This window comes from Musca vetustissima, unplaced genomic scaffold (assembly GCF_032173495.1).
Source record: "Musca vetustissima isolate MV318-11 ecotype Yass unplaced genomic scaffold, APGP_CSIRO_Mvet_v1 utg39994, whole genome shotgun sequence".
NCBI classification, from domain to species: domain Eukaryota; kingdom Metazoa; phylum Arthropoda; class Insecta; order Diptera; family Muscidae; genus Musca; species Musca vetustissima.
The window spans coordinates 1-138,536 of record NW_026872710.1 but is presented as its reverse complement, the minus strand read 5'-3'; the positions used below and the strand labels follow the sequence as shown (position 1 = coordinate 138,536).

General features: G+C 34.4%; 15 protein-coding genes and 9 non-coding genes across 24 annotated transcripts; 8 read left to right on the top strand and 16 right to left on the bottom strand.

Annotated features, from left to right (window-relative positions):
* Positions 1-2,418: 2,418 nt before the first annotated feature.
* On the bottom strand, positions 2,419-2,621 carry LOC133337847 (uncharacterized). Its single transcript, XM_061546059.1, has one exon. The coding sequence runs from the start codon at positions 2,619-2,621 to the stop codon at positions 2,433-2,435; it is 189 nt and encodes a 62-aa protein (XP_061402043.1). The 3' UTR covers positions 2,419-2,432.
* Positions 2,622-2,649: 28 nt separating this feature from the next.
* On the bottom strand, positions 2,650-4,910 carry LOC133337839 (uncharacterized). Its single transcript, XM_061546048.1, has 3 exons — positions 4,765-4,910; positions 3,946-4,073; positions 2,650-2,834 (listed from the first exon to the last, which is right to left on the bottom strand). Exons 1-3 carry the CDS (start codon positions 4,908-4,910, stop codon positions 2,650-2,652), a joined length of 459 nt encoding a protein of 152 aa, XP_061402032.1.
* Positions 4,280-17,087, top strand: LOC133337829 (protein argonaute-2). Its single transcript, XM_061546035.1, has 9 exons — positions 4,280-4,409; positions 10,987-11,064; positions 13,661-14,443; positions 14,502-14,724; positions 14,787-15,198; positions 15,258-15,597; positions 15,669-16,354; positions 16,435-16,604; positions 16,949-17,087. The coding sequence occupies exons 1-9, from the start codon at positions 4,298-4,300 to the stop codon at positions 17,085-17,087; spliced, it is 2,943 nt and encodes a 980-aa protein (XP_061402019.1). The 5' UTR covers positions 4,280-4,297.
* A 12,535-nt stretch (positions 17,088-29,622) lies between these two features.
* LOC133337796 (sorting nexin-6) lies at positions 29,623-38,329 on the top strand. Its single transcript, XM_061546002.1, has 7 exons — positions 29,623-29,881; positions 29,962-30,083; positions 32,778-33,222; positions 33,423-33,605; positions 37,668-37,685; positions 38,049-38,158; positions 38,232-38,329. The coding sequence occupies exons 1-7, from the start codon at positions 29,690-29,692 to the stop codon at positions 38,320-38,322; spliced, it is 1,161 nt and encodes a 386-aa protein (XP_061401986.1). The 5' UTR covers positions 29,623-29,689; the 3' UTR covers positions 38,323-38,329.
* Positions 38,330-46,086: 7,757 nt separating this feature from the next.
* On the bottom strand, positions 46,087-56,142 carry LOC133337925 (uncharacterized). The gene is made up of 5 exons (XM_061546130.1): positions 53,810-56,142; positions 51,899-51,957; positions 51,662-51,822; positions 50,408-51,597; positions 46,087-50,359 (listed from the first exon to the last, which is right to left on the bottom strand). The coding sequence occupies exons 1-5, from the start codon at positions 56,131-56,133 to the stop codon at positions 46,087-46,089; spliced, it is 8,007 nt and encodes a 2,668-aa protein (XP_061402114.1). The 5' UTR covers positions 56,134-56,142.
* Positions 56,143-73,254: 17,112 nt separating this feature from the next.
* LOC133337944 (small nucleolar RNA Me28S-Gm1083) lies at positions 73,255-73,361 on the bottom strand. The gene has a single exon (XR_009754612.1). It is a non-coding gene; the product is annotated as a small nucleolar RNA Me28S-Gm1083 (small nucleolar RNA).
* A 261-nt stretch (positions 73,362-73,622) lies between these two features.
* Positions 73,623-73,720, bottom strand: LOC133337951 (small nucleolar RNA Me28S-Gm1083). The gene has a single exon (XR_009754613.1). It is a non-coding gene; the product is annotated as a small nucleolar RNA Me28S-Gm1083 (small nucleolar RNA).
* A 175-nt stretch (positions 73,721-73,895) lies between these two features.
* LOC133337966 (small nucleolar RNA Me28S-Gm1083) lies at positions 73,896-74,006 on the bottom strand. Its single transcript, XR_009754616.1, has one exon. It is a non-coding gene; the product is annotated as a small nucleolar RNA Me28S-Gm1083 (small nucleolar RNA).
* A 164-nt stretch (positions 74,007-74,170) lies between these two features.
* On the bottom strand, positions 74,171-74,268 carry LOC133337959 (small nucleolar RNA Me28S-Gm1083). The gene has a single exon (XR_009754615.1). It is a non-coding gene; the product is annotated as a small nucleolar RNA Me28S-Gm1083 (small nucleolar RNA).
* A 168-nt stretch (positions 74,269-74,436) lies between these two features.
* On the bottom strand, positions 74,437-74,533 carry LOC133337991 (small nucleolar RNA Me28S-Gm1083). Its single transcript, XR_009754619.1, has one exon. It is a non-coding gene; the product is annotated as a small nucleolar RNA Me28S-Gm1083 (small nucleolar RNA).
* Positions 74,534-74,806: 273 nt separating this feature from the next.
* On the bottom strand, positions 74,807-74,911 carry LOC133337983 (small nucleolar RNA Me28S-Gm1083). The gene has a single exon (XR_009754618.1). It is a non-coding gene; the product is annotated as a small nucleolar RNA Me28S-Gm1083 (small nucleolar RNA).
* Positions 74,912-75,083: 172 nt separating this feature from the next.
* LOC133337998 (small nucleolar RNA Me28S-Gm1083) lies at positions 75,084-75,176 on the bottom strand. Its single transcript, XR_009754620.1, has one exon. It is a non-coding gene; the product is annotated as a small nucleolar RNA Me28S-Gm1083 (small nucleolar RNA).
* A 724-nt stretch (positions 75,177-75,900) lies between these two features.
* LOC133337913 (H/ACA ribonucleoprotein complex subunit 4) lies at positions 75,901-78,944 on the bottom strand. The gene is made up of 5 exons (XM_061546119.1): positions 78,506-78,944; positions 77,968-78,219; positions 77,344-77,618; positions 76,205-76,627; positions 75,901-76,133 (listed from the first exon to the last, which is right to left on the bottom strand). Exons 1-5 carry the CDS (start codon positions 78,942-78,944, stop codon positions 75,909-75,911), a joined length of 1,614 nt encoding a protein of 537 aa, XP_061402103.1. The 3' UTR covers positions 75,901-75,908.
* Positions 77,149-77,293, bottom strand: LOC133337975 (small nucleolar RNA snoR639/H1). The gene has a single exon (XR_009754617.1). It is a non-coding gene; the product is annotated as a small nucleolar RNA snoR639/H1 (small nucleolar RNA).
* Positions 78,331-78,475, bottom strand: LOC133337936 (small nucleolar RNA snoR639/H1). Its single transcript, XR_009754611.1, has one exon. It is a non-coding gene; the product is annotated as a small nucleolar RNA snoR639/H1 (small nucleolar RNA).
* Positions 78,945-81,784: 2,840 nt separating the features above from the next.
* LOC133337785 (large ribosomal subunit protein eL31) lies at positions 81,785-82,666 on the top strand. The gene is made up of 3 exons (XM_061545991.1): positions 81,785-81,844; positions 82,145-82,404; positions 82,514-82,666. The coding sequence occupies exons 2-3, from the start codon at positions 82,181-82,183 to the stop codon at positions 82,662-82,664; spliced, it is 375 nt and encodes a 124-aa protein (XP_061401975.1). The 5' UTR covers positions 81,785-81,844; positions 82,145-82,180; the 3' UTR covers positions 82,665-82,666.
* A 5,343-nt stretch (positions 82,667-88,009) lies between these two features.
* Positions 88,010-89,080, top strand: LOC133337903 (N(4)-(Beta-N-acetylglucosaminyl)-L-asparaginase). Its single transcript, XM_061546109.1, has one exon. The coding sequence runs from the start codon at positions 88,010-88,012 to the stop codon at positions 89,078-89,080; it is 1,071 nt and encodes a 356-aa protein (XP_061402093.1).
* Positions 89,081-93,195: 4,115 nt separating this feature from the next.
* Positions 93,196-94,961, top strand: LOC133337893 (ras-interacting protein RIP3). The gene is made up of 4 exons (XM_061546099.1): positions 93,196-93,332; positions 93,459-93,609; positions 93,674-94,128; positions 94,211-94,961. The coding sequence occupies exons 1-4, from the start codon at positions 93,200-93,202 to the stop codon at positions 94,954-94,956; spliced, it is 1,485 nt and encodes a 494-aa protein (XP_061402083.1). The 5' UTR covers positions 93,196-93,199; the 3' UTR covers positions 94,957-94,961.
* Positions 94,962-95,173: 212 nt separating this feature from the next.
* Positions 95,174-111,196, bottom strand: LOC133337882 (uncharacterized). The gene is made up of 11 exons (XM_061546088.1): positions 111,080-111,196; positions 108,757-109,410; positions 108,380-108,694; positions 106,184-106,939; positions 105,638-106,125; positions 103,317-103,933; positions 102,863-103,254; positions 102,638-102,804; positions 99,732-100,429; positions 99,382-99,570; positions 95,174-95,178 (listed from the first exon to the last, which is right to left on the bottom strand). Exons 1-11 carry the CDS (start codon positions 111,194-111,196, stop codon positions 95,174-95,176), a joined length of 4,398 nt encoding a protein of 1,465 aa, XP_061402072.1.
* A 128-nt stretch (positions 111,197-111,324) lies between these two features.
* LOC133337775 (RWD domain-containing protein 2A) lies at positions 111,325-112,215 on the top strand. Its single transcript, XM_061545979.1, has one exon. It carries the CDS (start codon positions 111,325-111,327, stop codon positions 112,213-112,215), a length of 891 nt encoding a protein of 296 aa, XP_061401963.1.
* A 2,917-nt stretch (positions 112,216-115,132) lies between these two features.
* LOC133337869 (neuropeptide FF receptor 2) lies at positions 115,133-117,381 on the bottom strand. The gene is made up of 5 exons (XM_061546083.1): positions 117,364-117,381; positions 116,813-117,298; positions 116,610-116,759; positions 115,476-115,826; positions 115,133-115,324 (listed from the first exon to the last, which is right to left on the bottom strand). Exons 1-5 carry the CDS (start codon positions 117,379-117,381, stop codon positions 115,133-115,135), a joined length of 1,197 nt encoding a protein of 398 aa, XP_061402067.1.
* A 1,152-nt stretch (positions 117,382-118,533) lies between these two features.
* LOC133337858 (alpha-tocopherol transfer protein-like) lies at positions 118,534-119,609 on the bottom strand. The gene is made up of 3 exons (XM_061546072.1): positions 119,299-119,609; positions 118,852-119,224; positions 118,534-118,788 (listed from the first exon to the last, which is right to left on the bottom strand). Exons 1-3 carry the CDS (start codon positions 119,607-119,609, stop codon positions 118,534-118,536), a joined length of 939 nt encoding a protein of 312 aa, XP_061402056.1.
* Positions 119,610-129,263: 9,654 nt separating this feature from the next.
* Positions 129,264-133,890, top strand: LOC133337817 (uncharacterized). The gene is made up of 3 exons (XM_061546024.1): positions 129,264-129,562; positions 133,198-133,564; positions 133,633-133,890. Exons 1-3 carry the CDS (start codon positions 129,264-129,266, stop codon positions 133,888-133,890), a joined length of 924 nt encoding a protein of 307 aa, XP_061402008.1.
* Positions 133,891-136,353: 2,463 nt separating this feature from the next.
* On the top strand, positions 136,354-137,563 carry LOC133337806 (glutathione S-transferase theta-1-like). The gene is made up of 4 exons (XM_061546013.1): positions 136,354-136,469; positions 136,552-136,654; positions 136,924-137,243; positions 137,406-137,563. Exons 1-4 carry the CDS (start codon positions 136,355-136,357, stop codon positions 137,561-137,563), a joined length of 696 nt encoding a protein of 231 aa, XP_061401997.1. The 5' UTR covers position 136,354.
* The last annotated feature ends 973 nt before the right edge of the window (positions 137,564-138,536 follow it).

Genomic DNA, 138,536 nt, shown 5'->3' with positions numbered 1-138,536 from the left:
TACATTGTAATCGGCAATAGTGAAATTAACTTTTACCAAAGTGATTTTATAATAAATTCATTATATATAAACTAATGAAAAAAAAAAAACTTATTATTATTTTTTTAAAAAATGTCTCGAATCATAAAATTTCCTGAGTTTATTATTATTTAGAATGTAAACAACAGACATTTTCTCAATATTCTACACAATTAAATTTTTTGACGAAAAAAAAAAGATTTTTTACACAAAGCGCACGCTTTCGAATGAAACTTCCACGCCCTATTTAATAATATTTAGTATGGAATTCTTCTATAAACTTTACACTTCAATATAGGTATACATACAACATTTCAAGCGAAGATCTTCCTTATTTTTAACTTGGTTTTGTCAAAAATCGGCCATTTTCCAAGAATATTTTTTCAAAGGTCCGCCATTTTGTTAATTTTAGAGCGAAGTCAATAAACCTAGTTCATACGATAGTCAGACATGTACTCTTTCTAACACCGTTGGCATTTTCGGATTCCGACGTTCCAATAAGGAGTTATCATGCCCGCCATAAGGACTTTTTTTTAATTACAAAAAACAATAACAAATTTTTTTGTAAATTATTTTTCTTCTCTTTTAAATCTTCAAATATATATATGCACAATTACAAACCTTAACGAGCATTTGTTTGATTTACCAGCCCATTGAAAATCTTGAAAAATTTAAATGACATAGAGCTGCAAATGAAAAGGTTTTCTCGTGTATAATGAATGCGACTAGGTATTTCCAATGTTAATTTATGCGCTGAACCTAAATTCAATGTCAAAAATGCTACATCACATCGGGTTTTTTGAAAAAAAAATAGGGTTGAAACTCTCAAAAACTGCGTTTTTAGCATTTTTTGAACATTTGTGAACCAAAATTCTGACGCGATGAAAGTTTTTCTTTTATTACGATTTAAAGTTGGTATTGTGCCTTTTAAAATGAACTCATAGCCGATTCATTTACTTCTTTTTTACCAAATGTTAATCCGTTAGTTCAGAGAATAAGCCCACTACACGCGTGGATTAGAATTCTCGAATGTTGTCTACGTATTCCATATAGAATATTTTGTCCTTTTTGGACAAAATATTGCAAAAATTAATAAATCAAAAAAATTTCATTTCTAAACAGATTATTGGTCTGTTCCCGTACTGCAAGAACTAATTTTTACTACGATAACGAATTTTCCTTTATGATATCGAAGAAAATAGTAAAATCTAGTATCGTTCTAAATACATCGTCAATTCCTTAAACCATTAAATATCAATTTTCAAGCAATTTTAGTTGATTTTAAATCCATTGGATCCATCATTTTGAATTTTTAAAATCTGATCTGATTCCTTTTTAAAGTCAGTTATAAGCTATTTTTTTATTTCATTAGCTAATAATAAAATATAACCTTTCATTTGATATTAAATTTAACCTCACTTTTGATATTCAACATAACTTCTTAATGTTCGCTCGTAAATGTAGAACACGATGGCATTTTAATGTAATTTCCCTTACAACAATTGTGAACATAAACAACTCCCATTGCAATTACTGCTCCTGTTGTTGTTGCGGTTTACTTGAAGGTACAAAAAGTAAACGCATACCAGTTTAAATTGCCAGGAATTTGGAAAGTTATTTTTCAACGCATTCATTGTGGCATCTTTACAATGCCATGAAGTACACGCAAACATGCGCATACATATCTACAAAAAACATATCGATTTCGATTTCAAAATACATAACCACCTACTTGTTGTTCAGGTTTTTTCGATCGTTCGGTTTATTCCAGGTGAACTGAAGGTCGACAATGGCCTGTACTTAAAACTGTATGTACGTAATTGCATACATTCATTTGTATATTTGTTGTTGTTGTTTATTATATATATTCAGATGATGATAATGATACCTTTCACATGGCTTCATCATCATCATATCCTTGTATCATCATTGTCGACATCGTTAATCATCATTTGCGGTTTTGTACAACTCAATTTGCGAAGTAATTTTTATTGAAAACATATGGAGATCTTTCTCTCAGTTTGGCGGTATATAGACCACAGGTCTTTAAAAAGATCAATTGGTTTGTATGGGGACACAGTCGCTATAAAGACCAATTGGTTTGTATAGGTCTTTACAGATCTTTATCATGGCCCCTATATATAAAAGATCTTCTGATGGTTTGGTATTGAAAGTTATTGTGAAAGTCTCTTGTAGGACTTTTTACACATAGTAAACCTTATGAATGCCCTCTATACCTAGAAGACCCTCTACTACATTTTTAGATATACAACTCTTTATGGAAATAAAAAAAAAACTTTTTTATTCATACATTGTTCTATCTATTTTATTATTTATTTTTTATTAATAAATTTTTCTCCTAATTAAATTCAAAATAAATACGAAAAAATTGAAAATGGATTTTCATTTTGAAATTATATTTCTACAGGTTTTATTGTTATATATCTAGATAATATGAATGCCACCAGTATGGAGGCACAAACAAAACAAAATGCAAACGTATAAAATGATTCCTCTGTGAAGATATCGGTAAACGATGGTATATCACCATAGATTTTTTCAATAACAGCCAGAGTGCCAGTATGTTTGCTGCGTCGCACCATAGTTGTCGTGTTTGATTCGGTTTTGTTTTTACTTTTTCTTTTGTATTTTTTTACCGGCACCAGCTATCTTTTGTTTTTCAGCCTTGGTGAGAACCTTACCGGTGTCTTCTTCTTCGGGTGCTGCCGATGAAATGTGACGATTACACAATTGTAAAATTTCCAGCGTATTTAAATTGGAGCTCAGGAGCCGGACGTCTTTCACTTTGAGTTTTTCTGTAAGGAAAAGAGAAAGGGTGGGGATAAGTGGTTTTAGAAATGCAGTCGAAAGTAATTTTTTAAACGAAATTTTAAAATACATGAATTGTTCAAGATTGTATAGAGGCTATAGGAATTTATAAAGACCAATTGGTCTGCATTTAGACCATGGGTCTGTATAAAGACCAATTGGTCTCTATAGAGACCATAGGCCTTTATAAAGACCAATTGGTCTCTATAGAGACCATAGGTCTTTATAAAGACCAATTGGGCTGTATAGAGATCATAGGTCTGTATAGAGACCAAAGGACTTTATATAGACCATTTGGGCTGCATAGAGACCCTAGGTCTTTATAAAGACCAATTGGTCTGTATAGAGACCATAGGTCTTTATAATGGCTATATGGTATATATAGAGACCATTGGTCTTTATAAAGAACAATTGGTCTGTATAGATACCAAATGTCTTTATAAATACCAATTAGGCTGTATAGAGACCAAAAGTTTTTATAAAGACCAATTGGGCTGTATAGAGACCATAGGTCTTTATAAAGACCAATTGGTCTGTATAGAGACCATAGGTCTTTAAAAAGGCCAATAGGTCTGTATAGAGACCATAGGTCTTTAAAAAGACCAATTGGTCTGTATAGAGGTCATAGGTCTTCATAAAGACCAATTGGGCTGTATAGAGACCAAAGGTCTTTATAAAGACCCATTGGTCCGTAATGAGACCATAGGTCTTTATAATAACCAATTGGTTTGTATAGAGACCATAGGTCTTTATTTTTAAAGACCAATTGGGCTGTATAGAGACCATATATTTTTTTAAAGACCAATTGGGCTTTCTAGAGACCATATATTTTTTTAAAGACCAATTGGAATGTAAAGAGATCACAAATCTTTATAAAGACCAATTGGTCTTTAAAGTTCCATCGATTTTTTTGTCATAATCTATGACAAAGCTATGACCTCAATTTAATATCCTCGTTAGATTTGTTTGTTTTTTTTCAAATTTTCAACCTTTCTCCCCCTCAAAATCTCTTCATCCTTTCAACAAACCTGTCATAAACAAAAAAATTATTTTTTTTTAATATTTAATTTATTTAATACTTAATTAATTTTCACTTACCTTGTGCCGATTCTATTAAAGAAAATTTAACTTCAGCTGGCTGGCGATTGCATACAATGTCTGTTTTTACAACACACTTGGGATTTGTTAGCACCACCCGGGGTGTAGATAATAGAAAAAGGAATTCTCTAGAAAAGAAGGGAAAACAATCATATATTAGTTTGTTTACACACACACAACATGTAAAAGAAACCATAGAACTATTTTTGGATACCCAAACCCCCTTCAAAAAAATTAAAAACTTTGTTATTGTTTCTTTTTAGGTCATCCTTGTGCAGTTGCTGTAAATTAGTCCACTAATAAAGGCCCTGAGGCCTTTTTAGCCAACACAATGACCCCAACACCAACAAAAATGTCCACAGAAAGAGAGCTGGCCAGTGGGCCAGCTCAACTGCATAACCTACCAATGACTTTTCCAGATTTGGGAGCAACTTTGGCCGTGGGAATTATCAGTAAAGTATATGGTAAGTGGAAAATGTGTCTCCGCCTTCTTCTTTTTAAGCACTGTAGGTAATTATTATTATTTACAAAATAGAAAATTTTGTTAAAAAATTCCGACTGCTACTTATGTGTGTCCGTATGTATTGTCTAAAATCTTTTGACAGATCTCTTTTGGTCGCACACAGAAAAAGAAAATTTCATTTTCCCCAATATGTCATCGATTAGTATTTTTTTGTTGGCGCATGCGTTTTTTCCGCCACTCAAGTGGTTGGTGGAAAATCGGAAAATACAAAATACATCACAAATTCATACATCACCTCCATCCATCCCTCCCTCCCCAGCAAACAAACCCATCATCCCAACAACACTTCTTCTTACCTCGTTGATTTGACATTTTCGGCAAAGGGATCGAATGTAATTGTTACGCGATTAACACCTTTTAAATTGACTCGTTTCAATTCTTTACCAATGGCCGAAACAATACCCTGTGAACGTTTAAGGGCTCCACTATAATAGATAGACATTTTTCCGCCGGTTTAATTTATAATTATTTTGCAAACTTAAAAAAAGTGTCTGTGTTGCTGTTTTGTTTTGTAACTACCCGTCTACCATATGCAGCGGCGATGGTAATCTGTTCGATATGTGTGCGTGAAATCGATAACACAGTGAATAGCATGTAGTTATCGTATTTGTTTTGTATTCGTACCAATGGGTTGGCCACACATCAAATTCATGTATATAGTGGTTGATTTGGCATAAAAAAAATACACGTCTACGTTATGGTCTATAATGTCAAAATAAATAAATCCATTGTATAATAATAGAAGGTAACAGCAAGTGTTGTTGTACAACAAACGATACAACATCCACATGGAAATTTGTTGTAGTGTCAACGTCATTTGACAGAAAAATATAAACAAACAAACAAATTATCAACAAATTATATTTATTTTGAAAATTAAATATTTTCGCATCCTCAAAATAAAATTTGAAAAATATGAATGTAAATCTATAAAATTTATATTTCTATCGCTTCCATATTTTTCCTATAATAGAGCCATTGCCACTTATATGTGTAACACATATGAAAATGCAGGGAATTGCGAGTTATTCCATAAAGAAAGATTTGCTTCCTCAAACTTTCCCAGCAGTCAAATTGAGTAAATTGAATACATGAGCACATTTAATAAAGAAAAATTTCAAATAGCGTTCCCAATTTTCCTGTTTTTAAAAACATAACTTGTCAAATTCATATTGACACTACTATTACGTTGCAATCAAATCAGCAGGGATTTTATAATTGTACCATGTCACAAATCATACATTTCTTCTTATAAATGTTGTAAAATTAATCTTCAAACAAATCCATTTTCGAATATATTTTTCAGAACATCGGGATAAAAATGATAAACCGGAATGCCAACTTCTGATTGGCTGTTATGTTGATTTTGAAGTATTGCCATCTAATTTTGGCATATTTACCTTGTTCCCGAACTTTTCGAATTATTTCGTAATCTGAGAGCGATTTTAGCTAGCTTTACTTTAAAAAAAATAATTAATAATTAATAATTTCATGTAATTTGTTTCATGAAATTACACTAGTTTTGAACTAGTTCTTAAAAATGTCCTTTTTATTCTTTTATTGAAATATTCTCCAGTATGAAACAAGTTGATATCTCCTCTCATCATGTAGAGTGCAACGCTTTTTACTTTGGTTGCACTTCCATATAACGTGCATATGCCAACAGTTTCATAGCAGTCAACTTTGGCATATCACTCGAAATGAACGCAAATTGTATGCTTTTCAATGTTGTCAGTATTGGTTTAAATATTGTGAAAGAACGAACGTAAAAGAAAATTGTAAATTTTCAATTGGATTTTTGGATGTTTTACTGCCACCGCAACGCAGTAATTTTACAATAAATACAAATTGTAAAACTTCCTAAACGTCGTGTACATGAAAATCCAATGAAATTTACAAAATTTAACGTGGAAAAATTGAAAATGAAAAAGTCGTGAAAGAAAAACGGGCCAGCAAGAAGCAGCATTCTATTCACACACACACGCAAACAACCAACCAGCCAACCACAAGGGGAAAAAACTTTATGTTCGTACCATACCACCAACACCACCTTTTAGAAGAAGCAAAAAACCACGACGACGGCGACGGCCAAAGAAGTCTCACCACCACCATCTTGGAAAGAAAGAAGCATAATAAATTTTACAATATTAAACAATTCCAAGTGTGATTCTCGACAGTTACGGATAATAATAATATTTTTTAAAGAAAGATAAGCATTTACAAAAAAGTGATTCTTAGTGTTAGATAATTATTAAAAACAAAACTCTAGTTTAAACGATCAAATTTTTCTGAAATTTTTTCCAGAGGTAGGTATTTTTACACTAATTATGGGGATATCTTTTTTTCTTGGGGGACGTACCCGGTTACCCGGTTATTTGACCCGGAAGTTCGGGTACGGGTACCCGGTTATATCCGGTTCTACGGATCCGGTTAATATAATATGGGTATCATTTTAAAGGTTATAAAAATACCTTTCCATTGAGTGGTAATATGATGGGGTTATCTCAAACCATTTTGGGGATATAGTCAAAAAACTGGGTTTTGGTCCCCGATTTTTTTGAAAAACTCCCTAAAAGTCGAACTTCGGTCCATTATAGTCCCTCTCCAAACAGTACCCAAATGATAGACCACAATTTGCCCTTTCCAAAATGGTGCGATATGTGGCTGTATCTTTTGTGGATCAAAATATATGGGCCTTAGAACCCTATAAAACAAGGAAAATCTTTCTACATGACAGAATCTCCTTTTAAATAGCATGGTGTTTTTTGGGTGACCGGCCTTCGGCCGGGGATTTAAGACTTTCTCCTATGGACAGATGCCAACACCGGCTAACGCGGCAGAAACTCCTTCTAAATAGAATATTTTTTTGTGTAGCCGGCCTTCGGCCGGGTATTTAAGACTTTCTCCTATGGACAGATACCAACACCGGCTACGCGACAGAATCTCTTGTTAAATGGAATACTTTTTTGGGTGACCGGCCTTCGGCCGAGGATTTAAGACTTTCTCCTATGGACAGATGCCAACACCGGCTAACGCGGCAGAAAATCCTTCTAAATAGAATATTTTTTTGTGTAGACGGCCTTCGGCCGGGGATTTAAGACTTTCTCCTATGGACAGCTACCAACACCGGCTACGCGACAGAATCTCTTGTTAAATGGAATATTTTTTTGGGTGACCGGCCTTCGGCCGGAGATTTAAGACTTTCTCCTATGGTCAGATGCCAACACCGGCTAACGCGGCAGAAAATCCTTCTAAATAGAATATTTTTTGTGTAGCCGGCCTTCGGCCGGGGATTTAAGACTTTCTCCTATGGACAGATACCAACACCGGCTACGCGACAGAATTTTCTTGTTTTGCCCTTTCCAAAATGGTGCGATATGTGGCTGTATCTTTTGTGGATCAAAAGATATGGGCCTTAGAACCCTATAAAACAAGGAAAATCTTTCTACATGACAGAATCTCCTTTTAAATAGCATGGTGTTTTTTGGGTGACCGGCCTTCGGCCGGGGATTTAAGACTTTCTCCTATGGACAGATGCCAACACCGGCTAACGCGGCAGAAACTCCTTCTAAATAGAATATTTTTTTGTGTAGCCGGCCTTCGGCCGGGTATTTAAGACTTTCTCCTATGGACAGATACCAACACCGGCTACGCGACAGAATCTCTTGTTAAATGGAATACTTTTTTGGGTGACCGGCCTTCGGCCGAGGATTTAAGACTTTCTCCTATGGACAGATGCCAACACCGGCTAACGCGGCAGAAAATCCTTCTAAATAGAATATTTTTTGTGTAGCCGGCCTTCGGCCGGGGATTTAAGACTTTCTCCTATGGACAGATACCAACACCGGCTACGCGACAGAATTTTCTTTTTTTTGTAGGGTTCTAAGGCCCATATCTTTTGATCCACAATAGATACAGCCACATATCGCACCATTTTGGAAAGGGCAAATTGTGGTCTATCATTTGAGTTTGGGTTAGAGAGGTACTATAATGGGCCCAAGTTCGACTTTTAGGGAGTTTTTCAAAAAAATCGGGGACCAAAACCCAGTTTGTTGACTATATCTCCAAAATGGTTTGAGATAACCTCATCATATTACCACTCAATGGAAAGGTATTTTTATAACCTTTAAAATGATACCCATATTATATTAACCGGATCCGTAGAACCGGATATAACAGGGTACCCGTACCCGAACTTCCGGGTCAAATAACCGGGTAACCGGGTACGTCCCCCAAGGAAAAAAGATATCCCCATAATTAGGGTAAAAATACCTACCTCTGGAAAAATTTTCAGAAAAATCTGATCGTTTTTACTAAACTAGAGTTAAGCCAAAATAAATAAAATATTTAGGACTAATCATGTAATTTGATGTGTGAACTGTCTGGCCATATTGAATTGACAGCTAATTATGAAAATCATTTCTAGAAATTTCAGTTTAGAATATAAACAAAGGTACACAAACTAAATTAGCTATTGGGGTAGGTAACCGTGTTGGAATATTGAAAGGAGAGAGAGAATTTGATAAAAGAAAATAAGAAAATTGAAAATAAAAGAGTAACAACAAATATTGAAACGTTTAGTGGGTGACTTTGTAGCACTGATTTTTTACAGTTTTCCTTTCAGTAGCCGTTTGGCTTGTCGACTGAAGCCGACGTTTTTTCGACGTTTTCAGCTGACATATCTGACGTCCCCTGTCGATTTGAGGGTAGAGTGCTGATGGCAGAGACATCAGCATCATACTTTCCATCAGATATTGGGCTATCATCCCAAATGTCGGCTGGGATGTTCTTCTGGCTTAGGTGGAACCCGCTGTATTCCTCGCCCAAGATCGTCGCAAAGTCGTCCCCTTCTGTAGTTGGTTTGTGAGAAGAGTAAGGCTTGTCAACTGAAGCCTAAGTTTTTACGAGATGTCCGCTTTTGGAGGAACCCACACATACAGCTGACATATCTGACGTGCCCTGTCAATTTGAGGGTAGAGTGCTAATGGCAGAGACATCAGCATCATACTTTCCATCAGATATTGGGCTATCATCCCATATGTCGGCTGGGATGTTCTTCTGGCTTAGGTGGAACCCGCTGTATTCCTCGCCCAAGATCGTTGCAAAGTCGTCCCCTTCTGTAGTTGGTTTGTGAAAAGAATCCGAATCCGAGTTCGAGTGACGTTTGAGACTTGGTTTTTGGCGGAGTTTAAAAAGGTTTGAGACTGAGGTCGGCTATGGCATAGCTTGCTTACCATGACAAGGACTTGGAAACTAAACTCATCGAGGCGACCAGAAATCGATGCGGATGCCTTCGAATACTGTCGGAATCCTGACGGCAAACCAAATATAATAATGGACACGAGTTCGCATAACATCCCAGCCCCAAACCCCTTCGCACTGTCGGTCCAGAAGACTCGGTCATTTCCTCTCAGACCCTCCCATTTCACCCGCTGACTGTCCGGGATCGTTTCTTCAATTCACAGCTACTCAGTAAACAATATTGGGCTTTCGACTATCCGCATCCTGTGGACGTGTCCGATAGCATTCAACTATGCTTCTGCATGGGGGTATAAGCTTAAGTGTGAACAAATAATTCTTGGTAGGGACTCGGTCATTTCCTCCCCGACCCTCCTATTACACCCGCTGACTGTCCGGGATTGTTTCTTCAATAAACAATATTGGACTTTCGACTATCCGCATCCTGTGGTCGTGTCTGATAGCATTTTTGATGTCATATCCGAAAATGCAATCGCAAAAAGCTTTTAATCCTCTCCATTTTCCTACAGTACTACAGTAGTTTACCTTTATGTGAAAATTAATTCGAGCGACCTCTGTGGAAATTAAAATAAGGTTTGAGCTTCCGGAAAATATTGGTCTAGTAGCATTTTTGATGTCCTTTCCGAAAATTCATATCAAAAAGCTGTAATCCTCGCCATTTTCCCCACCGTGGGACATAACCTAGCTTCCCTTTATATGGAATGTAAGTCAGGCGGCCTCTGTGGAAATTAAAAATAGGTTTGAGCATTCGGAAAATATCGGCCTAGTAGCATTTTTGATGCCCTTTCCGAAAATGCATATCAAAAAGTTGTAATCCTCTCTGTTTTCCTACAGTGATACCTAACTGAGTTCTCCTTTATGTGAAAATTAATAATAGGTTTGAGTCTTTCTCTCATATAAATATAATGCTGCACCCACCCATAAGAATATTGTATATACTTTTAGCTGGTCTTTTTGTTTCCCTTCCCTTCTATATTTATCTTCGATAATATTTAATAATAAACAAATGATATTAATAAATGTTTAACCAATAATAATCACCATAATAATATTTTTTTCTCTCTCGATTCCCATACTTTTTGCACCACCCATATGTCATCTAATCAACAAACATAACATAACGGGGTTTAATATATTTTTTATTAATATTTTTTTTATTAATTGGTTATTGTTTTTTATTTATTTTTTTTTTTTTGTATTATTTTTTTTTCTTTATTTTTTATTTTTATAATTTTTCTAATTTTATTTCTCAATTATAGAAACACAATGGACTACTCCCACGCACACAAGGCCTCAGAGCCCATCTCAACAGCAGACTAGCTTCGATACACTCACATGTAAATTATCTAATTTGAATATACTAATTATCTATATTGTTGTTTTTTGTGCAAGTCGACAAAAACAAAACAAAAAAATTGAATCAAAATTGTTATTATTGAAAAAATCATTTGAGTTGTATCCTAAAAAAAAAAAGTTGTAAAAATAAAGGCGGTGGTTGGTTTCGGTTATAAAATAAATTAAAATTAGTTTAAAAATAAAGCAATACAATTCGTATTCGATTCGATTTTTCTTGTACCGCCCACCGCCTTTATTTTCTAGCCATTCCATCAACTAACACACTAATCCATGTTTTCACTTTTTTTATTTTTAAGTTTTGTTGTAAAGTTCAAAGTTTTTTCGAAACTATTAACACGTCAAATGCCAACTAACCACCAACCACAGTAGCTTATAGAGTGTTGAGTGCTCTTCTGTAAATATTATTGTATTGTAGTTTAGAAGATATTCACAGGGATATTTGTTACGTGCCCAAATAAGGCAATATCAAAATGTCTTTTATGGGTATCTGATTTCTAAAAAAGTATCGCTTTATAGTCGTAAGAATATCTATAATTTTTCTGTTTAAACCAGTTTTGTAGCCTCGGCTTTTAAAAATTTTATTTAAGGTCTTCCCCTATAAAAAAAACCTTTTGAACGAAGACCTCTCTGGATGGTCTTCTGTCTATAAAATCCTTCTTAAATACTTCAATCTTAGGAAGTCTTCCGTACAGTATTTTACCTTTTGGGAACTCATAACCTCCTTTGGGAGTTCCTTCTGAGAAGCATCCATCAACAGAAGCCTCTTGAAGAGCACCTATCGGTAGAATTCCCCCTAAATGTCTTCTAGATATAGAAGTATTCTTGAATTTGTCTTTTCGATATATCGATAATCTCCTGAAGGGCTTCTATTTATAGAAGAACGCCGTAAGGTCATTCTGAAAGGCCTTTGGTTTATCCCGTAGGTACAAAGATAACTTCCTAAAGGTCGTTTATTGTGGAGGTCTTCTATCTACAGAAAACTCTCTCCTCTGCAGAAGTTATATAGAAAATCTCCAGAAGGTCTTCTGTCCATCATAGAGGATTTCTTGAAGAAAACGTCCTGAAGTTTGTTTATATATAGAAGACCTTCTATAGGCTTGTGGAAGTCTTCTATACGTAGAAATCCCTTCCACATCCTGAATGTATATATAAAATCTCCAGAAGGTCTTTTGTCCATCATAGAGGACCTCTTAGAGGACTTTAATCTATCGAATACCTCCTGAACATCTTCAAGGGCTTTCCAACTTTACAACAATCCTGAAGACATTTTATCTATAGAAGACCTCTTTTGAAGGTTTTCTATACATCGAAGATCTCCTAAAGAGCTTCTATTTATAGAAGAACGCCATAAGGCGCCATTTTGAAAGAATTTGGTTTATCCCGAAGATCTATTGAAAACAATCTGAAGGTAGTTTATCTATATAGAACAACTTCTGAAGGCCCTTTGGAGGTCCCTCCCACCTTCTTAAGGTCTATAGAAGGTCTTCTGGTCATCATATACGACCACTTGAAGGACTTTTAGCTCTCTTTTATCTCTCCTGAATGTCTTCTATATATAGAAATCCTTCTGATAGAAGAAGGCCTGAACATCTTCCATCTACAATCGACATACATAAGGGTCTTCCAACTTTAATAGTAAACCCTCCTGAAGACATTTTATCTATAGAAGATCTCTTGAGGTTTTTCTATACATCGAAGATCTCCTGAAGAGCGCCACAAGGTCATTTGGAAAGGCTTTGGTTTATCCCGAAGGTCTATTGAAAACATCCTGAAGGTCGTTTATCTATATAGAACACCTCCTGAAGGCACTTGGAAGTACCTCCCACTTTCTTAAGGTCTGTAGAAGGTCTTCTGTTTCATAATAGACCTCTTAAAGGACTTTTATCTCTCCTGAAAGTCTTCTATATATAGAAGCACTCCTCCTTCTGATAGAAGACTGCCGGCCTGAACATCTTCAATATATAATCGATATCCCATCGTAGGGGTCTTCCATATTTAACAGTAATCCAAATGGAAAATTTTTTACACCTCTATTTCTCCTAACGGAATTTGTGCTTTCTATAAAATCCGAATATCAATTGTGATCGGGGTTAGTTTTTTAAGATCCAACCTTCTAATTAAACTAAACTTTGTGTCTATTTTCTATAAAGGCCAAATTGAAGTTAGGATTTCCAAACCTGTGATTTTCGATTTTGGGCTCAATTGCTAATAAATTATGAGGAAACTTTTGGTTACCAAATTTGAGGTTAGGTTGCCAAAATTGAGGTTAGTTTGCAGAATTTGAACTAAGGTTGCCAAATATAATGTTAGATTGCCAAATTAGACTCCAATCGATTTCGGGATAATTTACATTCAAATTAAAAATGCATCTTTGTTTACCAAATTTGAGGTTATGTTGCCAAATTCTAAAAGATTGCTAGAAGAAAAGTGTTGTTGCATGCCATTCATTTCCATTTAAATATATTAAATGTAGTTTAGTTTTTTTATTTTTTTTTTTTTTGAGGTTATGTCCGTCCTAACCTCAATTGATAACTCTATTAATGATTTCTTTTTTTTCTCCCCCTTAATTTTTTGTAGCACCACCAGCACCTGGTTCATCTGTGAATCCCACCGCTGTAACTAGCCCAAGTGCTTCTATTGTTGCTGTAGGTGGTGCCGTCGGTGGAGCCTCATCCACTCAGGCAGCTGTTGACTCGGCCCTAGGTGCTTCATCAACTGTAACGCCAGCAACAGCTGCTGCGGCCGCCACACCCACTCAACCCGAACTGCCTGTATTTACATGTCCTCGCCGTCCAAATTTGGGCCGTGAAGGCCGGCCCATTGTACTGCGAGCCAATCATTTTCAAGTTAGTATGCCTCGTGGCTATGTCCATCACTATGACATCAACATACAACCGGATAAATGTCCACGAAAAGTTAATCGTGAAATTATTGAGACTATGGTATCGGCATATGGTAAAATATTCGGTGTTATAAAGCCAGTATTCGATGGCCGTAATAATTTGTATACACGTGACCCGCTGCCAATTGGCAATGATCGTTTGGAATTGGAGGTGACGTTGCCGGGTGAGGGTAAGGATCGTATATTCCGTGTCACGATCAAGTGGATGGCTCAGGTGTCACTGTTCAATTTGGAGGAGGCGTTGGAGGGACGTACACGTCAAATACCCTATGATGCCATTTTGGCCTTGGATGTAGTAATGCGGCATTTACCCAGCATGACATATACACCCGTGGGTAGAAGTTTCTTTAGCTCACCGGATGGCTACTATCATCCGTTGGGTGGTGGTCGTGAGGTATGGTTTGGTTTCCATCAAAGTGTACGTCCATCACAATGGAAAATGATGTTGAATATTGATGGTAAGAATGCGAAATGGAATAAGTTCTTAAAAAAATAAATAATTTTTCTTTCTTCCAGTTTCGGCCACGGCTTTCTATAAATCCCAACCGGTCATTGATTTCATGTGTGAAGTTTTGGATATACGAGATATCAATGAACAGCGTAAACCTCTCACGGATTCACAACGTGTCAAGTTCACCAAGGAAATCAAAGGTTTGAAAATCGAAATTACCCACTGTGGGCAAATGCGACGCAAATATCGTGTCTGTAATGTCACAAGAAGGCCAGCACAAATGCAATCGTAAGTTTAGATCGCATAGAAATCTTTATTATATATGTAATCCAATTTATTCTATTTTTTAGATTCCCCCTACAACTTGAAAATGGCCAAACTGTCGAATGTACTGTGGCCAAATATTTCCTCGATAAATATCGCATGAAATTACGTTTCCCCCATTTGCCATGTCTGCAGGTGGGCCAGGAGCACAAACACACCTATTTGCCATTGGAAGTGTGTCACATTGTGGCCGGCCAGAGATGTATTAAAAAGCTGACCGATATGCAAACCTCAACAATGATCAAGGCCACAGCACGTTCAGCACCCGATCGTGAGCGAGAAATCAATAATTTAGTTAAGCGTGCCGATTTCAACAATGATTCCTATGTACAGGAATTTGGTCTAACCATTTCCAATTCGATGATGGAAGTTCGTGGTCGTGTCTTGCCACCACCGAAGCTACAATATGGTGGCCGTGTCTCCAGCATGACGGGACAGGTTAGTATGAATTCCTTTTCAACTTTAAACTATTGTTTTTATGTGGTCTTCATTCGCAGCAACTTTTCCCACCACAAAACAAGGTGTCCTTAGCTTCGCCCAATCAAGGTGTTTGGGATATGCGTGGCAAGCAATTCTTTACCGGTGTTGAGATAAGAGTTTGGGCCATTGCCTGTTTTGCTCCCCAACGTACCGTGCGCGAAGATGCTCTACGTAATTTTACCCAACAATTGCAGAAGATATCCAACGATGCGGGTATGCCAATTATAGGCCAGCCATGTTTTTGTAAATATGCCACGGGGCCAGATCAGGTGGAACCGATGTTTAAATATCTAAAGCAATCATTTGCCAGTTTGCAATTGGTTGTTGTGGTCTTGCCAGGCAAGACACCAGTTTATGGTAGGGCACACCCTAATACGCACGCACATTTCTATTCAGAATAACAATTTTTATTTTTTTCTGCATTACAGCTGAGGTAAAACGTGTTGGTGACACTGTTTTGGGTATGGCCACACAATGTGTCCAAGCAAAGAACGTGAACAAAACATCACCCCAGACATTATCCAATCTTTGTCTCAAAATCAATGTTAAGCTGGGTGGCATCAACTCCATTCTTGTACCCTCAATTAGACCAAAAGTTTTTAATGAACCCGTCATCTTTTTGGGTGCTGATGTCACCCATCCCCCGGCCGGTGATAATAAGAAACCCTCCATTGCTGCTGTGGTTGGTTCTATGGATGCTCATCCATCACGTTATGCGGCCACGGTGCGTGTCCAACAACATCGTCAGGAAATCATCCAAGAACTCTCGAGTATGGTTCGTGAACTATTGATTATGTTCTATAAATCGACTGGTGGCTATAAACCACATCGTATCATTTTATATCGTGATGGTGTTTCGGAGGGTCAATTCCCTCACGTGCTACAGCATGAGCTGACAGCAATTCGTGAGGCGTGCATTAAATTAGAGGCTGAATACCGTCCAGGTATTACATTTATTGTTGTACAAAAACGGCATCATACCAGACTGTTCTGTGCCGAGAAAAAGGAACAAAGTGGTAAATCGGGTAATATACCAGCGGGTACAACTGTCGATGTTGGCATAACACATCCCACAGAATTCGATTTCTATTTGTGCAGTCATCAAGGTATTCAGGTAAGGCACTGGGGAACAATTGATCGGAATTGAACAGAATTAAACAAAAATGTTTTTTGTTTTTCCTTTTTTTCATGCAGGGTACCAGTAGACCATCACATTATCATGTCCTATGGGATGACAATCACTTCGATTCGGATGAGCTACAATGTTTAACATATCAATTGTGTCACACTTATGTCCGTTGTACCCGTTCTGTTTCGATACCTGCGCCAGCTTATTATGCTCATTTGGTAGCTTTTAGAGCAAGGTACGTTTGTTATCTACTAGACTTTAAATATAAAAAAGTAGGTCTATAAGAATATCCAAGAGTTGTATACCAGAAGTACTCTATGCAGACCAATTGGTCTTTATAAAGACCTGTGGTGTCTATACAGACCTATTGGTCTTTATAAAGACCTGTGGTCTGTATACAGACCTATTGGTCTTTATAAAGACCTGTGGTCTGTATACAGACCTATTGGTCTTTATAAAGACCTGTGGTCTGTATACAGACCTATTGGTCTTTATAAAGACCTGTGGTCTCTATACACACCAGAATTTAAATTTATTTATATTAATAACCATTAACTTTCGATTTCCTTTCGTTTCCAGATATCATTTAGTTGAAAAGGAACATGACTCTGGTGAAGGTTCCCATCAAAGTGGCTGCTCTGAGGATCGTACACCCGGAGCAATGGCTCGTGCCATTACTGTACATGCGGATACCAAAAAGGTTATGTACTTTGCCTAAATTACTGATTACGTTCGTATACATATTTTGTTTTAAAAAATATTTTAAAGTAAGAGCTCCTCCCTTAGCAAAGCAAATGGAGAGCGATAAACAAACTCTCCAGTCTCTCTCTCAAATAAAATACAACCCCGCCCCCAAAAAAAAACCCTCTTATGAAAGAACAAAATGCCAAAAACCAAGAAAAGAAGAACTACGAAAATTTTACCGATTAAACAAAAACCTCTTCTACTAAGAAAGAAAACAAATGAACACACAATACAACAAACACAAATCAAATCATTTTTTTGTGAAAAAAAGCTAAACAACAAAGTGACAACTATCAATCAAGTGAGAACAAAAAAACACAATTGCAACTAATTTGAAAACAAAACAAAAAATCTTCTTTCTTTTGGAGAAATATATGATAGTAGATAATAATTCAACAAAATTCTTCATTTATTTTAATGAAACAAACAACAAAACAAAGCAAGAAAAAAATACAAAGAAATTATTTATAATTTTCCCTTAGATTTAAGTTTTATGTTTATTTTATAATAATTATAATAAAAAAACAAATATTAGCTTTTAAAACAAATAATAAAAAACAAAACAAATTACGGAAAACATTGAAAAGAAATCTAAAAAATACGGATTTGCTGAATATTGACATAAAACAAAACTAAACTAAAAAAAACAACAAGTATACACAAATTATGGATGGATGGAGAAAAAGGTTTTCATTATTGAATCTTGCAATTCTATGCAATATATCTGGACTATCTAAACAATAAACTAAAAAAAAAAACAAAAAACAATTAAGAAGTATTTAAACATAATTTAATGCAAAGGGATCAACATTTAAATACTAATGAAAACGAAAAGGGCAACATACCTAACCTGTTGTAGGTTTAATGTAAATATTATTTTTTCGAAACAAAATTACAATCTTCACCTTTATTTTTATCTAAATATGTGTTCTTTTTTTTTAATTACCAATTATACAACCAAAGCTTTTATTTAGATCATTTTGTTTTTGGTATTAATTAATGTTTTTCTTTTTGTTTTTCATTCTTTATTCAAAAAGGAAAAACCTTTGGAAAACTTATAAACATTTTAAAGATATTTCTACCGTCTTCATCATTATTTCATTGCACATCGATTTTCTCAAAACAATAGATATCTAAACTCGAAAGTGTAGATTTGTGGAAATCTTTTCATTTATATGCTATAAATAAATGCTTGCTATAAATGTGGTCGCAAAATTTTTCTTTTGTTTTTTAAGAATGATGGATAAAAAAATTATTTATTAGAATTTTTGCAACCAACACTTTTTTCTAATAAAAAAATCGATAACAACATCAAGAAAATTGTTCGATAAAAATAATTCTTTGACGAAAACAGCTTTTCCTTGGGTAAAATGTATCGATAACAATTTTTTTCCTTATAAAAGTGAATCGATAATAACATTTCTGAAAGAAAAACTGGACGATAACAATTTATTTTATATAAAAGTTGTTCGATAACTATAATGTTATCGAAATGCTGTTGGATAGTATTTTTTCTTATAGAAAAAAATGCTGGATAATGTCTTTTCATACAGATAAATTCTTCGATAACAACCTTTTTAAATGAAGAAAAATCCTCTGATAACAATTTTCCCATAACAATGTTGTTCGTTAACAAGTTTTCTTTTAGGAAAGTCTTTCGGTAACGCCTATTCTTTAGGAAAAGTTGTTCGATAAAAAATGTTTCTTATTTCCATAACGTTGGATAACACTTTTTCATACAGATAACAGCTTTTCATATCGAAAAATTTTTATCATAACGTTATTCAATAATGACTTTTCTTAACTATAAGTTCTTCGAAAACAACTTTTTATGAAAAATATTCTTCGATAACGACTTAAAAAAAATGTTCTTCGATAATAAATCGAACAACTTTCGAACAACAATCCTAAAGAAAGTTCTATAACAAGTTTTTTTTTTTTTTTGAAAGGCCGATAACAGCTCTTCTTTAAGAAAAGTAGTTCGATAACAACTCTTTTTTTAGAAAAGTTGTTCGGTAACAACTTTTCATACAGAAAAAATTTTTATAAGAAAAATTGTTCGATATTTCAAAAATAATAAATACAAAAATTTTTCAATAACAATATTTGCTTAAAATTGAATTATGATCGATAACAGCTTTTCTTTAATTAATCATATTTGATAACAGATTTTCTTTAAGGAATGTTGTTCAACTTTTCATAACGAAAGATGTTCGATAACAATATTTCTTAATGAAACGCTGTCCGATAACATGTTTTCTTTTAGGAAAGTAGTTCGATAACAGTTCTTCTTTTAAAAAAATTGTACGATAACAACTTTTCATACAAAAATTTTGTCCGAAAATAATTGTTCATATAGAAAATTTGTTCGATAACAACTTTTTTTCTAGAAAAAATTGTTCGATGTTTCAAAAATTGTTTAATAAAAAATTTGAATACTAAATTTGTTCCTAAAATTGAATTATGTTCGATAACAGCTTTTCTTTAAGTATTCATGTTTAATAACATGTCTTCTTCAAGAAATGTTGTTCGATAACGACTTTTCAAACAGATACGTTGTTCGATAACAACTTTTCATCCAGATACGTTGTGCGATAACAACTTCTCATAAGCAAAACTTTGTTCGATAACAATCTTTCCTTTAGGAAATTTGTTCGATAACAATCTTTCCTTTAAAAATTTGTTCGATAAATGCTTCGATAACAATATTTCTTAAGAAAACGCATTTCGAGAACAGGTTTTCTTTTTGGAAAGTCGTTCGATAACAACATTTCATACAAAACTTTGTTCGATAACCATCTTTCTTTTAGAAAATTTGTTCGATAAATGCTTTTTAATCTAAAAAAATAGTTCGATAACACATGAGGAAAGAGTTGTTCGAAGAAATTTTTTCTTGAGCAATTGTTCTATAGAAAAATTGGTCGATAGTTATTATAGAAAAAAATAGCAACTGTTCGTCGGTAACATTCCTCGCAGGAATTTTATTCGATAACAACTATTTCTTTCAAAGACAATATTTGATATATTATTTTCATTATCTTCATGCAGTTCCACTTATGACTATAAAACTCCTATATCCCCCCAATTTCAATTATTCACTTCCTATTTTAAAGACAATTCTATAGGCTTTTAAATGCTTTTTATTTTAATAGTTGTAAGAGTGTCTATATTACATGGAAAATACATAGTTATTTTTGTTTTTCAACGATCCGTCATAAAACAACACAAAATAGTTTAGAAAAAGAAAACACACACACAAACACTCACACACATGTGAAATAGTAGTGCATATACATATTACAATATATTATTTCTTCCACTTACCTTCCACTCAAGTAGACATACATACACAAACACATTATGATCATCATTAGTAACCATCTACAACAACAAACAAACAATTTGTTATAAAAAATTAATTAAGGCATATATAAAACATATATTAAGTTTATTTTTTATATTGTATTTAAATTTAAGTTAAGCAAAAAAAAAAAAGAAAATGCACGAAAAATATGAGCAAACGAAAAAGGTAATGCCAACCTTAATAATTGTTTTTACAATTTGCAGATATTCACATTTCGATTAATAGTTTTTTTTAGGTAATGCCAACCTTAATAATTGTTTTTACAATTTGCAGATATTCACATTTCGATTAATAGTTTTTTTTATTACTTTTCTTTTTATATATATAATATGGTGTACGGGTTTAATATTTTCTAATTTTTTATTTAAATTAACTCTCTATCTTTTCTCATTTATTATATACACACTCTCTATCTCTTTCTCTCTTAATATGATATATAACCGAAGAATGCAAGCTAACGGAGTATGTAATGCTAATTAATATATAATTTTTATGTAATTAATTTAACTAAGATCACGCACCAACCACACCCACACAACAAATAATTAAATCTAAACAAACAACAACAAGGACACAGTTCAAGTTAACATTTGATTTTATTATTTTAAATAATATATATACTAAAAAAAACAAAAACAAAGAATAAAATAAAAATGTCGATATAATTTTGTATTAATTTTTAGTTGCAACTGAAACATGCATGGAAAGAAACATTTGGTTTACTGGTACAACTAGGATGTTTTGTATTGCATATGTAGGTCCACGTTTTAATATAGCCCCCATATATAACAAGTTCCCCAATATTAGATATCTTGGCGATTTTGGATACGTTTTTTTTTCAACCGAATTGGCTGTAATTTGATATGTTGAGTTTGGATTAGGTGGTACATCTTCCTACCAAAACCTTTTAATATTGGTCAACTTTTAACGATAGCCCCCATATAACGGTACTGCCAGACTATCGGAAATATCGGTATTTTTGACACGTGTTTCAAACGAATTGGCTGTAATTTGGTTTGTTTAATTCCCCTTGTAACTCATGGAAATATTCATTTCCGACCCTATAAAGTATATATTTTCTTGATCAGGGTAAAATTCTAAGACGATCTAGCCATGTCCGCCTATCCGTCCGTCCGTCTGTTATAATTACGCTATTTGCAGAAGGAATTGAGATAAGGTGCTGAAATTTTGCAAATTATAATTATAGGTCCTCTTTTTCTGGTAGCCCCCATATAAGGGCACCCCCAATTATTGGGTACCAAATGTCTAAACTAAAAATTATAAATATCGTTCAATTTTTTTGGGTAGCCCCCATATAAGGGTACCGCCCAATTTTCGGTATTTTGGGTTTCAACCGAATTCGCTGAAATTTGGTATTTTGTAGTCGCATATCGTAACAAATCTTCCTACCAAAAATTGTTAATATTCGCCCCCTCTGAGGGGTAGTTCCCATATAACCCTCTTCTTAAATTAAAACTGTTAGCTGATTAGTTCCGTGTCTAGGGGTTGTCCCCATATATAGGCGTATTCTACCATAGTATAGGGGATAGTCGTTACTCGAAATAGACGATTCAGCCATTGGTTGTAATCATTCCGCTTTCTAAGGAAATGGTGATAAAAAACTCGAAACTGACTATAATGAAATATATCGGCCAGTTGGATATACTTTGTTACATTTGGTTCTCATTGGGTATCAAATCTTTCTACCGAAAATTATCAATATTGATTCACCTTTTAGGAAACACTCCATATAACGCTACATCCCAAAGATCGGTATTTTGTGGGAGCTTGAGTACGTGTTTCAACCAATATTAGAGCAATTTAATATTTTAAATTCTCGGTGAGTAGAAAATGGCACAACCAAAAATTTTCAACATTGGCATATGTCACCGATATTTTAGGGGATTTTGACTCATATTTGATTTCTTATGGGTTGCCAAATCTTCCCACTAAACTATCACTACTACCCATGCATGTTTCAGTTATTCTTTTTTAATATACATTTACTACTCTATAAGCAGCAATTAAATGCAAACGAAATAAAAAAAACATACATTTAAATTTTAATTTTTAAATTAATTACATTTTACTTATTTTTATTTTAGTTATTTTTTTCCTGTTTGTTTTTAAACAAACTTATATTTTATAAAAAAAAACAACAGCACTACACAAGGGATTTTTTTCTAATTTAATTATACTAGTAGATGATTCTTATTGTAAATGTCAAACCAGCTAAAATTGTTACAAACAAAACAAAAATTTAGAATAAAAACAATAACTAAAAAAAAATATAAAAATATATAAAATTAAACAAATTAATGCGGAAACTTAAAAAATACATTAAATATAAGATAACACATACACACACATAATGTTTGTACAATTAGTTACATTATTTTTTTCCAAGTAGATTTTTATTTAGCAATTTTGTTTATGTTCTTTTCCACAATTTATTATGTGATTACTATTTATGTTAACATTGATAAAATGATAACAAATGATAATTTAATAAAAAAAGTAAATTTTTCTTTCTTTTTTTTTTAAACAAACAAATTGGTGATTTTCTTTTTTTTATTTTGTCCTTTTGAAGAAAATATATATGAATAAGGAAGACATAATTAATTAGTAAAAAACAAGCTTTTTTAGATAATACAACATGAAAAACAAATGTTGAAATTAAATCATTTAAATAGAAGAAAAAAATTGATTACCGAGGATCATTCCAGAGGAGGATTCTAGGAGAAAACTAATTTCTGTTCGAACACGAAAATCAGCATTCTTTTCGAGTGAATGTATCAGTCCGGATCCACTGCTTCTGGTATCTCCGAATGGTAAAAAATTGAGTCAGAAATTAATTTTATAGTATACGAACGGTGGGATCAATTTTGTTAACACCTTCGAGTACCTCCTCCACAAAGTGTTAAAATTTTGAAAATTTTTAAATTCAATATCAAACGAATGGATTGTTTGATTTCACTAAATCTTTATTCATCGCGAAGTTTGTTAACACCTTCTGGTATCTCCTCCACAAGTTGTTAAAATTTTGAAAATTTGTTAATCCAATACCAAACGAATGGAATGTCCGATTTCACCCAAACTTTACCGCGTAATCGATTCAGAATATGGGACTCATCAGTAACTCCTTCTGGTACCTCCCCCACAAAGTCTAAAATTTTTGAAAATTTCTTATTTTAATCAGCCAATATGGATGTCAATGCCATGTGAATTTACTCGATCTTCCCCTTCGACTTATTCTGTACAACATTTCACAGTGAATTTTTTCGCATTCTCGTTTTCGCCTTATTTTGAATGAAGTTCACTAGGGGAAAAAATCCGCTTTGGCGAAAAATTTTGTTATTCTGGATTACAGGGAGTGTGAGAATGTGATGACATTTTGTGCGAGGATTTTTGGGTGAGGATCTGTCCCTTCAAAACAAATAAATAGAAATTATGGAAGAGTCCAAAGAATTTGCACAGAATTAAAAGCGTTATTCTGGCACACGCAAGCCTTCGCTATTTTGCACGATAGCAAATGAGTTATCGCAAACAATTTGACGCCAAAAAATTATACATAAAAAGGGGATTTCGCACTCAATATATTGCCACCACTATCGCAGACATAAAATAAGAAATGTAAGTGAACTTTTGAAGTACATATTCTACTAATTGCATTTTGACTTACACCAATAATAAAATCGTTTTCAACATTGCGTTGGAAGCCCCCAGATGCCAGAAGAGACAAAGCTGCTGCCAGTTTTATTTTTGGTGGTATACTTGTTGAAATTGCTCCGTTGAATTTAATTTCTTCAATTACATATCTGATGGCAAAAATTAAACATTTTATCAAGACATATATTTGCAACGTACTCTTAGTCTGTCAATTTCAAGGGATCACTTTTCATACGTATTTGTTTTCTTTCATCCCTTAACGGAGTGTAGGTTAAACTACACTGAAAAACAAAATATAATCGGATCCATCAAATTTTAAATTTTATTTGCTTTCAAAAATTTTTAATTCTTTGTAATATACCAAACATATGGTTTATATACGCTTTTATACAGTGTTGGTTCAAGGTGTTTTGCTTTCACTTTACAACACTATAACAAAAAAACGATTCGGTACGTGTCGACTCACAGAATTAGAAAATGGCGATATCGAAATTAATTGCGAACGCAATTATTTTATCGGAGCTCACACATCACAATGGATAACAGAAAGTGGGAGAATGTGATGACATTTTGTGCGAGGATTTTTGGGTGAGGATCTGTCCCTTTAAAACAATAAATAAATAAAAATTATGGAAAAGCCTAAGAATTTGCACAGAATTATCAGCGTTATTCTGGATGTCAATTCCACATGAATTTACTTGCTTCTTTTCCTTCGACTTATTCTGAACAACATTCACAGTGAATTTTTTCGCATTCTCACTTTCGAAGTGAGAAAAGCGAAAAAATCCGCTTTTACAGCGGATTCTTAATATTTCACATTTTTATTGTTATAAAGTTTAAATAACAATAAAGAGTACGATTTTTTTAATTTATAAATAAAATACTGAAAAATTATTAAATATTGAGAATTATTAAATTACAATGGGGCAAAACATTCATTACAACTTTAATTACAATATTGCAACACCAATCTTTTTTCAACCATTTTCGAAAATTCGCATCTCGCATTTTTTGCTTCTTCCTATTCATTCAGAATAAGGCGAGAATGTGAAAGCGAAATATTTTTTACATGTGAGATATTTCTCTAGTGAATATCCAGAATAAAGCTGGATATTTTAGCTTTGAACGTATTCCTGTTCATATAAGGCTTCTATTTTATTCTAGAAGTGGGAATATGGAATAGTAATCATCCTATGATCCCAAAAATGAGTATTTTTCAGATACCTCGTGATTTCTAGCTCCCGAGACGTTCTTTGTAACTGATTTTTTTGAGACATATATATATAATTCATGGGGACCTTTATTCTGTGATGAAATGAAAACAAACTTTTTGATCAGTTTGTTTTGATAATAAAAACTATTACTTACAAAAAATAGAAATGTGACAAAAAATACAAAACATTTTAGCCAAATTAAAATAAAAAACACTCCAAAAATTAATTGCAAACTTCCACCTGAGTTTTCCGCTTTAATAAGAAATATGAAAGACCTATTTCCCCTCTCTCGTGTTTAATAACAAAATTTGATATCTGTGTTAATCCCCAAATATACAAATTTATTTATATTTTATGTTCATTTTTTTCTTATATTATAGTATATTATTCATATCAATTTTTACTTTTTTGTAATGCGCAATTAAAATGCATGCTACACACTTAGAGAGTATTCTCAAACAACCCCTGTATTTTTTTTTTTTTGAAAAACTTTTCAATTTCATCATTTTCCTCTTTTTGATTTGAGAATACTGTAGATCAACAACTCCAACTTCAATGAAACTTATCGGTGTCATTATCAATTAAGAAATACAATTACAAAATGCTTATAATTAGATTGTACTAGCAAAATATGTTATACTAGATTAAAAAATGCAAATTATAAAACAAATAATCATTCAAAATATATATAGTATATTTAAAGAAAAAATGGAATTGTTAATATGAGAAAGATCAGCATATTCCAAAACGAATATTTTACTAAATATTATAATTGTAATTATTTTCAAATGCCGGGAATAATATTTAAAAAAAAAAATAATTAATTCATACAAGGATATGAAACAAACAAAAAAAACATATTTATTTATAAGTTAAAAAAAACACAATTACACATTCAATTTATTAATAATATTAAGGATTCAACAAAACAAAGAAACACAGCAAATGGATTCAAAGCATTAATAATAATTAGTTATTTAAGGACCTGATGAAGATATCCTCCAAAAATACGAAACATAACATATTTAACAAGAGAGAAATTAATAGCTTTAATAGATTTCAATTTCATGAAATCTACAATGCTATTTATTTTCTTCATGTTTTATATGGGTGTGCTAAATATTTGCCTATCAGGGCCGATATTTAGTCACAAAACTTTAAACGATATATGGGAATTATTGTAAACTTTTGGTGATCTGAAAAACAAAAAAAAAAAAAAAAAAAACAATTTGTGTGTAAACATTTTTTTATAAACATAAATCTAAAAAATCTTATTTTTTTTTTTTGGTGAAAAAAATAAACTATGCTAGCAAAGGTATTCATTTATAAAATCCAAAAGAAAAAAATCACCACCACAATTTTGAAATAAATCAATCAAAATAATTAAACATCGTTACTTTGTAGTGAAACTTTATAACAAATAAAATAAAATTAATCAACTCAAATGAAAGGCAAAAAATACAAAAAAAAAAATCGTTTGAAAACATGCTAAATAACATTTACACATTATAATTATATACATACAATATACATAAATGTATACATTATTGTATTAAATAAGAAAAAACAATATTTAACAAAACCACAACAAATACATATTCATGTAATGAATCAAATACATTCTCGATGTAATGCAAATAAAAGAAAAAAACAATAATAAAAATTATATTAAGAGAAAAAAACGTAGAAGGTTTTATTTTTACATGGGGGTTCTTTGGTGGGTTTTCTAGAAAGACTTTTTTAATTGTTTGTATAAAATAACAATATGCCTTATTCTAAATGTCAATTCCACGTGAATTTACTCACTCTTCCCCTTCGACATTTCACAGAGGATTTTTTCGCATTCCCGCCTTCGCCTTATTCTGAATGAAGTTCGAAAGCGAAAAAATCCACTTTGGGGAAAAATAATTATTCTGAATTACAGGAAGAGTTAGAATGTGATGACATTTTGTGCGAAATTTTATCGAGGTTTTAATTTTTGGCATAAGAAAAAAATCTTAAAATTACGCCGTTTATTATATTGACCAAAAACGTTGATATATGACTTCCTTCGTAAAATATGAATATGCAGATATTATAATAACCGCGAAAAAGTGGCACATTTTCGCGAAATTTGATAAAAATAAAGAAAATATACGATATTACGACATTATTTTCATTATATTCATGATATGCATCCACCTAAAAATTAATTTAAAAATGATAAAAATTAATTTTCAAATTATATCAAAATCACTATATTGTGAAATAAACATTTTAATTTTCGCCTAAATCGCGTAATCCTCCAAATCATTTTATGCGCATATGGTTTCCATGAAATACTAAAGGTTATCTTCCAATCTATGGATGTTTTGCGAAATTTCATTTGACGGCTAAGATGTACTGCACGTTGCATTGAAGTACACAAAAACTCGTAAAACGCGAATAATTTCCGAAAAATCCATATGCCATTAACGCGCATCCGATTTCGATCTATACCTATTTCAATGAGTTCACGAACGTTTGTTGTTATTGTTTTAGCCGTTTTGAGCATTCGCGAGAATTCGGGTATGTTTATTTTCATTCGTGAGAGAATGTCAGAAAGAAACCACCAAACGAAACGAACGTTGTTGTGTGCTCTCACTCGTTTTTTATGTGCGTGCGAACATTCTTTGGCGAATGTTGGTTCGGTAAAGAATTTATCGTCATAAATTCATGAGCAAAAAACGAAAAGAATGTATTTTGAATCATTCGCGAGCGAATTTTTGCGCACCCTGATGAAAACAATAAACAGCTGTTTCACACGCCATATTGTATGTTGCCATATTTTCAAACTTTAATCTATTTTCTTTCAATTACATAGCAGTTATACAACGGATTCTTAATATTCGGCATTTATATTGTTATAAAGTTTAAATAACAATAGAAAGTACACTTTTTTAATCAATAAAAAAAGATATTGAAAAATATTATAAAATTAAATTATAATGGGACAGCACACATTGTAACTTATGGTCTGTTCCTGTACTTTTTTAATAGTAAACCTAGTAAAAGGGAAACATTTCAAAATTGCTCTCAGAGTACAAAATAATTTAAAAAAGTTCGGGAATACAAATCTAGTAAATATGCCAAAATTAGATGGCAATACTTCAAAATCAACATAACAGCCAATCAGAAGTAGGCATTGCTGTTTACCATTTTTACTCGGCTAAATTTCTGGAGTAAAAAGTTTACAAAGAGAAAGCCATTTTGTTTTGTGATCTTTTAAATTTAAATCAATGTTTTACCAGTTTTGTGGGTTGAGGAACGGGTTTCGAGTAAAAAGTTGCAAAACATGTAAAATGAGTAGATTTTTTTTAGGTTCTGGAACGGAACTTTAAATTACAATATGACAACAAAACATTACAACTGAAATTACAATATGGCAAACGAAACATTTTTCAACCACCATTTTCGAAAATTCGAATCCGCATCTCCCTATTCATTCAGAATAAGGCGAGAATGTGAAAGCGTAATATTTTTTTAAATGCGAAATATCTCCCTAGCGAATATCCAGAATAAGGCTGATATTGTTGACAGTCAGCTGTTATTTGTTTAATCTATACGCACCTTAACGTAATATATTAACGGTCATACGATTTATATTTTTAACAATGTGGCAACACGACAAATAATGGACGGGATGACCTGCCGAGTTTGATCTAGTTCCAATCGTTCCTTTCACAAATTACTTTGTGTGAACTAGTTCATACATTTAGTTGAAAGTCGACTTACGTATCCCTAATCCAGTACGGCACAGTTTTTGTTAGAAACGAGAAATACAAAGCAAATATTTAATTAATATTACAGTAATATTATGGTAATTACGCTCGAAATAAATATTTTTTCAAATCTAACAAAAAAATTGGAAGAAACCCAACAAACATATGATTTGTATTGGTTGAGTGACGAATCATAACAACCGAAAAGAAAAACCACCAAAAATGTTCTTATCTTTGTTTTCCCTTCAGTTTTTTAATCATCATCGCTTTTTGTATATATGTGTATATTTTGTTTTTGTAGGATTCCACAACAGAAGATATTATTAATAACAGCGAAACCGATACAACAATCTCGGTACCGCTGACAACAAATGACGACGATGATGTTGAAGAATTAACAACGCCCACCATACCGTTGAATGCAGGCTCAACAGCAACAGCAGCGGCACCACAACCACAATCCATCAGCAGCAGCATTGCCGCTGCCAACACCACAGAGATTGGTGCTGTACAACAACAACAAAATAATGGAAGCGGTAGTGCTGCAACAACATCTGAATCATCATCATCGGTCATTTCACCCTCGGCCATGGCTGATGATACACTGCACGTAGAAATCTCGGACGCATTGAGTGAAAAGGATAAAGTTAAATTTACGGTTCACACACGAACCACATTGCCGGGCTTTTCAAAGCCCGATAATAATGTTGTTCGGCAACATGAAGAATTTGTATGGTTGCATGATCGTTTCGAGGAGAATGAAGAATATGCGGGTTATATTGTAAGTAGTAGTATTGACATTGGAATAGTTTTGGATAATTTAGTTTTGAATATTATTTTGTTGTTGGTTGGTTGTTTTAGATACCACCATGTCCTCCCCGCCCTGACTTTGATGCATCCCGTGAAAAACTACAACGGTTGGGAGAAGGCGAAGGCAATATGACCAAGGAAGAGTTTAGAAAAATGAAAACTGAATTGGAAGCGTAAGTATCACAAATGAGAGAGGCCTTTAAAACAGGAGCGATACAATTATAGACATAAATGACACAAAACAGGGAACAATTCAAGTTTAGGGTCCGCTGGCGGATAATTTTGAAATATTCAACATATAGTCCTTTGATTACGCATTAAAACGATTTAACGGAATTCCATAATTTCTGAGATGTGGGAAACCAACGTCCCGCAGAGACCTATGAATTTCATTAAGCAAATATTTAATCAGAAACAAGGCACCTTTCTCCAGAGCAAACTCCCACTCTACAAGACGCTGATACTACCCGTGCTGTTATATGGATCTGAAGCATGGTTATTTGCGCAATAAGATGAGGCAGTTCCTGGAGTGTTTGACAGAAAAATTCTCCGAAAGATCTATGAGCATTGTAAGACTATAGAACTGCAGCGAGTACGTTGGCTAGGTCATGTTGTGAGAATGGATGAGGATGCTCCAGCACAAAAGAGCGAGCATATTTACATACAGTTTACGAAAAAGGAGAAGGCCACGAATTAGATGGTAGGTTTGGTTAGGTTTGGGGATGTGCAGTCATTTGTGCAGTCACAGCCACGAGAAGAAAAGAGATAAGCAGAGATCTATAGGGGAGAGAAGATTGGGGAAATAAAGAGAGATGATGGCTATAGAGATCAGGGTCAAGGTTGCACTTTCCCAACCACTTTAGGTTTCTAATTATGCTGTTGATTAGAGCAGGTTCAATTGTTGAGAAGATGCTATGACTCGGTGAAAAGGAGCACCCTCTAGTCTGTGGAGCCTGTAAGCCAGGGCTGGACAGTGACATAGAAGATGCTCAATTGTCTCCGTCTCCACCTCGTCAACGCAGAGGCTATAGTAATCAGTAGCATTATGATTCCATTTATTGGTAAAGGCCCTGATATTGCAATGAACAGTAATGATTCCTGTCATTACTCTTATTTCAGCTTTGCTCAGGTTCAACAGTGGCTCTTGACACGTTGAACCTTGGTTCATTGTGCCAAAGTTCATAGGCTCTTTCGTCGAAGAACGTCTCAAAGTTCCGGTAAAGATGACATATGGGTGGTTTGAGATTAAAGCAGGTTCACTTGTTGAGAAGAAGCTATGACTCGGTGGAAAATGAGCACCCTCTAGTCTGTGGCGCCTGTAAGCCAGGGCTGGACAGTAACACAGAAGATGCTCAATTGTCTCCGTCTCCTCCTCGTCAACGCAGAGGCTAAAGTAATCAGTAGCATTGTGGTTCCATTTATTGGTAAAGGCCCTGATATTGCAATGAACAGTAATGATTCCTGTCATTACTCTTATTTCAGCTTTGCTCAGGTTCAACAGTGGATCTTGACACGTTGCACCTTGGTTCATTGTGCCAAAGTTCATAGGCTCTTTCGTCGAAGAACGTCTCAAAGTTCCGGTAAAGATGAACAGTAATGATTCCTGTCATTACTCTTATTTCAGCTTTGCTCAGGTTCAACAGTGGATCTTGACACGTTGCACCTTGGTTCATTGTGCCAAAGTTCATAGGCTCTTTCGTCGAAGAACGTCTCAAAGTTCCGGTAAAGATGACATATGAGTGGTTGATTGAGTCGTCAATTGCTAGATCTGTGGATTGAGATCCTCGTCTTGCTAATTCGTCTGCTCTTTCATTACCCAAGATGTCACGGTGTCCTGGTACCCAACATAGCTGTAAGTAAGTTCTTCCACAGCTGTTCTACACTTGAGGACGACCTCAGATTTGATATAACAAGAGTTGATGGCTTTAAGAGCAGCATATCCTCGAAGATAGTCACCGGTTCAACGACCTCTGTATCCAGACGTTTTACCAATTCCGCTGTCTTCCAAATCGCGAAGATTACAGCTTGGAAAACACTACAGTTGCAATGCAGTTTGTAGGTTAACTAAAGGCCTAGCCTTTCACAGTAGACGCTTGCCCCTGTACCTTCTTCCATCTTGGATCCGTGTGTATAGAAGGCCAGGCCGTCCAGAGGAGGATTACATCGGTTCCAGTCATCTCTACTAGGAATATAGTCGCTTAGTTTTATGCGTTGGTCCAATATCATACCTGGCTCGTTCAAGATACGACCATGGCCAAGGGTACAACTTGCCAGAGGTTTTTTCATGCAGCCTTAGGGCGCTTAATGCTGAGGACCAGAGGCTTAAAGTTTATGGTCTTTCAAATTGGAAGAGCTGCTCACAAGACCAAAGCGTCTGGAAATCTTTTTAAAAGATCGGCTTATGGAACAAATATACTGTCACAATCATTGTTCTATCCTCCACCTTTGTCATGGTATTGTTGTCTTCTATAAAAAAACGCTGTTAACCGAAAGCCATTTGTGCAACAGCAGTTTCCCAAAAAACATGTCTGTTTGGTATAAATATTTCATGTGACTATTTTTTTTAAGATTAGGTCAGACTCAAACAAAGTGCTTGAGATTCCAGTTGTGACCCTTTATATTTTGATAAGTCCTTTTGTTGTTGTTGTAGCGTCTTTGGGGTATATTCACAATGGCTGAGGTGAGTCATTATCCGCAACTGAAGTTTTCTGATATGAATTCATGACCGTTAGCCGCATGAGACTCACTTCGTTTCGAATCATATGCAACTGGAATTTTCTAATATTATTTTCTGGCTCTTCCAATAAGAATATGAAAAACAAACCTCCCCAAACCCATTCTCATATTTTTCTCGTTTTATTTTTCAGTGAATATTTGGCAACATTCAAAAAAACCGTTGCAATGCATGAAGTATTCCTACGACGTTTGGCTAATCATCCCGTTTTTCGTAATGATCAACATTTAAAAGTCTTCTTGGAATATGATCAAGATTTGTGTGCTAAACCGCGCAAGAAGTCAGCAATATTCGGGGGTCTTGTCAAATCATTGGGCAAGACAACAGATGAAATTATATTGGGGGTGACCGTGCGTGATGTAAATGATTTCTTTGAAAATGAATTACAATTTCTTACGGAATATCATAGTCATTTGCGGGAGGCATCATTGCGTACGGAAAAAATGACACAAAGACATAAAGATGTTGGCGAATGTCATCAAAAGATATCGAATGCATTGCGGCATTTGTCGACCGCCGAAAAGGGTTCTATGGAGGCGTTTTGTGCCAAAACGGCTGATATATTTGAGAAAATTAAGGTAAGCAAATTCTCTAATTCTAGATATTTATACTATGTTCTATTAAAAATTGTAAGATTTAATAATTGATTAAGCAGGGTCTGATAGAGATATATTCTCGAAGTCAGCATTTCATTCTGAGGTGTTAATTTCAATACAACAATTGTAGTTCTTATATTTAAATGGTCATGTTTTCCTTTCCCTTTTTTGAATTTCCACAGAACCTCGAAGTACGTGTGGCCAGTGATCAAGATCTAAAACTGGGTGATACATTACGTTATTATCAACGTGACAGTGAGGCGGCCAAAGCTTTACTAATTCGCCGTTTACGTTGCCTAGCCGCTTATGAAGCGACAAATCGTAATTTGGAAAAAGTTCGTGCTAAAAATAAGGATATTCATGCGGTGAGTTTTGTGAAATTTCTACTTTTTATTTTTTGAAGATAAAACAAATCACATCCTGGCAAAAATTTTTCCTAATACGCTAATATTTTTTATAAAAAAATTGTGCTGGCTAACAAATTGTGTATTTGTTATATGTATATGAAAATCCAGACTAGATTTTCAGATTTTTCAGTAGTCCCTAAATTAGGATTCATGGTACAATAAATAGGTACTCCATTTAGCGCAGCTGACTATTCGATTAGCTGTCAAAGTGCATGATTTCCACTTGCATCTGACGTGCAATGTTGCCAACCATTATAAATATTACTAGACAAAAAATTTGACAGATGTTTTTGAAGGTTAAATACAAAACACTGAATGTACAAGAGCCTACCTAAGCCTATTAATAAGATTATTAGGGAGATCAGCTGGATACCAGTTGCTTCTCAAGTTTGATGTCAAAGATCATAAGGGATACCAGCTGTTTCTCAAGTTTGATGTCAAAATCCATTATTGTAAATAAACGTCCATTATGAAAAAGTAAACATTGGCAACATTAGACTTGAGAAAACACAGCCGACTTTCACTTAATAGATCTTCGAATTTAATCCCTCTCTTATTATGAGACAGCAAAGTAGCTCCACGCTCCTTACCTACAAGCTGTAGTGTTTTCCAAGCTGAAATCTTCTCGATTTGTAAGGCAGCGGAATTGATAAAAAGTCTGGATGCATAGATCGTTGAACCGGTGACTATTTTTGTGGATAGTCAAGTAGCTCTTAAAGCCATCAAATCCTGTTACATCAAATCTTAGGCCGTCCTCAAGTGTAGAGCAGTTTTGGAAGAAGTTACTTAAAGCTATCGGCTGTGTTGGGTACCAGGACACCGTGACACCATGAGTAATGAAAGAGCAGACGAATTAGCTAGACGAGGATCTCATTCTACAGATCTAGCAATTGATGGTTCAATCAAACCACCCATATGTCATCTTTATCGGAACTTTGAGGCGTTCTTCGACGAAAGAGCTCTACTTGAATTCGATGTGCAATATTGTATAATGAACAATTTGACAGATGGTCGAGACAAAACCAAAGGTTTTTGTTTCGATACATCACCTTATTATTGCATCATTGTTCCACGCAACGCTCATTCTCTGTAGTGTAAACAAGAAATTATATCAATGATTTATAAATCATAACGATTTATTTTGTCTAATATAAGCGTAAACGGTTAAACACGATTCCAATTTTTTCTATAATCCCATTTACGTTATTCGTTATGATATGAACGTTGTTTAACATAGTTTTATTTGGTTTGCATTTTTCGAACTATAGAAACCTATACATTTGTTATAGTGTTGCCTTTAACGGAAGTAAGCGTTATATGGTGTTACCAACCATTCTATCAAGTTTCATTTCCATTCGTTCCCACGTAATAAAATTCACCACATATGACGCATTGATATCAAAATGCATGTATTGATCAGCTGTTCACATTGAGGTTAGGATTACGTTAGAATGCATATCTAAAAAAAAGTTCATTGGAAATAAAAATACAGAAATTAAAATGGATAATTCTGCACAAAGTAAGGGAAATTAATTAGTTTTATTTTTATAGAAAAATTGCATTAGAGGGACTTATTTCAATTACAGCCGGCATGTGCTAATTAATAAGGTTATGCAGTCGGTATTTTTTTTTTTTTTTTTTGAAGTACAGATTGTACTTCAAAAAAAAAAATAAAATGGTTTGACACATGAATAATTGTTAAACACTTGCATATGTTGAAGCTCGAAAAAAAACACTGTTACGTTCCACCTACTTCAACACTATGGTGTTGATGCGTACGTTAGCTCCTGAGCTAGCGGCGCCCAATTTTTTTTACCGGCGATAATGGATAATGATTATCCTGACAGGATTTTTATTATTAGAGGGAACTTATTTCACATACAGCCGGCATGGGCTAATTAATAAGGTTATATAGTCGGTTTTTTTTTTTTTTTTGAAGTACAGTCTGTAGAAAATGATTTTACACATCCTTGACAGGATTTGCACCTTCTTGGAAATTTATTTATGATTTTTGGAAATTTAGTCCTGATTTATATTAGGCGAGTTTACTTGCGGCAATTTTTATCGTTCTCTTTTGAACTTGCTCCACGCGTCTATACAAGGCAATTCGGTTTCCAAAATATTTTTTTATTTGTTGTTTTTTCACATTTAAATATATATATAAAATGTCAACAAATACGAAATACACAAAACGAATTGCCAGAAAATTGTCGGTACGAGCAATTTTTTTCATTTCTATACCCCTTGCCCCTCTCTCCTACAAACAAAGACTTGCCGCAAGTAAACTCGCCTAATCTAAATCAAGACTTATTTTTTGTTGTTCAGACGATAGTTGGTGCATATTTATATTTTATTGCTAGAGTTCCCATGAATTTGCTTTTGCATGTCCAAGTTGATTTCTTCGATGGGTAATAATTCAGGGGCAATATTGAATAATTTCCAAAAATCAGTTCCTAAGTAAAGATTTTGTTCGAGATCCTGACATAAATAAAAATTCATTGGTGCCAATTTTTTTTTTTTGAAGTACAGTCTGTAGAAAATGATTTTACACATCCTTGACAGGATTTGCACCTTCTTGGAAATTTATTTATGATTTTTGGAAATTTAGTCCTGATTTATATTAGGCGAGTTTACTTGCGGCAATTTTTATCGTTCTCTTTTGAACTTGCTCCATGCGTCTATACAAGGCAATTCGGTTTCCAAAATATTTTTTTATTTGTTGTTTTTTCACATTTAAATATATATATAAAATGTCAACAAATACGAAATACACAAAACGAATTGCCAGAAAATTGTCGGTACGAGCAATTTTTCTCATTTCTATACCCCTTGCCCCTCTCTCCTACAAACAAAGACTTGCCGCAAGTAAACTCGCCTAATCTAAATCAAGACTTATTTTTTGTTGTTCAGACGACAGTTGGTGCATATTTATATTTTATTGCTAGAGTTCCCATGAATTTGCTTTTGCATGTCCAAGTTGATTTCTTCGATGGGTAATAATTCAGGGGCAATATTGAATAATTTCCAAAAATCAGTTCCTAAGTAAAGATTTTGTTCGAGATCCTGACATAAATAAAAATTCATTGGTGCCAATTTTTCTAGATATTCTACCTTTGCGTTAACTTTTGCCATTATTCGGTGTGTTTTCCATGACGCAAGGTTTAATTCCTCAACTATTTCTCTGCCGTGCTTACCTAGAATTGATACTGTGGCTCCAAGATCTACGAGACCTTTTATCTCTTTGCCTTCAATTTTGATGATGGCCTATGGCCTAGGATCTTTTTATAATTTGCATCGGATGATCGGCTTCAGAAATTATTTTCTTTAATTCCGTTATTTTCTTTCTGCCGTATCCTCATTTTACACTTCTTCTGTTTAGTTGATTCTACATCTGTTGCTTCGGAATTATATGGGAAGGTTGTGGTTCTTGAAAATTTTCAGATCATCTCGTTTCATAATGGTGCTGTCTGGCCTCAAGTGGAAGATAATGACGGATCGGAGAATAATTATTGGTATTGGTTGATCTTGACTAATTCGGTTGAGGGTTCATCACGGCGGGTTGGTCGGAGGAACGATGGTTCCCCGCTGCAACCACATTCTTCCTCACGTTTCCCGCATTGCACATTTGTTGTGATGGTATTTTGCCTTCCACATTTAAAACAATATAATCCTCTTTAAACGAAGGACAATCTCTAAACCCATGGCAATTTCAGCAGACAATATGAGTGAAATCTTGGCAGTGTTTTTTTTATATTTTGAGAATTTGTTGGCCAGCTTTTTAGCACTATATTCCACTGTTCAAATAACTTGGCTTCAAACAGCACATTATACCAATAAAAAAAAAGGAAAATTGTTTTTCCAAATATAATTTTTATTTCAATAGCTGTTAATTGTTTAAACTCTCTGTCCAATAATGTACACCCTTTTTTATGTTTCACTTTTATTGCTTTGTTTTTTTGTGAACCTTAAAAAACAAATACTTGCTTTCTTCTACCAATAACAAAAAATATATAACTGCAGCCTTTGGAAGTTCAAGAGGTATATGGTACTTGTTTTATTTTATATATACATACAAATATATAAATTATAACGTTAATAACAATAGCAAAAAAACATAATTAACTGTAATGATGATTTCATAACAATCTTAAACAAAATTATAACCACATTTTTAATTCATTTAAAAACAAAAAACAACAAGAAAGCAATACTAAAAACACTTCACTCTAATTACACACATTTAATTTTCATTTACTTACTAATACAAAAAATTTGAAAATGCACGTTTTGTATACATAGAGGAATGTTGTGTGTATATTATTTTTTATTTATTGTAAGAAAATGTGAATTTACATTTGAAATATTTATTTTTTCCTTCTTCTCTCATGTTTTCCAATTTAGGCCGAGGCAGCCCAAGCTGAAGCTTGTGAAAAATTCGAAACAATGTCGGCCTGTGGTAAAGAAGAATTGGTCAGTTTTCGCAATCGCCGTGTACAGGCATTCAAGAAGAGGTAATTATTTCTTATTTTTTAATATGTAATATAATTAATATATATATATATACTTTTTAATTTTTATTTTCAGCCTTATTGAATTAGCTGAATTGGAAATAAAACATGCCAAAAATCAATATGAATATTTACGTCAATCTTTATTAGCTTTAAAAGAAATTTAATACTTATCATTGCTTTGATTAATTCTTCTATTGAACTATTTTTTATTACAATTATTATTACTATGCATATTATTATATAGTATTTGTTTTATTTTTCTTTCTATTATATTATTCCATATCATAATCTCTTTATTATTATTTTCTTCTTTGTTATCTCATATATATGTATGTATTATGTATTTCTTCTATTATCATTCCATAACAGAATGTTGAACATTCTTCTGCTCTTGTCGTCTCTATTTTTGCAATATGAAACAAAAGAAACATAACAAACAAAAATCTTATTTACAAATTGTATTTTTTATTACATATTTTTACTTATAAATATTATATATACTTGGAACACAAACAAAAGAAATAAAATCTTGGAATGTATAAAATATATTATTTGCTAAAAGTAAATATCTTAATAATAAAGTCATATTTATATTTGTGAAATTTAGAAGGAAAGTGCTGTTTTTATTCCGGAAGTAAATATTCGAAATAAGTCATATTAAATGTAAACAAAATTTAATTTGTATTTTTCCCATACAAAAAATTCACCAATAAAAATGAAGGGAGTTTTAAAAATGTAAGTATTTTTTAAAACATAGGAAATTGAATAACAAATATATAAATGATCCTTTGTATTTTCTAAAAATAAAACCCAAATGCAACTTTTTAGTATCCATAATGGAAAGTAATCCTGACACCGGACTTGGAGTTTTTAAAGGTAGAAAATAAGTAAGGTCAAATAAAAATTACCCATTTAGAACGTTGTTTTCTTCCGAAGAATATTCGTTTCGGTTGGTAAAACAGAGAAAAAACATATCTAGCCCAATCATGAATAACAATTGTCCGAGATTTAACAATATGGCAGTGAATCAGAGAAATGAAATTGCTCGGGAAATATCTTGTGCAATAATTGTTTGACGAATGGACATAACACAAGAGAATGTTTCAGTACGCTTAGATGTTTATACTGTAAGCGAAACATCACACTAAACTCCATATTGAAAATCCATATCCTTTACCTACAAGTACGGACTCTGCATGACTTTGTTTGCAAGGTCCTCCTTCGGGAGCAAATATACAAACAATATCGCATGTCACGACAGATGACATGTCAAGTACATCCAGTTCTTCAGTACAAAGATCAAGGTTAAAATCTAATTTGGCAATGAGTGAAGATGATGTTTCGCAAACAGTGCTTGTAAAAATCAAGTGCAATGAAAAAAACTTTCACAGCGAGAGATTTATTAGATACAGGATCTAAAAGATCATTTATAACCAGCAAAATGATAAACCAAATTGGTGTTGAAACAAGTGAGTCTAATTTCGACATTAGCGGAATAAGTGGTTCAGTAGTTGCACATACTAATAAAGCGTTTAACATAAAATTGTGTGGAAATGCAAAACAATGTGATAAGCGTAAATGCTTTAGTATATTATCAAGCAATAAAAATCCGACTGATTTTATTCCAATATTTGACCGAAATGAAATCCGTGATTTAAAACTTGCAGATTCTGTATTCTTAAAATCGAATGAATGGAACTAAAACAAATCTCTTTGGGAGTATGTTAGCTCAAAATTAAATATTTGTAAGAGAATTCTAGACAAGATAATTTCAAAAGAAAAACATAAGAATATTTTTATAAGCCAAAATAAATTTATGGGTCGATTACGGATGGTAACCATAGTTTAGTGGCGTTACCAGTTGCCAAATTTAAATTATGGATGGTAACTGTTGTCAACTTCAGTTGCTTCAAATATAATTTTTCGGCAACCATTTATTTATGGTTGCTGTTTAGTGTTTAGCAATAAAAACTGTAATTTGTAGGCTTCCAATAATGGTTAAATTACTACGAAAGAACAATTTGAGGTCTTAATTGCGCGGATGGAAGCTCAGCCAATTGTAGCACGCGGCGTGCGGTGGTGAAACCAAAGCTTCTACCGATGATGTGTGACCTTAATGAATGTCAGAGAGTGTGGATTCATTTTGAGGCAAAGTTGAAAAAGAAGATGGCGCAAAATAAAAGAAACCATAACATCACCGTTGGTGGACCATCGCAAAAAGTGTCGTTATCAGCATTGGAGCAAGCGGAAGCGGACCTGCTACAAATGGATTTTACATTAAATCCAGAAGGTGCCCTTTTTGGGGTTATATCAGATACATTGGATGTGGAGGAACTGCTTGAAATCGAGCCAAACACTAACAAGGAACAGGAAAATGTAGTGAAACAAGTTAAGATGGACAACGAATGCCAGATTTTACGAAAAAGAGTACGGACGGAAGATAAAAAGGTCGATATACTAATAGAGCAAACGGCAAATTTGGAAATTAAAAAATAAAACCAAAATTATTAAAAGAACAACTGCAATGTCTACATAAGGGAAATATGTAATTTTTATTTGAATATTATTCTTTGTATTACATATTTGATTAACTGAAATGAAATATTATATTTTTAAAATTTTATTCATTTAAGCTCTGCGTAATTGTTCTTCGTATATCTAAAGCAATATAACTACCACTTTCATTTATGATTGGTACTTGTAGGAACTTCTTCCCAATGAGCAATATAATGCCTGCCAATATTGTACAATGCGCAACACGCATTCACAATAGATATGCACTTATGAGGCGTATAGTGCAGGCCACGTTCTGCAGAAAGGCATCTGAACACACGACTTAGAACCCAAATAGTTCGCTCAATTATATTACGGGCCTTTGAATGAACGATATTGTATTTACCTTCTGGCGAATGCGGTTCGGCGAATATTTTTGAGGACTATCAATAGTCGTGGATTTTTTAAAAAATATGTTTGAGGACTTTCAATAGGCGTGGCTTTTGTTTTAAAAAATATTTTTGAGGACTATCAATGGGCGTGGATTTTGTTTTAAAAAATATTTTTGAAGACTTGGGATAATTACATTAAGCTTTGTAAAGCATAAGCGAAATGAATAGGTTCTCTTTAGTCTACATTTTCAATTTCAAAGCTTTATTTTGAAATCTGACACTTCTTGTATTTTTACAATATTCTGCAAAAGCTTACCTTCACTTTTAAATTGTGCAATCATTTTAAAATGTCCAGATGGCAACTCATGTGTGATATGAATTCAATTTGTTTAACTTTTTTCAAAAAAGTACAAATTTTTATATGAATTAATTTTGTTTTAATAAAATAAACTAAACTACTTTAATGGGTTGTGTTCTGGTATAAGTTATGCAAATCTTGTCCAATTTTGGTTAGGAGTAGGGGCACACGTTTCTTCTTCTGGTGTTTCTGCTGTTATAACATTTTCCTCAACATTGTAAAACATTCACGATTTTAGCTCTCTGGAAATAGCAACATCCTCTATATATGCTCTAAGTATAATACTATTCTTTTTTGGTCTCAATTCTTTATTTCTTTTTAATTATTTCGTAAAAGACAAACTCTTTAAATTTACGCAAAGTATGAAAAAGACCCAAAGTTGATTAAAAATATGCCATATTCCAAAAATTTTACTCCTATATTTTCCACGATTAGCGGGTTTTTCTCTCGAGAGAAATGCTTTCCGTGGGAATAGAATTTCTCCCACATTTTGGCGACTGGGCTGAATAAGGACTGAAATTTGGGACCATGATATGTACGGGTATGCCATCTATACATCCGACAACACCCGGGAACTTTGTTTTCGAATAAAAAATTTTATTCTTCCCCTTTTCCTCCTCTGTTAATTTGAAAAAATCCAAATTTTACAGTTTTTGAAATCATAGAGGGCTTTTCGGAAACCAGGGTTTAATGCTTCAACTAAGTACACAACGGCATCTTTTAGTAGGCGAAAATACGCGTTAAAGCTAAACATAAACATCTACTCAAAGTACGGATGGTATTTCTAATGGATTGGATTTATCTCTTAAATGCCTTCTAATAGATGATACGCCTTGCACATAATTTTCATAATCAAAAAATAGTTCCAATGAGCTTATCATCACTTGAAATTAGTTTTTCTGAAATATTTTATTCATTTTTTTTTTTTTTTTTTGTTTACAATATTTCTAGTTGCAGAAATGTGAAAACAGTATTATCGACAGCAACTGATAAAAGTTGATTTTCATAATGTTAAGTTTTATTTCAGTGGCGTTGCCAGTTGAAATCACAACTGGAGTTTGGTTGCTACCCATAATCGACCCATTAATAACTTCTTACTTTTTAAATAAATAATAATATTCTTTTTTTATAATTCATAAAACTCAAGATGTTTTTATTCATAAGCTTTGTGGCAAATATTTTGTTGTTTGTTTTTGGGGTTTTGTTATGTGGAGGGCAATAAAAATAATAACTATTACTATTGACAATTCAATAAAACACATAATAGCTATCTAATATTTTATTTAAAAAATAAAATAATAATATTAATTTTCATAGAAAAAAATATTAGGCAAACTGTAAAAATTAACACAACAATATTTCAACTTTGTTGTAGCTAAAAAAAGGGCACGTTTTTATGAAAACAAATAAAAATAAATGAAGTACTAAAAACTAAATGTATCCGTTTTTAATATCACTAATTAACATTGAATTTAACGTAGAATTACTTATAATAAATATTTTTTTTTTGTTTTACAAAGTAAAAAAAAGAGTTAAAAATAAGAACTTAAACTTGAATATGTATAAGTTTTTTTTATATACAAAGTGCATAAAATTATATGTATATAAATGATCTGGAATACATTCGACATAATTTGTTCTCTTCAATTGCCATCATAGATTTTTTGTAACTAAATTGCGATGACGATTTTTAATCGTCTATTAATATCGGTTCAGACATATTGTTGGCGGAGGTATTCACAACCTTTTGTGATTTATTAAAATCAGCGGATTTTTTCGCAGGGGACGTGGTATCATTTGCTTGTCCTGGTTTTGTTTTACGTACAAGCATGGATTTTTGATGCTAAAAATAAAGAAAATAAGAAGATAGAGATTTTTGTAATTAGTATTTTGACTGGGGGAGAATTATGAAAAACAAAATGAATTTATTGCAAATTAATTTCCAAATCAAGGGATTTGAAAGCGTTACATCAAAAATGTTAGGTTAGTATAACATGACGTTTTGAATATAAAGAAAAATTGTTTTATTTACTGATGTATGCATAGAAATTGAATTCTGATTTACATAGTAAGGCAATATTTTTTTTTTTTTTTTGAATTTTTAATGGGGCTGAAATTCCAATAGGAACTACTATGAAGTACTTAGGGATTACTTTAAATAATCTATTAAAATTTAATAAACATGCAAGGAATGTTTTGGCGAGACCATATAGAGTACTAGTATCGTTTTCTAGAATTTTAGTAAATAAAGACCTTTCAACAAGAACTAGGCTTCTTTTTAGAACGAAAAGTTTTACGACACTGTATTGGTAAATATTTTGAAGAAAACTGTAAACGGTATTCTAACAGGGTAATATATGGTGAGTCCAAAATTACTCCTATTAGGCTATATGTGTGCGACTTAATTTCCAAATTTGTTAATCGTATTAGATTTTATGAAAATTACACCTAAGTCTGTTTTCACACGGTCTTTTTGTACACGGTTTTGATATAACACGGTTTGAAAATTGAAAGTTTTTTTTTTTTAAATTGAGTATTCTTAATTTTTTTACACGATTTTATTCCATTTAGCACGATTTGAAATTTTATGTACTTAAATTTTTTTGTCAAATTTAATTTTGCGATGTATGTTCATATCACAAAAAAGTTTTTATGAAAGAAAAAAGTCTGAAACCATCGATAGTATCGATAGTTTGCGAACACTAGCTTAAAGATTTATGTGAATTCTCCTTTAGCGCGTACAAACAATTTTTACTGGTGAAATCAAATGTGAATAGCACTAATTTAGGGGAATTCCCTTTTTTACATGTTTTTTTTAAACGGCTTCTTCTGGAACCTATCTACAGTGTAAAAACAGACTTAGGTGTATGTTGTTGTTGTTTATGACAACCAGAAAACAAGTAGCTGGACAAATTGTAACTATCTTTCCCCAATCGGTTATTTGAATGAAGTCCCACCGAAATTCGATGTCAATACCAACATTCGGTATACATTTTATGATGGGGTAGAGTGATGGCTGGAATTATATGTTTGTTTTTATTTTCGCCCCTTCAAACGGCCTAATGTAATTTGTGCTATAATTTATTAAAAACTTGTTACTACTTACATTTTGCATTTGTACAGCTTTACTGGCGGCCATAAATTTCCAGTGACCCTGTTGGGTGTTTTCATTTGACAGTTTTTGTATATGTCTGAAAAAAAAAATTATTAATTTACGAACATAAATATTTAAAATGTAATATTTTTTTAATTCTGCATTGATCCTAGAATATATATATATATATATTTTTTTTTTTTTTTTGCTAAGAAGTTTCAGCCCTCTTGACATTCGACTATATAAATCCACTATAGAATACCACATTAAATTTATTGGATAACCTCTATCAAATTCAAATCCTGTTCGGACAATACCCATTTACTTCCCACATTGCTTCTAATCTTATATGGTATATTCGAACTTCTATACTAGTGGCCCTGATAAGAGGGAACGTTCTTTATATTCTATCACATCACATTCGTACTACTGTAGAGCTTGACATTAGATTGGGAGAAACTATAATATTTTGACCTATACAGACGTTCTCAATTTAAATTTGGAATCTATTGCTATTCTCTCATTTCATTTTCGTTATTAGCATATGACCGCTACTTTGTAAGCGAATGTGGCAAATACACTCCAATATCGAGCATAAATATATATTGGGTAGCATTTAGTACTAACTTCATCTCCATTTATTACCTTTTGCACTCTAGTAGTACTTATTTCAAAAACTAAGTCCAAGTTTCATGACTTGATTTCTATTGGTCCAACCACATCTACATTTTAGTACCATTTCGCACACATTAATTTGGTACCATATAGTTTACATAAGTACGAATTTCCAAAACCTCCTACATAGCCCAAATCTACACTGTCTGTTCACCTAAAACCAAATTGTTTTAAATTAGTACCATTCATACCGTAATCGTACACTCCAACAGTAATTTTAATTCCCAATTTGAGAATTGTATCAAATTAAGTACCATTTAGTACACATAAGTACAAATTTCCAACATTACCTAAATATCAATATTTTATCGAAATTAATACCTATAAGAACAAAATTTCCAAAACTTCCTACATACCCAAATACTTCACCCCAATAGTGATCCTAACTCTATCGGGTCACCTAAATCCATATTGCATCAAATTTATTGCCATTTAGTACATATAAGTACGAATTTCCAAAACTACCCAAATCTTAAACTCCTAATGTAATTTTAATTTCAAATTTTAGGGTTTCAACTCAATCGAGTCGTCTAACTCCACATTGCATAAAATTTAGCACCTTCTTATATAATTTCAGAAGTTTTACTGAAATGACCCAAGGTATTTTTATAGAAATTCTGAAAATCGCTTTTGGAAACTCGAAGGTTTTCATGTGTAATTACAGAATTTCCGAATGATATATAAATATATATATATATATGGACCTTTATGATGCAGTTCATATTATTTTATGAGCTTTTTTATGTTCTTAATAATAAAACATCATCAATGATAATTATAAAACATCGTCAATGATAAAAAAAAATCGTCATTTATGAATAATCTTCCAAACCATCCATCTATTTGGAATACATGTCCCGGAAACTAGCATACATACATTTAAATTAATAATACACAAGAAAGAAGAAAAAAATACTTACTTATTCAGATAATTATTGACAGCTGAGAGACCAATTAATTTTAAAATACCCACAGTGGGTACTTTAACATAAAATTCGTCCATAACACGTTTGGCAACAAATTTGCATTCCGTATAGTTTGGCGATACAATATAACCATATTGAATGTGCGGTGGTAATGTAGCTATACCACTACTAGGAGCATTGGAGTTCTCAAAACGGTTGGGATTTGCGGATGATTGTTCTTTTGCCATGAGAGATTTTGCATTGCTCTCTGCTGCTGCTGATGATTTATCAACATTTGTGGCGGCGGGAGATGAAATCGGTCTTTGCGGCGATCGCTTAATTCCGTGTGAGGCTGCTGCTGTTTGTATAGGTGTGGAGGTCTGTTGCTGTATTGCGGCGGTGCTGGGTTTCTTTAGCATTGGTGATACCCCAAAAGATTGTACACTTGTTATGGTCAATCCAGAATTTGAGGTGCTATTGGTAGCTGTAGATGAAGTAATTGGCGATGTTACTGGATTAATATTTGTTGTGGATGTCTGGGCACTGGTGGTGGTGCTAATGGCAGGTTGTAGTTTTGAATATGTAACACTTGTTGCTGTTGTTGATGATGTCCCAGACCCAGTAGTAGCTGTGACTTTTGGTAGTGCAGCAATGGTTAGAGATTTTGCCGCAGAGGAGGTCTGAATTGTTTGAGTTTGAGAAGCAACACCTGTTGATGGCAAAGATAATGGTGGTGGTTGTTTGGTCGCAGCAATCCTCACTGAGCCAGAGGGAATTAATTGTATTGTGGCACTTGGCGAACCAATTGATGACATACCACTGATTTTAATGGGATTCGTTGTATTTAAAACTTTCTTTGGTTGCTGCAATGCAATGGAGGAGGGAGAACCGATATTTGTTGTTGTTGTTGTTGTGGTGTTGGTGGTAATATTACTATTATTCACCTTACTACTATATACCAATCTATTTTGTAGCTGAGCATTGCTATACCCAGAGCTGGACGTCATTACCGGCAATGATGATGGGGGTATTTTAACAACTTTATATGGAACCCCACGTGCACTTTTTATACAGAATTTTGCAGATGGAATGCCGACTCCACCGCCGCCTGTAGTATTTGTTGTTATTGTTGAGCTCGTGAGCGTTTGAGAAATTGACATGTTATGTGTTGTTGCGGCAACAGCAGATTTCTGAGGCGAACTATTGGGTTTTATAACAATAGAAGCAGCCGGTTCCTCATCACCATCCACAAAGCTAACATCGAACACCAACGGTTTTGATGGCTTTGTATTTGCATTCGACGGAGGCGTGGGTGGTGGTGCAGTGGGTAATTTAGTGCTGATATTAGAGAATGTTGTTGTGGTTCCACCACCACCAGCAGCAGCATTTAAATGTGTAATGTTATCACTTAATTTGGTAATTGTTGTTGAACCAATTGTCGATACCGTACTCAATGGCTGATCGACTTGTATATCTTGGATATTTTCGGGTAATATTTTATTTATTACCGCACTGACGGCAATATTATGCGATACCCGATCAAATGGATTCTGACAGACAATGGAGACACGGCGTCTTTTTTGGGCAATTGGTTGTTGGGTATAGGTTGTAGAGGAGGCACCAGTGTTGGAAGTGTTGGAGGAGTTTGGTATAATTATGTCTTTTGTTGTGTATGTTTGGGGGGTCTTAAGGACTGTTGTAGTTGCAGCAGCAGAATTTTTACTTAGTTGATTGATATTTTGTATTGTTGCCGGAGGAGTGCCTAAGAATGTTGCCACTGATGATGGTGCTGGTGGTGCAGGAAGTTGCGTGGGAACAACTGTTGCCGTTGCTGTCGCTGTGCTGTTATTTGCTAAAGTCACCACGCCACTAATTATACTATTTGTTGGTAAATTTAAAAATGATTGCTGTGCTGCCGGATTTACAACCGGAGGTAATTGTAAAATAGGTTGAATAACGGTATTTGTCTGGGCAATTTTTAATAGGGAATTATTTGAGGTGGTGGCGGGTGGTGGTTGTGCAGCTATTGTGGTGGCTGGTGTTATTTGCAAATCATTGGCCACCGAGGATATTGTAAAATATTTATAGCTTTCAGCGGAATGAGGGGCGTTTGAAGCTTTCGAGCTTGACGCAGCCGGATTATTATCCACCTCATCGATGATCATACAATCTTCATCGTCATCCGTATCATTCGCCTCAGCATTTCCTCTCATTGCATTATCCTGCTGGCCAAGCACTTGCCGTTCTTCCGGCGATTGTACACTCTCCATTGCTATTGTTTTAACATAATTCTCATTGTAGGCTGTCGATGTTGGCTCAATTTCAAAATGTGTCTGACCATTCATTTGCAATAGCCAAAATGCCTTGGTCCTCTCATCCGCTGGAGTTTGTATGCCATGTTTCAATTGATATAATTCCCTTAGCATCATTTGGCCATCAACACTTTGCAAAAGTATCAATGTGGGCGGTTTCATATTCATATTGAGAGGTCCAAAATAGATTTTTCTCCCCGACTTGGGTGTAACGAAGGCATCGAAGGGCGCGTTTTGAAAGAATTGCAATTTGACGATTTTATTTTTTTGTTTGGCAAAATTAATGACCTTTTGTATGCGATCCAATGACACGAGATCACGAAAATCTGGCACAAAGATGTGTGAGAAATCATTGTGCAGATCCAAGACCAACCATTTGTGATTGTCTTTGTGGTCGTGCGGCAAGTGTATTTCGTTGACATCCTGTGGTGTAACTTTACGAAATTCAATATTTGTACTCATTTTGGCATACGAATCCATTTTATTGGAGCTTATTTCATTTGATAAAATCGGATCACTGGTAAATTTTCGTTTTCGAGGATTCGTATCGGGTAGCGGCGAGGGTATGATGCTCACAGGCGTATTGGGTATTATTTGATTGCCCCCCATAACGGGAGGGATGCCAATAACATTGCATGCTTGTGGTGGCTGTGTGGAAATTGGTGTTTGAAAAATGTTTGGCAACGTTTGATGGGAGCCGGCATATGGTGGCGGTAGTGGTGTTATTGGAGTATTCAGAGTCATAGTTACTGACTCAGACATCATCATTCCACTCCCACCAACACCACCTCCAATAACATTTGTTGCGGATTCCACCACCAAATTATTTTGTAAATTCGATTTCTTATTCAACATCTGCTGCTGCTTTTTCTTTTCCTCCTTTTGCCGTTGCTTCACCAACGAAGTGCACAAAATATTTATTTTCTTTGTCAACGAAGGATGCGTTTCGGGTGTTGGTTTATTACACGCCATGGCCGGGTCCGCTTTAAGGAATCCCTTTACCACCCAATATGTTAGCTTGCCCTGCATTACGATAGCCAATTTGGTGGTGTGTTCATTACGAACATTATGCAAAAGCATTTTTGCCATGAGGGGCACTCGATCCGGTTTTAACGCTGTTATATTTACCACACCCATTGCACCACAAATCATTGGCATCATATTGCGTATGGTTGCCACCAAATAGGTACCCTCTTTCGATTTCACTTGCCAAATGAAGGCAAAGCCCCGACAAAAGGCATCCAAAAAATTCGACCATTTCATGATACACAAAATATCGGTGTTCGGTGCCGGTATTATGTGACTTTCACGCTTCAGAGCAAAATCGACGTCTTGCATTTTTTTACTAACCAAAGAATTCATGGTGCGTATAACGCTATTGTAGACATCGCGTACATTTTCATTTTCCGTTAGCAAGGATAACTGGGCGGAATCGGATGGGTCTGTTTGTTGGCTGTTAACATCCATCAGTGTTGAATTTGGCATATTACTATCAGCAGAATCAGGTGCGGCAAAGACTGGAGAATTCACGCTTGTTACGGAGGTTAAATCTGCCAAATGCTGTTTCAGTTTTTGTACATCTGCCGTTGAACCGGTCAAGGTTTTTGAGATATTTGCCTTGGCATTTAATGAAAAACAATTCGATATTTTGGGCAACATTAATTCGGTGTTTTCTGCAGGACTATTAAGAGCTGTGGAAGAATTTGTAGAAGTTCCCTCCGCCGCCGATGCATTACATTCGGCAATATTTAATCCCGACAAAGTACCAAATTCTTTCATTGTTATAATGGCATCGGGGGATGAAACGGCATCTTGGACTATTGCAGAATCATCATCCATAGCTGAGGCAGTAATTTTTAGTTTTGATGGCATATCCACCGCCTCTTTCTGAATAACCTCATTTTCATCATCATCATCTATGAGATCAACAATATCATGTGGCTGAGGTTGGTCCTTTACTTCATCATTGATTCTCGCAGAATGTGAGCCTTGTTTTCCATTATTTTTATTGGATTCTTGCTGTTGTTGTTGTTTTGTCTTTCCTCCTCCTACTCCATGCGAATCCTTTTCCTTTGCTGCCTTATTTGCTTCTTGTTGTTCCTGTTGTTTTTTCATTTTTTCATTATCTGCTTTATGATAATATACGGATCTCATTACGTGTTCATTGAGTAGTAATCTTGTCTGTTCCGTTTCATTTTCCTTGATGTAATTCAAAACATTTATCCTTCTCTTACGATTGCAGTACAAAAACATACGTCTGGGTATGGGTATTAGTCGCCTACAACCTTCGGGACGTGGGGCAAAGAATCGCTCTCGCACCTCTTCCAAACTACGTTTGGGTTTATCCGATTGCGTTTGGCTTTCCGATGCAGGTTCTTGCGATTGTTTCGAGTTCTCTTTAACGTAAGACGATTTTTGTGGCGGCTTCTCTTTTTCACGTTTTTCCGGTTCCTCTTTTTTATGTGTATTATAACTCCTCCTGGGTTTCCCATAATCACTGCGCCTTTGTTTTAATGTGTGTTGTGTTTTTGATGGCGCACCTGGTTGTTCATATGACGAATCATTGTCCTCCGATTCCTCACTTTCACTCTCTGCTAAATCTTTAGATTTCGATTTTGACTTCTCCACCTTTTCAAAGGTATAACGAGCCTTGGTGGTTGTTGCCTTATAATCCGTGGGTGTTAACAACATTGTTTGCTGCTGATCCCTATCTCCACCATGTTCGATGGTTGTGTTATTTTCTCCCTTTTCAATTATCATTGGTTTACCCTCCAAGGCTTTGCCTTTACAGAAACATTTATATAGGTTATGTACTAAACACCATGGCGCCACATTATCCATATCTTTCAATCGCACCAAATTCACGGTGCAATGCTTTAATTGTTCCAAAACGGTATCTTGTATATAGACCGGTTCACGTATCTCCTTTACTTCAACTGCTAGATTTTTCTCATTATCGATGGTTGTGAGCGCTGTCTTTTTGGGTGAATTTTGTCTTGACAACTCATCATCGGTATCATCTTCATAGTATTCATAACGTTTGGGTGCCTTAGTGCAGCGACGTTTCTTATCATTGTTCGTTTCATTGATGAGGAGGGTTTCGTTTTCGGTGAGTACCACAGTGGATGTGAATTCCTTTTCCATGCGTGCCAAACGGGCAGTGGCCTTACGTCTTAACATAAAAGCATCCTCGGTGGTTATTGTGCGACCCTAGCCAGAGAGATAAACCATATATAAAATGGGAATGTGAATCCAAAAAAATTCTTATACTTACATCGGTTTCAAGACGTAATATCCTTGATTGATTTGATGTCTTACACGTACACTCCCACATACATTTCGTTTTGCCACAATGTTCGCGTACGTGTGCCTCTTCGGCCAGGCTATCGCAAACACAACCCATGGCACAATATTCCAAATGGCAAGGCTTTTTTTCTGTGAAGTGGTTGGGGGAAAAGTTTTTCACATAATTTTCTATTAGAAATGATTTTTTTTAATTAAAAAAACTTACCCTTTTCCGGTTTAACAGCTGCATCAATAATCGTTGCATTAAGACGCCTTAGTTCCAATCTGTAATATATATAGTAAGGTGCTTAGTAGTGCGGTAATATGTAAGTATATAATCTTATAAAAATTATAGCATAGGGGGTAAATTTCCGAGTCGACTTTTTTCTGGGCGATCTTCTACCTAAAATATATTTATAAATCTCAAGAACTTCTAATTGAATATACATATATATTTCTGAAGGCCTATATAAGCTGGCCTTCTGGCTTTTGAAGACATTTACAACGTCTAAAAATCATTGGAGGACCTCTCGAGGTTTGTTCTACTTTAGTAAGTCACCTTTGGAAACCCTATTCGATATCTTCTACTTAAATATATCGTCTATAGAAGTCTGCTATTTTGACAAGATCAAAGGGTTATATACCTCGAAAGAAACAGAGCTATCGCAATTCTTTTACAATACTTTGGAAGACTATCGAAGACACATAGATGGTTTTCTGTGTTTTGAAAGATCTTCACAGCGTCTAATCTCTTTATATGAATTTTGAAAAAGAAATCTGATACTGCAGTGACCTGGTATGTTGTCCTTATCACTTTCCTACTCATAGAAATTGATGATTTAGATCTACGCTTAGAAGTTACTGATCAGATAGATTTTGAGGTCCACTAATCATCACTACAACATCATCGGCATAAGCCACTACTTTCGTTCGCAATTGGTCAAATCTGACAAGAATCTCGCTTATCACTAGAAGCCAAAGCAGGGCGATAGCATTCCGCCTTGCCACTGTGCCTCTTATCTATCCCCAATGTCTACATTGATTATCCTGCTTTTCAGCATAACATCAATCCAAGCGACCAGGGTAGGGCGTTTCCAGGACAGAGGCGTCTACGATCCGAACCGACCCGAGTATATCTCGGCCAACGTCTGTCCCCTCAGCCCATTGTGTGAAAGCAATAGGGCTGCTACAACAACAACAACCAGGGTAGAGAATATTCCCGTTTTAATGAGAGCTGAGCGAATAGAGTCCATTTTAACGTTGACATCAGTTCCTTTCTGATCTCAAGATCGAATAACTTTTCCACGTTGTTTTCAAGAGAAAGGAAGAAAGTCTAATGGGTCTGTAGTGTTTCGGTAAAGTGTGACTAGGTTTCCCCGTCTTGGGAATGACGGTCACCTTTACTTCTCTCCACTGACTTGGTGTGAATGACAACTTGAGACAGGCCCTGAAAATCTCCCGCAGTGTTATTAAGATCTGCTCTGAGGCTTTCTGAAACATTGCATGTATTATACCATCTGGTCCAGGAGACTTGTAGGGTTCAAAAAGTGTTAATCGCCAATACCAGTTTTGAATAGATTGTTATGTATTATACCATTGCATGTATTATACCATCTGGTCCAGGAGATTTGTAGGATTGAAAAGTATGAATCGCTAATAAAAGTTTTGAATAGTTTGTTAGGACTTTTAGAGAAAGGCTAATCGGTCTGTAGTCTTTCGGTAAAGTGGTTTCCCCGCCTTGGGAATGATGATGACCTTTACTTCTCTCCACAGACTTAGTGTGAACGATAACCTTAGGCAAACCCTGAAAATCTCACTCAGTGTTATTTAGACCTGCTCTGGGGCTTTCTGAAACATTGCATGTATTACACCATCCGGTCCAGGAGATTTGTATGATTGAAAAATGTTAATCGCCAATATCAGTTTTGTATAGTTTGTTAGGTCTTCTATCAGAGCTTCCCCGAATATAGTAGTATAATGATCTGGAAGCTCAATGTGAAATCTTTATTATCCGTCTAAAGATTACGATAGAAAGGTGTTTCCTTTCATAATATAAACTTTATCATAAATAAGCTAATTTAGGCGAGGTTATATAAATTGCATAATTTCTATTCGTCGACATATCTCTCATACTTACAATACACGATTTTGTTTTGTACGCTTTTTGGTTTCACCACTGTTTGAAGCAGCTGATGATGGACGATTTGTTGTTTTTTCAGTCTTAACGCATGGTGATTTTATATCATCGGCAATCTCTTCTTCACACATCATATCCGGATCATCTTTGATAAATGAATTTTCACTACAGCTAATGGCGACAGTATTTATCATATCGCTGACAACATCGGCACAGGTTAATAGAACATCATCTGCAGTGGTATCTAAATTTTTACGGAATGTAAAGTCGGCCTTTGGTACCAGTTCAGTATCTAAACATTGTTCAAACGATTCATCCAATTTTTCCGAACGATCTACAACCCTACGTACCAGTACATGATTACGATCATTTAGGTAGGGTATTACAAATGTAAATGATTTCCGAGGTATACTATCGGTGGCGGCCTTAACAGCATCTCTCAGCGAACCGGGCAGTTTTAGCGTGGAAACGCTAAATTCGGCCCATTCTCGTGATATGTCATGATGTGGCAAGATATATTGTAAATAACGTTTGGCAATTTCATTGAGGGGTTTACCACATTCGGGAAACACTTCCAATTCAACGGTTGGCATACGTACCACAGCCATACTGCCACCGGCCAATAACAGAGCAGCAGCATCATCATCTAAGGGTTTTTGTAAAGTTTTGTGTGAAAGAGGGCAGGGTTTGAACACCGATGGCAAGGGTTCTTTGTTTAGTTTTCTTGATTTGGGCGATACCGTTTTAATAACCTTAAAATCATGCCACATATCTTCATCCACACACAGACGTGGGCATGTTTTGGGTGGATTTTTAACCTTACTCAGATAAGGTTTCTTGCGAAACTCATCATTATTGCCACGCACCCCCCTAAGCTTGACTTTATATTTACCCTCATCGACATCTAACATTTGATAGTAATATTTATTAAATTCGGTATTGATGAACGAGGCAGCCATCCAACCATTTCGTGTAAACGACATTGATGAACTATTCGATTGGGCTGTCAATTGCTGGCTATTCGGTTTACATTTTTGATAGCGAATCCGCTTTTGCAGCTCACGATATATACAGGCTTCATTGTTGATAATTGATAGGCGGGAATTTTTGGCAAATTTCTGTAGATAATTCTTCCTTTCAGCCACTGTACGAAAACGTAGCAGGTTGTCGGGTACAGCTGGCATATCCAAATGTGGAGGTTGGGTTTTTGGTGTCATTAGACCTTCCAAATCGGTTGGCCGAGATTGTACTCGCTTAAATGATTTATCCTTGTCGATATTATAGTCGGTTTCTAAGTCGTTTTGACGCATATATTCATTGAGTGTCTCGCTGACGAATATCGAATTATTGCTTTTGATGGAATTTGGCACAATGGGGGTCATTAACATGCCGGGTATACGCTCGTTATCATCGAAGCCCAAAAACCCATCACATGAATCCGAGGAATGTTCGCTGTGATGGTGTTGCTGGTTGGTAAGAGTATCATTTGAATTTGGTGTCTGCTCTAAGGGTCTTGAGCCCTGAACAACACTACTGCCCACTTTACTCATTAACATGTCCAGGAAATTTAGACCACTTTTCATGGGTTTTTCAATATTTTGACCATATACCATCATCTCATCTTCATGATGACTTTTTTCGGTTTTTTCATCCGATGCCAGTAGTTTTATGGGCTGTACATTTGCCTGTATGGTGGCCAACTGTTTTTCTGGTGTGGATTCTAAATTAATCTGCCAATCGTTGTGGCCACTGGTTGTTGATGTAACATTTTCCTCCAATGATGTTCTATTTGTGGTGGCTCTTTCCTCGGGCGACTTTTGACGACTATCAACAACATCATTTGTTGTAATCCGATTTTCATTATTGGCCTCAATCAACGGCTTTTGTCTTCGGCCACTTTTTAATAATTCCAATTGTTCTTTCAATTGTTTACTGACATCATCGACGGAATTATTGACTGGAGCAGCAGCCTCAGCGGGCTCTTTCTCTTTACAAATTGTCTCCTCAACATACTCTTCCGGTTCCTGAGTACGTTTTCGATAGAACACAATGCTGCGTGACCATTGTTTAATATTTTGCCGCATACGTTTTATAATCCGACGATTGGCCTGATCGAAAAGGACCCGCCGCAAACGATAGTGTTGCAAATAGATTCGATTCCGTCTCCGAACCGCAAAACGTTTTATAATTATACGCGGCCATGTTTGATACCATATGATTTTTTGTATATTTGCCAGATTATAGTGTAGAAATTCGGTGGACACCTTGTGTTTCCGTTGCAGGCGACGAAATAATGTCCACTCATGTTTATTGAATTTTATCATATTGCAGCAAGGATAATACCGGAGTTCATAATATCTTTAGGGTGATGATAATCTGCAAAAAGAGAGAGGAAAAATATGAAAAATATTTTCGAAAATTTTTAAAAATTTTAAATCTATAAGAAAGGCTTCAAAACACTCTTGCTATATAAACACATGCTTCAGATCCTGCCAGAAGTTTCACAAGTGTTTTTGCACTGACACACACCTATTGTTGTTTCATTTCAAAGTTCCACATCCTATTATATAAGCATCTTAAAAATTAAACACAAAATAACACTTGGCAACACTGAAAGTTTCGAGTTCTCTCCCACTCTCTTTCGATAGAATTTGAATACACCACGCTCGGCATTCGAAAAACATCACTTTGTCAAGCCACCAAGAAAGAAAGGATACTGAATATCTCTAAACAAAGGTAATTTGTGGTCCAAACAAATTAACGACTGCATCTGACTGCTTACGTGGTATATACACAAGTAATGTAAACAAATTTCCAATAAATGATAAATATATTGTCGAAAATTTTGGATATTTTTTCTTTGTAAAGCGTCTGTGTTCGATTGAATGCAATTTATGCAATTATAACCTAACAAATATGTTCCAATTCCACATAACAGTGAAAAGGGGTTGCCATGTGTTATTTGTATTTTTGCAAACTATGCAAAGTGAAACATGTTTGCATGAGTATACCACGTGACGTGACAGGTAGTTAAAATTCTATTTTCGTTGTTTGGATTGTATAGCATTTGATATTGAGTGAATTAAAAAAATGGCAATGGGAAATAAATTGTGTAAAGTAATTCAGATTTTTTTGCTGTATTTAATCAAATGTAGGTCTGATTTTCGAATGCACAAGATCGCCGACTGTATGACCGCGACAAATATCACTAAAACTTCAGTTGGGTGTTTATGTCAAAGTGGTTTTAATTAAACGTGTTTTAATAAAAGAGAGTGATTTAAAAAAATCCCAAATATTGTTTGCATTATCAAATCTCTTGAACATACGTCATATAAATAAAAAAAGCAGAGAAAAGCTGTATTTTCTAAAGTATTTACGTTTTCATTACATGAAGTCCTATTAAAAAACGAAAATCAGCTGTTTTTCTCAAATCTAATGTCAAAAATGTAGGCGTTGTTTACGTTTTCATATTGATAGTCAATTCACAATAATAGATTTTGACAGCACACTTGAGAAGCAGCTTGTCTTCCTGGATCAAGGCCTATTAAAAAGGTCATCCATGAAGATCAGCCGATTTTAAGTTTTCTGTCAAATCCATTATTGTGAATTGGCTTCCATTATGAAAACGCAAACAATGTCCAAGATTTGACATTAGACTTGTGAAAAAACACCTGACTTTCGCTTGCTGGGAAACATTATTAATAGATCTGGTCCCAGATGACATTTTCTTCTTCTGACATATGTTTTCATATGTCAATTTTGGGTGGAATTTAAAGTGGAATCTTGAAATTTGGTGTGAGGGTAACTTTTAAGGGGGATACACATACGAGGATTCAGGTATGTAAATTTGGCATTGTATGAAATATCAATTTATAAAGGAATATCATATTCAAACATGATTTTGGGCGCCGTTCTCCTTTATTCTATTACATTCAACAAAGTCAGCTTAACATGCCATGAATAAAGTCCTCTTATGTGTTTCCCGCTTTAGTCCGATAGTGGTAGATAGGGCTGTTTTTCGTAAATTCGTACTAAAACGGTACGAAAAGTACTGAATATGGTACCATTTGTATTAGGCGCAGGATCACTGATGGAAAGTAGGTTAGATGTACCAAAGGGTCTTTTTTTTGAAAATTCGTTGCGTATGAATGGATAGAAATAACGATTTGAAATTTGGAATACGAATCAAATTTGTAATGAGTATTACCGTCGAAATGTAGAATTGGGTCATGTAGGTAGTTTTGAAAATTTGTACTTATATGTACGAAAAGTACTAAATTTTGTACAATTTTAATATGGGTAAACCGATAGGCTGGGATCCTAAAATTTAATGTTAGGATCACTGTTGGCTATTAAGGAAGTTTTGGAAATGCGTACAAAATTTTGTAGAGTTTGGATTTGATGAACCGATCCTGACATTTGGAAAAACAATTTTTTCCTTATGGTATTAAATGTGATACAATTTGGATGAACCGATTTGAAAATAAGATTTATATTGGATTGCATTATGTTTGCATTTTCATCACCTGATGGAAAAGAATTCTAATTAGAATTATGAAAATATTCAATAAAAAATAATTGTAAAATAAATGCATACGTTAAGAAATGTCAGTTAACTGACAACTTAGAATTTGGTTTATCGGAAGAATGACATAAATAAAGGTATTCTCATGCAGTCATATGTTTCCATTTTTTTATATAATTGCCTTTGACAGCATTCAGCTTTCAAAATTAAAATTAAAATAATTAATATAATTAAAGTTTCCTTCTTCTAAAACTTATAAATATATGAAGTAACAACCATGGTTAAATCTTGAGAGCAATGTTCAGCTTTACAAAATATATTTTGTTTAATTTATTGAAAATATGCCAATCGACATCGAATAACATTTTATGGAATTTATTTTTCATATTATTTAAAATTGTTAGATTAGTTTTAAATCAAATAGAGTTGCCATAATCAAATTCTCAAATGAGACTACCTTTTGTAATTATGTCATGATTTTTCTTTTATGATATCGGAAAAATAGGAAACAATTTGAGTTTTGGGGCTCATCTGGGATTTTTTGTCACAGGTAGGTCTCGTAACCCTGATCACGAGAACATATGATTTTCATGGGGGAAGTCCATGCTTCCCAGATACGGAACTTTGAAGTTCCGAAATTCCTATGTTCGTAACATCGTTATTTATGAATCTATGAAGATTGGTATGGTTGTAAAGCATAACTAAAAATTATACAAAATTCGGCTAACCATCATTTTTTTGAAATAGAACTTCTTCGGCCTGGTATTTAATACTTTCTCCCATGGACAGGTGGAAAATTTGGCTACGAGAATAAAATATCTTTTATATAAATTTTATCTTATATAGCCGCCCTTAGGCCGGGGATTTAAGACTTTCAGATGGAAAATTCGGCTACATGATCAAATTTTCTCTTAAATAAACGTTTGCAAAATAATCAGGCTAAATCCCAGTTTGTTGTTTTTATAAAAAAATATCCGACAATATCCGCCATAATCGGTCCATAAATGTCGAAGTTATGAACAAATGCATTCCCGAACTACAGCTGTCCATATCTGGGGATATATGGATTTCCCCCATGAATGTCACATATTTTCGTGATCAGGGAGACGAGATCTACCTGTGTTAAAAATCAGAAAAATCTGAGATGAGCCCCTAAACTCAACTTAAGCCAAAAATAGTAGATTCTTGCAGTACGGGAACAGGCCAATTGTTAATAGCATTTTTTACTAAAACGTTCGTGAAAGGACAATCTGGCCTTACTTTTATCGATTTTATTTATATTAAAATGCTCTATAAATCACCATTTAATTTGTGATTATTTAGTTTGACATTTCCTTTGTACACATATATGTCAAATAAACTTCCGTAAATCAAGTTCGGTGTAAATGCACCATTAAATAATCTTAGTTAAAATCCATGATGCAATAATAAGGTGATGTATCACAACAAAAACTTTTTATTTTGTCTCGATCTCCTGTCAATTTTTTTATATAATATTTTACATGGTTGGCAACTCTGCACATCAAATTCAAGTTAAAGTTACACACTTTGGCAGTTAATCGAGACATCAGCTGAGCTAAATGGACTACCTATTTATTGTGCCATGGTTAAAATCCATGGCATAATTATACAACTTAGTCTCATGTTTTCAATTTTTTCATAAATTTGCCTTCGACAGTTTTCTGCTTTCAAAATAAAATGTGCCAATTGAATTTATTTTTAATTTTATTCGAAATTAACATGAATTCCAAATTAAAAAGGCTTGCCATTATCAATTTCTCAAATGAGACTACCATCTGTAATTATGCCATGGTTAAAATCATGGCCTATAAATAAGGTCACCAAGGGAGACCAGCTGATTATCGATACCTCTCAAGTTTGCTGTCAAAATGCATTATTGTGAATTGACTTCCATTATGAAAACGTAAACAAAGTCGAAATTTTTGACATTAGACTTGAGAAAAAACAGCTGTTTTCCGATTTCGATTGCTATCTTGGTGACCTTATTTATAGGCCATGGTTAAAATCATTCATTCCCAAAAAAACTTTTTCGTATACCGTTAAGTGCAATAATTTACAAACACATGGCAACCCTATATGTCCACTAGTTATACATACACACCACACTGCGATATTGAACAACTGATTCTTTAATTCTCTGGTTTCAACATTTGCAATTCTTTGTCTTTCCTTTAGTTCAAAATAAAAAACACTGGCATTCCTTTTTGCGAATACTTGTCTTAACGACAGTTTTACCTTTTCACTTAGCACATCCATTCACTTTTATGGTCAAAATCTTTTTTTCCCATTTATTCACTCATTCAATGATGATGACAAAATGCAAAGAAGATATTTGTTTGAAAATAAATAAAAGGAAACACAACACACAGAATGATAACACATGAGCAAAGGCAGTCACAACAACAACTGAACACCCACTTTGTAAATGGCGTGCGTGAAGTGTGGTGTGTGTTTGTGTACGTTTTCTATGTTTGCTTGCCGCCGCCGCTGCTACTACGGCTGGGTATCCACCAACAGCATAAAGTTATGCTTTTAAATTTCTCATCATCACATTTTTTCACATTTCCATTTTTTCGATTTCTAACTCTTCACTTTAGTACCTTTCGGTGATATCAATCAATGACCGACATTATTCGATTATGTTACGGTAAAAACGAACATCAAATACCGTTATTATTCCATTTAATTGTCAGACGAATGAAAAAATTAATGGGAAAAATCACGAACCGTGTGATCGCTAAACTTGCTTGTTTGTTTGACGTTTAATACACATCTGTTTCAGTTGTTGTCGTTCCCTCTGTCATAACAAAAATCAGTTGTTTGTTGAATTGGTGGTGAATAACAACATGAGAAGCAGGGCAACAAACAAGCAAATACCATGAATTCCTTTTGAGCGCGAGTTCATGTGCGCGCGTGTGTGTATGTTTGTGGTAGCATAATGTTGACCGGTAAATTTTTGTTTTGTATACATTGCAGAATTTATGTGTGCGTTCGCGTGTGTGTGTGCTGGGTATCTTTTTATTTATTTTTTTCCTGTGTTTCATTCCATGTGATAACTTGAAAAATCAGCTGTTGCATATTAGAAAATAGATATGGCGTTTTTAAACACATGGTTTTTGCAAGTCATGCGTACAGATAGATTGAGGTTATGTATGATTATGTAACATCTTTTTTTCGAGTGATATAAAATAATTCTGTTGATCTTTTTATATCATTAACATGGTACAATTATAAAAGGTAACAGCAAATCCCAGCTGATTTGATCCCAACGTAATACTAGTGTCAATATGAATTTGACAAATTATGTTTTTAAAAATCACCCAACAGGAAAATTGGGAACGCATACAATTTGAAATTGTTCTTTATTAAATATGCTCCCGTATTCAATTTACTCAATCTGCCTGCTGGGAAAGTTTCAGGAAGCAAATCTTTCTTCAAGGAATAACTCGCTATTCCCGGCATTTTCATATGTGTTACACATATATGTGGCAATGGCTCAGTTATAGGAACGATGGGGAAGCGATAGAAATATAACTTTGAAAGATTTTCATTCATGTTTTTCAATTTTTATTTTGAGGATTCGAAAATATTTCATTTTCAAAATAAAAATAATTTGATGATAATTTGTTTGTTTGTTTACACTTTTCTGTCAAATGAGTTGACACTAGAAGAACTTACAACAACAAATTTCCATGTGGTTGTTGTATCGTTTTTTGTACAACAACACTTGCTGTTACCTTCTATTATTATACCATGTATCATTAAATACATTTTATAATTATTAAATTACTAATAATTGGTCTGTTCCAGTACTTTTTTTTAATAGTAATGGTAGTAAAAGAACGCCATTTTGTTTGTGTTCTCTTAAATTTGGTTCAATGTTTTACCAGTTTTGTGGGTTCAGGAATGGTTTTCGAGTAAAACTTGTAAAATTAATAGATTATTTTAGGTTCTGGAACGGAACTAATGTTATAGGTAGGCTTCCAGATAATTTATTGGGGAATATGACGAGAGAAAAAACTGTCGAAAATTAAATGAAAAAAAAAACTGTGCACACGTGGTACAATCATACAAGGTAGGCTATGGCAACTTACAATTTTTTTCTTGTTGTGGCTTGTTATGCCAATGTCATATACAAAATGTGTGAATGTGTATAATGTTTTTAAAAATATAAAAAAATCAACTATAGTCGTTTGAAATATGCATTTTGCTAGGTCCGTAGGCATGGTATAATTACAGAAGGAAGTCTCATTTGAGAATTTGATGTTTGCAACCCTTTTTATTTTGGAACTCATCTATCAATGTTAAATAATATGAAAAATAAATTCCATAAAATTTTATGTATATCGATTGGCATATTTTTAATAAATTAAACAAAATATATTTTGTAAAGCTGAACATTGCTCTCAAGATTTAACCACGGTCGTTACATCTTATATTTAAAAGTTTTAGAAATATAAATTATTTTGCAATTTTTGCCACTGAACATATGATATGCGTACATTTCGAAGGAAGATATTTTTAAAATTGGAAACATATGACTGCATGAGACTACCTTGTATAATTATGCCATGTTTACTTAGCTGGCCGAGTTTAAAAAAGATTTCCAGGCGCGTCGGTCTTGTGCGCATCTCATCCAATTTGAAAAACCATTTTTTGAGACGTTGCCTTCTACTCGATCTTTCCATCGGATTCGTGACCTTCCCCTTTTGCGTGAACCATCACTTGGCTCACTTTTATATGCCTTTTGAGCTGGGGCATTCTAACAAGATAGGCTAGCCAGCGTAGTCGCTGCAGCTCGATCCGTCTTACTATGTTCATGTCATATTCACAATCGACGCAGATCGGCCGATAGATCTTCCGGATAATTTATCTCTCAAACACTCCAAGAGCTGCCTCATCATGCATACCCATGCTGCAGATCCATACAACAGCACGGGTAGGTAAGAACTTTAAAATTTGTTGTATGAATCAGTATAAAATGTTATTTCCAATTCGATTTTTTGAATTAAACCTGACTTTCCATACATTTGTCGGGTGTTTAGTACAATGTAAAAATTATGCAAACTTGTTGCAATTTTTTTTATTTATTCTAACATAACAAGTCTCAAGGTGGAGGCGATTTTTTTTTACAAAAACTACCCAATCCACAATATTACACAAGATTAATGGTCAAGACATAAATAAGCACCCTTTTCATATGTAACTCCCAAGTACAACGTATCATCAACTTCCCTTAAAGAAAAAATAGGGAACTATACGCGTTCATGTGACATAAAACATGGAAGGGCGCCGATTGTGCTTAAAAACCCGAACGAGTTTCGAGCATAAAGCAGCAAAATTATTTGAATTATAAAACTACAATTCTGGTTTTCGTGTAATATACACATACTTCGGTCGCCATTTCCAATATTCGGCAATAAAATTTGATAAAATTCGATAGTGTCCTTTACCAGGATGAAATAATGAGTTGCTGAATAATTATAATTATTACAAAGTAGGACATAGCTACCATGGTAGCTGTGCCAACCTTGTAATAATTATACCATGATAGATACCATGTGCTTGCACACCACAAAAGTAAAACACCAGCCTTATTCTGGGTATTCGTTGAGAGATATCTCGCATGTAGAAAATTTTTCGCTTTCACATTCTCGCCTTATTCTGAATGCATTGGGAGACGCAAAAAATGCGAGATGCGGATTCGAGTTTTCGAAAATGGTGGATGAAAAAAAGATTTGTGTTGCCATATTGTAATTTAAGTTGTAATGTGTGTGGCCATATTGTAATTTAAGTTGCAATGTGTGTTGCCCCATTGTAATGTAATTGAGTAATATTTTTCAATATTTTATTTATTGAATTTTTTATTAAAAATTTTTACTTTTTATTGTTATTTATAACAATATAAATGTGTAATATCAACAATATATAATGCTTTGTAATTAAAAGATAATAAATTAAAGTTTAAAAATATGGCAACCTACAATATGGCATGTGAAACAGCTGTTCATTGTTTTGATGCAATTTGTTGCAAAAAGTACAACAGAGAAGACAACAACGAATAATGGAAAGACATCTGCGATTGAATTAATTAATTCAGTTTATTATTTCACTACATAATTGTGTGCCTTTTTATTTAATTTCGATATTTATTTCCCCAGATTCTTAAAGTGGCCTATTATGTTATGATTTGCTTCTTCTCCTTTATTTCTTCAATCAAATCACGCACAAGATAATTTCAAAAAATATATATATTTTGTTCTTTCATAATTTTTATTTAAGTTTTTCACTGTTAAGCGGCTCATCAGGCAAATTTGTTTTTTCCATAATTTTTTTTCTTAGGAGACAGAGAGACAGATCCTCACCCAAAATGTCTGTATTTCGCCTCCAAAATGCATCAAACTCGACTTAAATATTCCTTATTACCTTCATACATTCCTTGGCAATACTTGGTTCAGCATGCATCGTTATCAATAGGATTTCCAATGGCATTTTATAGGTTGTTTTCCAGTTAAAAAATAGCTTACTATCATTTATAATATTCTAAATCGTCATAGAATAAGTATTGTGTAAATATTTTTCATAAAAATAGTTATTACTTATGTTTTTGTAGTCAACTCCCTTTAAATTTATTAGCGAAAAATTTCGCACAAAATTTCATCTCATTCTCCTACTCCCTGTAATTCAGAATACCTAATTTTTCCCCAAAGCGGATTTTTTCGCTTTCGAATTTCATTCAGAATAAGGCGAAAGCGAGAATGTGAAAAAATTCACAGGAAAATGTTGTTCAGAATAAGCCGAAAGGGAAGAGGGAATAAATTCACATGGAATTGACATCCAGAATAAGGCTGCACCTGTATTTATATGAATATTACCCGAATACGTCGAAGTACGAATTTTGAATATTTGTGTACGCCTCGTTTGAATTTAGGCGACGTTGTGGATTTTAAATGTTCTAATTTCATTTGTACCGCAACTGTAGCATTGTTGCCACTTCATTGCCAACTTACCAAAATCTCCTGTAACTACAGCCCATTATGCAATAACAATTGGCCTGTTCCCGTATTACAAGAATCTACTATTTTTTACTATGATAACCATTTTTTCCTTCATGATATCGAAATAAATTGTAAAAAATAGAAGATTCTTGCAGTACGGGAACACACCAAATGTGATGTATCAAAACAAAAACATTTGTATTTGTCTCGACCATCTGTCAAATTTTTGAATATAATATTTCACATGGTTGGCAACATTGCACATCGAATTCATGTAGAAATTACGCACTTTGATAGTTAATCTAGTCATCAGCTGCGCTAAATGGACTACTTATTTATTGTGCCATGCTACAGCCCAAGATCTATTAATAAGGTCACCCAGATAGCGAAAGTCAAAGTTTAAATATTTCATATTCTTTTTAAAAAAATTATATTTCTTTATATTTTGTTTCTATTTTCAACTTTGAGGGTCGTACTCAGTTGTGAGTTACAGTGAAAATTGGGTACATTTTACAGTTTTTCTATGACAAAGGCAAGCCAAGCAGCTAAAATTGTGAATGGTGTTTATTGTTCCGACACTGTAACAGACAGTTATGTGCAATTTTGGTTTCGTAGATTCCGTTCATGAAATTTTTGATTTTAAAGGTAGGCCGTTCGTCGAAAATATCCTCTTATGTGTTTCTCCCTTAAAGAGGGAACACATGCGAGGATTCAGGCCTGGCATGTTAAGTTGGCTTTGTGCTATATCCCTAATTATGTATTAATGTATATTGGTAACTATAATACTGTGGCAACACTATAATCAAATATCATTCTATTCAGTATTCATATTCTATTCTCATACACTGTAAGTCACGATCAAAAGTGTAAAATTAATTCTTTAATAAATAAGTATACATAAGAATTATTACAACAATCAGAGTCTACCCCATGCGACCATTTTCAACACAAGTTATAAAGGAATATCAAAGTCAAACTTGAATTTGGACGCCGTTCTTCTTTACTATTTTACAACATAAGAAGGCAACTTAACATGTCAAGCCTGAAAGTCCTCTTATGTGTTTCTTCCCTTAACATATAAATGTCCCCATTCACTTAAGGAATTTTGAATGCATGCCACGTTCCAGAACCTAAAATAATCCACTAATTTTACAAGTTTTTTCCACTTTTTTCTCGAAAACCATTCCTCAACCCACAAAACTGGTAAAACATTGAACCAAATTTAAGAGAACACAAAACAAAATGGCGTTCTCTTTTAGACTTTTTACTCAAAAAATTTGTCCGAGTAAAAATGGTAAACAGGAATGCCAACTTCTGATTGGCTGTTATGTTATATATTTATATATTTACTAGATTTGCGTTACCGAACTTTGAACAGTGCCTTTTTGTAATTCACCACAAAACTTATGTCAAAATAAGGACATAAATTTAATATTTTCTTCGAATAACTTTTTTTTACCAACCAAAAACCTAGAATGCCAAATAAATCCGTATAACGACATCAACAAGGACCTACATACATATATTTAAATTTCTGCGAAGAAGTTATTTAGCTACTAAGAATTCAGAAAGCCAAATTACAGTCACTTCGTTTAGAGAAAATACGCATAAGACCATCAAAATACCTAAAATGGTGCGAACAGCCAACAACTATAGCCATTTCGCCTGGAAAATCCGTCTAAGCCATCAAAATATTTATAATTTATAATAATATATATCAAAATATTTATAATAATATTTTATAATTCGTCTGCCGGCTGTAATTTTCATGAATACGGAATTCCAAAATTACAGCCCTTTTTGATTGGAAAAATGCAACAAAAACACCAAAAATATAGGGGGACGTACGTAAGTGGGTTTCCAAAATGTTGTTTACAAAAAGTGTATTTTTGCAACAGATAAAGTGTTCATATCGTGGCATTACAGCGGAGTGATATATTTAATATACCCTCCACCTTTTTGAGGAGCTTATAGAGAGTGCACTAGAGCCGCGACTTGTCGTCAGTACAATCCACTTTGTTGCTTTATATTTAAGTAATATACATATATTTTTTAATTTATTTTCATGTAAAGAAAAAACATGCTTCTAACACCTTTTGGTATAACTGTACTTCCGCAGATCAGCATCATGTCATTATTACATGTGACCGAGAAAAAAACAAAATGGCGACCAACAATAAACTGGGATACATTGAAATTGAAATAACAATACAGTACTGGGCAACTGCCATCACCGAACAAGCAAACAAACGAAAATTCCACCATCATCTTATACACACACACAGCGTAATCTACTGCTAGTCACATTTTTTCTTATACACTTTTTTATTGCATAAAATACATACCCGTTTAACAAATCATTGCTTCTTCACTTCCAAATGTAATTTCCAAAGGATTTCACAAAATTCTATAAGGATTTTCACGATAAAAATAATTAATAATAATAAAAAGCCTTTAGCACAATTATAAAACTGCGGTATGTGGCGTGGTTCTCTATAATATACACTTGGCTGTCATTTTTGCTCTTTTGTTGTTTTTATTGTTTACAACAACACAAACACGCAAAGAGAGTTTGCTATGAGAGCTTGTGAATGACAGCAGTTTCTTGTGAAACGGTGTGAAATTGAAATGTGGTGAATATGTGAGATGGAGATATAATTTTTTTACGGATAAAAATACGAAATAAAACAAGATTAAAAAATAGTTTTTATTAAATATTAAAAAAAAAGGTTTCATAAATGTTCTTATTTGCGGAATTATTTCATAATTGTGACATAAAGTTAAATTTTTTTTGTATGTACAAAGAAAAGTTGGCAACTCCGCGCTTGTGGTTCTAAAGGTGAATTGCAACAATGGTAATGAAACAGACGCATATTTTGGCGGGAAGTGTTGTAAACAATATGCAAAAAGGCATGTAGACATTATGGCTAAATTTGCTGTCTAAACGAATGGAATGTACAGAGGTAGATAATTATATATTGCCGTACTAAAAAAGTTTTATAATTTTATAAAGGCAAATTAAAAATAATTAAATCTAATTTGAAACAGTCTGCACATGCTCAGAAATGATTCGATTTTCAACATTCCAAAAAAGTACTATCCAAACTTTTTTAGGTTAAGTTAAAACAACGATATTAACAAGCGATTTCACAGATCTTTAGACAATTTTGCAGAACTTTATAGAAAAAGTACTACCAAGAGATAGAGAAATTGAAATCAAAGGAATCGGAAGAAGGCGCGCCAAACAACCTGATAGAGAAACTGCGATTAAGAGAGGTCGAATATAAATTAGCTAAAACAAACTAGGGGAACCCTGTAACAGCGACTAGTATACGGACTTCTGCAAATTGTATGAAACAGCTCTCTCATATATACCGGAAAACAATAGAGCTGAAGATATTCGAAGCATTCATAGAAATTATTTTGTCATAAGACAAGATTATACGATAGAAGCCCACAACCAGAAGTAAAATAGAGCCTTGACACTTAATGAAAACGGACCCCCTACACCTTATTTTGAAGATAATGACCTTAATTGAAGATAATGAAGAAAGGGGATGACTCTCAAAGAAGTGCCAAATCAATATCGACCAAGAAACCCCTGACCTAAGACAAAATAGCCCCAGCTGGGAAGATACAAAAATAAATAAGCCTTGACAGTTTGCGTAGACATTGAACCCACGCTTCTAGGATGTTTAGTATTGAAAGTGGCATACATATATAGGTATCCTGGTTTTGGAGTAGACTAAATAAGATGTTTTTGGGTATATTGAATTGTTTAGACGCAGGGAAGTTAGGGTCATAAACAAACAAAGAACTCTTCTCAAGGAATTGTCTCTATAGATCTAACTTAGCGACCGATTTTCCGTTTCAAGGACGGGGAATTTGGGTCATAAACAAAAAATTCCCCTCAGGGGATTGTCCCTTTAGTTCTAACTTATCGACCGATTTTCCGTTTTAAAGCCTTAAAAACGCATTTTCAAACGATAACAGTTCCGCCGCTCCTTTCTCGGACTTTTAATGTTTTTAGCCACATTTTCATATAGGTTCATTTTTTTTTATATAACCTTAGTATAACGATCCCATCCCATTTTAGCTTATTTGGTGGACCTAGACGACTTTTCTTCTCGAAGCCGCTGTAATATGGCATTTTGGGTTCTTGAAGGTAAAAAACCAATTTTTAGCATTGATATAACCCCCATACAAAAATCCCGACCCACTTTACAAATTTTGAAGGTCCTAAGCACATTTTACAGGCCCAAGTAGCGGTAATTTTGCCATATCGCCTTTTTGTAGGGTAGTCACAACTTCTTCGCACAACCTTTTTAAACACAGGTCAAAAAAAAAAAAAAGATTCCACTCCACTATTCATTAATGTTCCGGGTTTTTTCCTATCAAAGAGGCTGAGTTCTTGAGTTTAGTCGTGTTCTTTCTTGCAGGCAGGCAATTTACAATATAGGTCCAACGTTCGGGCGAATTAAAATTAGGGTTTTTACGAAAGTGAATTTGACTAGGAACCTTCTTTTGGTGAAAGTTTCTACATTATTGAGATCGAAAGTAAGCACTTTCTTCACATAAATAGAGGGCTTACTAGCCGTCCCTTGGTCTTTGTTATGGAGATTTAAATACAAATTTACAAAAAAAAAAACATATTTTTAAAATAATTTTTATTTTTTTAATAGGGATACAAAATGTTGCTGAATTTTTTCATATTTATTCTTAGATCATATAGTGTTAAATTATTAATTTCAAAATTACCTGAAAAAGAGAAAAAGAAAATTGTTTTATATTTTGTGGTAACTTGTAGGTCAATAATTTAAAATATATTATAAAAATCGATATATCAGTAGGACCTATTTTTTAGGGTTGTTGTTGTTGCGGATTTATGCGATCATGGCACATAATCAGAGTCCCTTTTTCATCATTTGAAATGATAAATTTATATAAAAAAAGATACTTTAAACTTACCTTTTCTACCCTGGTTTTATCCTGCTGCCGATTTTATCTGCCGCATAATCTGCAAAATAAATAAAATCATAATATTAGTAAATCTATAATGTTTTCTAGGATATTATACTAAAAATGATTAATTGTATTAATTTCAGCAGGACCTATTTTTTAGGGTTGTTGTTGTTGCGGATTTATGCGATCATGGCACATAATCATAGTCCCTTTTTCATCATGTTAAGTGATGTAGAAAAAATAAATAGCTAATGTAAAGAGAAAAAGTGGTGTCGTCCTACCTTTTAGATATTGATCCTGGCTCAATATTTCTCCGTCCTTTGTGCAGAATCTGAAAATAATAAAAAATTAAAATTATTAGTAATAATGTATTTTTAAAATATATAGAATATTTTGAATTCTTGTTTCAGCAGGACCTATTTTTTAGGGTTGTTGTTGTTGCGGATTTATGTGATCATGGCACACAATCATAGTCCCTTTTTCATCATATGAAGTCTAATTAATAGCGGTTGCATTTTAAGCTGTGAGCTATGATATTTGAGCTTGAGAGTTACCTACTGCTGTCTGAGGGAATACGAGTAGGAAATGGAGAAAAAGTTTGAAAAATCTACAGGTGTGTCAACTTCTAAGAATACCTTCATTACGCAATAATAAGGTGATGTATCAAAACAAAAAACCTTTGTTTTTGTCTCGACATCTGTTAGATTTTTCCTTATAATATTTCACATGGTTGGCAACATTGCACATCGAATTCAAGTAGAAATTACGCACTTTAAAAGTTAATCATGTCATCAGCTGAGCTAAATGGACTACCTATTTATTGTGTCATGCCTGCAACTGTTCGCAAGATGTGATAATACAATTGGGATACCTAAGGCGACTTTCGATTGATTAATCCAGGTATTGTTATGTAAATTGTTTATCCGGATGTTTGATATACTCTGAGAAAATAAAATACCAAATACCAATGACATTTCGATTGAAAAATGCCCTAAGAACCACAAAAATGCCTTGATTGTTGAAGGTCCGGTATTCGACTCTTCTCTGTCAAGAGCTTTTATCCTCTAAAAATTCGAAATGTGTACTTATGCTTAAAAACATGAGGACATTTACATCGGGGGCTATAATTGTCTGCAAAGAAGTGTTTTTAGATAAATCTAATTAAATTAAAAAACAGGGGGTGAGAATATGAACCTAATGGATCATATGCACAATACCCTGTAGATGGAATCGGGTTAAATTTTGTCTCAATCAGACCAATGTTGGGAGTTTGATGTTCCACTTAGATAAAATCGGACGAAAATATATCTAAATCTGGGAGCTATATCTAAATCTGAACCGATTTTCACCAAACTTCACAGACATCAAATTGGACCTAATTCAATTCAGCACGCTGTGCAGAATTTTGTTTCAATTGGACAAATATTGGGAGTTTCGTGCACCATTTTGATAAAATCAGACGAAAATTTATATTGGAGCTATATCTAAATCTGAACCGATTTCCACGAAACTTAACGCACATCATTCTAGACTCAATTCAGTACGCTACGCTAAATTTCATGCAAATCGAAAGATATAAAGAGACTTTGGTGCCCATTTCTATTAAATAGGACGAAAATATGAAATTTCAATAGGGTTCGTCTTCTTCGAAGGTGAGGTGTGCCAAACATCATACAAATCGGATCCTAAATGCGACCTGTATTTTGTTCACAAGAATACAGACAGACAGAAGGGCGGACGGACTTGCATAAATCGACTCAGAAAGTGATTCTATGCATATTCTCCAAAGGAACCATTTGTCTATCTCTTTGCCTTTTGCCTGTTACAAACATATGCACAAGGACATAATACCTGTACCACAAGAGTGGTGAAGGGTAAAAACAAGTAGAAAATAACATCTTGGAATGGTCTTCAAAATTGGAGGATATGCGCACAAAACTGACGCAATTGGAAATCTTTAAGCTCGGCTTATGGAACAACCGTTCTGTAACAAGCCAGCTAAGTCAAAATACCGAAAATGGGAAGCGAACTTTTTATATTGAGACAATGTCAAATTATAGGCCTATATTGAAGAATTCTGGGTCCATGCTAAAGCGTGGACAGATTTATACATTTTTCCCAATACCAAACATGCTCATAATTGGTATCAATATAATTAAAATTTGTCAAAGCTCTCCTATGAAATTCGTCTCCATCCTTATTTTTAGAAGATATATAAAAAGCGGTAGACAATTGAAATGTCTAAAAATCTCTATATATCTATATACTCTTAAACACTATTCTCTTAAATATCTCTAAACATTATTTATACTATTATATATTACACATAAGGACCTCATTGGGTTGTTTAGTTCATAATTAGTTCTTGCGATCGACAATTTCAACGGTTCAAAATTACATGGTCTTCGAGAAGGAACATAAAATGCCTTGAGTTACCCCATAGATTTTTCCCACAATTTAAATATTCGGTTGTAAGGTTGTTGTACTAATTCAAGAAGTCAAAGATCCTTGTTTAGAGTTTCGAAAATTAAATATTGCAATTGACTTGTGAAGGAAAATAATCTCTGGTGTTATTTGGTTTAAGAAATCAAAGCTCAAATAAAATTTCAAGTTTAGAATGCAACCAAGAAATGGTATAACCCACTCTATAGTAAAACTACTTAACAATTCGTATTTAATCGGTATGACTTACCTTTTTTGAAATTTATAGTACGTTTACAATGTACGGGATTTATTAAATCCAGCAGATCTAAATTGTCCATTCCTTTACATATATGTCAAATAAATACTCATAGAGGAGGTAGTAACCCGGCAAAAAAGTTCTAATGTAAATGACGTTTCCAAATTTGAGTCATATCCAAAAACCTTATTGGGACAAATCGAAAAAAGAAGGAAAATATATTAGATTTTTGTACAATAAAGAAATTTAACTTATTTAATTTGTTTTTATGGCGACATCAGTAAGACCAATCAAATTCGCATTCAACATGAGAAGTTTCCAAAACTTTCAGTTAGGGGCGAAAGATAAATTTGTCATCATTCAAACAAGTAAATTTCTCCTATCAGAAAAGATTTTGGAAAATAGAATTCTTTTCCATACGGAATGAATTTCAATAAAAATTCCTAAACGTTTATAAAAGGATTGAGTATAATTTAGGAATAATGCTTACCTATATTTTAGATCCACATGTTTCCCAACATTTGGAGATATACAAAAATCATTGATATAACACCTGCAATTAAGAGAAAAATTATTTTTAATAATAGGTCCTGAATTTATAAGAAAAATATTTATTGTTTTAGTTAGTTGCTGCTTCAGTAAGACCAATCAAATTCGCATTCAACATGAGAAGTTTCCAAAAACTTTCAGTTAGGGGCGAAAGATAATTTGTCATCATGGTAAAAATAAAATTTTTATTGCTAATTAAAATAATGTAAAAAACGAGACTTACCATTCAAGAAGTTATTATTGGCCTGCCATCATAATATTTTTCGGGGGAACACAACTTTTGCGGCGCATTCCTACAAAGAATTAAAACAAAGGATTAGTTAAGTGTTACCAAAAAGTCATATACAAAATGTTTTTATGCAATATAGAAAGCTCAGTAAGACCAATCAAATTCGCATTCAACATGAGAAGTTTCCAAAAACTTTCAGTTAGGGGCGAAAGATAATTTGTCATCATTTAAAGACAAGTAGCAAAAAAAAAAAAAAAAAGATATACGGTAATGATTGATGCTTACCTTCTGCTCATAATGGAAATAGGTTTTAATTTTTAATCTGAAATTGAAAAAAGAAAGATTTCATATTAATACCAATACTATTGAGTAAATTAAAATTTATGTTCTCTAGCACAAGAATTATCAGTAAGACCAATCAAATTCGCATTCAACATGAGAAGTTTCCATAACGTTCAGTTAGGGGCGAAAGAAAAATTTGTCATCACAATAAATATTTTTTTATTATAAATTTGGAAATGATATTGAATTCTCTACACACCTTTCTTGTTAAAGCCAACTTCTGTATTGAAATGAGGTCCATATCATCTAAAAAAGAAAAAGAAAACAAATGTTATTTACATTTTTCATTGGAGATTTCAAATTCTATACTATTTCCATTAAATAAAAATGTCAGTAAGACCAATCAATTCGCATTCAACATGAGAAGTTTCCATAACTTTCAGTTAGGGGCGAAAGATAATTTGTCATCACAATAAAATAAAAAAGGACTATTTTTTAAAAAGATTTTAAAGCTCAACATACCTTTTTTACATGATTGTTCATGTTGCAAAGTTCCAGCAACAAACACCGGTTGTTGTTGTAGTAGCCCTATTGCTTTTACACAATGGGCTGATGTGACAGACGTTGGCCGAGTAAGACTCGGGTCGTCCAAGATTTTGCTGCTGCTGGTTGTCCAAGATTTTACAGCAGTTCTAAAAAATAAAATAAAAACCTATTAGTAAATTATTTTTTGTTATAAGAGATATTTATTATATTTTTCGGTTGCTTCAGTAAGACCAATCAATTCGCATTCAACATGAGAAGTTTCCAAAAAACGTTCAGTTAGGGGCGAAAGATAATTTGTCATCATATAAAAGAAAATAATTAAACAAAATTTAAATGCAATGTTTACCTTTTCAATTAGGTTCGATGTGTATTCGATTATTTTTTAATATCAAGATTTTCAAACAGATCTAAAAATAAAATAAAAGAAAATCTATTAGTAAACTATTTTTATATAAAAATATCAATTGTTATTGTTGTTGTGGGACCTTCAGTAAGACCAATCAATTCGCATTCAACATGAGAAGTTTCCAAAAACTTTCAGTTAGGGGCGAAAGATAATTTGTCATCATATTAAAATCAATTGTTTATTAATATATAAAAATATATAATATATATTTATATAAAAATAACTTACCTTTGCAAAAAAGAAAGATAGCTCAGAATATTTTCCCACTCATTAAGTTTTAACTGAAAACAAAAAATAAAAAAAATGTTAATTAAAAATTTTCAATTATTAAAAAAAATCAATTTATTTACCTTATTTGAAATGATTGAAGAAAATCCTTTCAAAAAAGCTCATAACTGAAATCCCCTTTCAAAAAAATTCCTAATTAAAAAAACTCCCATTTTTAAAATTTCTATTTTGTTTTTCTTAATAGAAAAATAGTTTGTTTTTAATTTGTTTTTCTTTGTAATACAAAATTCACATGTATTATAAAAATATTGTGGGGGTTATTAAAAACTAATAGTTTGAACTCTGGTTTTTTTCTTCTCCCTTGTAAGTTTGATAGGGAGTTTAGAAAATCAGAAGAAGACTTAAAATCTAAAAATAAGATTGGCTGACAAAAGACCTATTATTTAACACTATTATCATTTTTTGTAAAACTTTTCGCTTTTTTCATATACAACACTATATAAACTTAACATCAATAAGTTGTAAAAAAATGCATTGCTTATGTGTGTAAAAAAAGAGGGGCGGGGTAACAAACATAAAACTACTATTTTTTGCAACTCTTATAAAACTAGAGTTTCATTAAATTATGTAACAAAAAGAAATTTATGTATGTGGCCCATTTTTTACATCATGTTTATTCATCAGCCTTCTCCCTATCTTTGTCCTTCTTCTTCTTCTTTTTCTTCTCCTTCTTTTCACCCTCAACGGCGGCAGGTTCATCCTCAGCTTCTTCGGCTATTAAAGAAACATCGGGTGTCTCCTTGTCAGCCTTGTGTTTCTTCTTCTTTTTCTTTTCGGATTTTTCCGATTCCTGCGAGGCTTCAACAGGCACTGTATCACTGGAGGTACTTAATTTACGCTATAGGGAAGGAAAATCATTAACATTAATTATAAAATAAAAATTAAATAATTTTATTTAACACAACTTACTTTTTTGCTTTCCTCTTCTTCATTTGAGGGGCTACCATTTGTGGCTTGGGGTGCCACAGCGGCAGCTGGTTTCTTGGAGTTATAATCAACAAAACCAGTCAACCACTCTTTGGGAGTGTTTTCATTAGGACGGCCATATTTATCTAGTTTGCCAGCAGCAATTAATGCTTTTTTGGCTGAAGCCTTGGGACCCAAACCCCATTTACGTGGATATGTATCTCTTTCCATAATGACACGCTTGATTTTGGCAATAACACCATGATCACATGATGCCATAGTGGCTGTGGTCATTTGAGCAATAGCCAAACAGATAGCTTCACCCTTGGTGGTACAGATGACAATTTCCTGATCGATTTCAATGCCATCTTCATAGCGTAAGACACCAGTTAACATAATTTTGGCACCATAGCAAATGGCATTTACCTGGAAAGAGAGGGCAGAAGCGAATATTTATAATTAATATATAATTTTCAACGTGTACAAGTTTTTCTTTTGGAAAGGCTTATATATCATGGCCTTGAAAAAAAATATTCTAATTTTTGTACCCTACACTATATTTAAAATAGATTTGAGGACACTAATTAGAACCTAAAATATCAAATTAAACGAAAACGTTCAAAAAGCTTTCTAAAATCCCCAAAGTACCAAATTTTGTTTATTTAATTTAGGGCCTAGTATCATTTGAATCAGATTTGCTTCAAAATGTTGTTTTCAACAGTTAGACTAAAGACATGACTAAATCGTCAATCGGAATGTGCTCCCCTAGGGGGAAATATTTGGAGGTGTTGTAAACGGAAAGACAAATTTAAATGCGTACTTCATGCTCTTCATGGAGGATATAAAGCTCGATTATGTATATTTTTAAGATTTACATTTGTTTAATTTCTCATAATGGCTCACTTAATGCTCTCTTCTAAAGGTATAATAATTGTAATTATTTAATTTGTACTCTGAAATTTACTTTGTTTGCAAGTGGGAGAAAAAAATTCACTATACAACATACACACATCAGAGCAGGCTTCATTTTCCCAATCATAGTCACGTTGTGAACTCGAAATATATTCACACCGCCGGCTTATATCATGGGGTCCCAACCAAAACTTTAAGAAAAAAAATAATTGGCAATTTTCTTTACTTACCGAACTGTCCTTCATGATGACTCTCTTGTGGTTGACCAATAGGCCTTCCAATGGCTTAATGACACGTCTCAACATTGATTCATCTTTGTGATTTTCATACAAATACATGGCATCCAAAACATCGTGCATTGTCACCATACCATCACGTTCCGATTGTATACCGGAGCGTACACGACGCAATTCCAACATTTGACCACCAACACCGAGTACCAAACCAAGATGTACACACATGGTACGGATATAAGAACCAGCCTCACAACTAACCCAAAAAACACCTTCAAATGTTCAATATTCATGGATGAGGCAAGTAAAAATGTCAAATATAGGCCCATATATGATTTTAGGCCATGGAATTGAAAATAAAATAGAAAATATTTTTGTTTAGAAAATTGTAACTAAATAACATGTACATATGTTGGCACCTCTAGGGCACTAAACAAATGGTTCAAATTAATGTGGCATTTCTGAGTTCAAAGCATCTTTTTAAGATGTATTAAAACTCCCCGAAAAAAGGTTGCCAAGCCCATGGTATTAAAAAAAGCATAAGCAACAACAATTTTCACTGAAATGCATTTTTGTTTTCAAAAATAAATGCAAAAATAAAAATCTAAAATGTAAACTTACCCATATTACGCGATTCATCGTAATCTAAAAGTTTACTGTCGTAAACGGTACGAACACGCAATTGACGTTTAACAGCCGATATCAATGGAGGACGTTGGAATAGGGCACCACGCAATTTTTCCAACCCTTGACGTACTTTGGCCACCGATTCAACACTTGAATGCAATTTGAAAATGGCAACGTATTCTTTACCAGCACTTTGTTGGGACTTGACCAAACGTGTTGCACGATCAATGCAAACAATCAAACAACCTGGAAATAACGAGAAAAAAAAACAAAATGATTAGTGTCAACACTTCAAAAAAAAAAAAAAAAAACACACATGGTAAAAATGTGTTTGTTCACAGTTGTTGTTGTTGTTATTGTACTCTGAAATTTACTTTGTTTGCAAGTGTGAGATAAATATTCACTATACAACATACACACATCAGAGCAGGCTTCATTTTCCCAATCATAGTCACGTTGTAAACTAGAAATATATTCACAACGCCGGCTTATATCATGGGGTCCTCCTAAATTATATATCCCGCCAACTTACCAGTTACTTTAGGATCCAATGTACCGGAATGACCAGTCTTTTCAACTTTCAAAATTTTTTTAATCCATGCCACAACTTCATGTGAACTGGGATTTGAAGGTTTATCCAAATTGATGAACCCAGACTTCATATACTCCTTGATATCACGATTCAATGGTGATGAACCACTTGGCAATGGTGTATAATGATTGGTACGCACATTCAATTTATCGAAATTCTTCAACAACAATGGCCATTGTGATGTGTCCAATGTGGCCGATTTCTCGGAAGGCTTAACGGTAAAGCTACCAGTTTTTTGCAATGTGCCAATATCATCTAAATCAACTGGTTCTTCCTTGATCTTCTTCTTTTTCTTCTCTTTTTTAATTTCTAAAATGGAAAGAATTTCAAAAAAAACGTGGTCACCATTAATATTGCTTGCACACACACACGCGTTCATTCTTCACATGTTTTATCCAATTTTTTGAATGAAAATTAAATGGCAGATTATTTTGTTTTATTTAAATTTGTTTAATAAACTTGCCTACGTCAGCCATTATGTTTTCTTATAGAAAATAATCACGTTTTATTTCAAAATTTGTTTTAAAAAATTAAATTTCTTTACCGTCTGGAGCGACCTATCAGCACGTCCAGACTTTAGGAAATGAAGAGGTTAGAAAGAAATTTGTAATTAAACACTACACAAATTACAGGGTTGCATTTTTCATCAGAAGCACGTGTTTGCTATTGTGAATGATGGATGAAAGAGATTTATTGTAATGCATAGCGTATGACGTTTGGATATTTGAATGTTGTATTTAAATAGAATAGAAAATTTTTAAAATATATTTTTTTGAATATAATACTTTATTATTATAATAAAGGGATAAAAATCCAATAAATGATACTCTATTTAAACTCGTTTAAATTTAAATACCTTTTTATATTTCTGTGCCGTATTCTGTATTAAAAAAACGAACAACAAATGCAACACTTTTTTATTGCTTTGTTCCCGTATTGTTTTAAATAGTAAAGTGAATAAAAAATTGAAACCTTAAAATCGTGCAGATAGTATAAAAGTACAGCAACGGGCAACGCCGTTTCATCACGAGTTTCAAATGCAAAAATGAAATATCAAAGCAAAATAAAAATTATTTATATAATTGGAAAAATAACTCCAATGTTGTAATTTTTCTATTAATTTTCAAATATTTTTGGCGCAAATATCAGATGATTAACATTTCGATCATGATTAAAAGTATAGGCCTGTTCCCGTACTGCATGAATCTACTACTTTTTACTACGATAACGAATTTTCCTTTATGATATGGAAGAAATAGAAAAAATTAGTAGATTCTTGCAGTTCGAGAACAGACCAATGTGCATATAAATAGAGTGTATTTCTGGATTTCGTTATTCGAGTCGATTTAAAATCGTATATGTAAATGTACTTTAAAATAATTACAGGCGTCTACGTATTTTGATTTGGTTACCATACTAGACGGTAAATGAAATGGTATGAAATTTTACAGGAAGTTCATGAAGTTCCATGACGACACCTACAAATTTCGGTAATGATCATATGATATTTAGGGGATTGAATGGACGAAAACGTTATTGTAAGCCGAACATCGCAAAATTTAACAGGGAACGTTATCTGGCGAACTATTTAAATGACTATTTTAAAAATAATCGGTCAATATTTAGAGGGCCAAATGAATCAATACTTTTGTATATAAAAGACAAAAATGTTATCGTATGGCGTAAATATTTCCTCCGGAAACATAACATGGTTGCAATCATGGTACAATAATACAAGGTAGGGCAGCTTGAGTTGAATAACAAAACAGCAATTATGTACATGGTGGCTTCTTCTGCCAAAATATACAATAAATATACACAACAAGTGGTTGTGTTTATTTGACTTTTTTCCAAGACATAACTAAAAACGCGAAAAATTAAGGAAAAGGTATGATTATGGCTAGAACTCTATAAACATCGTACATTGAATCGTCCATAGGATCTCCATCTTCGAAATATAAAAGTTACAAGAAAAATCGCTGAAAAATGTCAGCCATGATGGAAACTATGCAAATATTAACTTATATCGAAATTCTACTGCTAAAAAATGTGTTGCAGCCTTCAAGAACTCAAGTACCGTTAGTGTGTCCTAAATATATGGGGCTATGCATGGCATAATTATGCAAGGTAGTCTCATTTGAGAAATTGATAATGGCATCCCTTTTTAATATGAAATTCATATAACATTTTTAAATAAAATGAAAAATAAATTTCATAAGATTGTATGTATGTCGATTGACACATTTTCAATAAATTAAACAAAATTTATTCTCTAAAGCTGAACGTTGCTCTCAAGATTCAACCATGTTTTCTTTTCCCAAATCAGCTGTTTTTGTGTTTGCCCTTGAAAATGTGTTGTGGTTAGATTATGACAAATGAATATTTGATACTCTTCGTCAAATATTTGCCTAGTGTGACATTACCTTCAACAACATAGTTTGAGAGATACAAATTCCAGTCCCATAGTTTGGAAATCACGAAATGGATACCTAAAAATGAGTCGATATCAAAAATTTTAGTATGGGGATATTTCACCTAATGAGAATCCAAAATATCAAATTAAGACCAAAATTTTAAAAATTTAAAGGAGCCCTAAAGATATGAAATTATGGAAATTTGTTACCCAATTAATACTCAAAATATAAAATAACAGAAAATTCGGTTGAAAAATGTGTCTCAAAGGGCATATACATTAGAACTTTTTACAGGGTTAACCTACTTTATGATGATTTATTTGACATATATACAAAGGAATTGGCAATTGAAACCCACTCGTACTATAAAAATCCTGAAAATACGAAAATACCTTTTCTAAATTTGAAATAATTTACAAAAACAAATATTAATCAAGGTTTTAAAAAAATAGAAGAAAAGATGACAGATAGAGGACATAAATTTTATAGATGATAGCCAGTCAAAATTGATGATGGCCCTCTAAAAGAGAGGACGTATGGTCACCTTAGTATAGGGTCTGAAATTAACGATTTTATTTTTGGGTATTTTTTTTTAAATTAAATTTTAGTATATTTAAAATATTTAAATTCTTTATATAAAATTACATATTTTTCTTTCAAAATATATATTTTCTACGCCGAAGCTTTACGTCATACGTCAAAAGAATTTCACACACCGTGCAGTGGCGCCATCTACACGTAGAACGTATAGCATAACCATTTAATCAGCATTGTTTTGATTTTGGTGTATATTGACATTTGGCAATGACGTTTCCGAATTTGACGTTTTTGCCTTTCTTTTACGTCAGGCTTTCATTTCCGATAGGTTGGTTTTTGTGAATTTTTTCTAAAATAAATCCAAAAACATCTAAAAAATCCTTTAATTTAAATAAAAATGAATTGTGTCGACTGTCAAATGAGTGTTGTGGCAAATAATTCCAAAGAAAATTCCCATATGTCTCAGTGAGAAATTGCTTTAAAAATATAAAATAGGATAATTAAAATGACTATAGATTGTGTCTGGTGCAGTCGGCCAAGTGCCTAAAAATATTTAAATAAATCCTGAATTCGAAGTTTGGAAAACAAGTGCTAATAATTGATTGTTATTTTCGTTTCGTTTCTACAGGACTTGGAATAGCAGATAAGCATCTTCTTCAACAAAATGGTTAAAGCTAAGGGTGAAAAACGCAACAAATCCGCCATCAATGAAGTGGTGACCCGCGAGTGCACCATTCACATGTCCAAGCGTGTGCACAACATTGGCTTCAAGAAGCGTGCTCCTCGTGCCATCAAGGAAATCCGCAAATTTGCCGAAAAGGAAATGGGCACCACTGATGTCAGAATCGATACCCGTTTGAACAAACATATCTGGTCCAAGGGTATCAGGTGAGTTGTCGGTCGAACATAACATTTGTTTACTTGGGCAAATGTTGATGATTTGTTTAGTATGTGTTTGTGTGTGTGGAATGTAAACAATATTTTTTTCTATTTACAGATCTACTCCTTTCCGCGTACGTGTACGTTTGGCTCGCCGCCGTAACGACGATGAGGACTCTCCCAACAAATTGTACACCTTGGTCACCTATGTCCCCGTCCCCACTTTCAAGAACTTGCAAACCGAAAACGTTGAATCCAATGACGATTAAACCCTAATCGCCATTAGATAGACAATCCTGCATTCCCCAGGGATAATGTATTTCCAGTTAAGGGAATATGTTTTTCCTTGTTTACCGGTTTGGTCAGGATTTGATATTTGTTTGTTTTAAAACGCGGGCTTAGATTTAAACAAGAAAAAATGAAAGTACATTTATTTTATATGGTGAATCAAAGATAACAGAAAATATAAAAATTCTACCGTTTAAAATAAAAAAGAAAAAAGTTTTTATTTTTTTAAAACAAAGAAAGAAAAAAAGGATTTTATATTTATTTGGTGGACGAGAAAAGTTGTAATTAAAAAAAGAAAAGGGCCTACTATTATGAATTACTGCTACAAGGGGAAAGCACTGGCATGGAATTTCACAAAATTAATCCAAACCAGTAAGGAAAGTAGTAAAGTCGGACGGGGCCGACTATATGATACCCTTCACCACTTTGAGCATATTCAACAGATGAAATAGAAGCTATATCTAAATCTGAACCGATTTCAACGATTTCAGGAAACTTAACACACATCATTCCAGACCTCATCCATAACGCAGTGCCAAATTTCGTGCAAATCGAAAGATATATAGGGACTTTGGTAGACCATTTACATTAAATCGGACGAAAATATATATAGGAGCTATATCTAAATCTGAACCGATTTTCAGGAAACTTAACACACACCATTCTATAACTAATTCATTACGCTGTGCCAACTTTGGTGCAAATCGAAAGATATATAGGGACATTGGTGCACCATTCAGATTAAATCGGATGAAAATATATATGGGAGCTATATCTAAATCTGGACCGATTTTCAGGAAACTTAACACACACCATTATATTCCTAATTGATTACGATGTGCCAACTTTCGTGCAAATCGAAAGATATATAGGGACTTTGGTGCACCATTTAAATTAAATCGGACGAAAATATATATGGGAGCTATATCTAAATCTGAACCGATTTTCAGGAAACTTAACACACATCATTCTATACCTAATTCAGTACGCTATGCCAAATTTCGTGGAAATCGAAAGATATATAGGTACTTTGGTGCCACGTTTACCTTAAATCGGACGAAAATATATATGGGAGCTATATCTAAATCTGAACCGATTTTCACGAAACTCAGCACACACCATTATGGACCTAATTCAGTACACTATGCCAAATTTCGTGCAAATCGAATGATATATAGGTACTTTGGTGCCTATATCGGGCGAAAATATATATGGGAGCTATATCTAAATCTGACCCGATTTTCACGAAACTCAGCACACATCATTTTGGACCTCATTCAGTACGCTATGCCAAATTTCGTGCAAATCGAATGATATATAGGTACTTTGGTGCCTATATCGGGTGAAAATATATATGGGAGCTATATCTAAATCTGAACCGATTTTTCCCAATTTCAATAGGGTTCGTCCTTGGGCCAAATAAGTGACCTATGCCAAATTTCATCCAAATCGGATCAAAAATGCGACCTGTACTTTGTTCACAAAAATACATGGACGGACAGACGGACGGACGGACGGACAGACGGACGGACAGACGGACATGCGTAAATCGACTCAGAAAGTGATTCTATGCATATTCTCAAAAGGAACCATGTGCCTATCTCGTTTCCTTTTGCCTGTTACAAACATATGCACAAAGACATAATACCCTGTACCACAGTGTGGTGAAGGGTATAAATAGAAAAAATAGAACCAGTAAGGAAAGTAGTAAAGTCGGACGGGGCCCTTCACCACTTTGAGCATATTCAACAGATGAAATAGAAGCTATATCTAAATCTGAACCGATTTCAACGATTTCAGGAAACTTAACACACATCATTCCAGACCTCATCCATAACGCAGTGCCAAATTTCGTGCAAATCGAAAGATATATAGGAACTTTGGTAGACCATTTACATTAAATCGGACGAAAATATATATAGGAGCTATATCTAAATCTGAACCGATTTTCAGGAAACTTAACACACACCATTCTATAACTAATTCATTACGCTGTGCCAACTTTGGTGCAAATCGAAAGATGTATAGGGACATTGGTGCACCATTCAGATTAAATCGGATGAAAATATATATGGGAGCTATATCTAAATCTGGACCGATTTTCAGGAAACTTAACACACACCATTATATTCCTAATTGATTACGATGTGCCAACTTTCGTGCAAATCGAAAGATATATAGGGACTTTGGTGCACCATTTAAATTAAATCGGACGAAAATATATATGGGAGCTATATCTAAATCTGAACCGATTTTCAGGAAACTTAACACACATCATTCTATACCTAATTCAGTACGCTATGCCAAATTTCGTGGAAATCGAAAGATATATAGGTACTTTGGTGCCACGTTTACCTTAAATCGGACGAAAATATATATGGGAGCTATATCTAAATCTGAACCGATTTTCACGAAACTCAGCACACACCATTATGGACCTAATTCAGTACACTATGCCAAATTTCGTGCAAATCGAATGATATATAGGTACTTTGGTGCCTATATCGGGCGAAAATATATATGGGAGCTATATCTAAATCTGACCCGATTTTCACGAAACTCAGCACACATCATTTTGGACCTCATTCAGTACGCTATGCCAAATTTCGTGCAAATCGAATGATATATAGGTACTTTGGTGCCTATATCGGGTGAAAATATATATGGGAGCTATATCTAAATCTGAACCGATTTTTCCCAATTTCAATAGGGTTCGTCCTTGGGCCAAATAAGTGACCTATGCCAAATTTCATCCAAATCGGATCAAAAATGCGACCTGTACTTTGTTCACAAAAATACATGGACGGACAGACGGACGGACGGACGGACAGACGGACGGACAGACGGACATGCGTAAATCGACTCAGAAAGTGATTCTATGCATATTCTCAAAAGGAACCATGTGCCTATCTCGTTTCCTTTTGCCTGTTACAAACATATGCACAAAGACATAATACCCTGTACCACAGTGTGGTGAAGGGTATAAATATGAGGAGGCAAATATCAGATCTTTGAATTTATACAGTCTTCTAAAAGGACGTAGATTCATAAAAGTGTAACTTGATAACAATTTGATATATTCACCAAACAAAAGTCACCTCGGCGAGTAAATGCACAAAAGACAAATGTGGCGGAAAATTTTTAAAAATTGCCTTTTATTGAATATTTTCTGCGATTTTTATTTTATTAAATTAAAAAGGATTTCAAATTCAATCCGATCATGAATAATGAGGCCGTTTTTCCTCGATAATGAAGTCGGGTTATGCTGAGTTTAGGGCCTCCCTCATCTCTGAATAACTATGTGAACATGGCGACACTAATAAGTCCTTTTTGGAAGTTTGGAAAATGCGGCTATTAAGTTCTATTTTAAATCGGGTATGGATCTACCCAAAATATGAACCTCCAAATATCGCTGCGACCCTTAAAATATCTATGAGAGTCCCCATAAATTATCAGCCTTATACTGGATATTCGTTAGGGAGAGATCTCGCTTGTGAACATTAGCGCCTCGTAGAGACGACTGGAACGTAACAACCCTCCACTGGACGGTCTGGCTTTCTATACAGAAGGATCCAAGATGGAAGAAGGTAGGGGGACAGGCGTCTACTCTGAAAATCTAGGCTTTGAGCTTACCTACCAACTGGATAGCAACTGTAGTATTTTCCAACCCGAAATCTTCGCGATTTGGAAGGCAGCGGAATTTATAAAAAAGTTTGGATACAGAAATCGTTGAACCGGTGACTATCTTTGTGGATAGCCAAGCGGCTCTTAAAATCATCAAATCCTGCAACATCAAATCTGATGTCGTCTTCAAGTGTAGAACAGCTTTGGAAGAACTTACTTAAATCTATCGGCTGTGTAGGGTACCATGACACCGTGACATCATGGGTAATGAAAGAGCAGACGAATTAGCTAGACGAGGATCTCAATCTACAGATCTAGCAATCGATTGCTCAATCAAACTACCCATCTGTCATCTCTTTCGGAACTTTGATGCGTTCTTCGACGAAAGAGCCTATGAACTTTGAACTATGACAGGAATTATTACTGGTCATTGCAATATCAGGGCCTTTACCAGTAAATGGGACCATGATGTTACTGATTACTGGAGACTCTTTCCTGACAAGGAGGAGACGGAGAAGAAATGAGCATCTCCTGTGTTACTGTCCAGTTCTGGCCTACAGACGGCACATACTAGCGGGTGCTCATTCTCCACCGAGACTTAGTTTCTTCTCAACAATGGAACCTGCTTAATCTACAGCATAATTAGAAACGTGAAGTGGTTGGGAAATGTGCAACCTTAACACGTAATATATCTTCTGTCCGATCTCTATAGCCATCGATATTATCACATATTTACCTTTTCACACTTCCTTGTAAGCTTCGCATCTCTCTCTATCCCTCCTTTTTTCTCCCCCATAGATCTCTCCATATCTTTTTCTTTTCGTGGATGATCACAATGGACCTGACGGTCTCAGGGTGCTGTAGCCACATAAGTGACAACACATCTCCAAACCTAATCTAACCCTTAAGTGTTATGAACTTCAAAATACTTAAAATTAGACAGTACTCAAGTGGTCTATATAAAACATTTACTGTGAGGTAGTATTTTATGCTCCTATTACCAGCAGAGGGCAAATTACAAAACTACGCATATAAGTTAAAACGGCATATACATTATAACTTTAACCGGGTTAACCTACATTTGAGGATTTATTTGACATATATGCAAAGGAATTGACAATTGAAACCGACTGGGTTAACGAAATCCGGTTAAATGTAAACGTACTATAAGGCTATGATACGTATCAATTCGAATTTTTGATACGTATCAATTTGATAGGTATTTCATCCCATTACTTTCGGAATGGGATGAAATTTGGCCCAATGGTGAAAATCGGTACAGATGTAGATATCGCTAACATATATACAGACTTATTTTGGAAATTCGCAACGGAATTATTTCGCTCCCTTTATTGTGTATGGACCACGAAGAGCCGAACTTTACGACGTTTTTACTTGTTCAATACTGAATTATTCTTCTGGAGATATGGGTTTCCAACATTATTTTTAATCTCGTTAACAGAAAAAATCCTTCCAAAATACGTATATAGTCCCCAAAACAATTCTCTATGGCAAACTCTAATGTTCGGTTTACGATAACAAACAATAGAGGGCGCAATACACAAAGTCTGTCAAAATCAAAAATTATTTTATTGCTTTGATAAGTTCCTTGTTCCCAATGGTCAGTATAAATAGGGAACAGCGATAAGTTCTATTATCAGATTTCATTTAAAAAAATAAGAAAAACTCAAATTGACTGAGAATGAAAAACCTGATTCCGATTTTAATCCAACTAACTACAATAGGAATTGTAGTGGGAATACATTCACACACAACAACACAAACCGGTAGTCTTCCTCTGGTCATAAGTACTTGGGATTTTAAGGAAGCAAACGAAGCAGCTTGGAATACTTTGCAAGCCGGCGGAAGTGCCCTAGATAGTTTGGTTGAAGGCTGTACAACCTGTGAAGATCTACAATGTGATGGTTCGGTGGGTTATGGTGGTAGTCCTGATGAAAATGGTGAAACCACCCTGGATGCCATGATAATGGATGGCTCCAATATGAATATGGGTGCTGTGGCCGGGATGAAAGAAATAAAAACAGCAGCTAAGGTGGCACGTTTGGTATTGGAAAACACCAAACATTCGTTATTGGTTGGAGAGGCTGCAACAAATTTCGCTGTAATGATGGGTATGAAACGTGAATCTTTGGCCACCGAAAAATCGAAAGCTATGCACCAGAAATGGTTGGCAAATGCATGTCAACCAAATTTTTGGGTCAATGTTGTGCCGGATTCTAGAAAACAATGTGGACCTTATAGGCCGAATGGTGAAGCACATTCACACAATGAGGAGGGGTATTATTCCTATAAAGTAGATCGTTTTAATCATGATACAATTGGCATGATTGTCATCGATAAAGAGGGTCATGTATTTGCTGGCACATCTACAAATGGTGCTACATATAAAATACCAGGTCGTGTGGGTGATTCTCCTATACCGGGTGCTGGTGCATATGCTGACAATGAGGTGGGTGCCGCTGTGGCCACAGGTGATGGCGATGTTATGATGCGGTTTTTACCTTCCTTTTTGGCTGTGGAATTAATGCGTGGTGGGCTATCACCGGAGGAAGCTGCCGCGCAAAGTATGCGACGCATTGCTAGAGTATATCCGAGTTTTAGTGGTGGTTTGGTGGTGGGTACACGTTTGGGTAATTTTGCTGCTGCCTGTGTTGGTATGGAAACATTTCCATACTCGGTGGCATTTGGCGGGACCAATGGTACAGTTGTATTTAAACAGAACTGTATTAAAGAAGCGTACGACTTTTTATGATTTAGTAAAAATTAAATAAAAATTGATTGAGTGAACATGGTTTTGATTAAACAAAACACTATGTTGTATATGTCGATGGGAGAGTTAATAGATAGGTGCGGGAATGAAATTAGCGAATTTAGCCTGTAGACATGTTTGTATCTTGAACGAACCAGGTATGCCATTGGACCAACGCGTAAAACTAAGCGACTATATATCACCAGTCCTGAGATTTGATGGTGTAGATGTCGTTATTCCTAGTAGAGACGATTGGAACGGGAGTAACCCTCCTCTGGAAGGTCTGGCTTTCTACACAGACGGATCCAAGATGGAAGAAGGTACAGGGGCTGTCTGGTAGGAGCTGTGAAAGGCTACAAGCTGGATTGCAACTGGCAACGGAATTGATAAAAATTCTGGATGCAGAGAACGTTGAACCGGTGACCATCTTCGTGGATTGTCAAGCGGCTCTTAAAGCTATCAAATCTGAGGCCGTCCTCAAGTGTAGAATAGTTTTGGAAGAACTTACTTACAGTTATCGGCTGTGTTGGGTACCAGGACACCGTGACATCATGGGTAATAAAAGAGCAGACGAATTAGCTAGACTAGGATCTCAATCAACAGATCTAGCAGTTGATGGCTTAATCAAACCATCCATATATCATCATTATCGGAACTTTGTGGCGTTCTTCGAAGAGCCTATGAACTTTGGCACAACGAACCTAGGTGCAATGTGTCAAGATCTATTTGGCTGACTCTGTCTATCAAAAGGACATACTCACTGTTGAACCTGGGTAAAGCTGAAATAAGAGTAATGACAGGAATCATTACTGGTCATTGCATTATCAGGCCTTTACCAGTTAATTGGACCACGATGCAAATGATTACTGTAGACTCTGCGTTGACGAGGATTAGACGGAGACAATTGAGCATCTCCTGTATCACTGTCCAGTCCTGGCTTACAGACGGCACAGACTAGTGGGTGCTCATTTTCCACCGAGTCTTAGTTTCTTCTCAACAACGGAACCTGCTCTAATCTACAGCATAATTAGAAACCTAAAGTGGTTGGGAAAGTGCAACCTTGACACGTAAGATATCTTCTGTCCGATCTCTATAGTCATCGATACTATCTCATAGTTACCTTCTCACACTTCCTTGTAAGCTTCTATCCCCCTTCCTTTCTCCCCCATAGATCTCTCCATATCTTTTTCTTTTCGTGGATGATCACAATGGACCTGTCGGTCTCAGAGTGCTGGTTTTCGGGAATTAAAAGACTGAAAACTTTCCAAATTTTTTAGAAATATCCACCTTTTTATATATTATTATTAAATTAAGAATAATATATATTTACATATTATATAATAAATATAAAATAATATAGTATATACATATTTACATTTTACTTAAAACAGTTTTAACAATAATTAATTTATCTACATAAACAATAGCCATCATATATTGATGTGTGGATTTTAAATTTAGCAGACTAATATCTTTTATGTGTTTGGGTAGAATAGTATCGGTGAGTATTTCTTGAAAACCCAAAATATTACCCTGATACTGATAGACTATAAGAGATTTCTCTAAAGAATCTGTAATGGAATACAGCATAAAGTCATGACTTGCTGTGACATGGGCATATTCAATTTTAATGGCATGGGGACACAATAGGGTTTGCCAAAGTTTAAATGAGGCACCATTAATAGATCTGAAATACAAAGAAATTCAGAAAATATAAAATTTTTTAATTTATATTTTTCAACGTTAAATTTAATTACCTATATATTTCAATAAAACCATTATTTAACGATGTGGGTGTGGCATGAGCCACTATTGCCAAATAACGCCTGCCCTGAAAATAGCCAATTGACAATTGTTTGGCATGATTTATCAATAACTTTTGGGTCAGTCTCATTTTTCCCAATTCCATAGTCCAAATCTCCAGAGAGTTATTTGTTATTAGCGCTATGGAATTGTAACCAATATTTAATATCTAAAAGATAGATACAAAAAATTAGATAATTTTAAAGATATACTTGTTTTTATACCCAACCTGTCGTATATTATTCGAAGTTTTGGCCACAATCTCCGAGCTCATCATGTTTTTGTTAAAATCTACGCAGCTAATTTTAAACGCGGGTGAATTTTGAGCCGATGGATATATAAATAAACACGTTTCATTCCAAAATTCCATTTCCAAATTTGTATTGGCAATATTTGTTTTAATATTTGTTATAAAATCTTTCATTTTGGCCAAATCAAGCGGCATATTGGCATGACTGGTCATTTTCTGAATGATATTCAATAAAATTGGATTTTGTGGTAGCCACTCGAAATCTGAAAAAAATAGTAAATATGTTTATTTAATATATAAAATACAATACAAAATAAATAAAATAGTATCCCAATTTATAACCTTACATTGGTTCTAGATAATTGATCTTTGAGATCTGTTTATATGGTAAAGAGGTTATAATTGGATTCAGTGGTTGTAGAAAGGGTTTAAGAAAGCGACTATATATCACCAATCCTTAGATTTGACAGATGTCGATGTCGTTATTCCTAGTAGACCCTCTTCTGGACGGTCTGGCTTTCTATATAGACGGATTCAAGATGGAAGAAGATACAGGGGTTGGCGTCTCGGCCTTGAGCTTACCTACAAGCTGTAGTGTTTTCCAAGCTGAAATCTTCGCTATTTGGAAGGCAGCGGAATTGATAAAAAGTCTGGATGCAGAGATCGTTGAACCGGTGACTGTCTTTGTGGATAGTCTGGCGGCTCTTAAAACCATCAAATCCTGTAATATCAAATCTGATGTCGTCATCGAGTGTAGAGCAGTTTTGGAAACACTCACTTACAGCTACCACTTGGATACCAGGACACCGTGACATCATGGCTAATGAAAAAGCAGACGAATTAGCTAGACGAGGATCTCAATCTACAGATCCAGCAATCGATTGCTCAATCAAACCACCCATCTGTCATCTCTTTCGGAACTTTGAGGCGTTCTTCGACGAAAGAGTCTATGAACTTTGGCACAACGAACATAGGTGCAATGTGTCAAGATCTATCTGGACGACTCTGTCAACCAAGGCGACACACTCACTTTTTAACCTGTGTAGAGCTGAAATAAGAGTAATGACAGGAATCATTACTGGTAATTGCAATATCAGGGCCTTTACCAGTAAATGGGACCATGATGTTACTGATTACTGCAGACTCTGTGTTGACGAGGAGGAGATGGAGACATTTGAGCATCTCCTGTGTCGCTGTCCAGTTCTGGCCTACAGACGGCACAGACTTGCGGGTGCTCACTTTCCATCGTCTCTAAGCTTCTTCTCAACTATGGTACCTGCTTTAATCTACATCATTAGTAATCTAAAGTGGTTAGGAAAGAGCAACCTTAGCACGTAATATGTTTTTCCTGTCCAATTTATTTAGCCATCGAAACTATTTTCACCTTCCTCCTAATAATAATAGCTTCTTTGGACCCATAAAGGCGTGGTTTATTCAAGAATATTTTTAAGGATCAATAAGGCGAGAATTTTTTTAAGAATATTTTTAAGCAACCAAAAAGTCGTGGATTTATTAAAGAATGATTTTTTTGGGACCCAAAAAGTCGTGGTTTTATTAAAGAATATTTTTTCAAGAACCCAAAAAGGCGTGGATTTATTAACGAATATTTTTTTCATTTATTTATTTAACCTCTATAGAATAATTACTACTTCGAACCACTTATGGAAGTGCGACTTCGAGTATGGAAGTTCGAATTTTAAAATGTGCAATTGACCTCCTAATAAATGATCATGAGCATCAACAACAGATGGCGCTGGGCCATCACTTGGCAGCACTTTTCTCCGGTTCCTTTTCAAATATTCAAGATTCCGCAGAAAATTGATCGACTTCTATATCCCTAAGACAAAGTAATCATTAATCATAGGTTGTCAGCACTGTAACGCGAAATTTCAACGAAAGGGAAAAGCAAAAAATCGAACTGCGCCAACGAACAGAACATTTTAGTTTTTGCAAGCGGAAAGTGCATATAGTTTTAAAGTCAGTCAGGCCGAATAAAATTGTTGAGGCACCACATCAACAGAAATTGTAACATAGATACAAATTATTTCCCAAACAACTCCTCAGACAAAATGCCTATACAGTTGGACAAGATTTTGGCCGATATTGCCAATGAGGTTGTATTACATCCAAACTATCAGGGCGCCACAAAAAAAGAAATTGATGATGCTTGGGCCAGAGTGGGAAAAAATAGTAATTTGTCGGGTAAGCAAAGTTTAGCGAAGAAAGAAGAGAGAGCGGGCGATGCATGCGTCGTCCTGTTGTAAACAAATAAAAAAAAAAACAATTTTTTATTTTCGATTTTTCTGATTTGTTTTTTTTTATATTTAGTTCATGAATCGCGTTCCATATTCAAGGTACTGCAGAAAAAATATGACCAAGAGAAATTGAAAGAGACATCGGCTTGGAAGCTATTTGCTGTTATGGATAAAATACATAAGAAAGTAGAAGCCAAGCCGGAACCGTCGCCAGCTAAAGAAGAGTAAGTCGGACAATGCAAAATGGCACAATTTGAAATTTTAATGTAATTGTTGTTGTATTTATAGAGAATCTTCCGCCGCCATGGAAGAGGATGAACAATATGAAATGTTGGAGGTACAAGAAGAAGAAGATGGTGGTGGTGAACAACATGGCCAACATTCTGGTGAATCTGGTTCGGAGGCCGAAAGTCCCAATAAATCAAGTCAAAGTTATGGTACATCACCGGACAAACAAGAAGAACAAAAACCACAAATTAATTTAAAAAATGCACCAAAACAACAGACCACACCCACAACTACTTCCTCCTCTCCAGGGTCAGAGAATATTAGACCCAACAGTGGAGCCGCCAAGTTGTTAAATTCAATGGCCACGGTAAATAGTGCCAAGCCAAATATTGCAACAACACCCACTTCGGTGACCGCGGCAGCTCTACAAAAGAAAGGCATTACCATGAAGAAGACCAGTATAGGTTCACAAGGTAACCAACAGCAAGGACGATCAATTATTAAAACTCAACAAGGTAGGAAAGATAGGCCATTCATTAAATTGCAAAATATTAATTGTCGTTTATTCCTCTCTCTCTCTCTCTTTGCATTCTATAGGACGTACAGCTGCCAATGCTGGTGCCATGCATGGTTTGGAAGTTGGAAAAACCATACAATTACCCGAGTCACTAAAACGTAAATTGTCCACAGAACCCTCTACACCACAAAATAAAAGAGTAAACCAACAGCATACACCCCAGTCAAATAAAGGTTCTCCCTCATCGGCTTCTGCAAAATCTTCACCACAAGCACAGCAGCAACAACAACATACCACAACTGCCCAGCTGTTACAGCTCAAACAGGAATGTCAAGAACAACAACAGCGTCAGCAGAACTCTGGAGCAACTCCAACAGGCATTAATGTCATTACCATACCGGCAAATCCTACGGGCAATCTTGTCAATGGCATTATCAACACAAATGCCGGAACTGGAGGACCCTCATCATCGACCGCTGCCACAGTGGCTTCCACCACATCCACAAATGGTTTTTCACCACGCATTGAAGATATCGATTTTCGTAATGATATCATATTCGATTCAAATAATGCGGTCAATGGTGGTGGCTCCGCGATTCCTGCCGGCAAAGTACAAAATGCCTCGGAAATTATCAATTTGGGTAATTTCGATAACTCACTGCCGCCAACATTCTTTAAGAATCTATGCAATTCCTCACGTCATGAGGCATTGGGTTTGTATGTGGCAAATGTTATGAATCGTTTGCGTCCACGTTCAGCCGCAAAACTAGAAGTTGGCATATTACGAGCCATTCTAGATGTACAAAGTGATGAATTGGATCAGTAGATGTGTGTTTTAAGTCTTTATAATAGTTGAGAGAATAGTAAACGTATGTTAAGAATTGTCACATTTTTTATTATTTTTTAAATTTTGTTTAATGCCATTGTCTGTCTGTGCTTGTTCTCGGTTTAATTATTACATTTTTTAATTTTATTTTTCATTCGATTTTTACTAATAAAAAACTGTTCTGTTACATATAGAGGAAGGTATGACAACCTTAGCCTTATGCTAAAAGTATTTCCACATAAAAAAGAGAAAACATAATCCCACTCATATTTAGTTAATAAGCTAATCATTTTTAAAAAATATATAAATAAAAAATAATGACAAAAAATAAAAATTCAATTTAAAAAGGCATTTTGTATGTATGCACAAAACATTTAAAATTCAAAAAAGAGCGGGAAAATTACTTGATGAGCATCATCTACAACCAGCCAAGGGCAATCACTTTGTTTATCGAAACAACAACAATTTCAAATAATTAGGGGTGAAAATGATGTTGCAAAACGCCATTACTGGGAACTAGGTAGTAAATGTGACACACACAAGGGGTAGCTTAAAGGAATTTTGTATTTCTACAAAAAACAACAACAACGAAAATATTGTTGCGTATGGTTAGGTTGAAGGCCATTATTGCTTGGGATTTTTTGGAAGGAATTTATCGGGAATATTTTAAGACTACAAGAAAATAGCTTGAAAAGAAGTGTGAAGTAATAAAAATTTCAAAAATAATTTAGAGTGTATTTTGAGTAATTAAACACTTTTCCAAAGAATCAAATGGGAATTGTTAAGCTGTATTGGACCAAATATGGAGTTTCTGAATTTTTTGTTTGTTTTTTCACGCAATATTCCCCCTTTTCAAGAATTTTGATAGTTTTCGAATTATGATTTCCTGAAATCCTTGCATTTTAGGTATATAGTGTCTTCGGCAATATTACTGATAAAATATAGAGGAATATTTTGGTATGCAACTTTAACCCTCAACCGACTCATTAAAGGGGTCTTTTTGGTCCCCTTTTCCAGGAGTGATTGAAAACTCATTCAAAACGGGGTTAAAGCTGCTCAGAATATTCTACAGAAATATTCGCCAGAAAGTTTTACTATAAGTCTCAGAATAGACTAAAACTCAAAAATCAGCCTAAACGTCAAAAATCTTAAAAAACAAAAACTCATTCTAGGGTTAATATCGTACTTATTACTAGTTTTTACCTATTTTTCCCACAAGATGTCGTTTTAGAAGGATAGTATAAAGGACAAAAATATTCTCCATCAATTTTTAGCATAAGTCACTGAACAAGAGAAAACTGTATATATAATGCATATACCGAATATATAGTCATACATTTTGAACCAATAATTCAAAATGTTTTTATATTTTTTTTTCTAAGACATTTCCCAGTATTTTTTCGACAAAGTGCATAAAAGTAACATGAAACTTAATTTTAGGTATATAATGTCAAAGAATAAAATGTTATACGTCAAAATCCACTTCAAGTCTCAGAATAAACTATATATTTATATTCAATAGTTTTTAAGAAGATAAAACAAACCCGTATCCTCTTAACCATACTAAAAAAATCGAAAATCCAAAAAAAAATGTTTGATTTAATTCAAAAATTAATTTATTTTATTTTCAGATATCTTCATGTTTCTATTTGTTTTTCGCGGCTATTATGATTTCCTGAAATCCTTGCATTTTAGGTATATAGTGTCTTCGGCAAATTATCGAGAAATATTTAGGTATGCAACTTTAACGCTCAACCGACTCATTAAAGGGGTCTTTTTGGTCCCCTTTTCCAGGAGTGATTGAAAACTATTCAAAACGGGGTTAAAGGTAACACAGAAATATTCAGAAAGTTTTACTATAAGTCTCAGAATAGACTAAAACTCAAAAATCAGCCTAAACGTCAAAAATCTTAAAAAACAAAAACTCATTCTAGGGTTAATATCGTAATTTAGTTTTTACCTATTTTTCCCACAAGATGTCGTTTTAGAACGATAGTTTAAAGGACAAAAATATTCTCCATCAATTTTTAGCATAAGTCACTGAAAAAGAAAACTGTATATATAAACATATACAAATATATAGTTTTACATTTTGAACCAAAAATTCAAAATGTTCTTATATTTTTTTTTTCTAAGACATTTCCCAGTATTTTTTCGAAAAGTGCATAAAAGTAACATGAAACTTAATTTTAGGTATATAATGTCAAAATAAAATATTCTACGTCAAAATCCACTTCAAGTCTCAGAATAAACTATATATTTATATTCAATAGTTTTTAAGAAGATAAAGCAAACATCCTCTTATATACTAAAAAAATCGAAAATCCAAAAAAAAATGTTTGATTTAATTCAAAAATTAATTTATTTTATTTTCCGATATCTTCATGTTTCTATTTGTTTTTCGCGACTATTAAACCGTATTTCAGTGTGATTTGACTAGTATGCGAAGAAAACAATGGTGTTTAGGCATTTGTGAAGAAATTCGAATTACAACGGGAATCCATTTAATATATATTTGAAATACAGATTTAAAACCGCTATAACTTTTGTGCGCAGCATCCGAATTTGTGCACGCGAACAGATTTCGAATCAGCATATTTTTCTTAACCTATGTACCAAAAATCATAAATGTGCTCGCAAAAAATTTTTCAAAATTTTTTTATTGGATTTTTAAAAGAATTTTGTAATTTCCCATATATATTTAAGTTCATTCCATTTATTGGAATAAGTAAATAAAATAAAAATGTTTATTATTTCTTAAGTTACTTAACCTCAAGTTTCCAAACATCAAGTTACTAAACCCTTTCAAGCTCAAATTCGAAGACAAGCTATAACGGTTCACATTTCCATTTCATTAGGGGAGATTTTTGTGCAAAGTGTCAATATTTTGTAAATCAATTTAAATCAAAGAGAGCTTTCAAAATTAAATCTTAATAACCAGTTTTTTTGGTACACAAACCACTAGTTCATTATTTTGTGCACAAATTATTTGAATAATAATTTTTTACAAATCGCAATATTCGTCAATTTAACATATGTTAGGCTATATTAACTTTATAACGATGTGCAAAATTTGGTGTCAATCGAACATGAAGATTTTGATGCACCATTAACAAAAAATAAATATATATAATAACTAAATCAGAACGTTAAAACAAACTTAGAAATGTTATTGATTTTGCGTTGCACAAAAGTTTGAAATCGGCCTAAATTTGTAGTTGCACAGATATATATATATATATATATATATATAGATTCGATAAAAATAATTGCTTGTCCTGTGGGTCTCACATGTTTTCAAGCTCATGGACTATCTCGTTCCCATCTATGTCATTACGTCCTGGAACCCAACATAAGTTAACTATCTGTCCTGTATCATTCAGAGTGGACTTGCAAACAAGAACTGCTTTTAAGTTTGTAGTACCCGACTTCAACGCATTGAGGGCCGCCGGGACCGTCATTGGTCCCGTATTGTCGGCAGTAAGTGTTTTTACTATCTCGGTCACTTTCGTGATTGCAATGACGCTACAAAGATTGTTAAGTTTATATGAGTTGTATATTTATAATTCCCTACAGTAAACGCCTGCACCAGTGCCTTCCCCCATCTTTGACCCGTCTGTGAAAACTGACAGACCTGGCAGAGGTAAGGAGCCACTAGTCCAGGATTCCCTACTTGGAAACTCGACTTTGATGTCATTAAAGCCTCTATGAGAGGGAACATAGTCACTAATGTGAGTATTTCTCCTTAAGAAATCACAACCTGGCGTTATGTTGAGGATACTAGCGTGACCATAGTTCAGCGATTTCCAGGTATCCGTTTCTCGGAGCCTCAGGGCACATCTGGCCGCCTGGAATTTAATCAGAATGTCCAGTGGTGGAGATTCAAGGTCGCATTCAATGCTGCCTGTGGTGTACTCACCGATCTCTCTTAAGGATGAGTTGATAATTCTGCTTTCCAGCATTCTATCAATCCTAGCATTTTATGCACTCATGTCTGTTTGTGTTTTTTTAACCCATTCTTTTAAGTGTCCTTAAATGTCGCTCTTTGTGAAGGACTACCAGAACCTTAAACGCCAACTTTAATAGTGGATTTTTAAACAAAACAATCAGAGGTTTAAATAATAGTTTTTAGTGACTATAGAGAAAGGTATTAATTATTACAATATTAAATAAAATAATGTGGATGTTTATATCCACAGGAATTTTAATAATAAATGTAGAATGGATAATCATGATTGATCCTAGATATGTTATTGTTAATAGTTTCAATTGTATCATTTAAATAAAGGGCGTTTTAGATGCCGATAGAGCCTTACTTGTTCACACGTTTTGAAGAATATTAGAAGTGATTGTTATATATATTTAATAATATATATTTTTATGTTTTTGTTTTTAATAAATTCTAATATTTAATTTTCGACTTACCTGAACTTTGAACAAATTGCATGCGATCAGAATGCCATTTATAAAAATCTATCTTTTGGGTGTTTTTATCCAATAAAGCTAAGACATCGATAACATGGGAAGAATCATTGAAATACAAATGCATAACTTTTGATGAATGTGCAGTGAAGGCTTGGGCTATTTCAAAATGATCCAAGGCATAAGTTGTGTCTGAAAACAGATATTAAAATTTGATAACATTAACTTATATATTAATATATAATTTAAATTACCTTTTGTAATATTTTTCAAATAAGATTTTATTTTCTCAAAGCTTCGGAAATTTTGCAAAGTATTTGACTCATTTCCCCCCTTCACTGATCTTAGCCAACGTGTATTGGTGGCTTGCTGTGTTCCATAATCCGGTGGACCATAATATTTATCCACATTAATTGGCTCCTTAAAAACCAGATGACTTGCAATTTCCGTATCTCTAGCCCATTGAATTAAATTATCCATTAACTTTGGCATATATTCGGAATTAATAAAATCAACATATAAATTATCAATGTTATTGGTAAGGAAACGTTTTTCATCCTTTAAATGACTTATTATGCGTAAATTTTTCGGTAGAATTTGTTTACTATCTTGCAAAAAAAGATTTTCTCCGGTAAATGTGATATTATTAAGTTCGCCCATAACTTGTAAATCATTAAAGATGTTCATCGATGTTATTGTTGTTGTACCATATATGGTATAATTTTCATATAGATAAACGGCTTCATTAATCCATTTACCAATGGGTATTTTGTTAAGGACACTAGTGGCATCGGACATTAGATTATCTATGACAGCACCTTTTAAGAACATTTTGGGAGCTCTTATTTCATATGGTGAACCATTGTTGTTGTTGTTATTGTGAACTACATCATCAACTAAATTTAGATTATTTATTAAAATTTGATTAATGTTTCCATCAATAACAGCTTCCAGAATTGACCAATTGCCGGTTATTGTAGGAGGATGCTGGGGATCATTATTTGTTTTTAGCGTATTTTCGACAAATTTCATAAAATCCAATTGTGTTCCGCTGTAAATATTATTAAAATGTAATTATTATTTCTTAATATTATTAATGGGAATCATATTACTGCAGATGGATTGGTTCACAATAAACTGAGATTTTTTAGTAATTCACCTTAATTTATTATTAATTATTAATGGGGGTTATTGTTATATGGATCTATCTAGAAACGTGAGTCAGTATTTTTGGTAAGGACATTTTCTACCCAAAGTATTCCATTGGGTAAAAAATACTTTGGTTGAAAATTCGGCTAAAGCTTCCCAAAATACCGAAATTTGTGAGGTACCGTTATATGGACCAATATTCGATCTAGTCTACTCTTCTTGTTTTTCAATAAATAAATGTGTTATCAATTCCGTTTGAATTTTCTCAATTTTATATTTAAAGAAGAAGCATTTAATTGCTAGTTTTGTTTTGATAACGAAGTTCGGCAGGTTAACAGGTAAGAGCATTTAATTTTATAAATGTAAGGAGGGAAACGAATGTCTGGGACCATAATATTTTTGGAAATAGGCTATAGCCTTGAATTATAAAATAAAAAAATACGCCTAGACACTGGTGTCTTGCTGGGTAGCATTTATCCACTTTACCCCATTAAAGTTGTCGGGGAAAGTTTGATAATGTCCACTCCACTAATCAGAAACATCAGCGGAGATATGTAATATATTTTTATAAGCTCCAGTATATGTTTTGTTATAGCCTTATTAAAGATTTCGATCTTTTTTTCGGTATTCTGAAGGGGCTATTTTTCCAACGAAGGGTCTGTAATTCGGTATTCGATCTGTGTTATTGGATGGTTTCGTGCTATCCGGGGCTCCTCTGGAGAAATTTTTCAATATCTGTCCAGTTTTTGCAATAGATCCGTACTCATTTTTGGTATTTTGAGGGCTTTGGCCGCATTTTCCCACCGAATTGGCATTAGATCGGTACTCATGGTTCCTGGAGGGTTAAAAACAATTCTGCAGTAAATTTCCGTTATCGGTACATCTTTTGTCATAGCTCACAAATAAAGTTCCCGGCCATTTTGTGTATTTTGGTTTTAGTCGCATTTTCCCACCGAAGTGGCTGTGATGATATAAGGTGCAAAGAGCCGCCTCGATGCTAACATGAGGAGCACCCCACAAGCATCTCTGAACGCAATACTGAACTTAAGGCCTCTGGCCCTCATCATCAAGTGTCAGTCCGCGCGTATTGCCCTAAGGCAGTATGAACAAAATCTTTGGCGAAGTTGTACCTTTGGGCATGGTTGTATCTTGAACGAACCACATATTACACTGTACCAACGCGTAAAACTAAGCGACTATATATCACCAGTCCTGAGATTTGACGATTAAGATGTCGTTATTTCTAGTAGAGACGACTGGAAACGGGGAAACCTTCCCTGGACGGTCTGTCTTTCTATACAGACGGATACAAGATGGAAGTAGGTACAGGGACTGGCGTTTACTGTGAAAAGCTAGGCCTTGTGCTTACCTACAAGCTGGATAACATCTGTAGTGTTTTTCAAGCTGAAATCTTCGCGATTTGGAAGGCATCGGAATTTATAAAAAGTCTGGATGCAGAGATCGTTGAACCGGTGACTATCTTTGTGGATAGTCAAGCGGCTCTTAAAGCCTTAAAATCCTGTTTCATCAAATCTGAGGCCGTCCTCAAGTGTAGAAAAGTTTTGGAAGAACTTATAGCTATCGGCTGTGTTGGGTACTAGGATACCGTGACATCATGGGTAACGAAAGAGCAGACGAATTAGCTAGAAGAGCATCACAATTTACAGATCAACAATTGATGTCATCTTAATCGGAACTTTGAGCGTTCTTCGACGAAAGAGCTTCTGAACTTTGGCACAATGAACCTAGGTATAATGTGTCAAGATTTATTTGGCCGACTCTGTCTACCAAAAGAACATACTCACTGTTGAACCTGACCAAAGCTGAAATTTGAGTAATGACAGGAATCATTACTGGTCATTACCATATCAGGGCCTTTACCAGTAAAGTGTCTTAGATTCTTCTCAACAACGGAACCTGCTCTAATCTACAGCATCATTATAAAATTTAAAATGGTTGGGAAAGTGCATCCTTTTTAAGTTTCTTACCTAAATTACAAAGACATGGCTCCATATCTATATAAAGGTCGCTATCAATTTAAGAGGATTGAATGATACCACATCGCAGTGGAGTGGTTTGTTCGAACTTAGAAATGTTTTTTTCTCCTTACCTCTTTTCTTCGATAATGGGCCCAAACAATTGTACATCATCGGCCCGGATATCTTCGGCAAATGTTGCCGTTTCTGCCAATACCACTTGACTTGCAACATTTTGAGATTTCGATTTGCTAAAGTAATTTTCCTTAACGAAAGCCAAGTCCATGTTATTCATTCGTCCCTGAAATCGAAAAAAAACATAACAGACATATAAATTCAATATCGTTTTTGATATTTACCTCAAATTCCAAAAGACCCTCAAAATAGGCATCATCAATATTGACATTTTTTGGCAAGACTACATTTTCATTTGCCAACCATACCGCATCCAAGGTTTTTGCAATATTTTGATAATTTAAAGTTTTATACGCAGGTGGACCGTGCTTCACATAGGCATTCTCAACAATTAATTGGTGGCAGTAATCATCCTGAAGATATTCCTTTAAGCGTTGGACATGAATGTTTTTAATGATGGTAACATTTAATGGATCCTCCAAAACTTCCAAATCTCCTTCTATGGTGAGAGGGTGCAGAACACGCTGAATTTCATTGTGACAAAGAATTTCCTCCGGTACATAGTGATGATTGAGGGTCTGGGTGGTTAAACCGGAGGTGATATCAATGGGATTTTCTAGAAAATAAAATATATTTTTTTGTAATAATTTCATATATATTTTTCAAGTCCTAGCTTACCAAACACCATTTCATTTAAGAACTCATCCCGATTGATCCAATAGGTTTTCGTATAGAGATCATTGATGGTGAAACCATTTAAATTTCCCTCTACATGTAAACCATTTTTCGCCGACACCGTACCAAATGTTTGTGGCACCATAAACACCTGTTGTTTGGCATATTTCTGTAGCCAAGTTTTACCCAATTCCTCCGCCTTGATGTCATTCAATTTACCATAGAATGACAGCTTCGTGACATTCATGGGATAATTGAATTTAAAATTCCCAACATATTTAATATTACCCTCTAATTGGAGAAGATTCCGCTCAATCTCTTGTATATTCCTTTCATTAATGGTGGAATTCAGAATTAAATTTTTCACATATATCGAACCATGGAATTTTTGATTTTTCGAAAATACTTCTTGTTGGCTGGGAGCACTACGCGATTTTTGTCGATATATATCGACAATATTTTGTTGAAATATTCTATTATTCGTATTGAGATTATCTACTTTCAATGTTTCCACTTTGAGATTGTCCACAATTAGATTACCATTAACTGATTGATTGGACGATTTGGTAAGGTATTCCGATACATTACGATTGTTAATTAGAATTGAGGTACTATTGATGCTGGAAGTAAAAAAGTTGTTAGAAGGTTAATTCAGGTGTATTCAGGATTTAATTTTAATACACAAAAGTCCTATTTTTTTACAAAGAATAAAAAAAATGCCAACTATATTGGAATTAGCCTCCTTCCCATCGCATATAAAGTGCTATCCAGTGTGCTGTGTGAACGACTGAAGCCATTGGTCAATGACATTATTGAACCATACCAGAGCGGCTTCAGACCTGGCAAATCCACCATTGACCAAATCCTGGAAAAAACACATCGACACCTATTATTCGACTATAAAACCGCATTCGACAGCCCTATCCGTTCAGAGGTGTTTAAAGCCATGTCTGCGTTCGGCATTCCTGCAAAATTAATACGGCTATGTAGAATAACTTTAAGTGACACATGGTCGGCAGTTAAAGTCGGAAAGGACCTAACGGAGCCCTTCAATACCGAACGAGGATTCAGACAAACAAAACATTCTGTTGGAAAAGGTCATACGAGACGCAAAGGTGAACAGAAATGGCACTCTGTACACCAAACAACACATGTTACTCGTCTACACCGATGACATCGATATAATGGGTCGAACATTGCGAGCGGTAACAGCCATCTTTTTGAACAAAATGAAGGAGTCTGTCAAAGTGGGTCTGGCAGTAAATGGCGAGAAGACCAAACTGATGGTATCAACGCGCAAGACGTCCAGTAGACTCGGACCAACTGTGGAACTTGAGAACTACAGCTTCGAGGTAGTTAAGGATTTTATATAGCTTGGTACCGCCATAAACAAAACGAATGGCATCAGTTTTAAAATTCGGAGAAGGATAGTGATGGCCAAAAGATGCTACTATGGTCTAAGTAAGCAATTTAGAATTTAGATAGCTCTTGGGGTGTTTGAGAGAAAAATTCTCCGAAAGATATACGGACCGATCTGCGTCGACGGTAAATATCGGCGTCGTTTGAACCACGAGCTTTACAATGTACACGCGGATATTGACATAGTCAGTCGTATTGAGCTGCAATGACTACGGTGGCTAGGTTATGTGCGAATGAATGAGTATGCGAGGCTCTGATGGTTCACGCAGAAGGGGAAGGCCACGAATTACATGGAAAGGCCAAGTAGAAGACAACATCTCGGAGCATGGTCTTTCAAATTTGAGAAGATGCGCACAAGACAGACGCGCTTGGAAATCTTTTTTAAGCTCGGTTTTATAGACTACGAAAAAGAATTTGATAGAGTCAAGCGTGATGAACTTATATTATTCCTCATATCTATTGGTAGGATTTGAGAAAGAAATTCACTGCATTAAAAGGATGTTGATAGACAACTGACTGAAGATATTACAATATATCCTATCTCCTCTACTTTTCAATATATGTTCCAAAAAAATATTTCAAGAATCGATAGAAGGAATTCGAAGAGGGATATGTGTAAATGACGCCTTTCTTAATAACATACGATATGTTGACGATACCACCATCGTATCTGAGAGTATGTCAGGACTTCAGCATCTCTTGGGTATATTAGTAGCATAAACGCGAACGATCTGGATAAATAGCATACACGAATGAACCAGTATTCGAGATGTTAACAACATATATGGTCAGTTCTGTTGTACGCTAATATAAAGAAATTGGGTTATGTTGGGAACCGCCATAGTTATTTGCCACCTTCCCACTAAACTCTCCCTCTCTATCTCTCTCTCTCTCGAAAAACTCACCTCTTTGCCTGAATTTTCCCGAATTTCACTGGCACCGTGATTGTTTGATTATTATTGCGCAGAAATGAATTCTTTTCCAATTTTTCCATATCGATGCCATTGAGATTTTTAAATTCACTAAAACCACGACTAATTTCCAATGAACCAGCAAATCGTTTTGGTCCTTCAATAATTTGTATTTCATCTTGATTGAGTTTTACCAGCCTTTGTAAATCATTACGATTCACAAAACTCACCAATGTGTTATTGGCTTTAAGCGGTTGAAGAAATTTCAATTTAATATCTTCCATATGTTGATTCATGCGAATACCCCTCTCCAGCGTTTGTTTGACGGACATTTTTTCACGTAAATCAATGATGTCGCCAGTTTTTAATAATCGATTGATATCCACATCACCGTTAATCATAAAATCACCCTGCAGTACCAGGGGTTGATGTATTGCCTTATTGGGTGTTATCGATTCCAGATGTTTACCCAACATTTGACCCTGCAATAAGAAAAATTAAAAGAAAAATATTTTGAATTTGAAGAGTTCCTTAACTTACTGCAATTGTTACCGGCTCCATAACCTTAACATTACGCATACTTTTCGGACCCTCAATAATTTGTGTTTCATTCGAACGCCGCAATAAAACATCAAGTTTTCCTTGCAGTACATTGACATTATTCAATCGTTCATTTATTTGCACGGATTTGGCACGAATCGGTTGGGCAAATTGTATATCTTGATTGATGACATATTCTCCACCATCTATGGGTATTAGAGTACTCAAATGTTGTTGATTTACAACATTACTGGTCACAACAAGTCGCGAGGTTTCTAAATTCTTTATTTTAATATTGGGAGCATTTATCAATTGCTGATCACCCTCTCGTTTTAGTGTATCATTTAATAGTTCCATCCATGTAAATTCATTTAATTTTCCATTAATATTCAAATTTTCAATCATGAGCACTTCATTATCTTCCATATAGTTTAGATCGGATGACCTATCTTCGGGAAGAGGTTTTAAGAATTGTTCAAAAATGGTTATTTTGTCGGCATGTATTGCCTGGAATTCGGGATTTTCAATATTTATTTTGTTGATTATCTTTGCTTCTAATTTATTGTCGATAGTTAACTGCTTTATGTTGAGGGTCTCATAAACATATTCCGAAGACTCTTCGTGGTCGCTTTCCTTAGTTTGACGTTTTGTAGGGTGTTTTGGAACCACTTCATCTTCAAGTATCTTCAAAGCCTGATTTATATAGCACAAGGTTTGCCAATAATTCGAGGACATTTTCTTTTTTGGATAGACCAACTAAAAAAGGAGTTTTTAATGAAAATGAATATCGTATTTAATGTTTCAATATTTTACCGATTTCGTGGAGACGGTATCAATATTGCTTGGGGTTATAGCTCTCTTCAATTTTGCAACATAGGATTCGAGGATACTGCGTTTATTCTAGAAAAGATGCAGACATATATTGAAAAAATTTCCGCGATTTTTTTTTGAGGTTTCGCGAATTTTTTTCAATAGAAAACAATTTAAAACTGGTGTTCCGCGAATTTTTTTCCATAGAAAAAAAATTGAAACTGGTGTTCCGCGAATTTTTTTCTACAGAATGATTTTCGAAATTGGTGTTCCGGGAATTTTTTTTCTATAGAAAACATTTTTAAACTGGTGTTCTCCGATTTTTTTTTCTATAAAAAAAAATATGGAACTGGGTTCTCCGAATTTTTTTCTATAGAAAAAAATATGGAACTGGGTTCTCCGAATTTTTTTCTATAGAAAAAAATATGGTACTGGGTTCTCTGAATTTTTTTCTCCGATTTTTTTTTCTATAAAAAAAAAATATGGAACTGGGTTCTCCGAATTTTTTTGTATAGAAAAAAATATGGAACTGGGTTCTCCGAATTTTTTTCTATAGAAAAAAATATGGAACTGGGTTCTCTGAATTTTTTTCTATAGAAAAAAATTTGGAACTGGGATCTCTGAATTTTTTTCTATAGAAAAAAATATGGAACTGGGATCTCTGAATTTTTTTCTATAGAAAAAAATATGGAACTGGGATCTCTGAATTTTTTTCTATAGAAAAAAAAATATGGAACTGGGTTCTCTGAATTTTTTTGTATAGAAAAAAAATATGGAACTGGGTTCTCCGAATTTGGAACTGGGATCTCTGAATTTTTTTCTATAGAAAAAAATATGGAACTGGGATCTCTGAATTTTTTTCTATAAAAAAAAATATGGAACTGGGATCTCTGAATTTTTTTCTATAGAAAAAAATATGGAACTGGGTTCTCCGAATTTTTTTCTATAGAAAAAACTATGGAACTGGGTTCTCCGAATTTTTTTCTATAGAAAAAACTATGGAACTGGGTTCTCCGAATTTTTTTCTATAGAAAAAACTATGGAACTGTGTTCTCCGAATTTTTTTCTATAGTTTCGTCCGATTTTACCTAATTGGTGCACCAAACTCTCAATATTTGTCCGATTGAGACAAAATTTTGCACAGCGTGCTGAATTAGGTCCAGTTTAATGTCTATGAAGTTTTGTTGTAATCGGTTCAGATTCTACTTTTGAACATCCCTTAAAAAAAATCGGACGAAAATATATATGGGGATTCGGAGAACCCCAGTTCCACACTTTTTTTCGGAAAAAATCGGTCAACCCCCGTTCCAAATTTTTTTCTATAGAAAAAAATTCGGAGAACCCCAGTTTCAAATTTTTGAAAAGAGTTAGGACCTGATCTGTTACCTGCACTTTTGCGGCCAATTTCTCAATATCATTAATTTGTAATTTCCTAGATTCCTGTTCAAGCCATTCACTAATATCCTGCTTTAATTTTTGTAGTTTTGTTACGTCCTTAAAAATAGGTTCATATAAGACGGCTTGATTTTCCACCGCATTGCTATGGGAAATTAACAAAAAAGGTTTATCATTTTCCCGATATAAATGAAAATTTTGACCCGTAAAGTGCAACTGTAATTCCATGAATTTTCCATTATCAAAGCGATATGCCAGAATATCATCTTCAGAACAGGAGGCCATGAGAAGGCAAGACATTTCAAACTGCAAGAGATGAAAGTTTATTTCAATCAGAAAATTTAAAATAAATCTCAAGTTCCCCTTACCTTTATGACCTGAATTTTCTTGACCCTATTTAAAGATAATTTCTGATAGGGTACAAACCGCTTTTGATCATTGAAAAAATAGACAATCGAATTATCCTCTCCGCTAGAGGCAAAAATTAGATAATGTTTTGTATCCTCATTCCTTTCCTGTATTTGAAAATACTCCACATCCTTGGCCTTTGTTGTTTCGATATTTTGATATAATTCAAATTGTTTCGAACTTCGAGAATATTTGAAGATTTTCGAAGAGTTGTCATCGTTAACTGCCATTGCAATATAGGCTTCTTGATTTATTGTAAATGGTTTTAAATTTTCAGTATTGTTCGGACAATGTAAAGTTCCAATATGTTTAAAATTTTTATCACTGGACCATTTAAAATATGGACAGGATTCTCCATTACTGGTAATTTGAAAGAGATAGCATTCATTATCGCTGACATGTAGATGGGTGCTTTTCAACTGCGTATTTTTTATGGATTGAATGGGTTTGACATGCTGCGAAGTTATCTCATAGATTGTGGCTGTATCTTCGGAGACATGTTTTGTTATATTCACCTCTACAATTGAAACAAAACCTTTTCCATTGTAGGTAGTACAATCCATAGAGAGGGCATTCGGTAGAGCATAACTTCCAAGTGGTTCATGGGTTTTATTCTGAAAATTAGAAAAAAAACTGGTAATAAATATTTTTTTCCTCAAGGGAATTAAAAATAATACGAAGTCGAAGTCTTCCTACGAGTCAATCTGGTTTAGAGATTCAGATGCCGTGGGGACTATGTTAAAGGATTTTCAAGTTGTCAGCACAAGCCACTGATATTTACGATAAGATGAGAAGTAATACAGGGTTCTCAAGTCGCTGTCCGGCAAAAAGCTCTGATAAGGATACCTTGCAGACCTCTTATAAAGCAATAATGATCAACTCAACGGTCGGCCAGGGAGAAGACGAATACAGTATGAATCTCTAGATTAACAGCCCTATCAGACTGTCATGGCCTTTTAGTCAGGCTTCCCAGGTATGTCAGGAAATATCTTCATGATCGAGAAAAAGATATCCAAAGATTCAATCTAAAACAGCATATCTATCACACAGGTCCCAATAGCATCCACAAGCAGTCGAACAATACAGTAAACAGGCCTATCAGACAGGAACACCCCTTCCATAGCCTTGCCCAAGTCTACACAGGGGGATTGTTGTAGCATTAACGAAGGAAGCGCAGACCCTGTTGACCGACCGACTTCAAGTCTGACTACAACAAATCCTGTGTCAGCACTTGCCGACAATAAACTTCAGAGGCAATCTGCGAGGCGATGTCCGACGATGGGGAATCTATCGAGACCCCAGCAACGGACAGCGGCTCAAATGTTGGGAAGGCCCTAGAAGTAGCGAAACACTAAAAACGTGCTGTTTCGTGGGGCAAGACGCGAATTTGATTTCGAAGAGGGAGGTTCACCTCATCAATCGCAAGATGAGATTCGTAAGGATGTTCGAAAGAATATCCGCACGCTCTCCATCGTGAACTCGAGATGGACAGGAGCTCATTCCCGAATCCTACTGCTCGCATAAAAGTGGTGGAATCGGCGAAACCCCCTGTCCCTGACAAAGGTGCTAAGCCGACTTCTGATCTGAAGCCCAGCTCGAAGCCTAACCCTAGTCAAAAGGCACATCCCGAAACAAAATGTCACCCAGGGTGACAACGTGTGGAGGGCTGTGTCTCAAACCCCGATTCTACGCCTAGCGACAAAGGTGGAAATAAAGCTTTGGTTGGATCCACCAATGGTCGAAATAGATAGCAGGGAAAGTCCGACAAGGAACCATCGTTTCCTGCGAGAGCAAATGCCGACCCACAGAGCAAATCTGTGAAGCGCATCCGTTCTTCAGAAGGTCCGCAACCTTCACCCAAGAAGACGATGACTTCGCGTCTGGCTGACCCATCTACCTCATATGCGGCTGTCGCTGGACAACAAACGGCGGAGAAACAGCCTAGTATAGACCCTAAGGCCTGTGAATATTTTTCTTTACAAAAAGTTTGTGAACCTCTTGGTCTGCGAAATTTTTTCTATAAAAAAGATAGACTTGGGGGTCTGTGAAATTTTTTACTATAGAAAAAATGTAGACCTTGTTGTTGGTGAATTTTGTTTTTATGAAAAAAAGTAAACCTAAGGGACAGTGTGTTTTTCTACAGAAAAAAATGTAGACCTTCAGTCCGTGCTTTTTTCTATAGAAAAAATGTAGTCCTGGATCCCCTTTAAAAATATAGCCTTTGGATCTGTGAACTATTTTCTATAAAAAAATGTGTATACAGCTCGAACTTATTATACCTACCACAATTTTAAGTACTGTAAACTGTTTCGAACCCTTCTCGTTGCGATGTAAAGCTGCAGCATATTTATGATCCGATTCCTCGATATGAATAACACAAACATCTAAAGGAAATGGCATCGGTAGGGAATTCACTTTTTTAAATCCACTTAATACTAGAGGTTCTGAAAAAAGAAAACAAAATATTTCAAATTAAATAATTATTCTAAAATTTGGACTCTTTCTATTTTCAGCTCCATCCCAACAGCATGGATGATCAATTGGAAATGTATAAAGAATGTATTGCCAAGCAGCTGGAAGAGGTGGATATGTTATCCTCGATTTATTGTAGTCCTGGAGAAATGCACATTTTCGATCCGGGTGTTATAAGTGATTTCAATGAATTCTTGGAAAATCCCACCACTGAAAATGTAATGTTGTGCCTTAAAGCCCACCTCGATTATAGTATTAAGTTGCAATGTGGAAGACCTAATGAAAAGCTGGAAGTACGCATAGAATTGCCGCACATGTATCCACTGCTGGAAAATGCAATTGTCATTGTTCACACACCACTGCTAACGAAAAACAAAGAGATCTATTTGAAAAAGGAATTGGAAATTTATATTGAATCAATGGATAAAAGTGAAACATATATTTATCAGGTTTTATCATGGCTGCAGGATCACATTGATGATTTAATACAACGAAAGGCAAGTGATTTTGAGGTGATGACCACCACGACCAATCAAGAAGATGAACTATTGGATTTTGAACGTCTGTGGATCTATTCACATCACATAAAATCGAAAACAAAACGTCAAGAAATTGTTAAGGAGGCACGCAACTTGGAATTGACGGGCTTCAGTCGGCCCGGTAAACCTGGCATCATTTGTGTTGAGGGTACCAAAGAAAATACTCAGGAATTTTGGCGTACCATAAGGGCATATGGTTGGCAAAAGATATCGCTGTGTAAAATTGAATCTGCCCGTAAAGCGAAAGATAAGATGGATAAATTACGACGTTTTGAGGGTTTCAAGGAACAATTGTTTTGTGATGATATTGAAAATAGTGATGGTGTTATGAATATGGCATTGTTTTTGAAATATTTGGAGAATCACAATTCTGGGTATATGAAAAAGGAGTTATTTGGGTTAGAATAGTTTGTAGTTTATTATACGAGTATTGTAAATAATTCAAAATTTGTTAAATAATTTTTTGTATATTTCCTTTTTAAATAAAAATAATTAATGTTTTAGAAACATAATTCCTTGTGGGAGAACTGTTCCGACCGGAAAAAAATTTTAGCCAATTAAATCACAAAGTATGAATTATAGAAAAAGTAATGTATAGGGTTTAACAATGTGAAGCTAGAAGCCATCCATTCTGCTCTCGTAAGCACAGGTATCCCCTCACTTCTAACGAACTGGATTGATAGAATACTTGAAAGCAGAATTATCAACTCATCCTTAGGAGAGACTTCCGTGAGGAAATGTGTCAACAGAGACATACTGCATACTCCCCTTCTGTGGCTTCTGGTGATAAATGAGATACTGCTGAAGTTCGATCATCCTAGGATAAAGGTTGTAGCCTATGTCGATGATGTAGTCCTGCTGGTTGGTGGTAAGTTTCTAATGACAATTACAGATATTTTGGAGGTTGCCCTTTCAACCATGTCTAACTGGGGATACGCCAAAGGTAAACCCTAAGACAGAATTGATGCTCTTCATTAGGAAACGTAAGATCCCTAGCCTGCCATCACTGGAAGGGGTGACCCTAACCTTTTCTGAAGAAGCAAAATACCTTGGCACTTGGCATCCTTGATCGAAAATTAACGTGGAATAGGAATGTTGAGGACTACTGGCACTATCCTCATGCAAGAACTCCATAGGTAAGACCTGGGGATTAAGACCCGAGATCATATACTGGCTGTATGTTACGATCGTCCTCCCCATTCTTGTTTGGTGGCAGGGGGTCAACAAAAAGATGCTGCTGACAAAACTAAGTTAAGAAGTACACAACAGGCAGCCTTGAATGCAATCCTGAATCTCCAACCACTGGACATTCTGATTAAATTCCAGTCGGCCAGGTTTGCTCTGAGGCTCCGGGAAATAGATGCCTGGAAATCGCTGAACTATGGTCACGCTAGTATCCTAAACATAACGCCAGGTTGTGACCTCTTGAGGGGAAATAGACATATTTGTGACTATGTTCCCTCACACAGATACATTAATGACATCAAAGTAGTGTTTCCTAGTAGAGAATCCTGGACTAGTGGCTCCTTACCTCTGCCAGGTCTGTCATTTTTTACAGACGGGTCAAAGATGGAGGGAGGCATTGGTGCAGGTGAATTCTCTCGCAAAAGAACGTCTTCGCTGCTGGCACATAATAAGAGAGAGAGAGAGAGATCAAAATCATTGTGGGACAGGTCACTGCAAGATCAGATTTCTCACTTCGAATTGGGACTCCAGCGGAGAGGATTACTGTCGTCTATGTGAGGACGAAGAAGAACTAGAAACAATTGAACAAATCATCAATCAGCCGGTAGTACAAAATGAAAAAATCGTACGTCCCTGGTTCTAAGGGTCTAGATTACAACGAGAATTTTTTTATTGTGGAAATCCACAATTTGAAGCCAATATCGGAATGAGATCCTTCGAATTTCAGATGCTTTTTAAAATTTACTATGTATGTAAAAACTCAAACTTTCTTCCAAAATTTCGCAGGGACCCTTACATAGACATGGGGGCTTCCAAAATTCCACTAGGACCCTTACGTAGACTTTCTTCTATGAACAGATGGACTTCTTCGACAAAATAATTAATTTCTTTAATCTACACATCAGCCGCTTCAAATTGATACGAAAACACAAGGGTTCAAGCGGAACATTGGTGTATCTAATGGAAATATATAGAAAATATATCGTAGAACATATAGGAAATTTATCTCAGGAAAAAATTCAAATATAATTTCACACCCCATATTTACCTTCATCCACTGGCCACACAAAATCCTCCAGCTGCCTTTTCTGCGTATTTCCATGGAATGTTTCGACATTCAAATCATTTTTATAATAGAAATTTACATTAAATCCAACACCAATCGCAATAAAATTTATTATTAAAAATATTATAATATTTCTTATTGACATTTTTTTTGATATTCTATAAAAAAATGTTTCACATTTAAACACTGTATCGAAATGTGATTGCAAATTAAACCGTTATCATTTCAATTAGGAACATAGATAGGAACTTGTGATGGGTCCAAAAAATGATTTCAACTAACTGTTCATTCATAAAAAAGTGAGAATGGTTGGGGTGATAATTACAGCTGTAATGGGAACGTGTGACAAAATGGGATCAATTTTGTAGGGTTGCCACACTTGGGATTTTTTTTTTAAATTAGGGATAAATTAGAAATTAAAATTTAACTCCACGAGTTAAATGGTCATACAAAAATATTATTAAATAAAATCCACGTCTTAGATAGGCATTGAAAAAATATTCTTTAAAAAGTCCACGCCTTAGATAGGTCTTGAAAAAATATTCTTTAAAAAATACACGCCTTAGATAGGCCTTGAAAAAATATTCTTTAAAAAGTCCACGCCTTAGATAGGCCTTGAAAAAATATTCTTTAAAAAATACACGCCTTAGTTAGGCCTTGAAAAAATATTCTTTAAAAAATCCACGCCTTAGTTAGGCCTTGAAAAAATATTCTTTAAAAAATCCACGCCTTAGATAGGCATTGAAAAAATATTCTTTAAAAAAATCCACGCCTTAGTTATGCCTTGAAAAAATATTCTTTAAAAAATCCAAGCCTTAGATAGGCCTTGAAAAAATATTCTTTAAAAAATCCACGCCTTAGATAGGCCTTGAAAACAATTCTTTAAAAAATCCACGCCTTAGATAGGCCTTGAAAAAATATTCTTTAAAAAATCGAAGCCTTAGTTATGCCTTGAAAAAATATTCTTTAAAAAATCCACGCCTTAGTTATGCCTTAAAAAAATATTCTTTAAAAAAATCGATTATCAAACATACTGTGTTCCTATTATTTATTTTTATAATAAATTTTACATAATTATATATGTTCTTCAATTGTTGAATTTCCAGAGCCTTTAGGTTTATTTTGAACCACTTTGTCCGCTTCGATGGTATCATTGATGAAGCCTACGTTCAAATTCTGATTCCGCAGACTGCCGGTGAAATCATTGGTGGTTTTGAAACAACATAGATTTTTACGAAGCCACATATTTACCGATTTCCATAAAGTCTAAAAATAAAATATAGGGAATAAAAAGGTGAAAAATCTAAACATAAAATTGGTATCCACATTTTAAATTGTATTTTAATTTAAAATTTAATTAAAACCCTCTTTTTGAATTTCGAAATAAATTATATTTTTATTTATTTGACTGACTTACATGTTTCGGTTTTGGCAGCTTCGTTTTTGGACTGCAACATGATTTACACAGCGGCAATTGTTCATAGGCCCTTCGAAAATTATCATTAGTATAGCCATAAATTACCGGATTGATAGCAGCATTCAGAAACATCAGATATTGTGAGATATACCAAAATATACGAAAGCTACTTTTTATCATACTTTCTGTATTGGCAATAATACGGTCACGCATTATCACCAATATGGTAAAGGGTAAACGTAGAACGACAAATACGATGGTAATTATGAATAGGGTTCGAGCCACAGTTTTTTTGTACGATACTGTCAGGGGGTGTTCACGATTTAGGACACGTTTTTCATAACGATCCAACTGTGGGGGATAAATTTGAAAACATATTAAAATAAACTCTAAGCTTTGTTGCATCTTGAAAAAAAAAATTCTTTAAAAAATCCAAGCCTTAAAAAAATTCTTTAAAAAATCCACGCCTTAAAAAAATTCTTTAAGAAATCCACGCCTTAAAAAAATACTTTAAAAAATCCACGCCTTAAAAAAAAAATCTTTAAGAAATCCACGCCTTAAAAAAAATTTCTTTAAAAAATCCACGCCTTGAAAAAATTCTTTAAAAAATCCACGCCTTGAAAAAATTCTTTAAAAAATCCACGCCTTGAAAAAATTCTTTAAAAAATTCACGACTTGAAAAAAAAATTCTTTAAAAAATCCACGCATTAAAAAAAAAATCTTTAAAAAATACACGCCTTGAATAATTTTTTTTTAAAAAATCCACGCCTTGAAAAAAATGTTTTAAAAAATCCACGCCTTGAAAAAAATTCTTTGAAAAATCCACGACTTGAAAAAAATTTTTTTTTAAAAATCCACGCATTGAAAAAAAAAATTCTTTAAAAAATCCACGCCTTGAAAAAAATTCTTTAAAAAATCCACACCTTAGGTAGGCCTTGAAAAAATATTCTTTAAAAAATCCACGCCATAGGTAGGCCTTGAAAAAAATATTTTAAAAAAAATCCACGCCTTAGGTAGTCCTTGAAAAAATATTTTTAAAAAATCCACACCTTAGGTAGGCATCGAAAAAATAATCTTTAAAAAATCCACGCCTTAGGTAGGCCTTGAAAAATATTCTTAAAAAATCCATCTCACCTTATAAAATATAGCCGTATAACAAATCAGCATTATGGCCAAGGGCAACCAAACCATTACCGTTATTAGAACATACCAGTATTTTGGTAAAATATTGGGATTTTCTTTACAATACATCTCCGTGAAGTTTTTCCAATGACGAACCTGAAAAACGATTTTTTAAAATACAAAAAATACAAATAAGTGACCATTCCGAATCTCACCTTATATGTTCGATATATGGCCAATGGCAAGGCTATCAAAATCCCTGCCAACCATGTAAAGAATATGACAATTTTGGCTCCTCTCATTGTCAAACGGGCCTCACTTGGCAAAACAATGGCCGTTAAACGATCATAGCTCACCGCAGAAAGGTTCAACACGGCTGTTATTAAAAATGCCCCCTCCAAAAATCCTTCCAATTTACAGCCAACTGATCCGAGTAAATAATTTTGATAGAAATCATTTATGAGAAACATCGAGGGACATATTAACAGGGTTAATAAATCCGCCACTGCCATATTGGCAATAATTAAATTTGTTGGAGTTCTCAAGGCCCGATTTTTAACAATCAAACGTACGATAATATAATTGCCAATTAAACCGAAAATCAAAACCGGTACAAAGGTACAGATTTTTATGATCATCTCCGATTCCGGAATGTGTAGCCATATGCGATCCTCGGGGAAATCCCATTTGCTGAAATCGAACTAAAGGGGAACAAAAGAAAATTATATTTGCAGGAAAAATTGAACCAAAATATTTGTGGGCATACCTGGCTATCGTCCGACATTTTGTCTGGCTGGTTTGTCATTAATTAGCACAACGTAAGTTTAACATCTTGCAAAAATTCGGAATTATTGTTGTCACTATTATATTACCACTCTATTCGAAGGTTGGAATAATTCTGGTAGCATTCTGATTTAATTAGGTCTGTTCGAGACACCATCTGTTTATTGCTTTATTTGGTACCAAATTGTCTCCATCATCAGTCAACCTGTTATCATTTCCATTAACGTTTTATCAGTTGTACAGATAGGTTGGTGGAGGGATGCCAAGAGCTTCTGTCAATCCATATAATGACACATTTCGCGGAGTTTAATGTATTTGAAGGACTAATAAAATATTGACAATACACACATATTTTACATTCAATTAAATATGGAGGGCGATTGTAACGGGATGAATCGGAAATTTGGGGAATAGATATCAATGGCACAGTAGGAGATCAAGGAACTCGGAATTGTTCCTGACAAACTTTTTCAATCATCTTTTCAAGGCCTATATAAGGTGGGGATTTTTTAAAGAATATTTTTTCAAGGCCTATCTAAGGCGTTGATTTTTTAAAGAATAATGATTCAAAGCCTAGCTTAGGCGTGGATTTTTTAAAGAATATTTTTTCAAGGCCTAGCATAGGCGTGGATTTTTAAAAGAATATTTTTTCAAGGCCTAGCATAGGCGTGGATTTTTAAAAGAATATTTTTTCAAGGCCTAGCATAGGCGTGGATTTTTAAAAGAATATTTTTTCAAGGCCTAGCTTAGGCGTGGATTTTTTAAAGAATATTTTTTCGGGAAGTACAAAAGGATTTGTTTAAGAATATTTTTCAGGAAGTAAAAAAGGCCTGGATTTTTTAAAGAATATTTTTTCGGGAAGTACAAAAGGATTTGTTTAAGAATATTTTTCAGGAAGTAAAAAAGGCCTGAATTTATTAAAGAATATTTTTTCGGGAAGTACAAAAGGATTTGTTTAAGAATATTTTTCAGGAAGTAAAAAAGGCCTGAATTTATTAAAGAATATTTTTTTGGGGAGTACAAAAGGCCTGCATTTTTTAAAGAATATTTTTTCGGGGAGTACAAAATGCTTAGATGTTTTTTAATGTTTTTTCGTAGAGTTTTCTTCTTTATTTACAAAATTTACAACTACAAATAATCTCCTTATAATGTTTTAATCAATATCCAACTTGCGGAATGAACCCTCAATACCAAACAGTGAATCCATATCCACCTTTTTACCCGTTCGCAATCGCTCATCAACACCATATTTATCCTCTTCGGCAAAATAATCATTCAGGGCCAACAGATTCTTTTCGGTTTCTTCAATTAATTCGGGAATTGTACCATTTGTGCCGCCATATTCAACGGGCAGATATTCTTTGGGTATAATTTTGTAAAGATCCTCGAGGGATTTGTGGACATAGAACTGAGAAAGATTTTCATACAATTAAGGTATTCAAAGTTCCGAAGTAACGATTTCAATACTTACACGTTTCTGTAACTTTTCACTCATCATGCTGCGGGCCAAATTCAAAACGGTTTGGGCTTCCTTTGGACAATTAACCAAATGGACACCCTTGAAACGCATCGGAGCTGCCTTTTCGGTAAAAACTCCCAATTTCTTAATTAACATAGGATCGAATTGAGTCAAAAAGGAGAGGCTCAATTTGGTCAAGTCAATAATTTCAATATAGCCACTGACAATACAGTTATCATCATTGTAGATCTGCCAGTCCATAAGTAAATTTTGGAAACGGAACAAATCCAAAATTGTAAATAGTTTGGGATCAAATTTCGAATAGTTTGTGAGTTGGATGCGTGGACCACCCTCACCCAAGGGTTTGGGTAAACGGACATAGGTTCTGCCAAAGATAATATGGAAGAATTTGTTATTATTTCAAGTACTCTCTCTCTCCCTTTCTCCACAAAAACTCACCCTGATCTACACAAATTAATCGATTTCTCATCCATGGTATTGCGGGCAAACAATTCCGGCATCATGGTCTTAATCGTATAGAAATAATCCACTTTCGATTTGGTCTTTTCCAAACTATATTTACATCCTCTTAAAAACGAGACCAAAAATTGATCATCTGTGCGGGCCTTAATGTGGGGTTGCTTCTCCAACCATGTCCTCAGAGCTTCAATATCTTCAGCTATGCGACTTTCCACTTCATTCAACTCTTCTTTGGCCACTTTTTTCAAGGCATCGTTAAGGGGACGTATTTTTAATGTAGCGGCCGTCATTTCTTAGCCCAGGTTACGAAAGTCTTAAGTGTTGCGAACAGAATTTAAGACTATTTTCTTCTTCTAAACACAAAGAATAGTTGTTATCCGAACTGGTCAATTGAAAGCAATTAATATTTTTGGATGTTGTTGTTATTGTTTTTTCTGATAAGCTTTTTATACCCTTCACCACACTGTGGTACAGGGTATTATGTCTTTGTGCATATGTTTGTAACAGGCAAAAATAATCGAGATAGACCCATGGTTCCTTTTGAGAATATGCATAGAATCACTTTCTAAGTCGATTTATGCATGTCCGTCCGTCCGTCCGTCTGTCTGTCTGTCCATGTTAAATTGTAAACAAAGTACAGGTCGCATTTATGATCCGAATTGGATGAAATTTGGCATAGGTCACTTATTCGGCCCAAGGACGAACCCTATTGAAATTGGGAAAAATCGGTTCAGATTTAGATATAGCTCCCATATATATATTTAACCGATTTAATGTAAACGGTCCCTATATATCTTTCGATTTGGACGAAATTTGGTACAACCTAATCATTTAGGTCTAGAATGATGTCTGCCAAGTTTCGTGAAAATCGGTCCAGATTTAGATATAGCTCCCATATATAGTTTCGTCCGATTTCATGTAAATGGTGCCCCAAAGTCCCTATATATCTTTCGATTTGCACGAAATTTGGCATAACGTACTGAATTGAGCCTAGAATAATGTCTGCCAACTTTCGAGAAAATCGGCCCAAATTTAGATATAGCTCCCATATATAGTTTCGTCGGATTTCATGTAAATGGTGCCCCAAAGTCCCTATATATCCTTCGATTTGCACGAAATTTGGCATAACGTACTGAATTGAGCCTAGAATGATGTTTGCCAACTTTCGAGAAAATCGGTCCAAATTTAGACATAGCTCCCATATATAGTTTCGTCCGATTTCATGTAAATGGTGCCCCAAAGTCCCTATATACCTTTCGATTTGCACGAAATATGCCAAATTTCGTGCAAATCGCAAGAAATCGTACTGAATTGAGCCTAGAATGATGTCTGACAAGTTTCGTGAAAATCGGTCCAGATTTAGATATAGCTCCCATATATAGTTTCGTCCGATTTCAAGTAAATGGTGCCCCAAAGTCCCTATATATCTTTCGATTTGCTCGAAATTTGGCATAACGTACTGAATTGAGCCTAGAATGATGTCTACCAACTGTCGAGAAAATCGGTCCAAATTTAGATATAGCTCCCATATATAGTTTCGTCCGATTTCATGTAAATGATGCCCCAAAGTCCCTATATATCATTCGATTTGCACGAAATTTGGCATAACGTACTGAATTGAGCCTAGAATGATGTCTGCCAACTTTCGAGAAAATCGGTCCAAATTTAGACATAGCTCCCATATATAGTTTCGTCCGATTTCATGTAAATGGTGCCCCAAAGTCCCTATATATCTTTCGATTTGCACGAAATTTGGCATAACGTACTTAACTTAGCCTAGAATGATGTCTGCCAAGTTTCATGAAAATCGGTCCTGATGTAGATATATCTCCCATATATAGTTTCGTCCGATTTTATGTAAATGGTGCCCAAAGTCCCTATATATCTTCCGATTTGCACGAAATTTGGTACAGCCTAATTATTTAGGTCTAGAATGATGTCTGCCAAATTTCGTGAGAATCGGTCCAGATTTAGATATAGCTCTCATATATAGTTTCGTCCGATTTCTTGTAAATGGTGCTCCAAAGTCCCTATATATCTTTCGATTGTTTCGTCCGATTTCATGTAAATGGTGCACCAAAGTGCCTATATGTCCTTCGATTTGCACGAAATTTCGCATAACGTACTGACTTGAGCCTAGAGTGATGTCTGCCTTGTTTTGTGAAAATCGGTCCAGATTTAGATATAGCTCCCTTTTATTATAGATTGATTTTAAGTAATTGACGCACCAAAGAACCAATAGGAACAAAACGTTCTGAAATTAGTATAACCTAACCTGTGACAAGTTTGTTTGAAATCGCTTAATATTTGGTTAGAGCTTCCAAATATATATTTCCGCCCGATTTCAAGTAAATTGGACATCAAACTCCTCATGTTAGTCAGATTGACATCAAATTTTGCACATCGTACAAAATTGAGCATAGAATAACGTAGTTGCGTTTTCTAGAATTACAGACATAGCCCAACGGATGACCTATTTATATTTGTTTGAAGTCGATTTACATACTTTATGGATAGATCTAGGTAGATTCACATTTAGATAAATACCACATATTTTATTTCATCCAATTTCATGCTAATAGTCCTGTTTAATATACCCATAGTGGTGAAGGGTATCATATAGTCGGCCCCGTCCGACTTTACTACTTTCCTTACTGGTTCTTGTTGTTGTAGTCAAGTTCGCAAGGCTAAACTATGGTATATTATTATTAGCAGAACATTTGTTTGTTGGCAAAAATTATTTGTGATAAGTTTGAAGCGTTCCGTTTTTGTTTTCAGTGTGGAGGACAGTAAATGTTGTATGTGATGGGTACATGACGACCTTTGTAAAGCAAATTTAAAGATTGTGGGTGAAATTTTGATAAGAAATAATACTTTTATTGATTTTAAAACAATTGTTATCCGACTAATCTAAGAATGATATCTCACACATTACAGGACGGATTTTGAAAATAAACATAAGAAAATTAATCTGAATATGTACTTCTGATTACACAAGTCTACAAATTTCTATAGATTTGGGTAATAAAATTTAAAAACAAATTTAGCAGTCTATCCTTCTTGTAATAACATTGGCATATTGGTAAAAAAAAAACTGATCATTGATACACATGAATCAGTTGGGCGCCAATAATCACTTAGGTAATAAGATTAAAAAAATAGCAGTGTTTACTCCTTTTAATAATATTGGTATACTGACAAAAAGAACTGATCATTGGTACACATGAATCAGTTGGGCGCCAATAATCACTTTGGTCATAAAATTAAAAAAAAACAGTAAGGAAAGTAGTAAAGTCGGACGGGGCCGACTATATGATACCCTTCACCACTATGGGTATATTAAACAGGACTATTAACATGAAATTGGATGAAATAAAATATGTGATATTTACCTAAATGTGAATCTACCTAGATCTATCCATAAACATGTCATTCGTTTGTTACAATGGGACAAAAGTATGTAAATCGACTTCAAACAAATATAAATAGGTCATCCGTTCAGCTATATCTGTACTTCTAGAAAACGCAACTACGCAATTCTATGCTCAATTTTGTAAGTTGTGCAAAATTTGATGTCAATCTGACTAACATGAGGAGTTTGATCCCCGATTTACTTGAAATCGGGCGAAAATATATATGGAAGCTCTATCCACATATTAAGCGATTTCAAACAAACTTGTCACAGCTTAGGTTATACTAATTTGAGAACGTTTTGTTCCTAATGGTTCCTTGGTGCGTCAATTATTTAAAATCAATCTATAATAAATGGGAGCTATATTTAAATCTAGGCCGATTTTCACGAAACAAGGCAGACATCACTCTAGGCTCAATTCAGTACGTTATGCCAAAATTCGTGCATATCGAAGGATATATAGGGACTTTGGTGCACCATTTACATGAAATCGGACGAAACTATATATGGGAGCTTTATCTAAATCAGGACCGATTTTCTCAAAACTTGGCAGACATCACTGTAGGCTGAATTCAGTACGTTATGCCAAATTTCCTGCAAATCGAAGGATATATAGGGACTTTGGTGCACCATTTACATAAAATCGAACGAAACTATATATGGGAGCTATATCTAAATCAGGACCGATTTTCTCGGAACTTGGCAGACATCACTCTAGGCTCAATTCAGTACGTTATGCCAAATTTCCTGCAAATCGAAAGATATATAGGGATTTTGGTGCACCATTTACATAAAATCGAACGAAACTATATATGGGAGCTATATCTAAATTAGGACCGATTTTCTCGAAACTTGGCAGACATCACTCTAGGCTCAATTCAGTACGTTATGCCAAATTTCGTGCAAATCGAAGGATATATAGGGACTTTGGTTTACCATTTACATGAAATCGGGCGAAACTATATATGGGAGCTATATCTAAATCTGAACCGATATTCTCGAAATTTGGCAGACATTACTCTAGGCTTGATTCAATACGTTATGCCAAATTTCGTGCAAATCGAAAGATATATAGGGACTTTGGGGCACCATTTACATGAAATCGGACGAAACTATATATGGGAGCTATATCTAAATCTTGACCGATTTTCACGAAACTTGGCAGACATCATTCTAGACCTAAATGATTAGGCTGTACCAAATTTCGTGCAAATCGAAAGATATATAGGGACCGTTTACATTAAATCGGTTAAATATATATATGGGAGCTATATCTATATCTGAACCGATTTTTCCCAATTTCAATAGGGTTCGTCCTTGGGCCAAACAAATGTGCTGTGCCAAATTTCATCCAATTCGGATCATAAATGCGACCTTTAATTTGCTCACAAAAATACATGGACAGACAAACGGACGGACTTGCATAAATCGACTTAGAAAGTGATTCTATGCATATTATCCAAAGGAACCATGTGTCTATCTCGTTTCCTTTTGCCTGTTACAAACGTATGCACAAAGCCATAATAACCTGTACCACAGTGTGGTGAAGGGTATAAAAATATAGCAGTGATTCCTTTTATTTAATAACATTGGTATAGTAGTAGAATAGAATAGGAAATCAGTCAATTGTAAAAAATTACTGAACAGGTCTATTGTGAATACCAAAGCGGTTGGTATTTAATCATTGGTACACATAAATCAGTTGGGCGCCAATTATCATTAAGATAGGTGCAAATTATAATAAGTAGTCAATGTTTACTATTTATTGAAGGATTTTAATTTTTTACTATTTATTGAAGGATTTTTCGAGGACTACAAAAGGCATGGATTTCTTAAAGAATATATTTTTTCGGGAACTACGAAAGGCGTGGATTTCTTAAAGAATATTTTTTTTGGGGACCAAGGCGTGGATTTCTTAAAGAATATTTTTTCGGGGACCAAGGCGTGGATTTCTTAAAGAATATTTTTTCGGGGACCAAGGCGTGGATTTCTTAAAGAATATTTTTTCGGAGACCAAGGCGTGGATTTCTTAAAGAATATTTTTTTGGGGACAAAGAATATTTTTTCGGGGACAAAGGCGTGGATTTCTTAAAGAATATTTTTCGGGGACAAAGGCGTGGATTTCTTAAATAATATTTTTTAAAGAATATTTTTTTCGGGAACTACAAAAGGCGTGGATTTCTTAAAGAATATTTTTCGGGGACAAAGGCGTGGATTTCTTAAATAATATTTTTTAAAGAATATTTTTTTCGGGAACTACAAAAGGCGTGGATTTCTTAAAGAATATTTTTCGGGGACAAAGGCGTGGATTTCTTAAATAATATTTTTTAAAGAATATTTTTTTCGGGAACTACAAAAGGCGTGGATTTCTTAAAGAATATTTTTTTCGGGAACTACAAAAGGCGTGGATTTCTTAAAGAATATTTTTTTCGGGAACTACAAAAGGCGTGGATTTCTTAAAGAATATTTTTTTCGGGGACCTAGGCGTGGATTTCTTAAAGAATATTTTTTTCGGGGACCTAGGCGTGGATTTCTTAAAGAATATTTTTTTCGGGGACCTAGGCGTGGATTTCTTAAAGAATATTTTTTTCGGGGACCTAGGCGTGGATTTCTTAAAGAATATTTTTTTCGGGGACCTAGGCGTGGATTTCTTAAAGAATATTTTTTCGGGGACCTAGGCGTGGATTTCTTAAAGAATATTTTTTCGGGGACCTAGGCGTGGATTTCTTAAAGAATATTTTTTTCGGGGACCTAGACGTGGATTTCTTAAAGAATATTTTTTTCGGGGACTACAAAAGGCGTGGATTTCTTAAAGAATATTTTTTCGGGGACTACAAAAGGCATGGATTTCTTAAAGAATTTTTTTTCGGGGACTACAAAAGGCATGGATTTCTTAAGGAATATTTTTTCGGGGACTACAAAAGGCGCGGATTTCTTAAAGAAAAATTTTTCGGGGACTACAAAAGGCGCGGATTTCTTAATGAAAATTTTTTCGGGGACTACAAAAGGCGTGGATTTTATAAAGAATATTTTTTCGGGGACTAACAAAGGCGTGGATTTCTTAAAGAATCTTTTTTCGGGGACTACAAAAGGCGTGGATTTCTTAAAGAATATTTTTTCGGGGACTACAAAAGGCGTGGTTTTCTTAAAGAATTTTTTTTTCCGGGAACTACAAAAGGCGTGACCTACCATAGGAGGTGTAAATAAAAAAATGAAGGATTTCAGAAACAAAAGATAATTCCTAGAAATTTAGGACAATCAAATACAAAGAGGACTTCTTCTAAAATTATTTCTTATCTAGAGTGCACAACACGCCACTTACAGGCTTAGGTGTAGTATTGGACATGTGATGGTCAACCTAACCTTAATCTATATGTTGAATAAGTGGACCAATATTTGAAAATATTTTGTAGGAATATTTGCTATCTAATTTAAGCTCAAAAATTAAATTTTAGCCAATTCGAAAAGGTACACACGAAAAAGTCATCCTGACCATAGATTCTTTTCTTTGGAGATCTGTGAGTGTTTGTGATATTTATTTAAGAGACTTCTACAATTACATCTATACGTAACATATCTCCACATGTTCACAGGAACAACTCAATCAAGTACACGAAAGGATTCTACTGCAGGAGACCTTAGTAAGTACTTAAGGGAACCCCCCCATTCTCGATTTTTTATTTTTAAGATTTTAAATGGGCTGGTAAATGAATACCAATGCTTGTTAAGGTTTGTAACTTGGCACATATATATTTGAAGATTTAAAAAGGAAGAAAAATAATTTACCAAAATTTGTTGTTGTTGTTTTGTTGTTGTTTTTTGGGTTCAAAGAAAAGTCCATATTTTCGATGGCGGGCATGATAACTCCTCACTGGAACATCGGAATCCGAAAATTCCAACTGTGTTAGAAAGAGGACATGTCTGGCTCTCGTATGAACTAGGATTATTGACTTCGCACAACAATTAACAAAATGGCGGAACTTTGAAAATTTTTTTATGGAAAATCGCCTATTTTTTACCACAAACTAAGTTAAAAAATAAGGAAGATTTTCACCGATTGGCTTTATCCTAGTTCATACGAGAGCTACACACTCCCAGAGAAACGTGTCAAAATTTGAAACCGATTGGATTACTAGTTTTTGAGTTATCGTGCCCGCCATTCGTTTTGAGAAAAACGCGTTTAAAGTTTGAGAAGCCCTTTAGCCGCCACTTGATGCTGACACAATAAATCGGCTATATCTTCAAGAGTTCTTGAGATTTTTACTTGAAATTTTGTAGGAACATTCTAGAATTAGAGTAGATTCGAATTAAATCAAAAAAAATTTTGACACCGAGAATGGGGGGGTCCCCTTAAGTAAGAATGCTACAGGATTATATTCCAGGGGAACTTAGTAAGTACTCAAGCAAGGATAAGGAAGGATTCTACTGTAAGAGACCTTAGTAAGTATTCAAGCAATGATACGAACGGATTCTACCGCTAGAGACCTTAGTAAGTATTCAAGCAAGGATTAGGATTCAAACGCAAGATACCTAAGTAAATACTCAAGCAAGTATACGGAAGGATTCTACTTTAAGAGACCTTAGAAAGTATTCAAGCAAGGATATAGATGGATTTTACTGCAAGGGACCTAAGTAAGTACTCAGGCAAGAATACGTAAGGATTTTATTGCAAGGGACCTAAGTAAGTATTCATGAAAGGATACTGAAGGATTTTACAGCAAGAGACCTTTGTAAGTGCTCATGGAAGGATACGGAAGAATTCTACTGCAAGAGACCTTACTAAGTACTCATGAAGAACCACAAAATATTCTATTATGTTATCCTCTTATTTTATTTATAAAGTTGTAAATTTGTATTGAATATTTGCATTTGTTTGAACCCACTGTGCCACTCATGCCATTTTTTCAATGTGCAATATATATTTTTTGTCTGATATTTATTTTTTTTTTCGCACAAGAAAACCACCTGACGCAATATACACAATATTCCCAAACATATTGGATACTTAGTATATATTTTTTGCATAGTAATGCTATTCACATACATATATACACAAATTGTGTGTATATATATGTCAGCGTAATCGTTCATAAATGCTAACAATCAATATACAACCTTTATGAAGAAATTCATACGTTTTTGTTGTTGATGGGGTTCATGTGAAATGATAAAAGAAAAATTCGCATTTAGTTTGTCATGTTTAGTACATATTCGAATAGGCGACAACAACAACAAAAAGAGGCAAAGTATGAAAAGTTTTTTTTTATGGACCCCACTTGTTGGACCATGACAGGTTATAATCGCAAATTTTGTGTGCATATGACCATGTCTGCTGATAAACACACGCAGAAAAAAAATTGGGGTCTTGGAAGAATTGAAGGACTATCAGATTTTTTTGGGGACTATACTTTTTTCGGGGTCTATACAAGGCGTGGATTTTTGAAGAATATTTTTTCCTGGTCTATACAAGGCGTCGATTTTTAAAGAATACTTTATTCCGGGTCTATACAAGGCGTGGATTTTAAAAGAAGATTTCTTTCGGGGTCTATACAAGGCGTGGATTTTAAAAGAAGATTTCTTTTAGGGTCTATACAAGGCGTGGATTTTAAAAGAAGATTTCTTTTAGGGTCTATACAAGGCGTGGATTTTAAAAGAAGATTTCTTTTAGGGTCTATACAAGGCGTGGATTTTAAAAGAAGATTTCTTTTAGGGTCTATACAAGGCGTGGATTTTAAAAGAAGATTTCTTTTAGGGTCTATACAAGGCGTGGATTTTAAAAGAAGATTTCTTTTAGGGTCTATACAAGGCGTGGATTTTAAAAGAAGATTTCTTTTAGGGTCTATACAAGGCGTGGATTTTAAAAGAAGATTTCTTTTAGGGTCTATACAAGGCGTGGATTTTAAAAGAAGATTTCTTTTAGGGTCTATACAAGGCGTGGATTTTAAAAGAAGATTTCTTTTAGGGTCTATACAAGGCGTGGATTTTAAAAGAAGATTTCTTTTAGGGTCTATACAAGGCGTGGATTTTAAAAGAAGATTTCTTTTAGGGTCTATACAAGGCGTGGATTTTAAAAGAAGATTTCTTTTAGGGTCTATACAAGGCGTGGATTTTAAAAGAAGATTTTCGAACTTCGCCCTGCGCTAATTTTTCTTCGTGTATTCTGAAATTATTCACGATAAACATAAACGAATATTTTATTATTTGTTTGTTTCGATACAATTAATCGGCCAGCGACAATATCTTATCAATTTAAATAGCGTTAAAGAAACGAATGTTTGTTTGTATGTCTGCATATGATATATACATGTATCGGATATGTATCAGAGAATGTATGACAAAGAAAAAAACAGCAGTATAGAATAAATGCCTCTATCTTCCCATACCGGCGAAAAAACACCGCTTTTTAGCTTCAAAAAATATCGAAGTAAAAACAGTTATAATTCGGATTTGCACAGAGGCGAAAAAGTTATCGGTGGGCTCCGCAACCTCACAGAGAATTTAAAAATTAATAAATAAAATACAAAAAATCGAAATGGCTCAACTAAGACCCCTAAATCCTGAACTTGAAGAAATTGCCCGCACGGAATTAAATGAAGTGAAATCACGAATTCCTGCCGATTTGGAAGCCCTGCGTGAATGGATTAAAAAGGAACCCCACCTGAAGGCCCGCACCGATGATCAATTTTTAATTGCATTCTTAAGATTTTGTAAATATAGCCTGGAGAGTGCCAAGAAACGTATCGACTATTTTTATACCTACAAATCATCGGCTAAAGATCTGTTGAAATCAAGACATATTGATGATAAGATTATCGATATTGCCAGATCGGGGTGAGTAAGCATGTTTTGATTAATGGTGGAGGGGAGGGATGTATCGTTGTGTAGATTAGTGGGTGTTTGGGATTTTGGGGGCATTTATTTGAGTGATGATGGAAATGTGATTGACCCGTAAAAAATAATAAAGAAACGTGATCAGTGATTGGGAAATATTTTTTATCGGAACGTAAATCGTTTTTGTAGTCAGGCAAAACAAAAAGGAAGGATTCTACTGTAAGATACCTTAGTAAGTACTCAAGCAAGGATGCTGTAGGATTCTATTTCAAGGGAACTTATTAAGTACTCAAGCAAGGATACGTAAGGATTTTACTGCAAGAGACCTTAGTAAGTACTCAACCAAGGATTCCCTCTCTATGATGTTTTTGGACTGAAGAACTTCCCAACGTATTTTTGGGAAATATTTTTTAATCATTAAAAAATCTTTTTATATAGGAGAGGACTTGAAAAAGTCCTCTGCATATACTCGTCTATAAAACAGCTGTTGTGGAAGTTCTTTTCAAATATATTCGGTTTATAAAAGAAATCTTATAATTGCTACGCCTATAGAAGACCTCTTGAATGTTTTGTATCTCCAGACTATCTCTTGTCTGTTAAAGTCGAATAGAAGGACTTCAGTTTTTTTTAAACCTCTTCTGTGTTTCGATGACGTTTGGAAGACCTCCGGAATATCATTGATCTTCTGGCAAGCTCCGAAGAAAACTGAAAAGCTTCCATCAGATGATCCTGAAAGTCCTCTCTCCGTAAATGAGCTCTCGAATGTTTTCGGGGTTCTGTGAAGATCAGTTATCTTCTAAAGAGCTTTGAATAGCACTAAAAGGTTCTCAGTTTGTTTATTTGAAAAATCTCTTTTGTTTCTCTAAGCCGTTTGGAATATATCCGGAACGTAATTCGTCTTCTGGCGAGCTCTGAAGAAAACTGAGAGATTTTCTATCTTCGGAATATCTTAAAAGACTTTTGTTTGTAAAATATGTTGAAGGCCTTTAGGTTTTTGTGAAGATCAATTATTTGAAGACCACTGAAAGGCTACGAAGATCTTCAGTTTTTCTGAAACCTCTCTTCTGTTTTTCGATGTCCTTTGGAAGACATTCGAAATTTGACTCGTCTTCTGGCGAGCTCTGAAGAAAACTGAAAGACTTTCTACCTTCAGATGATCTTGAAAGCCCTCTCTATGTAAATGATCTCTCGAAGTTCTTCAGGGTTTTGTGAAGATCGGTTATTTTCTGAAGAGCTTTGAAGACCCCTGAAAGGATGAGAAGATTTTTAGTTTTTCTGAAAAACTTTTTCTGTCTTTTGAAGTTCATTGGATGACATCCGAAATTTGATTCGAGTCTTCTGACGAGCTCTGAAGAAAGCTGAAAGACATTTCGAAGGCCTTCAAGTTTTTGTGAAGACCTCTTCTAGTTTTCGAAAACCTATGGAAGTCATCTTAACTTAAGAAGACATCCACAATATGATTTATCTTCTGAAGGTCTCTGGAAAGTTTTCCTTCTTCAAATTACCTCTGCAAACTCTATTATTTTCCGAAGACGTCTTGAAAGGCTTCTATCTTTAGTTTATGTCTGTCTTCTCGATGGTCTTCAGGGTTTTTGACATCCCGATGATCATTTATTTTCTGGAGACTATTTGGTATGTTTTCCTTCTTTAGATGACCTCTTGTTCAATTTCAGAAAGCATTCGGAAGGTCCAATTCCTTCAGAAGTTTTCTTGAGGAGACCGCTTATGTTATTCTATCTTTAGATGGCCTTGGATGGTATTCTCTATATTCCTCTATATTTTTATCATGAAGGTTCTTGAAGGTTCTCTTTTTAAAGAAGCCGTTATTCTGGAAAACCTTTTATATTTAAAAACCTCGGACTGTATTTTACCTTTAGATTATGGTCTTCTTTTTTCTTTGATGGACTAGAATACCCCAAGAAGGTCTTCGAATTTCATAATGTTTCTGGAAAAACTGTAGATGGTCGAATATCTTTAGAAGACCTCTTGAATGTTTTTGTAGAAAACCTCTTAAATGTCTTCTATATTCCGAAGATCTCTGGAAGTTATTTTTATCATGCAAATGCTTCTTGAAAGTTCTTTATTTTGATGAGGCGTCTTTATGGACTTCAGTCAACAGAAGACCTCAATATTTTATCTACAGATTACCTACAACTGACAGTGAAATCCTCTGATTTCAGAAAATACCTTCAGAAGGTACTTGCAACTTTGTATGTCTTCCGAAAATTTGCATCAGGTCTTCTAAAAATGATATCTTCAGAAAACCTTTCGAGGCCAGAAGGGTCTTCTATCTTTTGAAGACCCTTTCGATGTTTCCTATTGTTTCCTGGCGAACTTCCTATCTTCCATACTTAGAAAAATTGAAATACTTTTTCCTCAAAAAAGAAATTGTAAATGGTCTTCATTTCCCTTCAGAAGACCTCTTTAGGATCTCGGGGGGACTTTCCGTCTGTAGAATACCTATAATAGTATTCTATCTTCAAAAAGATATCTAAAAGGAATTACATCTTAAAAAGACTACTTAAGGAACTTTAATCTCCAGAAAACCTCTGAAGGACCATGTGTCTGTAGGAAACCTCAAAATGCCTGTTAAGGGTCGTCTATCATCTGAGGACTCCGCCAAGGTTTTCTATCGTTCGAAGACCCTTGCTAACCTGTATGTCTTCAGATACCTCTTAACCTCTGTCATTTCGTTCAGGAAGACATTTTTCCTAAATAAGCTCTTCGAAACAACTCTTCAAGATCTTGGGAGGATATTGTCAATGGAATTCAATCTCCAGAATGCTTATAGAGATCACATCATTCTTTCTGTAGAAGACCTATTCTGTCTTTCGAGATTTATTCAAGGTTTTCTATCTTTCGAAGACCACTTTAGGATCGTCTGACTATTGCCCGTCTCAGAAAGGTCTTGCATCTTTAGAGGAGTATTATATTCCCTTCCGAAGAACTCTTCAATATTTGGGGATGAATTTTTGTCTGTTGAAGATCTTCTGTCTGTAGAAGACCTATTCTATCATTCGAGATTTATTCAAGGTTTTCTATCTTTCGAGATTTATTCAAAGTTTTCTATCTTTCGAAGACCACTTTAGAATCGTCTGACTATTGCCCGTCTCAGAAAGGTCTTGCATCTTTAGAGGAGTATTATATTCCCTTCCGAAGAACTCTTCAATATTTGGGGATGAATTTTTGTCTGTTGAAGATCTTCTTCCGTATTCAGAAATATTCTCCAGACAATCTCTAGAGATCATTAAGTCTTTAGAAGACCTATTCTGTCTTTCCGTTACCTTTCTGGTAATGTGAGATTGTCTATAGACCGCTTTAAAAAAGTTATTGTATGTTCAGAGGACGTTTGAAAGGACCTTGTCTGTTGAAGATCTTTAAAATGTCTTCTTTATAAGAAAGATCTGCAAACGAAATTCTGTCTATGTTCAAAAGATCTTTGGAATGTTCAGAAGATCCCTTAAAAGTATTTGGAATATAAATGAAGACCTTCCGGTTGTTCCAATAGATTTAATATGTTGTCAAGTTCCCACGAAGTTAATCTAGGAAAGGTCCATGTACCTAAGGATCATCTACATATATTCCATCCATACTTAACCTATAACTTATTTGTTCTTCCTCTTTTTATCGTTTAGGATTTTCTGTACTCTGCCGAAGCCCAAAGGACCCGGTGGACCACGTATACACGTTATGCGTATGGGTAATATTAATCCTGCCCTACACACCGTGCAGGATATTTTCCGCTTTCATATAATGCGTTGTGAAATCGAAACGAATAGCGATGACAATTGGAATATTGCTGGTGTTATTGAGATTATGGATTTCTCGAAGATACCATTTGGAATATTGAAACAATTTGAAGCAAATTTGTTCCGGCAAATGTCATCGGTACTGGAATATGGTATACCAACAAATTTGTTGGGTACACATATTGTTAATGCCTCCAAGGAAGCGCAGCTTATTTTGGGGATCATACGCAATGTGATGAAGCAAAAGGAATTGGTAAGTGAGAGACGGAACGAGAGGTTAGATTACTTGTAGATGGAGACTTATTTTTTCATTTTTCCCAGCTCAACATCCACCCAAATTTGGAATCTTTACAACAAGCCATCGGCAAGGAGTATTTACCCGCTGAATTTGGTGGCACCAATAGCAGTTTTGATGAATCCGAAAAGAATTATGAAAAACTTTTGATGACCTATAAATCCTATTTCGATGAGGATGACCAGTATGGTGTGGATGAAAAATTGCGTCAAGGCGAAAATGGAATTAATGATTTGTTTGGTGGTAGTACCAGTGGTTCATTCCGTAAATTGGATATCGATTAGAGGGTGTGTGCGATTTTTGTTGCATAATTGATTGTTTTTGTGTTTTTTTATCGCTTATTTATTTTATTTGTAATAAAAAATGTTTAAAAAACGATTTTGATAAAACCATTTCTTTGTATTGAAATTTGTTTACGGAATGATAAGCGGGTTAGAAGGTAAATAAGTTAAATTTTTGAAGATGGAAAAAGTTTCGAATGTTTTTCTAAACTATGGTTTTCTATGAAATAAAATAAAATCTATTTTTTAAATGCCTCCTGAAAGATTTTCTATAAAAGACCTCTAGTTATAAAAAAATCTAACTTGTCCTGGGGACCTCAGCCTATGTGGCCGCAGTTCTTGCCAGCGAGCTAGACCCGCTAGAGTGAAAAAAATAAAACTCTATCAAGATCTAATAATGAGGTCACCCAGCAAGCGATACTATGCAGATTTTTCTCAAGTCTAATGTCAAAAATTTTGGACGTTTTCATAATGGGAGTTAATTCACAATAATCGATTCTGACAGTAAACGTGAGAAGCAGCTGGTCTCCGTGAATGACCTTATTAATAGGCCTTAGTTCCGACCAAGATCTATTAATAAGTTCACCCAGCTAGCGAGAGTCAGCTGTTTTTTTTCAAGTCTGATGTGACAAATTTTGGCGTTGTTTACGTTTTTATAATGGAAGATTTTGACAGTAAACTTGAGAGTCAGCTGATATCCAGCAGGTCTCTATGGATGACCTTATATATTTGACTTTGGTTCAGACCATGATGCAGTAATAAGGCGTCATATCAAAACAAAAACATCTGTTTATACCCTTCTGTTTATACCCGTCGATTTATGCACGTCCCTCCTTCCATGTATTTTTATGAACAAAGTGCAGGTCGCATTTATGATCCGATTTGGATGAAATTTGGCACATATCACTTATTTAGCCCAAGGACGAACCTTATTGAAATTGGAGAAAATCGGTTCAGGTTTAGATATACCTACCATATATAGTTTAGTGCGATTTTATGTTAATGGTGCACCAAACACCCAATATTGGTTCGATTGAGAAAAAATCTAGCACAGAGTATTGAATTAGGTCTAGATTGATGTATGCAAAGTTTTGTTGAAATCGGTTCAGATTTAGATATAGCTACCATATATAGTTTCGTGGGATTTTATGTAAATGGTGCACCAAACACCCAATATTGGTTCGATTGAGACAAAATGTTGCACAGAGTACTGACTTAGGTCTAGATTGATGTATGCGAAGTTTTGTTGAAATCGGTTAAGATTTAGATTTTCGTTCGATTCTATGTTTCGTTCGAATCTATGCAAATGGAGCACCATACTGGCAATATTGGTCCGATTGAGAGAAAGTTTTGCACAGAGTACGGACTTAGGTCCAGATTGAGGTATGCGATGTTTTGTTGAAATCGGTTCAGGTTATATATAGCTTCCATATATAGTTTCTTCCGATTTTATGTAAATGGAGCACCAAAGAGTGAAATTTAGGCCGATTGGGACAAAACTTTGCACAGCGTACTGAATTAGGTTCAAATTTATGTATGCGAGGTTTTGTTGGTATCGCTTCAGATTTAGATCATATAGTCGGCCCCGTCCGACTTTTGAACATTCCTTACTGTTTTTTATTCGACCATGTGTCAAATTTTATCTATTCTGATGGTTGACAACATTTCACATCGAATTCAAGTAGAAATGTCGCACTTTGACAGTTAATCGAATAGTCAGCTGCGCTAATAATAAAATACCTATATATTGTTGGTCTATTCCCGTACTGCAAGAATCTACTACTTTTTACTATTTTTTCGATATCATAAAGGAAAATTTGTTATCGTAGTAAAAAAATTTTACATTCTTGCAGGTTCTGGAACAGACCATGTATCATGGTTCCGACAAGTCCATAAAATATTTAGGTTTCTAGAATAGCACGTTTTTGCTTCACCGTATATTTAGCAACACTTAACATAAGCTTTTTGCCATGTTTTTATTATTAATAAAAAAGCTTTTGATTTTTGGGGCCGGTGCCGAACATATTTTCGGGAGAGACATAAACAACTATTTTAGTTGCCAGATTGGTAGTTTTAAATATTTTAGAAAAAAATAAGAAAAATGTTCTAAAAATAATCAAAAAGATAATGGAACTGGACTTTGTTTTTTTCTAATAGTGGTGGAACCTTTAAAACCATAGTTACGAAATTAGAGAAAATTAAATATTCAATTAATATCGATTTTATATACAAACAATATTTTAGTATTTTTGGTCAAAAAATCCCAAAATGGCAACACCATTCATTGGAGAGAGAGAGAAACTATTAAGAGCACATACTCCAGCCGAAACAAAACCAAAATCCAATTGAACTTTAGTCGCCGCTAACAACTAGTGGGATTTGCAGGTGATCTGCCAAAAAGAACTGTCGAACCAAATCTGAACAGATTTCCATATTAAAAAAAATTAGAAATAATTAATCTCAAAACATGTCTAAAGTAAAATATTTCTATGATTTGCTATCGCAACCATCCCGTGCCTTATGGATTGCCCTGCAAATGGGTAAAATACCCTATGAAGATTGTCCGGTAGCACTTAGAAAATGTAAGTAGGTTAATATTACTGCTAGCAAAAAACATCAATACAAAACAAAATACAAATTTCTTATCTGTTATCTCTATTACAGTGGAACAACGGACCGAGGCATTTAAGAAAATTAATCGCTTCCAAAAGGTACCATGTATTGTGGATGGGGATTTTCATTTGAGTGAATCGGTGGCGATTTTAAGGTAAATATTTATGAAATTAATAAATGGAACTAATGGAAAGGCACTCTGCTAATTTTACAGATAGCATTTTGCCGATTTGTGAAGAAATTATCCTCAGAAAATAAATTGGAAATATTTAAGATCCACAAATTGTTTTGTAGCGATTGAGGTGATTTCTGTGTATTTTTATAAGAGATTTGAACTATTTTTTAAATCTAAAGCAAACATCAGTAACCCCTATCTTTCAATATTAAAAAAACACTTATTTTAATCTCCTTTTCCATTTTCAGATATTTATCCGATAAGGGTTTATTCTGTGAAAAACTCTACCCAAAGGATATTAAGGAACGTGCACGTGTCGATGAATTTTTGGAATGGCAACATTTGTCTATACGTTATGGTTGTGCCTTCTATTTTGCCCGCCTATGGTTATATCCCATGAGAGGTATGGCTGAAAAACCAACTGCAGAAGAAGCTGCCAAATTTCGTAAAGAAATGGAAACACATTTGAAATATTTGGAAACAATGTGGCTGAATGATAGAAAATTTGTTAGCGGCAATGCTCTGACCGTGGCTGATCTATTTGGGGCATGTGAAATTGAACAGACAAGTGAGTAAAAAATTTTATGGAGTCGTACATCAATTTGAGGTGGTATTAAAAATTTTCACCTTGCGGTTTTTATTCAATTAGATATTTTATTCAATATTATTTTGTATTTCAATATTATTTAATAATTCCAATATTCTAATAAGAACTGTTTTCCTTTTCTAGAAATCTGCAATTACGATGTCACTAAGAAATTTCCCAAAATCACTGATTGGTTAGCCAGAGTACGTGAAGAATCAAATCCATTCTATGATGAAGGTCATAAGTATGTCGAAAAATTGGCGGCGTTTAATGCAAACAATTCATTAGTTAAAGATAATTAAAATTATAATGAAACTGCCATTTGATTTGGAGATTAGTTACTTACTATTTAGGACTAAAATTTGGAAATGTACATGGATCTTCAAATCATAAATTGTTGAATTTTTAAATGTAAATAAAATTGTTAATATAAAATCAAATAATGCACCTATACACGAGCTGAAGGGAGTCTTTATAGACGAGCTGAAGGGAGTCTTTATAGACGAGCTGAAGGGAGTCTTTATAGACGAGCTGAAGGGAGTCTTTATAGACAAGCTGAAGGGAGTCTTTATAGACGAGCTGAAGGGAGTCTTTATAGACGAGCTGAAGGGAGTCTTTATAGACGAGCTGAAGGGAGTCTTTATAGACGAGCTGAAGGGAGTCTTTATAGACGAGCTGAAGGGAGTCTTTATAGACGAGCTGAAGGGAGTATTTATAGACGAGCTGAAGGGAGTCTTTATAGACGAGCTGAAGGGAGTCGTTATAGACGAGCTGAAGGGAGTCTTTATAGACGATCTGAAGGGAGTATTTTAAGACGATCTAAAAGGAGTCTAAAGATGAACAGAAGGAATATTTTCAGAGGAGCTGAAGAGTGCCCTTATAGAAGATCTGAAGTGACTCTGTCTAGACAAATTAAAGGGAGGTTTTTTTGTAGACGAACTGAATATAAAGAATCTTTATAAACAGAAGTCAGTATATAGAGGAGTGGATCGATTTTATAGGAGGTGTTTTTAAATACGCTAATGGAATTTTGTTTTATAAGCTCGCTGATGAGATTTTATTGGAAACGAGCTGAAGGAAATCCTAATTTAAGAAGATTCATTCAAAAGATGACTTGATGAAAAGCATCTTTACGTAAGGGATTTATTTGCGCAGATCATTAGGGTAAAAAAATATTTTTACAAGCTGCATGAACCAGAATGCAACAAGCTGATAAAAAAAATATTTTGTTCCTAACCATAATCTTCAAATTCAATTAAATCCATGAACCTCGAT

Bases quoted from the DNA above. Each gene is read 5' to 3' on its own strand.
- LOC133337839 (XM_061546048.1), bottom strand. From the start codon at position 4,910: ATGTCTATCTATTATAGTGGAGCCCTTAAACGTTCACAGGGTATTGTT. The intron at 4,074-4,764 runs GTAAGAAGAAGT...CTTCTTTTCTAG, and splicing joins GAAAATGTCAAATCAACGAG to AGAATTCCTTTTTCTATTAT. The intron at 2,835-3,945 runs GTAAGTGAAAAT...TTTTCCTTACAG, and splicing joins TTTAATAGAATCGGCACAAG to AAAAACTCAAAGTGAAAGAC.
- LOC133337869 (XM_061546083.1), bottom strand. The intron at 115,827-116,609 runs GTGAGATGGATT...TATCCCCCACAG, and splicing joins ATACGGCTATATTTTATAAG to TTGGATCGTTATGAAAAACG. The intron at 115,325-115,475 runs GTAAGTCAGTCA...TTTTATTTTTAG, and splicing joins AGCTGCCAAAACCGAAACAT to ACTTTATGGAAATCGGTAAA.
- LOC133337829 (XM_061546035.1), top strand. From the start codon at position 4,298: ATGTCCACAGAAAGAGAGCTGGCCAGTGGGCCAGCTCAACTGCATAAC. The intron at 14,444-14,501 runs GTAAGAATGCGA...TCTTTCTTCCAG, and splicing joins AATGATGTTGAATATTGATG to TTTCGGCCACGGCTTTCTAT. The intron at 14,725-14,786 runs GTAAGTTTAGAT...TCTATTTTTTAG, and splicing joins AGGCCAGCACAAATGCAATC to ATTCCCCCTACAACTTGAAA.
- LOC133337882 (XM_061546088.1), bottom strand. From the start codon at position 111,196: ATGCCATTTCCTTTAGATGTTTGTGTTATTCATATCGAGGAATCGGAT. The intron at 109,411-111,079 runs GTAGGTATAATA...TCTAATTTTCAG, and splicing joins TTACAGTACTTAAAATTGTG to AATAAAACCCATGAACCACT. The intron at 102,805-102,862 runs GTAAATATCAAA...TTTCGATTTCAG, and splicing joins AGGGTCTTTTGGAATTTGAG to GGACGAATGAATAACATGGA.
- LOC133337858 (XM_061546072.1), bottom strand. From the start codon at position 119,609: ATGACGGCCGCTACATTAAAAATACGTCCCCTTAACGATGCCTTGAAA. The intron at 119,225-119,298 runs GTGAGTTTTTGT...TATCTTTGGCAG, and splicing joins ATTAATTTGTGTAGATCAGG to AACCTATGTCCGTTTACCCA. The intron at 118,789-118,851 runs GTAAGTATTGAA...AATCTTTCTCAG, and splicing joins GTGAAAAGTTACAGAAACGT to TTCTATGTCCACAAATCCCT.
- LOC133337796 (XM_061546002.1), top strand. From the start codon at position 29,690: ATGGCTGATGATACACTGCACGTAGAAATCTCGGACGCATTGAGTGAA. The intron at 33,223-33,422 runs GTAAGCAAATTC...GAATTTCCACAG, and splicing joins ATATATTTGAGAAAATTAAG to AACCTCGAAGTACGTGTGGC. The intron at 38,159-38,231 runs GTAATTATTTCT...TTTTATTTTCAG, and splicing joins GTACAGGCATTCAAGAAGAG to CCTTATTGAATTAGCTGAAT.
- LOC133337913 (XM_061546119.1), bottom strand. From the start codon at position 78,944: ATGAACGCGTGTGTGTGTGCAAGCAATATTAATGGTGACCACGTTTTT. The intron at 78,220-78,505 runs GTAAGTTGGCGG...CGTTATTTCCAG, and splicing joins ATTGGATCCTAAAGTAACTG to GTTGTTTGATTGTTTGCATT. The intron at 76,628-77,343 runs GTAAGTAAAGAA...CTCTCTTTCCAG, and splicing joins TCATCATGAAGGACAGTTCG to GTAAATGCCATTTGCTATGG.
- LOC133337817 (XM_061546024.1), top strand. From the start codon at position 129,264: ATGGCTCAACTAAGACCCCTAAATCCTGAACTTGAAGAAATTGCCCGC. The intron at 129,563-133,197 runs GTGAGTAAGCAT...TTTATCGTTTAG, and splicing joins ATCGATATTGCCAGATCGGG to GATTTTCTGTACTCTGCCGA. The intron at 133,565-133,632 runs GTAAGTGAGAGA...CATTTTTCCCAG, and splicing joins TGATGAAGCAAAAGGAATTG to CTCAACATCCACCCAAATTT.
- LOC133337893 (XM_061546099.1), top strand. From the start codon at position 93,200: ATGCCTATACAGTTGGACAAGATTTTGGCCGATATTGCCAATGAGGTT. The intron at 93,333-93,458 runs GTAAGCAAAGTT...TTTTATATTTAG, and splicing joins AAAAAATAGTAATTTGTCGG to TTCATGAATCGCGTTCCATA. The intron at 93,610-93,673 runs GTAAGTCGGACA...TTGTATTTATAG, and splicing joins CCGTCGCCAGCTAAAGAAGA to AGAATCTTCCGCCGCCATGG.
- LOC133337903 (XM_061546109.1), top strand. From the start codon at position 88,010: ATGAAAAACCTGATTCCGATTTTAATCCAACTAACTACAATAGGAATT.
- LOC133337847 (XM_061546059.1), bottom strand. From the start codon at position 2,621: ATGGTGCGACGCAGCAAACATACTGGCACTCTGGCTGTTATTGAAAAA.
- LOC133337775 (XM_061545979.1), top strand. From the start codon at position 111,325: ATGGATGATCAATTGGAAATGTATAAAGAATGTATTGCCAAGCAGCTG.
- LOC133337806 (XM_061546013.1), top strand. From the start codon at position 136,355: ATGTCTAAAGTAAAATATTTCTATGATTTGCTATCGCAACCATCCCGT. The intron at 136,470-136,551 runs GTAAGTAGGTTA...TCTCTATTACAG, and splicing joins TCCGGTAGCACTTAGAAAAT to TGGAACAACGGACCGAGGCA. The intron at 136,655-136,923 runs GTAAATATTTAT...TTCCATTTTCAG, and splicing joins GAATCGGTGGCGATTTTAAG to ATATTTATCCGATAAGGGTT.
- LOC133337785 (XM_061545991.1), top strand. From the start codon at position 82,181: ATGGTTAAAGCTAAGGGTGAAAAACGCAACAAATCCGCCATCAATGAA. The intron at 82,405-82,513 runs GTGAGTTGTCGG...TTCTATTTACAG, and splicing joins ATCTGGTCCAAGGGTATCAG to ATCTACTCCTTTCCGCGTAC.
- LOC133337925 (XM_061546130.1), bottom strand. From the start codon at position 56,133: ATGATAAAATTCAATAAACATGAGTGGACATTATTTCGTCGCCTGCAA. The intron at 51,958-53,809 runs GTAAGTATGAGA...TATATATTACAG, and splicing joins ACAAAACAAAATCGTGTATT to ATTGGAACTAAGGCGTCTTA. The intron at 51,598-51,661 runs GTAAGTATAAGA...CTCTCTGGCTAG, and splicing joins TATTACGTCTTGAAACCGAT to GGTCGCACAATAACCACCGA.